Here is a 139,959-nt window from a genome sequence, read left to right on the forward strand (position 1 = left end):
TCTTGGGTGGCCAATCCTGTGATGATCAAGAAAAAAGAAGGAGGATGGCGGATGTGCATAGATTTTACGGATCTAAATAAGCACTGTCCTAAAGATTGCTACCCCCCTTCCCAACATAGATAAAAAAGTAGAAGCTCTGATAGGCTTCGAAATTTTCTGTTTTCTTGATTTGTATAAAGGATACCACCAAGTTTTAATGGATGAGAATGATGCTTCAAAAACGGCTTTCATTACTGACTTCGGTATTTTTGCTTATAAAAAGATGTCATTTGGTTTAAAGAATGCCGGAGCCACATATCAAAGGATGGTAGATAAGCTATTTCGGCACCTGATCGGAAAAGAGGTTGAAGTATATGTTGACGACATAGTTGTTAAAAGCAGAAGCACTTCGGAGTACGAAAACAATCTCAAATCCACTCTCGACGTGCTCAAAAAAGCCAACCTCAAACTCAATCCCCAAAAATGTACCTTTTTGGTAGATTCGGGAAAATTTCTGGGTTGTTGGGTTTCAAAGGAAGGACTCAAGGCAAATCCCCTAAAGGTTCAAGTTGTTCAGAACATGGCAATGCCGAAGTCCATACATGATGTGCAAAGGCTAACTGGATGTCTAGCCGCACTGAATAGATTCCTTTCCCAAGCAGCCGAAAAGCAAATGCCGTTCTTCAATGTTTTGAAGAAGGCACCAAAGTTTGAGTGGGGAGCCGAACAGAAAAAGGCTTTTGACGAACTCAAAAGTTATTTAACCGAACTTCCTATTCTCTCTGCTCCAACAGATGCCGAAGTGATATTCTTATATTTAGCAGCATCAGATCAAACCATTAGCGCGGTGCTTGTACGAGAAGAAGGCCTAAAACAGCGTCCTATCTACTTTACAAGCCGAGCATTAAGAGGTCCCGAAACAAGGTATCAACCTCTGGAAAAAATTGCTCTGGCATTAGTAAATGCAGCAAGGAGACTGCGGCCATATTTCTATGCTCACAAAGTGTGCGTCTTAACCGATCTTCCACTTCGGCAAGTTTTGACTAAGCCCGAAGCATCGGGCAGAATTGCCAAGTGGGCCATAGAGTTGGGAGAACATTCAATAGAATATCTACCTCGGAAAGCCATCAAGGGACAAGCCTTGGCAGATTTTCTTGTAGAGGTAAAGTTCGATCAGGCAATCCCTACTATTGCCGAACAGAAAAATCCTGCCAATGATGAACTAACACTGCCCCAGAAACCCGAAGTAGAGCCGCCGGATTGTTGGATTGGATTCGTGGATGGAGCTTCGAATAAGACAGGAAGTGGAGCTGGTATTCTACTTATCGCTCCCGACGGACACGAAGTAACTTATTCACTTTGGTTCTTATTCCCAACCACTAATAACGAAGCCGAATACGAAGCCCTTCTTGCCGGACTTCAGTTAGCGCAACGTCTACTTGTCAAATCTCTCAAAATTCATTGTGATTCACAAGTCATAGTGAATCACATGCTGGGTACAAGTGAAGCCCGTGGTGAAAGGATGAAAAAATACTTGGACAAAGCGCAAAGTATTAGCCGAAACTTCTCTTATTTTCGGATAATCCACATTCCCAGAGCGGGAAATAGCCGAGCAGATACTTTAGGTAAGTTGGCCTCATATCCGAGCTCAAGGGTGGAGGAATTACCGCACAGAAGCATTGATGAAGCTGAAGTACACTCAGTAACCAGTTCACCAAACTGGATGACGCCAATATTAAAGTATCTAGATCAAGGACAACTGCCCGAGGATAAGAGAGAAGCAAGGAAAATCACATGCCGAGCACGTCGGTATGAACTTCATGAAGGAGTCCTATATAGAAAGTCCTACCTTCAACCGTTATTGCGATGTGTAGGACCAGAAGAGACGGATTACATCCTTAGAGAAGTTCATGAAGGATCTTGCGGTAGCCACATCGGAGCTAGAGCATTAGCTAAAAAAGTTCTGAGATGAGGATATTATTGGCCAACTTTGGTACAAGAAGCAGTACGGCTAGTTAAGAAATGTACGAAATGCCAAATCCATGCAAATATCCCAAGGATGCCGCAGACTGATCTATGTGCTATGCAAAGCCCTTGGCCTTTTATGCAATGGGGCATAGACATAGTAGGACCACTACCACAAGCTCCCCGGCAAATGAAATTCTTGATCGTTGCCGTGGATTACTTCACAAAGTGGGTGGAGGCTGAACCATTAGCTACGATAACGAGCTCAAAGGCATTAGATTTTGTCTGGAAGAACATAGTTTGCCGATTTGGCATACCCCATATCCTCATTTCGGATAATGGGACTCAGTTTACTGACAAAACATTCAAGAATTGGTGCCAAGAGTTGAATATTCAACAGCGGTTCACTTCGGTCTCTCACCCACAAGCAAACGGACAAACGGAAGTAACAAACCGTATTTTGGTGAAAGGATTAAAAGCTCGGTTAGAACAAGCCAAAGGACAATGGGTAGAAAATCTTCCTCAAGTCCTATGGTCTTACCGAACTACACCAAAAACCTCCAACGGTGAAACTCCGTACAGTCTAGTGTACGGCACTGAAGCCGTAATTCCGGTTGAGATCGGCATACCCAGCCCCCGAACCCTCAATTTCTCAACAGAACTGAATGACGACGGACTGAGAGCCGAACTAGATCTTGCCGAAGAAAGAAGAGAATTGGCCTGCATAAAAGCAGCCAAGTACAAGGAGCAAGTAACCCGGTATTATAACCAAAGGGTGAAAAAGCTGCAGTTTCAAGTGGGAGATCTCGTATTGAGAAACAATGAAGTAAGCCGAGCAGAAAAGCTGGGCAAACTTGAACCCACATGGGAAGGTCCGTATCGGGTGTCAGAAGTACTGGGAAAAGGGTCTTATAAATTGACTCACATGTCAGGAGAACAAGTACCCCGAACATGGCACATTTCCAACCTCAAGAAGTTCTATTTGTAAGAGACAAGGTCCGGTCAGTCTCGTGTCTAGTTCGGTCCTAGGGGTATGTGCTTTCATATTTGTATTGTTCTTTATACTTGTCGTTTTTTAAAAGATTAAAATCTTTTTCGTCCTTTTTATTTGTCTCTCTATGTGCGTTTTGTCTCTCTATGTGCGTTTTGTCTCTTATAAATGTTACTGAGGTATATTGTTCTTTAAAGGCTGATCCCCTTTTTAGATCAATTATTAAAGACAATTGTGAGTCCAAGCTTCTAAGGAAGATACAAGACTCCACAATTCAGCTTAAGAAACAAGCAATTCGTCTGAAACGAACTGCAATAAGCCGAAAACCACTTCGGTTAACTAGGGAAAGTCCAATCCAAGCGATAAAACTCGCCAAATAAGGACACAAACTAAGTCCGGTCAAAGAAGAGTTTACTTCATAAGACCAAGGACGAGTACACAAACTAAGTCCGGTCAAAGAAGAGTTTACTTCATAAGACCGAGGACGAGTACAATAAATGAAATAAAAAATCGCTGAACTGTAAATACGCAGTGATAGAAGCGAAATGAAAAAATTTCATTTACTAAGTCTTGTTGGGCATACAATTCCGCCGCCCTACGAGAATGCGTTACACCATTACAAAGGACTACTCTACTGTCTACGGTTGCTAAAGTTGAGCCACCTATCCAAAAAGTCCTCATGATGCTGAGTTCGGGCGTTCCGAGCAGTTGAAGAATCAGTAGGTGGACGAGATGCTCTGATCGACCTACCGCCTCTTCTCTGAGTCCGGGAAGTTCTAGCACCTCGGCGGCGAAGAGTCTCTTCACGAAGCATTCGCTGATCTTGCTCACTCATATTCACCACTCCTCTACGAACTTCAGGGCGTTCTTGTCTTGACGTTTCCGGTTGCTCCTGAGTCCGTTGCTGACTTGGAGTACGTTCTTGTCTTGACGTTTCCGGTTGCTCCTGAGTCCGGTGCTGATTTGGAGTAGAAGTTTGAGTAAGTGGATCCGAGGTTTGAGTTGGAGCGTGAGCGTCTGTTAGCGGGAAACGGCTAAGGAATCTCTCGATCGCGGGACGCCGGGAAAGAATGATGTCGTACAGAGAAGCCAAGCGCCGCAATGATTTCACAACTTGTTGGCAAGCCGAGCTCTCCAGCACATTGTTCTTCCGGAGTACATGAAGCTTCTCCCACAGTTCATCAACTTGATTCTGAACTTCGGATATAGTCATTCCCCCGCGCCCGCTGATGAAGTCTTCATATGCAGTCCTCTCAGCGATGACAGTATTCAGCTCGGCCTCTAGATCTCTCCTTATGGACTCTAAGTCCTTATTGTTGGACTCCAGCTCCACTAAACGAGCCAAGAGTTCATCATACTTCATCTGGTCATCTATAGTTTTTTTCTCAGCTTCATTTAAAACCGAAGAGTATAGCCGCTTCCAGTGAAGTACCTCCAGCTCCTTAGAGTAAAGAATACGAAGCAGCTATGTCAGTTCGGCATTTCAGTTTACCGAGCAGGCAGTAAACCACAATAGGAGTAAAAGAGATTAAGAAAAGCTATAAAGAAGACACGAGTGTAGAAAGGAGAATTTTTTCATTCAAAGAAAAAATTTACACAAGGAGGGCTTCAAGGCCATTTTACAAATAGAAAGAAACTAAACTAAGAGAAGGGAGACGAAATCATACTCCGCCAGTTTCGTCTCCGGCTTCTCTGTGGGTTTCAGCTTCTTTCTCCTTGTCTACCTCGGTCTCAGCCTCGGCCTCCCTACTCCCTCCCTCCTGCTCGGCGCCCCCATCGCCGGTCTGCTGATCCTCCTGCTCGGTCTCCCGGCCGGCCTCATTTTCCTGCTCACCCTCTTTGAAAATTGAAGCGGGTGAAACAGGCCCCAAGGAGGCAAAGATGGCCTCCATGTTCTCGTCACGGTCAGCACGGCAATTACGGACTCGTTCAGCAGAAAGCAGGACCGATGAAGACGCAAGCTCCTCAAGGAGCGGCAGACTCTGGAGGCGCGCTGCAATCTCTCGGCCATACAGCGGCAAAACGACTTCGGGTTCCTGCTCAGCGTTATCGGTCATCAATTTCAGCAGATCGCCGATAAGGGCCGAAAATTGATTGCTCAAAAAGAGTTTCTCCGTGTAAACACGGAGAGCCTCCCCCTGAGCAACCACGGCAGCAGCCTCCCTCTGTTTCGACTGCTCTCTCTGGATGATGAGCTGGTTTTTGGCACGCTGGGCTTCACCCTGAGCCGAGATCCTAGCGGCCCTTGCCTCCTCAAAGTCTGCCCGAGCCTGTTCGGCCTGGTGACGAGCAGCATTCAAATTCCTCTGCATCTCACCATAATCGCTGGACGCTTTAGAGAGTTCAACTGTGACGAGCTTGCAGAGCATATTGTTCCTCTGAAAATGGAAAAAGGAAAAAAGTCAACAGAGGGGCCACAAAAAATATAGGAAAGAAGCAAAACCAGAAAATCAAGAAGGAAATTCACCTCCACAAAGTCCTTTGGCCATAAAAAGGGCTCAGAGATATGTTCCGAAGTGGCCGTAACCACTCCGGATCCACAACCCCCCAGGACAATGTCTCTCTGTGGCGCTTTTGGGGGTTTCTGAGTCTTCGCCTTCCCCTTTGCCGAAGTCGATTCCGGCTTTTTTGGATCCGAAGACTGACTCGAAGAGGTCTTCTGCCTCTTCGGATTCTTCTCGGCATCAGACGCCGAGCTGGTGGCTCTCTGTTTCTCCGGCTCCTTGGATTCGGAGGATTTGCGACCTAGCCTGCTTAGCATGTTCACTGCCAAAAAGCGAGAAAACAAAGTTAGTTTTCGCCGCTAAAGCAGTAAAGCATAAAAAAGAAATCCTCACCCTCAGTCTCTTCGTCCGAAGACGAGGAATCGAACACGAAGTCACCCTTGACGAGCTCAGATTCCGAATACTGTTTCCTAATCATGGGAATCTTATTGAGCTCGCCCTCGAGCTCGTCCAACGGTTCTACCCGAGGATGAGGAATTACGGACTTCGGCCCTCTCCAGGAAAAGTCCGGAGCCGCTGTCCTATTGTAAAAAAAGAAGCGATTTTTCCACATCGGCCATTTGGTTTTACAGAAGGCTCTAAAGGGCTGTAAAGGGATCAAGTAAAACCAGGATCCCTTTCTCTTAAACTGAAAGAAATTAAGGATTGCCCTCAGAGACAGATCTTTTTCTAGTCTACGCAGCTCGGCAGCAAAGGCCGATAAGTGCCTCCAAGAATTTGGAGTCACCTGACCTAAAGGAAGTTGGAAAAAATCAAGAAGCTCTACAAAGGCGGGGGGAAGAGGGAAACGAAGCCCGCATTCTAAGCAGGCTTCGTAAACGGTGGCATAACCCTCCGGCGGCGAGTTAGCCCTATGAGTGTCGTCGGGAATCACCACTAACCCCCCAGGAAGAAAATATTTTCTGTGTAAGGATATCACAGTATCCTTACTCAAAATGCTGTGAAAATATTCTACCGTCTTCTCCTCGGACTTTTTCCGGCCAGAAGATCCCTTACCCCCCTTCCTACCACTACCTGATTCAGAAACAGTTTCAGAAGAAGAAGACATGATTCTTACTCTTTGATGGTCGAAAGTCTCTGAAGAAATTCTTGAAGAAGCGGAAGAAAATTTTACGAAAAAGAGAGAGAATGCGGAAGAAATAATCGCAAAAGTGTTCCAATGATGAAGAAAGGAAATATTTTTCAAATTCGTCGCACCGTTTCAAATCCCACTTTTTCTGGATTCTCTGGCCGGATTTGCTGTCACATTTAATGCAGACACGTGCAGAGCACGTCCCCTGACGTCAGCCTCCCCCTTACACTTATCTAAAATGCCGAAGTGATTCACTTCGCTTTTCGGGGGGGGTGGTGATGGGATACGAACTAAACAACTAAACAATAATTGCGAGCCCAATAGCAGTGACGGCCCATCAGCCCAAAACCCAAGAAAGAGTATCAGTTCGGCACAACCAAAGAGTTCGGTCACAGCCTATAGCTCGGTAGTATCAGTTCGGCACAACCAAAGAGTTCGGTCACAGCCTATAGCTCGGTAAAAGCCGACCAATCGAGCTCAACTCTCAGATCGGCAAAAGCTGATCGGCAAAGTTCAGCAGTTCGGTCTCAGTATTCGACCGAACAAGGAGATAGTGGACCCATGCAGGATCTCCACGACCTCCATTACACCCACGATCTATTTAGTGGTATTAAGCAGTTATCAACCCCCCTACCAGGGCTGCAAACCACGATCTTAGTTCGAATGTATAAATAGAACTTAGATCAGATAGACCAAGGTTAAGTTCTCTAGATCCTGAATCTCATATAGCAAATCAGCATTGTAATCTGTAAGAGATCAAGCAATACAAATTTGCCCTCTATTCTTCCCGTGGACGTAGATTTACCTCAGTAAATCGAACCACGTAATTTTCAGTGTTGTGATCTTCATTTATTACTTGCATTTATTCCCATCAAAAATTCGTCAAATCATCACATGACATTCCGTCTAGTATGCTAATGCTTCCAATTATATCAGAATTAGGTGTTAGGTTTGTAGCTTTATTGTGCCAATTGATTGCAACCAAAAGCTATCACTCTCTCTATTTATTCACTGCTTTTTCTTGGTGAAAAGGATAGAGCTCAATTGCTACTCTTTTTTCAAAAATTATGAATCACTTTTTCCTTTATTTTTTTGAGATACAAGTGATGAACTAAACGCATACTATCACCACAACTCAAACTATTCTACCTATTTGAAAAACTATCAACACCTTTATCAGATTAAAGAGAGACTTTGGTGCCCCAACTTTGCTGACAAATTCAAATTTTGGGTGGTTTTAGAAAGGAAAAAAAAACCTAAATTTAATGGATGATTTTTTTGTATTATACCAATATATTTAGAGAGAAAGACGTCAATGCTATTGGTGGGTTCGAGTAATGCAATATAGTATATGTGAATAATAAAAAAAACACTCAGGTAACATATATACCTACCCTGTTGATCATTGATAATTTGACAGGACTTTATATTTTTTTTAGGAATCAAATTGACATGATAAATATAGATCATACTTTTGTTGGGAAGTACATGTGGCAAAATCAATTTTGGTCACCCGCTTCATTTTCAACTATCAATTATTTCTCCTCAAATTTCATGTGTCGTACTTGATCACTTGATGTTTAATTTTTCAATTATTAACTACGATTCACCAATACAATTAACTTCTACGTCGGATTGGATTTTTTTTTAGTTAAAGAAATTATTATTTGGCTTGATTATTCAAAAGTAGGGCATATAGTATTTTTCATTACATTTTGTATAGTAGTAAATGTTAATTAGTTCTTTTACTCATATAATAATACATTGAAATTTTATAATAATACTTTGCTAGTATTAAATAATGAAATCAATAGTAGGAAATGACAATAGGACATGGAATTGATAAGGTGAAAACATTACATGTGCAATGATTTAATTAGGTTCTGTTTAGTGTTCTGTCAATCTGTTACTTATAGGCCATATAGCACAAACACAAAAGATATGATAACCAGAGAGTAATTAGGTGCACAAAACACCTTAATCACTCGTACTATAATAAATGATTCATGCGAATATGTAACATGTTACACTGTCAAATTTAAGGTTGTGACAACTACATCCACAATTATGACTCAACTATGTATAACCAATTACATTTAATATTACAATAAGTAGATATAATTATGTAAATGTGATAGTGTGATTGAGCCAAGTTACAAGGAATTACTCCGTGCAATAATGTACGTTCATTATATACATTAATACGATGTTTATTTCCTACCAAGACTTGTCACTGTTCGTCTTCTTTACTTTCAAATATATCGGCGCCATTTTTTAATTTATGTATGCACCATATAAAGTTATAGTAATAAACAAATTTAAACATAAATATACTTGTACAATTGTGCTTCAGCAGAGAATCAATAAAAAAAAATGTATCCAAATCTGCAAATTCCGAACAGAGAAATACTATTATTGATGCACAACAAACTGTATCAACAAAGTACTGTATTTACAAACAAATCTTCGAGACAGCAAAACAAATCTCAAACAGCAGTGTTTTTATGATCTTTTCTTCATCATTTTCTCTGGCAACCAAAAAATGTGAATGAGGCTATGGCTTCATCTGTACGACGTCGACGACCAATATAAAAAATCAGGTGGTAGGGTTAGCACCGTTGCATTGGATGACCTACTTGCTAGAGGCTTCAGTAGAGCTTTATTCTTGTCTCTATCCGATTCCTGCATACCGGGCATAGCTGAAGGTCTTGTCCACACCCGCAACACGTCTAAAAAAACAAGAGATTTAACTCAGTCCTATTCAATCTCCATAACAATCACTGTTCCATTAGAATTGCAGATCAAAGAACTAGATTACCTGATGACCGCAACCAAAAACCATGTCCTTCGGATTGCTAAGGCATATGGGACAAATCTGCAAATTGAGCTCGTAATTTAGTTCTTGATAGTACACTTGGATTGACAGACAAAGCAGTTGATGAGGGCAGATTTGATATTACAAAACATACATAATCTGTTCTCGTAAGTGTAAAAATGATTGTGCGTATTTACCTGGTGTTGATAGTTAGAATTTGCAGCGGGAGGAGCTGTAGCAGCAGGAGCAGTGTACTCGTAGTATGAACTAGTGCTATACTGATAAGCATCTGCTGGCGATGGTGAGGGCTGTGAATTACCGCCAAATGCTGCTGCCCCGTAGACAGGAGGAGGAAGTGCAATTCTCTCCGGAATGTTCCCTTTCCTTCTACTGAAATGCCCAAATCATTGAAAAAAGTAAGCAGAGTGTTGCAAACAGACTAAAAGGGATTGTTGCTGCTACAGACAAGATGAATATACACACAAGTAAACAGACGTGAGAGGATTACCCCAACAGATTAAGCTCCATCGTTGCTTTATACTGAGTAGGGATTTCCATCAATGCTGAAAGCGCAAACTCTGTTTCTTGCCGAGTTTGGTGTGTATTTTTAGCCATAATCTCCGTGAAGTTGACAAACTAAAAGCTCAAATAGCATATCAGTGAAAAATATACTAGTACATACTAACAAATTAAAAATGTATAATCTGAAGAAGAGATTCACCTGGAAATTATCGAACTCCCTTGCAGGTATATAGTCGTCGAATTCCTTCATCGTATCCCAGGGGCCATCTCCAACCCCAACCAAAACAACAGATAGAGGCAACTTGCTGCAGGTATTATAGCAACATTACTTCAACATGCTCACTCCAAAGTTGATAAACAGAATATAGCTTGTGTTTACTAATATTACCTAGCTTCGACTATTGCTTGAACAGTCTTTTGCTCCTGCGGACTCAGCTGACCAGGTTCGGTATCAACACTTCTGGTGACCTAAGAAGATGACAGGATAAATGAGACGAGTACAAATACAAATGGCAGGATAAATGAGATGTGTAAATTAAAAATATACTACTCCTACTAAAGATCAGGAGTAAGCTAGTGCCTGCAAGCGTAGACTTGGCTGAAATCTTAACTCTTAAGAAGATATTATCAGCTTCTCACAACAATTAATAATAACCAATCCCAACATGTCGAAATATTGAAATATGTGAGCATAATATTAGGACTTCAAACAAAGATTCCAGAAAATCATCTTCTGTGGAAGTCACAACTAATATCTATGCTTTTTGAGTCTTCAATTCTTGACTTTTTCTTCGAACTTCACAACATTTCAGAATACGCAAAACTATATCAACATAAACATTCATTTGAAAGGAAAGAGGAAATTTTTTACTGCAGTTCACTCACAACTACTCTACATGAACAACGTACGAAGGTAGCATACCTGTCCATCTGCAATAATCACTAATACATGGAACTGGCCCCGTTTCTGCTCAACAACAGTCATAGCCATTTCGATTATTGGTGCAAATGATGTTGGGCCTGCAGCAAGGTAACTGTAAGACAAAAAGATCTACCAAGCTCCATAAGATAGGCTAAACATGGATTAAATCGTTAACCTGCCAGCTTCAGATTTGGAACAAGTTCTCTGTAACGGCACAGAACTTCCTCAAATCCGTTGCAATGCCTTCCATCAGGATAAAAACTAAATATATCTTGATCATGAGTTGATGCTGCCAAGTCAACAAAGAACCAGATGACATATTGCTACAGAAACCATAGGTTTAAAAAGACACAATTTATCGTGTAGTACCATCTCCAAACCCATAACAAGGGATCAAATTATCGTCATCAAAAGCTGCCAAGGTTTTCCCTACAATGCTTATGGCTTGTTCGTAGGGATTCAGACCACCTCCAATGTGATGTAAGCTTTTACCATTATATGAGTTCTTGCCTAAAAATGAAACCAAGTTTAGAATATTTATCCAGAAGTTCTAGTAATGTAATTAACCTATATGGATACATAAACCTACCAGTCCATTCATTGCTCTTAGTAAAATCAATCCCAATAATTAGGTTTGAAGACTCAAGGCCAGCTTGTGCAAGAGCTTCAGAAACCTGCAGAAATCAGATCCGATATTTGAATCTCCTCAACAGGACTAATTTTCAAGACACACATATTTGTATGTATAGGCCACCGTATTGAAAGTATAACGAAATGTGTCATTGAGAAAATGACAATAGAGACAAAAATAAAAATAAAAAACTAATGCACACTCAAAATAAGGTCATTCAGATAAAAATTATTTGACCACTCATGCTACATCCACGTAAATATGGCCTTCAAATTGTCAGCGACTATTCGTATGTCATCCCTAGTACTCGAATTATAGATATCATGACATTTAGCTAAGTCAATTTGAAGGAAGAAGTTTAAGCATTTTCTATAATCATCGAATTATTCTTCTCCATCATCCACTTAAAGATAAATTATCATGTTTTGGCTCTACGCCATAAGAGATTCAGAATTTGATGTATGTTCTCTTTATTCATCTCCCAAAATGATTTCTGAAAGTGCAACAAAAGGGTGTTTTGTTTTCTCCACCTAACAAAGAAATCAGCTTAAATCCACAAGTTTTATACCCTAAAAAGCCTATAAAAGGTAGTGCCACCATAATAAACATCTTATCCCAGGTAGACTCATGGAGTTCATGCCTTGCATGCTTAAAGGAACATAATAGTTGCAAATTTTTTAGAGAAATTGGACTCAGAGAAATTTTCCAAACTTTAGCTACCAAAGGTGAAAATTTTAAGTGTTTTATATGGACATGGTGTTGAAGCTAAACCTCCACTGTCTTAGGAAGATATACCCCCTCAAATTTTTCATCCGGCCAATTCATTTCAACAGAGTAATAACAGTATTCAAACATATCACTTGCGATATCAGATGAAACCACCAATTCTGAAGCCTTCCACCACAGAATACCACACGTACCTCCTCTAATGAGTGATAGTTGTCAGCAATCCTTGAATACCTCTTATCAAACCTCTTGTTTGGTACATGTACTTGAGAAGTAGGCATATGGTAAGAGGCAGGCACGGGTGATGGAGATGCATAATCTTGGGGCGGAGCGTTGAACTGGTCAACCGGGGGATATCCTGATGCTGCTGGATACGGATACGCTACAGGAGGCTTCTGAGGATATCCTGCTGGTGCTGGTGCTGGTGCTGGTTCTTGATACGGATATGCTATGGGAGGGTTCTGATCATCATATTGTGAACTCGATGATTCAGTGTTTACGCCATCGTTCTGCCACCCTGCAGATGAACTAGAACCAGTTGTTGTAGGTTGATTCGGCTTAGGATAATTTTGTGCATACTGCGAAACCGTTGCCTGAGAATAATCATGCTGCCATCCCGACGAAGAACTAGACTGGGTTGTTGAAGCTTGTGGCCAACTCCCCTCGCTCGAACTTTTATTTCCCATCAAGTAAGAAAATCAGGAAAAAAAAATCCCCCAAAAATTCCACAATTATCAAATACTCCTACACCACAAAGTGAATCACACAGAAACCAGTCAATTTATAATCCAAAAGTTCCGACACAAAGCATCCCAACCAAAATGATAAGTCCAATTATCACAATACAAAAGCAGGGAATCAAGAAAAACCTCGCAACAATAAAAATAGAATAAACCAAATTCAGCACATATATATAGATGCCTGAGTTATTCAACAGTATACACCCTAAGAAAAGTCACAATTAAAATGTGAATTCGATGCTTCGAGAGAGACGAAACAGGGTACTGGTAAACGGTGGACCGACTTTGAAAGATCATACAAGTCTCTTTCAAATTGCTCTTATCAAATTATACCTAATATTTTATCTGATATTACTCCATATTTATTAGATACACTCAACTCCAAAACATTGAGATAAGGCCACGAAGAGAGACATCGATACACGCAATATACACCAAAAAATGTTACAACAAAGAAACTTCGAATGTAAGCAAAAATGTGAAATGACAGTCAAAACCCATCATCTCCCTCGTCATTAAAAGGTAGGAAAAACATCAAATTTGTAACTTTTGAACTTTCAATATCCCACTTACCAAGTTAATCAAAGAGATAGACGAGCAGCGAAAACTAGAGACTTGGCAACGCCAGGATTCAGAATCTGTTTCGGAAAGAAAAGGGAATATGATCCGGAATCAGAAGCGAAAAGAGTTCGACTTTTCTGAAGAATTATTATTTTCTTCTGAGAAGGTTATAATTATTTTAATAGATACTGGAAATGGGAAAGAGGACGGTGTATACAGTATACCGAACTCCTTATATTTCCAGCCATTTTCTTTCCAACGCAACACCCCAACTCTTTTCACTTTGGAATTCAGTTTTCCCTTTTCATTAATCTGGTTTTGCAATTACTGTATTTGACAGAAAATGCTGATTTATTTGTAATTATTTTATAGAAAAAAATTAAGTTACATGGGTATTATACTTATATTTTTCAATGAAATGATACAAGACTGAGTATTAGTATTTCTTATGAATAGATGATATCGTTAAATTTATTAGTGGTCATTCATATGTAATTTTTCGGCATTATTACACATACATCCTCACAAGTATTTTATTGTTGTGTGATATTGTGAAACCTCACCGTTTAACCTATTCAGATTTTAAAGTTGTCAATTACAAGAATTTTACTCAACTTCATGTTTTTCTTGCAATTTAATATTTTTGCTACATTAATTAATCTATAAAAAATAGTTTTAGCTGCGCTTCGTTGCCAAGGGTGGGAACCAACGGGTCCACCTACCTTCCCCTAGCACGGGGTCCAGCTTTTTCCTTCCCCTGGCACGGGTCCAGGCCACCAGCCTCCCTCGATCACTCTGGACCGATGCCTGGGTTCAGGCCAGTGAATCCATAAGCCCCAGGGGAAATTAATCCCCAAGATGGGCCTCCCAGGGGTCGAACACGTGACCTCCAGGATGTCGCGGTATCCTTGTCTCCCTCCTCAACCACTTGAGCTAGGGGGCTTGGATGCCCTAATCAAGTTTGATGGTCCACTTTTCTTGAATTAGGAAGTTAGGTACAATTACAGTCAATGCATGGTAAATAACTCTAAATTTCAATATCTAAACAACTACTCCGATTCAGACAAGTTTAATCGTGATTAAAATGTAGTACTATATCATACTCATCTTAATATGGTCGGTAATGATTTAAAATACAGTATAGTATTGGGAAACTGGGAAGTCAAAGCATTGAAATATCACCAAGATGTAGGAAAAACATGGGAAATGTGGGGAAAAAGAGAGAGGCTTTTGGTCTTTCATGTGGCTAAGTCCTTTGGCCTTTCAACCCCATTTTCTTTATGTCTTGTCTTGATTGCAAGACCTTTCACTTGTTTTTCTAGCCTATAAATACGTTGGGATCTTGAAGTAGAAGACACACCAACAAGACCACAAAATATTCTCTCTACTCTCTCTAGTCTCTACATCATAGTATGCGTCTTAGGAGCATTGTCTAGCTCGATTCTCGGAACTCCATCAAGTTCGCCGGTGCCTAGCGGGTTTGAGGTGCTTCTACACGCTAGGAGGAAGTCGTTTTATCTTTGGGGACAATACGCCATTCCGTGAGCACTAGCCGGGGTGTAATTTGTCTTGCGGAAAGAGGGTTTTCCTTGACTCGACTTATAAATTTGGTTTGCTTTATTTTCGTTGTAATTTTCATTCCTCTTTTTTGCAAAGTTTCCTTTCGATTGTAATAGTTAGAGTACCGTCTGTACACGGCTTGGGAATTTTTTCCTATTATTTCTAACACAAGATTTATGTACTACTTAATTTGTTTGAACTTAAGAGCATCCACAACGGTGGACGGCGGCCCCGCGTCCGTCCATGCCAGCGGCGAGGACGCATACCGCCGCCGCTGCGCTCGTGCCGTGCCAGCGAGCAGGCGACGTGGCGGCTTACGATTGGGCAACGGCATAGCCGTTGCCTTTGAATTATTATTATTTTTTTAAAATTCGATTTTTAATTAGATAAAATGATAAAAAATAAAATAAAAAAACTATTTTCCAAATCCCAAAAATATGGCCGTTTTTTCCCGTTTTTTCTGAATTTTTTTGAATTTTTTTATTTTTTTCCCCCAAAATCATCTATAAATACACACATTCATCATTCATTTATCACATCAAATCATCTCTCATTCATATCTCATTCATAATTCTCATACAATACAAACTATCAACACATTCATCGCTCACTCAAAACCTCAAATGGATTTCACCCATATTATGGCGGAAGCGGGGCGCGAAGAACAAGAATACTACGAACAACATCGTGCTGCTTACGAAGCATACGTCGCGGCGAATACCCCCGCTCCTCCTCCTCAACGAACCAGATCAAATCGCCGCTACATCCATCGTGACCGGGAGGGAGCCCACGAAAGGCTCGTTGCCGACTACTTTACCGACCAGTCGCGGTTTCCGGCAGATTACTTCAGGCGCCGTTTTCGCATGTCAAAGCGCTTGTTCATGCGAATTGTCAACACATTGTCCGCACGTGTTGAATTCTTCCAAACAGGTCCAGATGCAGCCGGCCGGCAAAGTATCACGCCGTTGCAGAAGTGTACGTGTGCCATCCGACAACTCGCTACTGGGCAAACGGCCGACATCTTCGACGAGTATTTGCATATCAGTGAGTCCACTGGAATCTTTTGTCTAAAGAATTTTTGCGAGGGCATTCGTTCAGCTTTCGGGGATGAATTCCTTCGGGCACCCACCACCGATGATTGCCAACGGTTGCTTCGTCTTCACGAATCAGTCCATGGCTTTCCCGGAATGCTTGGCAGCATTGACTGCATGCATTGGAGGTGGAAGAATTGCCCGACTGCTTGGAGGGGGCAACACTTGAGGGTCACAAAGGTGGCGGCACAACGCTTGTCCTTGAGGCGGTCGCCGACTACCGCCTATGGATTTGGCATGCATATTTCGGTGTTGCTGGATCCAACAACGACTTGAATGTGCTATATTCTTCACCACTCTTCAATGATGTGATGAATGGTGTAGCACCGGCGATCGACTTCACCATCAACGGAAATAGATAACACATGGGTTACTATCTCGCCGATGGTATCTACCCACGGTGGTTGACTTTTGTGAAGACGTTCAACAACCCGCACGACCCGAGACGGGTTCTTTTTGCGCAGCGTCAAGAGTCCGCACGGAAAGACGTCGAAAGAGCTTTCGGGGTCCTTCAAGCCCGATTCAACATTGTTAAGTCCCCGGCTCGGCTATGGTACGTGAATAATATCGCCACATCATGTTCACGTGTATTATCTTACACAACAAGATTATAGCCGACGAAGGGCCGGGGCGGCTAGCTTCTACGACGAGGACGAAGCCGAAAGCTCAACAGCGAGGTCTCCCCCACGCCGAGGCGAGCATACGACGGTTGGCCAGAGAATCGAGACAAGGCACACAATGCGCGATACCCGAATCCACAATCAACTACAAGAAGATCTAATCAAACACATGTGGGCGAAATTCGGCAACACTTAGTTGTTTTTTTAATTTTTAGTATTTTAATTATGTAATTTTTAATTTTTAGGATTTTAATTATGTCGTTTTTATTTTATTTGTCATTTGTAATATTATTTAGGTTTTTTTAATGAATTTTAGTATTATTGAAATGTTTTTGTTTAATTGAATTTTAAATTAATTGTGCTCGTTCTTGAGGAAGAGCACAGCTGTGGGTATTGTGCTCTTGCCAGAGAGCAGGCAGAAAAAGTGGGGCCGGGCCCATAACCGTGCCGCTGGCAAGAGCACGGTTGTGGATGCTCTAAATTATCACGTTGTAACATTAACGTACTTGGAAATTAAATAGCACTCAAATAATATTACAAGCTTTTTTCTACAAGAAGTCTAATAATTCAGAAATATCATTCTCTTTTGTAAGGAATATTGCAATTTCCCTTTTTACAATAGGATGGATGATGTGGTTGGTTTGCCAAGTTCTTTTTTTGAGTTTAGGATATTAGGATCTGTAGTTTGGTAGGCATGTTTATTATCTCAATAAATTATTTAATGTGTTTAGTTGGACTGCTTTGATTCATTGAAATAATCAACATACCTCTTTACCCTCAAGTTTTCTTTTATTTCCAACATTGTCCCATGTAATGAGGCAACATTGGGGTTATTTAGGTAAATTCAGTAAAATTAATATCCCTGATTGAGTTGTGCAGATACGTAATCTACCATTTTGGAAAGAAAGGGTAACTATAGAAATGGGCATTAATTCAACGGGCCTTTGCCAAATTCTTGGGCCAACTAGAAATCACATGTGTCGAACCAAACATATGAATATTGCTACAGATAAGAACCAGTTAGGGAGACTAAATGACGAATCCTTGCAAGCACCGTTGATGCGATTAGTTCATGTGATCTTTTTATTTTATGAAATTTCTGATGAAAAGGAAATATATATATAGGGGAGCCTTATTCTCCTATTTATCCCTTAGATTTAAGTTTCTTCTAAATATGGAACGTTAGATCTGATGCATCAAGGGACCAGATGGACTCTTGTTTTTTAAACCTGATAGGGGACCCTCTTCAACCCAAAATCACATCTCCTAATTTTCTGATCCATCACCCGCTTATTGCTAGCTCCTGCATCTCTCAACTCGAATCACATCTATGCACTTTATACTCCTTTTATTTGTCTCCTGTTGCTCTTAGTTTTGTCACAGTTATAGTATATTCGATGTGGGATCGTGTTATTCATTTCAATTTCTAATTGATTGATTTTTCAGGAACACCTAGTATGCCACCATAACCATGCCAGGGATGGAAGAAGAACACGGCCTTGAAATTAATACTATTTCATTTTCAATAATACCATACTACTGTTTCATTTTTAAATTTGGTAGAAATTAGCATTAACTTTCCTTGAGCATTCTCTGGCACCTGCCACTCTTAATTACCTCTAACTATAAAATTATCATATAAGCGCAATATAATACTACTATAAAAAGATTAAAAGGTCAACACATAATAATAAAGGGGAACCACTTGCTCTAACCCCACCGCTAACCCATGATTAACCTTCCACCTTACCTTCCACATAATCTTTCCATTATTTCAGGTATTGATACTTTTTTTATAGTGGCAATTGCAACTATGATTCTTAGTATCTATTTATCCAACTAACTAATCAATGAAGTTGTTCATTGAAATACTACTTAAGTGGCTTGGCTAATGAGTTGCTAGGTCACTAATTACATGAATTTGATTTGGTAGCGTATCATGAATAACAGTACCAGTATAGAAATAGTGGACAACAATATGATCAAAGTAGCATGATTATGTCAATAATTACAATAAACTACTCCTGAAATTAGGGTACACGGGAAGACACCATCTTGACTTTCCAAGAGACCTAATTTCAATTGTATCAATATTATATAATCACTGGCCAACTGTTAGAGCATCTCCAAGGGAAAGAGTAAATGAAAAGGTATATTTACCTCTTCTTTATAAAATTTCATGCTCCAATAGAAAAGGGTATATAGGGAGGTATTATACCTTCTTTCATTTTGAGAATGTATCTTTACCTCTTCTTGATAGAAAAGGTAAAAAGTTAGTTATTTTTGTTTGTCTTTTTAATTTACCTTCTTTCATTGGAGTCCATTACTTTTTAAGAAGGAATAATAGTGGATTAGATACCATTCTTGTATTTCATTGAATAAATAATTAAAATGAGGAATCTCGTATTTATAGGAGACTTTCTATAGCTAAATAAGATAAGAGTATGCACTAGATCTCAATATGAGTCTCATATATTATTTCCCTAAAAAAATAGTATAGATAGTAGAGAGTCTAAAGACAATATAAATTTGTTAGTTTTTATTAAAAAGGTAAAAATGAGTGAGGCTTGGCCTGTTATGCATTTAGTAGTTCCATCACTCCATGCAGAAGTATAATACTGTACTATTCTAAACATTAAAATATATTTCATAATTAATTGCATTAAAATATATTATAGAAATATATTTCTATTTTGGGCCTGTGGCTACCATTTTCTGCTTTATCATTGCCTATTCAGTTAAGGAAATTACAACCTTTATGTGATCTGGTTTAAATAGACCCACACGGCTAGCCTCTCGATTCCGGTCGAGGAATCTGTTATTCGATCCATTAGTACTACAAAATACAAATGATTACAACAGATAGCGGCGTCCTAATTCATTGGATAAGTTTGGTCACGCACTAACAAATTTCATCATTCTCCAATGTTGGAGAAGTAGTTTTTAGTAAGTTAGATTATGTAGCAGTAAATTTAATTTTCAAGCAACATAATTTTATGAATTTTAATAATGTAAAGCTTTACATTCCATTAATTACATTTTTAGTTGCTTATATTAATTTCACATACGACAAAAATAAAAATAAATATAGTATCCCTCCGTCCCAAGGAAGATGACCCATTCCTTGAGCGTCACGAGATTTTATGCACTTTTATTTTATATGTTAGGTGGAGAGAATAAAGTAATAGAGATGAAATAAAGTAGAGATGAAATAAAGTAGAGATAAAATGACTTCTATTTTTAGTAATGAGTCATTTTGGGTGAGATAAACTAAAATGGAAAATGGATCATCTTTAAGTGGGACGGATGAAGTATATGATAATTATAAAATAAAATAATTGTATAATTTGGGTTTTATTTGAGATATGGATTGTGGAATTATAATATTAAAGCATAAATTGAGGGAAATAATGAGACTCGGTAGTATTATAGTAGACTCATTTTACTTGAGAAATGTAACAACATCAAAATACTAGATCCGAAGATCAATGGTGAGTGGAGGGAATAGCATGAAGTTAATGTGTTTGGTTTTAATGGTAGTATATTTTTTGTCAACAAAAGGCAATGAGATAACACCTTGCAACTACATTGCAATCTACAACTTTGGCGACTCCAATTCAGACACCGGAGGAATAGCAGCAGCATTTTATCCGCCGGGGCCACCTTCCGGCATCACCTACTTCCATCGACCGGCTGGAAGAGCCTCCGATGGCCGCCTCATCATCGACTTCATCGGTAATGAAAAATTAACTGATCTCACCTACAACAATCTCGATTAATCTTGAATATACCTTTTAATATAAACCGTTCATGTTTTTCATTTTCTTTTTGAAGCTGAGGAGCTGGGAATACCATACCTAAGCCCATATCTAGACTCAATCGGATCGAACTACAAGCATGGTGCAAATTTTGCAACGGGAGGTGCAACCATTCAGCGCCCAAACGAGTCATGGACTGCCAACGGCATCAGCCCTTTCTCTCTTGACATTCAAATCGAGCATTTCACACAGTTTAGAGACAGATCAGCTTATGCCTACAATCAAGCCAAGGACGAATTCATAAAACAAAGACTGCCAAAACCTGATGAGGACATCTCCAAAGCTCTCTTCACACTGGACATAGGCCAAAACGACATCGCTTTTGGGATACGAACAATGAGCCTGGAAATCCAACTAGAAGCTCTCCCCAAAATAGTGAGCCAGTTTATCACACAAGTGAAAGTAAGTTGACCACTTACTCGATCCTCTCTTTTTTATTTTCCAATAATGAGACATTTATTGATAGACAAATTAAGGACTCTTTGTAGGGTCTGTATGTGAGAGGGGCGAGGACATTTTGGATACATAACACGGGACCAATCGGTTGTTTGCCGGCGGCAACGAGCAAGGTTAAAGATCCGGAGCCGGGGTATCTAGACGAGATCGGATGTGTGAAGTATCAAAACGAAATTTGTATGCAGTTTAATAAACAGCTCAAGGATGAAATCGTGAAGCTTAGAGCAGAGTTGGCTGATGCAGCTGTAGTGTATGTTGATATGTATGCTGCCAAGTATAATTTGATCAGCCAAGTTAACAATCAAGGTGATTATATTTGTTCAAATTGTTGAATCAATCACAATTGCAACGTGGTCTAAAAGGTGGAGTGTTGCAGGATTTGGGAAGCCTTTCGATGTATGCTGCGGCTATCATGGGATCGGGTACGATGTTTGGTGCGGGAACAGAGGAAACGTTGATGGAAGGGAAGTATACGCAGATTCTTGTCGGAATGTTTCGTCGGTTATAAGCTGGGACGGCGTTCACTACACCGAAGCTGCAAATCAGTGGATCGTCAACCGTATATTGACCGGAAATTTGTCCGATCCGATGACTGCGGCTTCAACAGCTTGCCATAAATGAGAAGGGCCCATTTCGTTGTAGAGATATTATCAAATCACTTTAATGGTAACTCAATTCATGTGCTGACGTGATTTATAAAAACAATTACTCCATTAGAATCAACATTTTGAAAAAATAAAAATAATACTAGTACTATTTCTATAGATATATGCACAACTTTTTTTTTATCATTCCATAGAATAATCTATATCCATTTATATAAATATTTTCTCATTTTTTACTTTTATCATATGATTCTACTATTCACTACACTATTTTTTCTTTTTCTCTCTTACTTTATCAATTACTCTTACATGTTAAAACTCGTATTATCTCCAAATGACTTATTTCTATAGGACAAAGAGATTAGTACTCATGTTCATAGATAACTATGCATCAATAATGAACTTTTATACTTTGGAAAAGTTAATAGGATAAGATATAAACGAAAAAATAGAAAATAAAAGAATTATGGAATGGTCCAGCCAGTTGGCAGTTCATGACTGAACATGCCAATTTTGCGGTGCAAAAAAGCCAAATTTCACTATGATTTTCACGGCCGAACCGGACCAGACCGGACAATTCAACAATTCATGACAAATCGTTCCGGTCCATTAAATTTATTTCACAACTAAAACCCTCTATAAAAATTACTATTATTAATTAAAAAGGAAAATTCAATGTTAGCTCCAAAACAAGTTGTAGTCATCCACATGTAGCTCAATAATAATTTGATTAAATATCTCCGAGAATGCGTCTCAGTCTACAAATTCCTATTTTAGAGGGGGCGAGCCATGATTTTGAATAAAAAGAGGGGTGAAATGAGAATATTCGACACTTCAAGCTTCTACGATAAAATTAAATTGATTTTTCAAGGTTTACCGCTCAAATAATTTGCGATCTTTTGAATATTTTTGTAGGAAACTGAATCCATTGAATTCCCCTGCATTTACGAACCGAAAATTTCCTCTTGTAGCTATGGCCACTGAAGCTAGCTACGACAATCCCGACGACTGGGAGCTCATAAACGACGACGGCTTCGTCTACAAGCGCAAGAAGCGCCCCCGCCTCGAACCCACCGTCGCCGCCCCTCCGGCTTCGGAGCAGAACCACCGCCTCTTACGGCGAAAGAGGGCCCTGCTGAAGTTGAGGGAGAGGTACTTGGAAGAGATCAGCCGGTGGGAACTTTTGTCGAACACGTTGACGGCAATGGAGCAGAACGCTTCTACGCAATCGATGGAGCGTCATGAGCTGCATCCCTCGACGTCTTCTGATGGGGCTTCAAGCTCCAGCGAGCCTTCCGCGGCGGATTCCTATCGACGGAGACTCGTCGATGATCTTCTCTCTCAGGTACTCGCCGGAGAGTCTTCAGCATCTCCACAATTTGTTTCTGGAAGCTTCTAATTTTTTTAATTAGGTCAATTTTGGGTATTTGCAGGTTAAAGAGCAAGAGGCAATAATTGTGAATGTATCGAATATGTGTGATATAGCCGAAGTATTGTGCAGCGCAAAAGAGGCAATTGTTAGGCAGCAGCTAATAGACCTGCCGATTTGGGATCCTTCTCCACACGAGCTCATGGCCGGATTAGGTGATGATCAAAGTAGGCATCTTTAGCAATATTTAAGTGTAATATTTTGATTTTTTTTTCTGATTGAAACAAAAAAGTAGCAATTAGGGCAAACTGTACAATGGCTGCGATATGCAACATGTATCTTAGCTTGAGTGGTAGTGCAATGAGGTTAGTTTTGAATCAGTTGAGTTGTAGAGTTACTCCTTAGCTGTATAAACTAGGATTCATGGTGTCAGGTTCGTTGATCTTCTAGCACAAAGAATGTGTTATCATTGATGACATTTCTGGTTTTGGGCTTTGCTTGATGTCTATCTTCAAGTATTGGAGCTGGAATGGGTGGTCTTGTGGTGGTCCGGTGGAGGCTTCGGGTGTTCATATACGAAGCTTCTGTGATTTGTATGAAGGGTTGTTTCTAGGTAAAGGTGGCTAGATGTTAGATTTTGTAAGATGAAACTAGCAAGCAATGATCTAATCTACATGTGATTTTTCTGAGTATGTTGACCATGTTAGGATGTTGTATGATCAGCCTAATACTCATAATTCACTTCTCATTTCTCAGGGAGTATTACTATTTGAATTTATATTCTCTTACTTTGTTTTGATCGTGCATAGTATTTTTAGACATCTTTCTTGGAGCCATTTTCTTCAATTCTTTTTTGGATTATCCCATTCTCATTTTTCTTGGAATAAGTTGTAAATTTGTGAGGTGCACGCATTCACATTTCATTTTTTAGCCAAAAACAATGTCAATTCTTCAAGAATTTTCGATGTATTCAACTCAAGTACATCATAATAAGATATGTTTCATTGATAGTGATATGTTTCACTGTTAGATCTAATTCTTCCACAACTGTAAATTGTCAAGTGTATACGTAATAAAAGGATTGTGATTTGTACTATATAATAAACGGCAGATAAAAAAACTTATTGTGGTGAAGAATACAGTTGAAAAACTTGGTAGTCTTAACAAGATTGCATAAAACCTCAGCCATATCTTGGCACGATTATCTCATCTATACGAAGTGGAAACCAGACAAAACCAGACATACCAAAGAAGTATAGACAAAAAAGCAAAGGGAAGATAGGTACATGAGTAATTCATTTCGATGACATAGTTTTAAGATCTTCTTGAGTTAGCATAGATGGCTTAATTTGAAGTGGTTGGAAGGCAAAACCAATTTTCTTGCATTCATCCTCCAAAAGGCTTGCTTGTGAAGAACCTTCAGGGCAAAACACAACGACAGCACCTCCACTTCCCGTAAACTTTGATGTAGCCCCTACTCGCCTTGCGATTTCAACCATCTCTATGTTCATAGCCCCAAGAGCTTCGTCGCCAAACATTTCTCTGAGCACAACACCAACGTGAATTAGCACTATTTCCCAAATCCCACATGCTAGCATGGATGTGTGCAAGTGTGTGCATGCATAAGACTTCTGTATAAAGATCATTAAGAGGTGAAGCTTTCATTTAGGCGGCTTACCTTCGCAAATCAAAGTTACGGTTCATGAGGGTTGCAAATTTAGCATGGTCCTTTTCAATCAATGCCGTCCTTCCTTCTAATGCAATATCTGCAACCTTCTTCATCGATGAGATGATGAACTCATCACCATTTAACCACCTTTGTCTGACTGTGCTGTGAACCTGTTGTATGATAATCATATGCGTTTCATCATCATATACGATTGAAAAATTCTACATACGACCCAAATGCCACACACAAACACTGATAAATCACCGGACATATAAGTAATTGATTAGATGTATTCAACAAACTGAGTCAAATTTAGAGGATACTACTAGCCATTCTTTTCAACAGCAGATGAGACCTTTAATCGGAAAACTTGCTCCTGAGTTTTTACTATTTTGAATGAGAAAGGAAGAATAGAGTGGCATCCTATGACAAGATTATTACCTTCCCAGAATCGCTTGGGTTCTCTGCATAGATGAGGTAGAGAGGTGGTAAAAGATTCAGATCCATGGGCGTATAGTTTCCATGTCCCAAATTGTCCATGAGTTTCTTGTCAAAATCCTAATCCCCCAGAAACAAAGATTGAAAAGGAAATTCATTAAGGGGTGGATAAGACAATTTCACTCTGAGGATAATAGAGAAACATCAGTAGACATGCATACCATGTAGATGAGTCCTCCATAGACCTGGGCTACCCGATCCTGAAGTCCAGCAACTATACCAAGTTCTTTCTCTGCGTTAAGAATAAGGTTTGGCCGGACTTCCACTTTTATCAGATGCCTGACTTGGTAGAAGTCAAGTAGGCAGCTAAGAGCTGCACATACAATAGCACTAGAACCAGATAGCCCAGTCTGATACAATTCAAAACAACAAAAATTCGCTGAGCACATGTGTATCGAAAATAACATACAATGGCCCTAAATGTAATACTACTTGTATAGGAAAATATACAGTTATGTTACAAGATCGCATGATATCCTGAATCCTACAACATACTGCTTACTGAATTTCCTAAGCCAAAAACGAGATATCAAAGTGAAAATACTATTTTATGTCATTTCTAGGTTAGCAGGGAATACGCAAAAGATCAATATTCTGCTCATATCGCGCCATGGAAAGCAAGAATATAACATCATGGAGAATGTAGAGGACTTTACTTATCCATAACGTGCTCTCATTTCTATAAATGACATAAAAGCATGACGGACCATAAATCAAGACGTCCAAATCACATTATACGGTTCTAGAGAAACTGGACCGTTGTGAACGTGGAAGATCACAGGCAATACCTGGCGAGGTATGTTGGTATCATAAGACAACTTAAAATTCCCCTCATGTAAAATAATGTTGTTTTCCTTGCAATAATTGTGAAAGATTTTACAGATCGCCATCAGCAGACGTACTCCTCCATAGTAACCATCGGTACAAAGCCGATTAACCTACACAAACAGAACACTCATTAGCCTAATTCTGCAGCAGCCCTCTAAAATCATCCCCCTTTCTAACAAAGTTCAATGAAACCATCATCCGTCCACACAATTACACAAGGAAAGTTACTGCATTGCATCAAAAGCATCGTTTCAAGATCTTAACTGTAGCTAAAATAATTAGATTAGAATCTAGCCCAACTTATCCAATTTTCGATCAAGGACTCAGATCCACTACAGCAAAAGCATCCTAAAATAAAATAAAATATCACTCCAGATCTAAATGTCATTTACATCCAGCTAAATTTTAAGTTTAACTTAAATTATCATCGAGATTAAAACAAAATTGAACAAATTTGGCACAATATGAAGAAGCCCCAACACCCAAAGATAATTCAAACACACACGTTTCCAGATGAAAGGCAGAAGATGAAAAATGAAAGGATAGAGAAGAACCAAGTGAGGGAGAGAGTCGAATTGAACTAGATCATGGGCGGGGTGAGGAAGGATCATCAAATGATCGGAAGGCTGGAGTTTGACGGAAGCCCAGAAGTTGGCGAGGGTGAATGATATGGTGCGCCCGTAGTAGACGTCGCTCGGATTGCCCAACAAACCCACCCTAGCATACGCTCTGTGCTCGATTACCGCATCTTTATCGGTCGCCATTTTTGTAAGCCTTCAAATTTCGAACTCAATCGTCCTATTGCTATTTATACGTGTGCTGGAGTTTCACGCAGTTGAGTGGTTTTGACTCTTTGTTGGCTAGCATTTGATTTATCCATTTCTTTTATTGAGAACGGTCAATAATTAAAATATTAGATGGAGTTAACTTCGACTTTACTTCCTAAAAACATGATTGATAGATTTTTTGAATTTGAATATTATATTAAGTATTATTATTATTATAAGTATCTGAAAAATAAATATGGCATTTATTCTTGTTTTGCTTCTGAACTTAAGCTATGGATAGCATTGATTTTATTCTTTAATTATTTTTAATTGAAAATCGTAAGAATATTTGGTTTTCAATTATGACAACATAAATTTAATTTACTTTATAGCTATATAAATTGTTTAACCATTATATCACTTAGAATTTGAATTGTATTTTTTGAATTAATTCAATACTTATTTTATTTTGAGCTATTTTCAAAAACAAATGAAATTTTAACTATATTTTAGTTGATTTGAAATTTATACATTTATATAGAAACAAAATCAAGTTATATTTAGTACTCGTAAATTTTTTTATATAAGTAGAAATAGTTTTTACAATTAATAAGATTTCATTTTTATGTAGACCTTCTTTCTCTTTAGCTATTTTAGGTTAAATATTACTCTAAGGTGAAAATCCCTTTTTCATTAACCAAAGTTAAAATTTACTCTGTTCTGTAAGGTGTGAGATTATGTAAATATTGGATTTAACTTGAGAAATTTGAAATATGCAGGCATATATAAATATATATGCATAAAGTGTATGAATAAAAGATGAACAATTAAGTTTGGGTTCGAATTTTATTAGAGTATTTATTTCTTCTTCTCACGTCTATTTAATTTATGTATTCATGCATATTCTACTCGTGTTTATGGATGTTTAAATTTCTCAAACCAAATACTTCATTCTTATTGTATTGTAGTATTTTACATTTGACGATTCTTACTAAAGTTGATCATCCATTTGAGAACTTCTTTGAGGTCATAGTGGATAATTGCACATTCAATATTCATTATTGGCAAGGCTGCTGTTAACTTCTATGAATTGGGCCATATAAAAATAATTGGGTCATTCATGTGTGCACAAAAAGCTATTGGCCCATTCAATCTTGTTGTTGATACAATTTTAATTTTAATTTTAATTTTGAATAAGATACTCTGAAATACTGAATAATGACAAACATGTCAGATTCCTAATAGAAACCATTCTTTTATGACTGCATTGTATTTCAATTCAATATTCTAGTGCACTTAATATTCTATTGTAAAGCAAATCTTTTTTTACTTTGTACTTGTGTGTTTAGTTTTTTTATTCTTATGTTCATTGCTTTTGTAAAACATTTTAATATTTTTTTAATGCATTTTGACTTTTTTTTAAAATCTTTTGTTTTCAATGCCTTCAAGACTCTAAAGCTTTTTTCTTATTTTGTTCTAGTGTAGTTACTAGTTTTGTTAATAGTTTTTTTAATAATCTTTTCGTCTATTCTTTTGTAAAGCATTTCACTTCTCTTTAATGCATTTGACATTTTTTTAATCTTTTTCTGTTTTTAATGCATTCAGAACTTCTAATGCATGCATTTATTTTATTTGTTATCATTTTTTTATTCTTTTGTAAAATATTTTAATTCTCTCACAGTGCATTTAATATTTTAACTTTTATATTAGTGCATTTATAAATTTTATATACTTCCTATATTCCATATTAATAGAGTCATTTTGTCATTTTGGTACGTTTTATAGTAGTGGAGTCATTTCCCTTTTTACCTATCTCTTACTTTATTCTCTCTATTTTTTCCTCTCTCATACTTTTAATATCTTTTTATTTAATACATTACACACATTTTTCTTAATATTCGTGCCGAAATGAAATGCCTCTACTACTATGGAACGGGGGGAGTAATAAATTTTCTCTTATAAAATAGTACTATTTTATAATTTTCTGGTAATGTATTTAATTTTTTATTTTTTTTTCGGTTTCCTTGTAAGCATTTTAATTATCTTTAATGCACTTGATCTTTTATCACTTTTGTGCTCATGCATTCAAAATTACTAATATATAGTGTAATCATTTTTCAATTCTCTTATAAACTGATTTAATCACCACCTAATGCATTTAGTTTTTTTCTTCTTTTTTTTAAAATTTTCAAAAATAACTATAGTAAAACTTTGCTGAAATAAATCAAAAATTGATTTCTCGGAACAACGGAGAAGATGATGAATTGATGTTGTTGTTCAGGACAAAATAGTAAAATTGTTAGAACAACGTACGATGCGCTCATCCTCATAAATTTCCTTCCAACTTTCTAAATCATCCTATCTGTATTCTGTAATAACTACTAGGAGTACTAATATAGTAGAATAATTATAGATAATCAATCATGGATAATTCCTATTTTTGAGTGAACATAGGAATTCCAAAGATTTTCCTCTGCATATTTGTTTTCCCCTCTCCCTTTCCCTCTCTGAAAAAACTGCATCAACCTTCCTGTGAGAGAAAGAGGAGGAGGAGAAGAAGAAGGCGAGCAGTTGTTGTTATTCAATATTTTGACGGCTCCCAAAAAAATACACAAATTTGAATCTTGGGAGAATTTTAAAACCAGCCCTTTTTTCGTCTACGAAAATGGGGTGTTTTTAAGAAAAAAAGACTTCGTCTCAATTTCCTCAAATTCGTGTGTTTTTCACTCTTATGTGATCTCGATTTTCATTTGATGTGTAATTCCTCACGGAGAGGAAAAGGGACTAGAGAAAGAAAGGAAATCTGTATGAACATTGAGAGGGAGAAAGCTTGCGCCCAGATGATTTCTGGTGGTTATTATACTTCCAAAAAAAGTGACGAAATATGGGAAGATGACTGTGATGAGGTATGCTCTTCAATTCCTAATTCCCCTTTTGCGCCATAACTTTCTCTCTTCAACGATACAAAAAGCTGAAATTTAAAAAATGTTATTTTCGAATTTGAATTGATAGCTTAATTTATTGATTTTTTTGTGAGTTTGTCTGCGAATTTTGGCGTATCTCGCGGAGAATCATCTGTAGCCTAGGTTTTTGCATTGCGCTTTTGGGGATTTTTCTTTCTATGAGTTTCGTATTTAGTTTATTCCAGAAAAATCCTCTATTGTGATTGGTGTTTATGTATGTATTTACAAATGCATGTATGTATTTTGTGTGTGTTTTTTGGCTCTATATTGTATGCCATCATGAACATTTTTGTGATTCATAACCCTAAAAAAATCCCCCAAATTAGTAAAATTAGGTGTTGTTAGTGATGAACGACGCTAGTATCTGATATTGGGATTGAATTGATCTTATGCGTAACTTGTTTTTATATGCAGCAAGCTTCTCCATCATCTGTAACCATGTCTAGGCTCCGTTGCTTCCTCCACGGCATAGATTTCCGAGTAGTTTTCTTCTTCCTCCTCATTGCCCCGGCAGCTGTCTTCACCATATATTGCCACGGCCAGAAACTGACCTACTTCCTCCGCCCCCTATGGGAGTCGCCTCCGAAGCCCTTCATCCCTCTAACTCACTATTACAATCAGAATGTGTCGATGGAGACTCTCTGCAAGCTCCACGGTTGGGGCATCCGCGAGTTCCCTAGGCGTGTGTATGATGCAGTCCTGTTCAGCAACGAGATTGACATGCTTACCATCCGATGGAAGGAGCTATATCCTTACATCACTCAGTACGTGCTGCTTGAGTCTAATTCGACCTTCACCGGCTTACCAAAGCCTCACAACTTTGCCATTCATCGGGAACTGTTCAAGTTCATTGAGCCTAGGTTGACTTATGGTGAGATCGGTGGAAGGTTCCAGAGAGGTGAGAATCCGTTTGTTGAGGAGGCGTATCAGAGGCTTGCCCTCGACCAGCTTCTGAAGGTTGCGGGGATAGAGGACGATGACTTGCTGATAATGTCTGATGTCGATGAGATTCCTAGCGGGCACACTATTGATCTCCTCAGGTGGTGTGACGATATTCCTCCGATTCTCCACCTTCAGCTCCGGAACTATTTGTACTCGTTCGAGTTTCAGCAGCATCAGGTCAGCTGGAGAGCTTCTATCCATAGATACCAGAACGGGAGGACTAAATACGCTCATTATCGACAAACTGACTACCTATTCTCTGACTCGGGCTGGCATTGTAGCTTCTGCTTCCGCCACTTGAGCGATTTCATCTTCAAGATGAAAGCCTACAGCCACAGCGATCGAGTGAGGTTCTCCCGATTCTTGAACCCCAAAAGGATTCAGGAGGTAATCTGCCAGGGGGGCGATCTGTACGACATGCTGCCCGAAGAGTACACTTTTAGGGACATAATCGGGACAATGGGACCGATACCTCATTCTCTGTCGGCCGTCAATCTCCCGTCCTATCTGTTGGAAAACGCGGACAAGTACAAGTACCTTCTGCCGGGACACTGCTTACGAGAGCGCAGATGATCCCAGCAGATGTTAGACGAGGCACATAGGGACGAGCGAGGATACTGTAAACAAGATGCATCCATTTCAACTTGAGAAGAAGCTTATTCCATTTTGATGTGAAGAGAGCTTCAATGGTGAGGATATGAGTAGTGACCTGACCAGCTAGTGTTGTGTTCCCTGCCTTACCATTAGTGCTGTATAGGAAGGCTTCTCTATAATTCTGAGTTTTTCTTATTTTGATTTCGCTTCCCTTCTTTTGGTGAAATATTTACACTTCTATACAAGGCTATTTATTTGTGTATTCTTATAGATTCTACTTTCTTCATCATATTAGGACTAATGGAATTTTAACACTGATGTTTTACTCTCTGTTTTTTTTTTTTTGTTCAAATGCTGTAATGGAGGATGTGGATTTCAAAAGTTCCAGTTGATAAAAGTTTATTGGAGTATTAAGAAACCTAATAGTAATATAAGTAGCAATAACATTCCACTAACTTTTTGTATCCATTTTCCAAATCCTTTATAAAATCAAACAATATCTTAAAAATTCACACCTATCCAGAGTATTTATTTTTCAAAATTTGATTTGGTCAATGCTTTTATCATTATCTGGTGTTGGCCTCAACTGTTATTGACTCGTAGTAGGAATTATTCGTATTGGTGTTAATGTTGACGTTGATACTGATAATATGTGTATTTAAAACAAAGTATTGGCTTGTGGTGGTGGGGGTTGGGATTTGGGAAAGCGCAGAGCACATTTGGACAGGAACGAATATTAGAATATCCCAATAATATTGTTGTCTCATTTTCCAATTTGCTTACAATTCCAAATTAAACATGTGCCAAGTGGACGATATTAAATTTCCATGGTTTGTGACCTTTTATTTTATTTTATTTTATTTTATTTTATTTTTAAAGAATACTTAAATTTGTCTTGTGTTCTTAAAAGAATTTTTTTTATTTATTTATTTTGTCGTTGATTGCTTGCATACGAGATACTATTCGTCACTTAATTCTTTGTGGCTATTGAGTATTCTTCCATTGAGACTTGGACATGTGGAAATTAGGGGCATCCCCACTATGTTTGTAATTAATTATTCTGGTGTTGGATATCTTTCAGGCAAACCACATAGATTCTACTTTAGGTTTGTTAACTGCAAACTGTGAATAATGTTTGAAAGCAACTTTTCACCTTATAATTTATAATGTCTCAAATTCCTACAAATTGAGTCTCTTTCATCCATAGTCATAAAAACTGCATTCTTTAATCTTCATGCACAAAACCTTTTCAGATGTATATAAAGTATAAACGAGAAATAGGGAGTATGTTCTTTAAACTAATTTTCTATTATCTGTTTGTGTCTTCTTGCACAAAAACGTTGTTTATCTCATGAGCTTGAAAACTCAACTATTCAAACATTTGTTATTACAACTCTCGAGACATTCCATAATATAAGCTCTTCGAAAACAAACTTTGCTGAACCCCTCTTGGTCGGTTGCTAATCGCGCAACTTTTGCAGTGAAGCCGGCATGAATAGACAAGATCATAGCCAACCATAACAAACCAACAAATAGTACAAAAACAATGTCAATGATATTACAAATGCAGAGAAAAAAGTTTAACACATATAATGCATCAATCTTACAGAGGGAGTGCAAACAAACAATGATTACATACATAGTTTGATAACTAAGATAGCTATGGAAGTTCAACAAACTCGACAAAACGAAAGTGGATCCACACATAGTTTAATAACCAATATTTTACTATGTTGTGAACCTCCAGCAATCAACTCTGGTAAAACTCAATGCAATTGATGGTAACAAGCCTCGAAGCTAGGTCTCATCAGGCTCAAGTTTGTCTTCTGTTTTTGCTATTTTTTTATTAATTAGTTGAAATTTTCCTGCTCTTATGAGGGAATCACAAGAGGTCTGTAGTCGTCAAAAATGGGACGGTTCGCGTCCTAATACAGTAGGTCCAGCATATCGAATACGCTGTCTTGTGAGGGAAACTCTAGCTCCTGTGACTGAGGAATAAAAAGGACATTTTTAGTCTACGAATTGTGAGATAAATGCATGATGTAAAAGATTTATAGGAGCACAGATGGGCTTACATTGAAATCTGGTGGAGTATCAAGCTCTATGTTGTCAAGCTCACCAATTCCACTGCAACCATTGGCATCTCTGTCGTGCACAGCGTTTATGTCACAATTTACTTGGGTTGAGCAAGGGTTTTCTGGTTTCAATTCACCAAATTCATCATAGGATTCTATTATTTCGTTGCAGAATAAGGGCTCCAGACGAGTTACATCAACAGCTTCAGTGTTTCCATCCAAGCAAGTGCTGAACTCAACATCTTCCAACCGAGAACCATAAGAAGCAGGATATGGTTCCTTGAGATGCTCCGTTTCCTGGTCAACAAAAAAATTAACGCCCATGAGAAAGAAACAAGAAAATGTGAGAAGATACAATCAAATAATAACATCTCTACAAATTCAATGAAAATAAACAAAGTCACAAAATATAAAGATGCCAACCTGAAGGAGTAGTGACTGAAGGAAATAATCATTTGAGAGGCAACCAGAGTAGGGAGTTTGGTCCAGACGAGGAGGGTCAGGGGTAGTTGTCTTAGGAGTCATTGGGATTACGGGAACAGCATTCATATTAGCTTCTTCCTTCAGCAAAGTAGGATTGTCATTCTTGTCAGTCTCCTTCTCTGGCTGATGAAAGATTTTTGAGACCACATACTCTCCCTCTTTCTCGTCTTCATCACTCCCAAGATGGTACTGATGCATAACCCAATTGCATTTCTCGGGCTTGCATCCCCTCTTTGACGTCTCATAAAGAACCATGATTTTCTTAAAACCTCTCTGTATTCCATTCTGCATCACTGCTTTGGTTTTTCCAGTCTTGTGCCAACGCACGCATGAGTTTATTGTCCTTTCTTGATCCCCAACTCTACGGCGCTTCCTTCTACCACTAGCATAAGCATTGGTTATTTTATAGAAGAAATGGACACTGCTTCCATCTCTTTTGGCTCCTGAAAACATCAGGGATCAGCAATTCTTAGAATCGAATCTACACCATCAAATCTGTGACTCATACTATAACACACCCTTTTCGCTTCAATCATGCTAACGAAAATGGATGTGCGCGAATCTAAAGCCATAAAAACCATCTGAATCTTTGGCTGATCTTAAAGATTGTGCTCAAGAAGAGCTTTTAATGGTTTTCCATATATTAAGATGCATACAAAAACTGTTTCCTCGTAGCTGCCTGCGTTATATAAATGAGGATAATGCATAACACTCTTAACCTAATCAATTAAAATTTGGGACTTGAATTCATCACATGTCAATGATGATAGATAATCTAAAGAGGATATACAAATGTCACCAAATTGTCAAATGAAATATTAGGTGCCTAACTAACCAGGAAGATTTTCTGGATGAGTACAACATATCCCCCCTTTATCATCCAAAGTTGGGATGAATTCATCAATGAATAAGTGGGGCTCCGATTTCCCCACACCTCGTTTTGCAGCCAAATGATCTAACAGCTCCACATCGGATGGATCAAATTTTACACCAGCAGGAAGGCCAGGCCATTCATATGAAATCTACAAGAACAAGTCATGAAACTCAATCTATAATTAGTATAAAGCCACCAGGAAGCAATGTAAACTCCATAGTTTATTCCAAAGCATGCTCCAAACAGGATTGGAATATAAACACTGCACAAACTAATTGATGAATGGGAAAAATGAAGCTTCTTACATCACTGTTGTCCAGTAGATGGTCGCAGCTGGGGCATCGGGTATTCGCCCCACAATCTTTGATCTGACAAGCAGCAGGAAGACCAGCATTGATCACCTTCTTCGCAAGCCCCCGACTATCAATAAGCCACGACCTGCATCACTCAGCATTGTTAACAGCAGCACATACAAATGTGAGTCATAACACTGCACTACAAAACCACCTAGAAATTACAGACCGACAATAAAAAATAAATCAACCCTTTGTGTCTTTTCTGATAAGGAAGAATGTGAGTAAAAAAACTCGCAAGCATTTAACGAAAGAATCTGTCAATATTCATTTCCCTATTCTGAAGATCAAAAAACACCACATTACTGTTGATTCCATATATTGATCTCGAATTAAAGAAGTCGGCCCTGATTTTAATCTTATACTACAAAACGCCTTTATCCGAACTAAATGTTACTTTCACTTGAGTGTAAACCATTTTGTTGCCCAAACAAGCAACAGCGCAAGAAAAACGTCATCGGAAATCAAGCCCCTCATCCACTGAAACAGATAAAAAAAATCAGGGGAAAAAACTCGAGCCCACATAAAGTTTCTCCTTCTTCCTCAAATAATAATCCGTGAACTCCATATAAGCTCACTGAGCTCAAAACCTTAAAACTGGAAACGAGCAATTTCAAACCAAAAATACCCTCTTCCTTACATACACACACAAAATGTATATACATAGTAGTAGTATTTTTGGCCCCCATCATGCAATCTGAACCAAGCCCAGAAAAGTATAGAGTTAGATGAACATTCTGTTGGTTCCAAGATTGAATTTTTACCTATCCATTCAAGAATTTAGAGCATAAATGGTCAGATATTAAATCAAAATTGGCATCCCGTAATACCTAGCCATGGATAAGGAAGAAACCGGGATAATATGTAATCAGATGACAAAATACATTCTCATTTGAAGTTTCGAAGGGACTGTTGGACGACCGATGCTTTCCCCTTTTCTACACACGGTTAAGTAAGCGAGTGTGCAATGAGCGGGAAAACCCATATCAATAGGCTCGGATTTTCCGCGCCTGATATTTGAAAAGGAGTCTAGGCCCGGATGGGACCCTGGTTGACTGAACCTAACTCCGAGCCTGGGGCTACTGAAACAGACTTGCTGTCCAAGCTAGTAATGAAATTTAATGTCTATTTTACCCTTTTATTTGATTTTTACTATTGACTAAGTAATAAGAGTGTACACTATAAGGCGGACACCCCCAATAGCCTCGTCTCATTTTTTGTCTATAGTCTCAGTTTTGTTGTCCATAGCCCCAAAATTTTGTTTCCGACACTATAGTGGACACCTCCAATAGCCCTTAAATTTTATAAACAATTTTCATTTTATTATGTTTCAAGTAATTATGAATAAATTTATCGGGCTATATGTAATTAGAAGAAGACGACTATAAGAATTAAAATTAAAATTATAATTAAATTTACACACTAAATTAAATTTAAAATTAAAATTACACACTAAATTTAATCTAGTACAAATCACTAAGATGTTTACACTGCGCCACCACCTCTCCTACGTGCCCACTCTTCTTCAATCAAATCGGCTTGGAGTGTGTTATGTGATGTGGTCATGCGCATATCAGCGAAGCGTTAGATCAAATATTCATTGCTCCGTGGTACGCCCATCTGGATCGGCGCAGAGGCAACACCGTGACTTGTACTTGCGCCCTCTTCCGGCGCCCATCGCTCTGCCGCAAATCCTTCATTTTCTATTATCATATTATGCAATATGATACATGCTAACATAATATTTGCGACATCATCTTCGTGCCAAACTCGTGTCGGACACCGTATAATAGCCCACCGCGATTGGAGGACACCAAAAGCCCGCTCAACATCCTTCTTAGCACTCTCTTCTTTGCGCGCAAAATATTGTTTTTTCGGTCCAACCGGTTGGCGGACAGTCTTCACGAATACGGGCCACCGCGGATATATCTCATCTGCCAAATAGTAGCCCCTACTGTACTGCGTGTCGTTGGCTACGAAGCTGATTTCTGGACCCTCCCCCGGCACTCCTCGTTGAAGAGCGGCGACGACTGAAGAACATTGATGTCGTTGTTCGAACCTACCACACCGAAATACGCATGCCAGATCCGCAGACTGTAGTCCGCAACGGCTTCCAGAATCATCGTTGGATGTTTGCTTTTGAATCCAGTTGTGAACTGGCCTTTCCATGCCACGGGGCAGTTCCTCCACTCCCAATGCATGCAATCGATGCTTCCTAACATTCCTGGGAACCCGTGCATATCCAGTAGGCGCTGACTAGGCATGCACAAGGGTCGAAAACCGCCGGTTCAGGGTCATGAACCGGCGGTTCAAGGGTCGGGGAATGTATGAACCTGAACCGGCCCGCCTAGCTCCCGGCGGTTCCGGTTCAAAAAACTGGCGGGTTACGGGGCGGTTCAAAACCGCCGGTTTTCGGCTTGAACCGCCGGTTCCGGGCCGGTTCGACGGTTCGACGATTTTTTTTTTTTTTTGCATTTTTCAACTTTTCAATTTTAATCAACTTACATTACACTTTTCAAGTTTGTTTTTTGTATGAAATGTGAGTAAATAAAATTGAAAAAAATACGGATAAAGTTGCAATTTTATTGAAATTGCATGTTTACAAATTACACGTTACAAGTTACAACAATTACAAATTGAAAACATATGGCGGTCTTGAAGTCTTAAACAAAATTTAAATACAAATGAGACTACTAGTGAAGAACTAATTACAAATGACAAGAAACGATGTTGAAGTTCTTAAACGTATAAGTGTATTATATATATACTCTTAACCGGCGAAGAAGATCTTTCTACATAACTAGCGGTAAAGGGTGCTGGATACCGCGTCCATCCTGGAGGTCTCGAGTTCGAACCCTGGGTGGCGTAATTTGTCTTTTCTCCTTGTTATAGGAGTTGATTTGTAATTTCCTCCTTCATATATATGATATAAATATATGAAGTTAATTTAAAAAAAAAAAAAACTAAATTAAGGACACCTTTAGCAATTCAACTTTAAATGTTGAGTTTCGTCTAACAATCAACATATATAGTAGAATTGTCAAAAGTTTCCCTCATTTAGCCGTATAGAGAAATATACTTCATCGACTAGAGTATATACAAATACAATTATGTAATTGTTTTTGCATATACAAAAACATATGGCGGTTCAACCCTAAACCGGCAGGTTGTCCACGGTTTCCGTCAGAAAACCGCCGGTTTCTGACCGGTTTTGCAGGCCTACACACTGACCCTACGGCCTAGCCTCTGAAAAGTTGCCGGAACCGTCAGAAACCGGCTCCCGAACCGGCGGTTTACCCCTCAAACCGACGGTTTACCCCGCGAACCGCCGGTTCCAAAGGCTATACTAAACCCCTACGCGAACCCTACGAACCCCTAACCTACGAAACACTATTTAACCCTTTGAACCGGCGGTTCGAACCGCCGAACCGCCGGTTCAGGTTCAATATATTGTCGAACCTGAACCGGCCCTTCCGACCCTTCAACCCTTCTGCCGGTTCAACCCGCCGGTTCCGAGCCCGGTTCCGGTTCATGAACCGGCGGTTAACCGCCGGGCCGGGTCGGTTTGTGCATGCCTAGCGCTGACACTCATCCGGGGTGGGCTTCGGTAGAAACTCCCCACCGAAAATTTCCCGGATCCCCTTACAGAACTGCCTAAGCACCGTGAGGCCAGCCGTCTCACCCATCTGTAGGTATTCACCTAACATGTCCGCTGGTCCGGCGTAGGCAAGCCGTCGGATTGCAGCGGTGCACTTCTGTTGCGTAGACAGTCCGATCCGGCCAGCCGCATCACGCCGGAGGGTGAAGCACCGGTAACGCTCCGCCAAATTCGTCGCTATATAGTTGAACAACCGTTGCGACATCCTGAATCTCCGGCGGAATATCTCGGGTGGATAACGGGGGTTATCCACAAAGTAATCATCCATTAGACGCTGGTGCGCACCGATGTGGTCTCGTGGGATTGTCCGCCGATGAGTAATGGCACGAGGGATCGCATCCTTCGCATCCTCCGCCTCCTCCGCCAAACGGGCCGCATCCTCCTGGGCGGCTGGTGTTGCACCTGTTGAATCAGAGTATTCCAGCTGTCTCTCCACAAATTGTTCATTTCCGACCACAAATTGTAGTGAGAGAAATTTTTAGTGATGTCGAGTTGGAATGATGTGAAAATAATGAATGGAGTGGAGTGTATTTATAGGTGAATTAAAATGAAAAAAAAAATTGAAAATCGTCAACCGGCGCGGCGGACAGTGCCGCCACTATAGGCGCCGCGCCTATCGCCGCGTCTGCCCCGGAATCGGCTGAAGCCCGTTCGCCGCCTACCGCCTCCATTTCGGTGTGCGGGGCGGACACCAACCACCTTCCGCCCCCAACCGCGGCTATAGCCGCGGCAATCCATAGCGGATACTTTTAGTAGTGTGCATTTGTATGGAGAATTGCATGTAGTTGCTGAATAAAGATTGGGTAATTCAGTGGACATTCTTTCATGGATTTATTGCTGGCATACTATGCTCTTTAATTATTACTCCCTATGGAATAAATTCGTAGTCAATTATTCCCAAATATTTGCCAATACTTATTAGAGGTTATTCGTTTGTAAGTAAATGAATTTTCAAGTGCATCTCCAAGGGAAGAAGGTATATAGAAAAATTATATTATGTATTTACCTTTTTAAAAGTAAAATATACCTTTTAAAAAATAACACATTCCAAAGGAAAAAGATATATAAAAAGGTAAATTATTTTTTAAAAATAAAATAATAGTACAAAATGCATTAAAAACATAAAGTGTAATACTTTCTCAAATATTTTTCCCCTTGGATAAGGATTTTTCATGAAAAGAAAACAAATATGATAGTTACAAGATTTTACCTCTCCATTGATGGGGAGGTAAATATACCTTTTCAAAATGAGAAAATGCATAATACCTTTTCAAAAACCTCTCCCCTTGGAGAAGGATTTTTCATGAAAAAAGGTAAATATGGTAGTTATATTAGTTTAACTTTAAAAAAAACAAATATAAATTTCATATATTTTTTAAATTTTTCTGTGATAGACAATTTCATTCATATTAAAGCTAACGCGGATTATATGTGACATCGTATTATCATCTACATAGTGAAATAGTATGGCAAATACTTAAAACCACAAACTTTGATATAATTATATATTTCCCCAAACATAAAATTGGTATAGAATACAACAAAATTTACATTTCATGTGTTATTTTATATAGTAAGTCAATCACTATATCCGACTAATGTATGAAGTTTTTTTTATCTTCCCTTAAACAACTATATCAATGTGACTTTTATCTTATTTGCTAGAAACTTAAAGAGTAGTTTAATATATATCATAAATATTTTATGGGTATTCATATAGAATAAGTTTTTATCTAAAATATCTTACATAGGTTAGGTTGAAAAATAACATACGGAACATAAAATTTATGATATTTTGAACCAAATTGAAAGTAAGTGAAAAATAACATACGGAACATAAAATTTCATAATTATGCAAAATTTGAAATTTTAGTATACAATAGTACTATAACAATTATTTGTACATAAAAGACACAAACTCTTTAATTTCTTCTAATTTAAAAACACGGTATCTTCTGAATTTCCTCTTATTACACATCATCAAATTAACATTTAAACCGTTTAACCAGTTTAACGTATGAACAAGCGAACCGGCTCGGTCTACAGCTGCCAATATCAGCGCCGGCAGCCTCGGTTAATTCATTTTGTCTCTGCGCATTTTGGCGCCAACCAGTATAAAACACGCCGCCATTCTCGCGCATTGAAACTCACTCAATTTCAACTGCGCAACCAAAAATCAAATCGTTTTTTTCAGCAGAAATGATCAAAGCGCGAATTGCATTCGGTCTTAGTTTTCCCACCGATTCTCCGCTCCAGAGTCCGCCCTCGCCCTCGCCCTCGCCGATTGGCCGGCCGTCACTGCGGTTCTCGCGGGCGGAAGCATCTCCTCACCGATTCAGAAGAATTCAAATCGCATTTCGCGCGGAGAAGTCGTTTAGTTCTTCGCCGCACAAGGATGATTTCTCGCACGCTCAAGTCGTAGTACCACCAGGTTCGCGCATTGGGGAATCCCAAGTTTATTATCTTCAATTGCTGTTTATATCTCGTGTTTTGTAGTATTAATTAAATTGGCGATTAATGTATAGGTGATAAATCAGTCAGTGCTGCTACGCTGGTTGGCGTGGCTACTCTTGTGAGCAAGATTTTGGTAATTTCCACGGCTAGACTAGCCGACATGTAATTTGGCTAAGTTTTTATTCATTTATATCGACTCAAGCTCGAAATTAATTTCACGAGCCTAAACAAATTTTGTAGATATATCTTTAAATTTTCATAATACCAATCATTTTCTTATAGCAAAATCTTAACTAGACAACTACTAATATACTAGTGCTAGTCAAAGTGAAAGAAATGGTAATCGGTAAACATTAGTAGTAGCTTTGAATTAGAGGTACCTCACATGTACATCACTTAACTTTCATATGAGCTAAGAAGTGGAGTATCGCAAGCTTCCTAAGATCAATTATTTATGTTTATGGGATTTACTAAATGAACTCAAATGAGCTCTTCGGTGTTTTGGGGAATGCAACTTCTTTCTACCTTTTGCGTCTGCATACTTGTAACTTATTTGTGTGTATCAATGCAGGGATTGCTTAGAGAGGTCATAATGGCTTCAGTTTTTGGTGTTGGCCCTGTCGCCACTGCTTTCAAGTATTGTACTACTTTTGTTAAATCCGAGTCTGTTTTCTCAATATGTTTCAGTTGAGGATTTTGTTAATGTTGCGTGGAAAGAACTTTCTTTGCTTTGAACTTTGATGATGATATTTCAGGTATGCCTGGGTTTTGCCTGGTTTCTCATCATCGCTTCTCGGTGGTTAGTTGTTGTTTCAAAGTTGTTCTGTCTTAAATGATCATGCGAAATTTATTGGTCTTATTGCCTCTTTTGAATTGCTATTTATTTGAATCAAATATCATTGAATTGTGTATGGATGGGAATTTCAAATGAATGGAAATCTCTTGTTTGAATATAGAGTGGATGTGAAGTGCACGTAAGTGCAGTGTGCTATTTGTGAAACGCATGTCTTTGTGACCTTAGTGCATGAGAGTGGCAAGGGCTGAATTTGAAATGATTATTGATTAGATTTAAATCTATCTTTGGGTCATTATATATAAATGGATTATTATGCTATTCTTCCTATGTGATGGGGATGTATGATGTGGTGGAAACTCTAATGTAGTTTCATATATTCATGCTAATAAATGTGTACGGGGAAGTCTTAGGGGATCTAGGAAAATTCAACTATAATGCCTGGTAGATTTCTATTCTCCATACAGATATGCAGGGACGGAGACAGCTTAGGCCAAGCCACCGCTCCAGCGGGGGCTTGGCTGTCGCTGTCCTCCCAGATTCGCCTATACTGTATTTGGGTTTTTTCACAGAGACCAGCTGCGAGGAAGAAGATGCAGAGGAGAGAGAAGGGGGAAGGATAGAGGAGAGAGGAGACGAAGAAGATGCAGAGGAGAGAGAGGGAAGGGGGAAGGATAGAGGAGAGAGGAATAGAAAAGGACTTATAATTACTCTACATAGGGAACCGTTTATATCCCTTTTTGATTTATGTGATTAGGAGCATTTAGATAATTTGATTTCTTATCTAGTGTGATTATTAGTTTAAGAATATATTATTAATTTTTCTATCTCTAAAATTGTTTTAAGAATCAATTACTACTAATGAAAGTAATTAATCTTCTCAAATTTATTTTCGGTCTTTATGCCAATAAGTATTGATTTACTAATAAATCTATATCCACTCATATTTAATTATAATATTAATGATCCATATAAAACGATTAACTATCTACTAACTTTTTTCTATCATTTTAAATTTACATTTTTAATATTTGAAATGAGTCAAAGTAGGACAAGTAATCGCGGATGGTTGGAGTACCATATTTAGGTCAAATTAATATTTTAACAACTTAATTTGTGAACTCATAGGATATCAAGATACACTATAATATATGAAGAGATTAGTATACTTGTGTATACTAATATTTTCTAAAAATTCGCAAATCGAAAATTCTAGATACAGCACTACGGGTCATTAGAAAAGGCATGCCACTAGAAAAGGCCACTACCGAAGATTCTAGAAGCATCGCGCGTCCTACCGTACTCATCGTTAAATTTCAGCACCGGCTCATTTCAAGTTCTGGTTCCGTCCCTGCAGATATGCAATACCACCAACTATTTCTGACTGACCTTTTTTCCTGTGCAGGTGTAAATGGCCCTATACATATTATCATGTCTACTACTTTAAGGTATATATTCTCCCTAAACTTCTTATTTCCATCTGATATGTTTAAAAAGCTTTGTTACATTTGTGATGCTTACTTGTCTTGCCATATTGCAATCATGGAATTTACCAAGCCTAATACTTTTTGAGTTTTAGTGAAGCACCACCATTCATGTCTCTATGGGATGTGTGATCATTCTCTTGATTAATAGATATAAACTTGTAATGCAAAAGAATTTGATAGGGAATATCAGTTTTTATATTATGAATCTATATGCCTTAAAGAGTAATACTCTCAATCTCTTACTTCAATTATTGTTCCCAAAAGCAATAGACTAATTATTGTTCCCAAAGCAATAGACTAAATATTGGTCTTGTCTGTTTGAAGATGCTTAATATGTGGTTACTATTTTGGCATTTTTCAAATTGAACTTTGATCAGTAAACTGCCAGAGGAGCGAGGAAAGAAGCTATTTCAGCATCTGACCACCATTATGTTTCTGGTTAGCTAGTTCACATAATCGCAAGTTCCTTTCTGCGTCTAATAAACTCATTACTTGTTCATAATGGCCAGTAGTTACGTGCAGGTAGGAGGTGCTGTGGGTGCTTTTGTTTATATCTTCCCAGATTTCGTAGTTCAAATTTATGCACCAGGGTAAGATAAAATAATACTCCATACAGTAAGCAGGCTAGAAGTATTTATAGTTTAGTTAATTCTCACTACTTCATATATGGACAAGGGTCTTCGTGTGCTACTTTGCTGACTTTTGTTGCAATATGGACAAGGGTCTTCGTGTGCTACTTTGCTGACTTTTGTTGCATGGTGTCACTTTACAGTTTGTGGGTATTGGCTGAAGGCCAAATCATAAGGGAGATAGCTATCAAGCAGGTAAGGAATATATTACTTCATATATTGAAATATGTCATCTTATGCAAATTAAGCCATACCTTCCCATTTCCACATGTAAACATGCAAATTAAATCAATCTTTCTATTCCTTCCTTGTCACCCCTTGCTGTAGAAAATGTTGATGCTCTCTAGCAATCATACCACCTACTCACAGTTGAAAATGCAGTTTCTATTAATTGTTCTTCTTAATTGTTCTTCTCTTGTTATGTTCCATTTTCAGCTTAAAATGATGACGCCATGCATAGTCCTTGCAGGTCCTGTTGGACTTGGCTTTGGATACATGAGGTATGCATGTTTCTTAGTGGTTTTTCATAGCTTGTATTATCTAACATCTAATGTCCCACTCTTCAACCCACTCAGTGCACAAGGAAATGATGTTCTCCCTTGCATTAGCCCCGCTTTGTCCAGCTCACTCGTGATTGCTAGTGTAAGTGATGACATTGAACTATTTCTCTTTCTTACCTAGGCATGCTATCCAAATTATTTCTATACAGGATCTAGTAATACTAACAAACACTTGCAGTGTCTTGTTTGTGCTCTTACCAGCAGATTGAATGGCTATTCTGCTGGTAAGTTTCTTTTATGCTTCTCAAACCTTGCTTACAAGCTCCATGTATACCTTCCTTTATGGTTCCTGTTTCTCTCTTTAGGTGCAAGCCTTCTTTCATATGCAGTTTCCATTGGATTATTTCTCCAGTGGATCATCCAGGTTTACCTTATTTTATTAGTGCTTCCCCTCCCCTTCCCGAAGCTTGTTCATGGGGCATATTGAAAAGCCTTTTGTGATATTGTTTTTGATCTATTATTTTGTGGAATGTAAAACATTATATCAGGTGATTGTTCTGAGAAGAAGATGGTCTGACATTACTCCATATGCATTAATTACCATCTTCAAAAGTGTGGATGTTTATCAGGTTCAGGCTCAAGAACTTTAGATCACGGGGTATTTATGTTCAAACATTCACTGCCACTAACTCCTCTTCTTTCTTGTAAATTCCTTGGCTCAGTTCTTCTCATTGTTACTCCCAGCAACTGTAAGTTCAGGCTTGGCCCAAATTGCATCATTTACTGATCTTTTTTTCGCATCTCTTATTCCGGGTGCTGCAGCCGGTCTCTCATGTAGGTGATTCTCCCACGTAACTTCTAGTGTGATTTTATTCATTACCTTGATGTGTATACACACGCGCACACACAATCAAGTGAAGTCACAATTCTAAGTAAAATTTCGACAGTTATCATGCGGTGAAGAATATAGGTATCACACATAAAGTCCTCCTACAATATTGCAGATGATAGAGAAATTTATCCTGTTGTTAAGAAGCAAGTTAACACAACAGAAATCCTGCTATGGTGAATGTTGGATATAGTTGAGCAGGCACATCTATTCTGATTCATTTTAGTATTATCTCTTTGTATTTATACTAACAGAAGTCTCAGTGGCTGAAAAATGTATCCTTGGATGATTTTTCAGTTTTTTCCTCAAGCCAATATGATTTAGAGTCAGCTATGTGATTAGTACACCTGGAACTGTGTTCTCTATAGTTCATTTTCCACTGGATTTGACTTCCATATTCACAATACATTGTTGATGCTTTTCAGATGCCTATCTTTTGGTCATAGCACCACTGGGTGCTCTTTCAAGTATCATTGTACTACCTCTTGTGCCTAAGTTTTCCAAACTAGTGAAGGTAGTTATAAACTGCTTTCCTCTAAATTATTCAGCATTTTCTGTTTGTCTTTTTCTTTCCTTCTCTTTTTCTTCTTTTTTTTTCATCTATTAATATTTGTAAATGTTTATTCCATGATAGACGTCATCATGGGAAAGCTTAGCAAACGATCTAGAAAGAGCTCTGCTGCTTTGCATGGTAGGCCATTGTCAATTCTACAACCATTTCCCTATTGAATAGAACATCTACCACATTGGCTTGATTACCACAATAAGTCTATGATCCCAAGTATACAATAATTTTAGTTGTCTCTACTGTCAAAATAATAAATATAAACGAACAGTCTTCTATAAGAACTTAGACTTCATTAATTCAATGTAAGCAGCTTTGACCTGAAGAGTTGCATTGCCAATGTTTGAAGATGGTTAATGGCAATTTGCTTGGGAAAGGCTTGTTAAACTGGTTTCTGTTATTCAGTATGCAATTTAAGTTGTGTATCTTTAGTATTTAAGCTTTCATATCCTTGCTTCTATCATAATTCTTCAATAACTGAATGTCGTCCTGGTTCATTTTTTAATATTAGTATGTATGTCTTCCTATGGTGCAGGTGCTTCTCTTGCCCATTTTTTCAGTTATGCGTAGCTTGGTTGAGCCAATCATCCATATCTTGTTTGAACGTTGTGCATTTGATTCTTCAGCTAGTGCTCTAGTATCCACTCTCTTCCTGGCTTGTGAGTATCAAGATGAACTTCTCCCTTAGCTTTATGACAGTATTTATATGTTGAGCATAGTCAATGTATATATATATATATATATATATAGGGTTTTGATCCATGTAAAACCATTCTTAATACAAAAATGCAGAACCAAGCATACAAAAGTCATTTTTAGGTCATTGCAAGCTTATTTTTACGTCATTATAGTAAGGATGACATGAAATGATCTTAACATGACCTCAAACCCAAAGTTTATAATATGACCTAAAACTGCTTTACAATGACCCTCCGTGTTTTTGTTTAATTATTGACCATTGGATTGCCAAATCTCATGGTTATATATATATATATATATATATATATATATAGGGTTTTGATCTATGTAAAACTAAATTTAAATACAGCAATGCAGAACAAAGTCATACGTAGAGCATTTTTAGGTCATTCTTAACTTATTTTTAGGTCATTCTAACAAAAAATGACCTAAAATGATCTTATTATGACATCAAACCCGAATTTTATAATATGACCTAAAACTGATTAATAATGACCCTCTGTGTTTTTTTGTTAATTATTGACCATTAGATCATTTAATTCTAGGGCCAAGATTTGGGCTGCATTTCTGTATTTAAACAGATACTTGTTTTGATCATGTGCGTTAAAATGACAACACTTTTTAAAGTGACATTGTGACATCACGTATCCAGTAATATTATGAACGCTACACTGCAATCTATAGATTGCTGTCTAGCGATATTGCAGTCGGGCAAAAAATGCAGTCTACCGTATTGGAAATTGTAGCCCGAGAAAATTTGTCCTTGAGCGTTTTTATGATTGCCACATGGCAGTTGATTATTCGTCCACGTGTACAAATGATTGGCTAGGAATGGTGGTATGAGGTCACTTTAAGAGGTGTTGTCATTTTAACACAAACCAATATATATATAAAAATGCATTTAAATCCAGAAATGCAGTCCAAATCTTGGCCCTAGGATTAGATGATCTAATGGTCAATAATTAACCAAAAACACGGAAGGTCATAATTAAACAATTTTAGGTTATATTATAATATTTGGGTTTAATGTCATGCTAAGATCATTTTAGGTCCTGCTTTGTTAGCATGACCTAAACATTAACTAACTATGACCTAAAAGTGCCCTACGTATGATATTGTTCTGCATTTCTGTATTTAAATCTAATTTTGCATAGATCAAAACCCTATATATATATATATATATATATATGTTGACTACTACTATGTTTTGTGTTCATTATTGTACATTCGTAAAAGCTTTCCTGCCATTACCAATGTAACTTTTCTGACCTAGTTTACTCCTAGATTTTCTAGCAGTTGTCATTTGATACGAAACTTATTTTTTCCTTCTAAAATGAAGATTGCCTTTTAAGGAAACGTGGAGAAATTTGAGTTTCTTCATGTCTCCATCTGCAATGTTGACTGTCTGAAAGATGGCTATTTGTTTAATCCTGGTCTATAATCCCGTGTTTGTTATTCAGCTTTTTTCAAGAAAGACTAAAGCTTCACAGTGCAACTTATAACTAGCAACACTTCATGTCAAATATTAAAAAGTTCCCCTGAAGGTTTTATCTCAGCCATCGAAATTTCTGATACAGCTATTTGAACACAGATTCTCTTGGTACACCTTTATTCATCGCTAAAGACTTGCTGGTGGCAGTTTTCTATGCCCTTGGAGATGGAAAGCGGCCTTTTCTAGTCAGCGCAGGTGCTGTTGCTTTGAATGCCGTTCTGGATTGGCTTTCAGTTTCTAGATTCAATCTTGGTGCAAAGGGACTGGTAAAGGATTTCATCTAATCTTTGAGCAACAATAACTGGTTTGTTTAAATTTAATGGTGTTTTTACCAGTCTGCATTTATGCAGGCACTGTCAACATCCTTTACAGCTGCTCTATCCGTTTTAATCTTGTTTCATCTCCTTAAGGGGAAGCTCTCCGGTATAACCCGCAACTCATTTAATATGGCACTCTAATTACACATGACTGTGGTGCAAATGTCTCAGGACTTTCAAGTTATGCTGCAATGATTTATCCTACTACACTGCTACTGATTTGCTGCATCACATCAAACATAACCACCTCTGTTGCCTACAGCCTTATGCACGTGTCAGTTGCTTCCACCTTACTTTCAAGGTCTGTTCCTTAAGTGTTGAACATTGGTTGTTCTCTAGACATATATTCGCTTCTCATCGGTTTTCAGCAACAATAGGTACAATCTGATGATGGAGCTATTCACTCTATCGATGGCTGGTGCTTTTGGACTTATTGGCTTCTTCGTTCCCGCTGTACTCCTACACCTGTGTGGATTTGAGCTGGCACGAGATTTGTATAGAATGGTGATTATGCCGCAATCTCTCACACCAATGACAAAGTCATTCTGATTCAGAGGAGACACAGGCATATTTGGGATGGGATAACCTCAGAGGCTCTGAGCTACTGCTTGTGCTAAGTTGTATCTATTGAGTTAGAGGATGGACTCAATCTCCGCGTTCTTTTTGAGGACATGTCTTCTGTCTTTGCAGGCAGAAACATTAATGGAGTTGGAAACTCACCCTTTACACAGCCAATGCTGGTTAATAACTGTAATCAAAATGTAACCTTTTTTTGAAAGTGAGATAGTATAAACATTTTGTTGGACAAAGAAGATAAATCTGAGCAATAATTTGGCACAGAGGTGACGATTTGCGTGGATGACACAGGTGGCACTAGGGTTTAACTCCATAGTTGCCAAGGACTCTGGGGCTTTGCCTGATTCGTGACTTTTCAGTTTTTTATCTTTATCGTAGCAAGACTACCAATGTTCTAAGGACACCTATCGTCATGCTCTGTGAGGCAAATAGAACAAAAGTGACTACGTGGTAGCAAATTAATTGCCAAAACAAATCAAAATATAAATGTAAGAATACGCCGCATATCAAAAGTTGCAATCTTTGTTACTCCATAAACTCGAATGAAGAATCATCTCATTTGTATCAATGTCAATACCGCATTGATGCTTCTCGTATCTTATAGATCGAAAGAGGAGGACCGTGAATAGGGATTAGCATATACAGAACAGAAAGAGGAGGACCGTGTTTTTGTGCAGATGAATATCCATTACTTCATTCCCATGTAGCCGAGAACTTTTGAAGGATCCAACGTCCCACTGAAGTAACTTGAGGAGACGTATATCAGATCTTGTCGACCCTTCCACTCTTCACCGGGTTTCAAGGCTATTGGGTTTTCGATAACTGCTGAATCCACACACACCATTTTTTTGTAATCTGCATCACCTAAATCTGGCAGAGCTTTTGCTTTCTTATCCCAAGGGTTCCACACAACTGCATATCACAACCTTCTCTTAATAATAGTAGTGCCCAAAAAACAAGGTCTTCAATGTAAAACCCAAGTGTAAATAAAGTAAAGTACCTGCATCACACATGGCTTCTTTGCGGAGTTCATATGTCACTTTCCTCTCGTGATCAATCACAGCTATCTTCGATGGTGTGCTTAGATAGGCTCGGTCGAGCTATGAAGAAGCAGATAACAAACAATTAAGTGATTGCATATGGTTTTTAATTCCAAAAAAAAGACACATGATGCAGCATGATATAACTTTTGAACTCAAATGCTTCTTTCGTGATATTTTGCATAACAAAAGATAAGAAATAATCAGTGGCCAAAGTAATACAACATGGTCCTAGACTACTAGTCAGAAATCAAAATGAAGGCACATAAAGCGGGAATAATGAGGGTGAGATTAAAAGCACTACCTCACAGTCGAAAGTTATTGCATCAGCCTGTTCAGTACATCTTTCTCCTTGCAACAAGTGATCAAAGTAATCTAGCGTCTCCAAGCCCTCGACACGCACTTCACTGCAAAATTATATGGCATCATTCAACCGATCCGAAGGTATAATAACTGGTATAAGTAAGGATTGAATTGCTCATCAATTTGCTATAAACTAATGTGAACCTAGTATGGACTGATTATTATACTACACAACTGAGACAAATGAAACAGGAAAATGTCATGATATTTTTTAACTTAAAGCAAGAGTAGTAATGGAATGAGGTGGGTAAACCTGATATCAGAAACAGGCATGTAATTACGCAGCGCAAATGTGAAAGTGAATGGCCTGCTATCAGTATTCCGCACGCGAGGGATCCATGTGATCTTTCCAGCACTCAAAGAAATACGTATACGCAACTCAAATCTGCATATAGAAGCAGAACACCATTGAAACATAAGACCAAAAATTCTAGATTACTACTTAGTGCTTACTAAAGGGATTTACATTACTTGCACCCTCACCTGTGTGGCCAAGTCTTCAGGTCATCATCAGTGGACTTCAAGACGAGATCTATTGTTGATGGGGTGCTGCCTGAAGTTGAAGTCGAAGTCGAGGTCGAGGTCGAGGTCGAAGTTGAAGGCGAAGGCAAAGGTGAAGGAGACTTGTCAACTGACCATAACCTGTTCCTTGCAAATCCATGTTGCTCCAGTGTACCAAGATTCGAAAACTAAAAGTGCAATCAAAGTATAAGAATCCATCCAATCAGTGTGACAGATGTAAATAATTTATACAAGTTCCAAACTAACCTGTGGAAAGCAAATTGGTACGCCACCCCTTATGGATTTTGACACATTCCACGCAGCCTAAAACACAACAAGAGATGTACAACTCTTAAATTAACAATTGCCGTCACTATCCTGGGTAACTCTGATAGACTTAATACTCAAAATTATTTTCAGCTGATGCTAATAAATACAACATCTTCTAATCTGCATAATGCAATTATGCCATTCATAAACTTGAAAACTCACCCTACTGCTGATGAAGAGCAACTCTTGTCTTCTCTCATTCTTCCAGGAAACCACTTGCGCACCAAACAAGAGAATCTGAGGCCACAAATAAAAAGGTAGAGTACATTTCCCCTCAACCATCATGCAGAAATCCACCCTCTGGTTAGACAGAGCTAGTCTTATTCTACACCAGTTGAACTACGAAATTCATCTTTCTATGTGTAAAACTTGCACTCAGTGAACACATTCTATTATATCTTAATCAAGATTCCCTACCAGTCATATTTTTCTTGAAAACTGAAAGCCTGCCTCTCAAATCCATACTACCATAATCATCATTGCCATCACCAAGCCATTTTTTGCTACTTATAGTCCTGAATTATGGAGCTATGACACAATCCAACCCAAATGGAGAACTGTTGTGTCAAAATCTATTTAACAAGTTTTGCAATGGTTCAAGCCTTCCACTAACCACAAAATCTACAAATCATCAAACTGGCTCTTATGCACGCTCATATGAAAAAGAAACAGAAAATCTATACATGAAGGACTGCAGAACCTATCTTTCAAATGAAAACTATACTTTTGCCATGAAGGACTACAGAACCTATACTTCAAATCTTGGCTCGAATGCACATTCATATGAAAACGAAACAAACAAATCTTGCCAATTTTCTACTTAGAGTCCCAAATTATGGAGCTATGACACAATCCAACCCAAATGGAGAAGTGGTGTGTCAAAATCTGTTATCCAAATTTTGCAATCTTCTTAATCTCACATTAACAATTTTTTCCTTAGTGACTTGAATCAAGTTTTTCAATGGTCCACGCCTTCCACAAACCACACAATCTACAAATCATCAAATTGTCCCGTATGCACGCTCATATGGAAAAGAAACAAAAATATCTTGCCATGAAGGACTACAGAACCTATACTTCAGAAGATTATCAAGATACTTACACTCCAATATGAGAACCTAGAATTCAAAAGATTTATCAAGATAATCACATTCCAATATGAGAAACTAGACTTCAAAGGATTTATCAAGATAATCACACTCCAATATGAGAACATATACTTCAAAAGATTCATCAAGATAATCACACTACAATATGAGAACCTATACTTCAAAAGATTTATCAACATAATCACACTCCAATATGAAAACCTATTCTTCAAAAGATTTATCAAAGATAATCACACTCCACTATGAAAACAGTACCACAATTTAACAAAGAAATAGCAAAAATCATTACAATAACAACACGAGACGAACCTCCGCAGTGTAACCGCTCGGCTCCGACAGAAGAAGCTTCGGCGATGCATCACGTTCATGGATGAAACTATACGACTGGCGGTTCATTTTCTCAATTTCTCCTTTAAATTCCTCAGAATGCGCGGTCCCCCGCCTACGCATAAAAAATGAAATGAGAAACACGCACCAAAAGAAAAGAGTGGATCGAGCTAGACTCGAGAAAACATTGATAAAATCACGGATCAATTAGATTCAGGATTCCGCACCTGAAAATCGATTATAACTACGGAATCGGGTGATCACTCAGTGCGATCTGAAAATTCGAACTCCACGCGAGAAACTCGACGATCAAATGGAGAATTTCAGAAATTTACTTTGCTTCACGTACTGAAAATGAAATCATGCAGTAATCAAATGCAGTTATGGGAATTGGAAATTTGGTGATGGTGACGGTTTTTTAATCTGATCATTCATATTCGGATTCGGATGCTATATATTTTGGGCAGAAATAGGGTGGGAAATGTAAATTACAAAAGTTGGTGAACTTGAATTGACTTGGGCCTTTTTAACTTCTGTTGGGCCTCATTTATTTATCTGGGCCTGTACAAAAAGTAGTTTTCTTCCAAAACAAAATCCTCTTCTTGATGCAGAAACCAATTTTACTGATACTTTCGTCCACGTGAAATAGTCTCGTAAATAGATCAATGGATGATTGATATTTAATACACAATTAGTAATATATGAGAGAAAAGAATGAGTAACAAAGTTAGGTGGACATAACAAAATGCAAAATGAGACTATTTTTATGAATAGAAGAAATATAGAATTAGTAAAATATGAAGGAGAACTAAAATTGATTGAAGTATCGTCAGTTGAAGATGAAAAAGTACAGAGATTTAGGGAAAAAGCGAGGGTTAATATTTAAATAAGTTGATGCATTAAGATAATGTATTTTCTGAATCTTGCCAAACAAAATAGAACAAAGATTAATTTTTGTAGACATATCAAAATAAAAAAAAATAGAGTATTGGTTATGGAGTATGTGTTGATGGACAACTACAATGTCGTCGAAGAGTTCAATTGCCGGAATTGAATCTTTCTACTTTTTGTACAACTGTCGAAATTAAATGTCAATAATTTTGTGTGATTTTTGACTGTTGTAATGCGAGAAGGAGATCACGTCGGGGTGGGGGAAGTGTTTATATTTATATGGGAACATTGTTTAGGAGAAACGGGAAAGCTGAATTGAATATTTTTGGAAATTTTAACTATTCAAATGTCGTACTAATGTCACTTCATCTTTAATTTTGTCACGTAAATTTTGATTTGGCCAAAAATCTTATATACTGAGAAATTCGCTACCGAGTTAAAATTCATAATTTTTCCACCACTTTTTTTATTTTGTCAAAAATATCAAAATTCGATATAGTTCATTATTTTAGCAACTAATAGAACAAAAAAAACATGCAAACAATGCCCACTTTTGGTGTGAATGGAATGAAAATATTTAAAAAGAATACCCTCTTCTCCCTCAGTTGCCATTCACGTAGCAATGCACGACTGATCGTGCGTTGGTGTAATGAAGGGTAATTTCGTAACAATATCTCTGACTCTCTCCCTCTCACACACGCCTCAACTCAACCAGTTAGTTAGCTTGTAAAATGAGGAAGAATTTGGATAGGAAAAACAGAATTTAGCATACATATTTTTTGTTATGGAATGGGTTCTCAATTTGCAAATGCATTTGGAGAAACAAGTAGAGATGATAAATATTGAAAGCAGTGACACCATAGATTACAAAGAGAAGAGCAACTGACTTGGTATTAAATTAGCAAGCAATACGCCGCCGTATAAAGGCCAAAACAGATTACACCCTATCTTCTCGTTTTTACCCTTTCCGTCTATTATATTCGATTCTCAACTTATCAATAATGATTTATCTTTGCCCATGTGACCAAAGGAGCCCATGTTTTCTTCATTTTTTCTATCTATCTTATATATGTATCTACTCTTTCATTTCATACATTCAATGTTGTTTTATGATCAACAAACCTCCCATATATAATACAATATGATATCATGTTTTACTTTTTTTGTTTTTCCAATCCCAATGATTTTTTCCAAGTATAAGATATTACTACTATTCATGTGGAAATGATAATATAAATTGATTATAAAACAACAAAAGAAATAGTATGGAATAATGATATTTTGGTGTTTTCAAGGTATTCTAGTTCGGACCACAGGCATGGTTGCTTAACCAATGTACAAGACATGATAATCTTTGAAAATATCTCCAACTATGCTCACCATTACCACAATTTAGTGAGATTTTTTGAACAATTTCATGACATTTTTTTAAATCAACTAGTTACATACTAGTACTACTGCATATTGTTAGTATGTGTGCTGCATTCAGCATTTTTCAATTTTATGGAGTATTTTATTATAAATATCTGAAGAATATGACTAGTCATTAAAATTCACTATTCATTAGTATAAATATCTCAAGAATATGACTAAGGTCATTACATTTAGATGTTAATAAAAATTGATTTATTAAATTTATTTTTCTCTTTAAAATTAATGGGAAAAAAGAATAAATCAAACCTTGGTGTTTTATGAATAAACCAAAACAAATAAAATAACTCAGTATTTGATTATCATGGTCACAATCTAATGATCTATGATGCATTAGAAAAAAAAACATAGATTGACGTGTGAACTACACGATAGCGAGACTCGTGATATGTACTAACAAATAGGGTACAACATATCGATTTTTTGTCCTCCATCTCTATATAGAAATATACAATACTATAACATAGGGTGTGGATCATTAAGAACTAGGATTTGAATGAAGACTAAGAAATAAGTATTGTGGTCCTTTGATTTTCTATAATCTAACGAAAAGGAATATATACCAATCGTTTACTATCCTCGCACTCTAATTATAATCGTTTTTAACGAAGATCTACAGTCTATGCATTTCTTTACCAAATAAATGCAAGACACGAGTTTTAATTTATCAATAAAAATGTATTCACATTTATCATAATCCGGAGTATAAGAATTATAAATAAATATAAATCATTAGTATTTTTGTATAAACTACTAATGTCATAAATAGATACATGATGTATATCACATAAATCATAATAGTGCATAAAAGCATTACTAAATAAGTGAAATTTGGTGCATCTGGAATTTGGACGGGCGGTAATTAAATCATAATTGTGATTAATACATCCTTGACAATGAATTAATACGCACTAATTAGTGAATGCAAATTTGTTAAAAATATTACTATGCTTTAATGATGTGTATCGGCATATGATAATATTAGGGATGTCAATTTAGCCCGCAACCCGTGGGCTGACCCGAATAGCCCGCCAAATTTATAGGGTTAGGGCTGAAAATTTCCGGCCCGATAAAATTACAGCCCGATTAGCCCGCACCCGATTAACCCGCAACCCGTTAGGGTCAGACCCGAAAACCTGATGGGCTGGCCCGGAAACCCGATAAAATTTATATTGTTCTATTTGTTTGACTCTAATTCGATACTTCATTGATTATTTTATAATACAGGTTACTGAAAAAATAACTTTCCATTTTATATATTAAATATATAAATTATATATTAAGTTTTTATTAATATAATAATAGATAAATGAATTAGAAACTTCAAATTCACTAAAAAAATATATTTAAATTTCTAAACATGCTTTAAAATTTCTTGATGTTTATGTTTTATGTTGCATAAATCTCAAATATTAGTATTTGATCATGTTAATATTTGAGTTTACGCATATATCTCAAATTTATCATAATTAAATATTTTACATTTTATAAATATAACTAATTTTCACCATTATTTATTGGATTGATCGCATGTTAATTTTATCGGTAGCAACCCGATTAACCCGATGGGCTAGCCCGAAACCCGAGCTTTTAGGGTTAGGGCTGAACTTTTATAACCCGAAAAAATAACAACCCGATTAGCCCGCACCCGATTGACCCGCAACCCGAATAGGGTTGGCCCGAAACCCGGTGGGCTGGCCCGATTGACATCCCTAGATAATATTAAGTTGATGTCAAAATTAAGTTAGGACAGGAAAAGTGAATATAGAGAAGGAGAAAGATTGGAAGAAAGGCAATTCCCACATAAGGTAGTTACACAAAGATAAAGTAGTGCTTTGCTTCCCACTCAAACAATACATATGTGTAATTTATAAACATAAAATCCCTCAAAGCCCAGAAAAAAAAACAACCTTGCGTCGTCTTGTTGAAGCAATCACTCTTCTATTCATTCTCACACTCTACATATAGTACATATTAACCGCATTTTCATACAATATTATGTTTTGAGAGAGAGAGAGAGTTCAGAGATTGGCGACCATGGAGGCAGCCATGGCGGAAGCCCTTCTACGCGGCGAAATTGAAGCTCAGATTGCGGCGGCAAGAGCGATTGGGAACCTCAACACAATGCAGAAGAAGAGAGTAGCTGAAAATGGAGCTATTTCTTCATTGATTATGATGCTCCACGCTCAACACTACGATTCAATTGAGGCTTCTCTGTTTGCTCTGCTCAATCTCGCCTTCGGAAGTGAAAGGTTCGGTAATCTCTCTCTCTCTCTCTCTCTCTCTCTCTCTCTCTCTCTCTCTGTGTTTTATGTGTGAAAATGATTTAATCTGATTTTAAATTAGGGCTTTTTCTTCGAAATTGATTTGTAGGAATAAGCTGCTGATAGCAGAAGCGGGGGCGATACCGGCTCTGCTGAAGATCATTAAATGGCGGAACGAGAGCTTGATGGAGCTGTCGCTCGCGGCGCTGTTGATTCTCTCTTCCTGCTCTCGGAATAAGCTCGAGATCGCGTCCTCGGGGGCGATTCAGCTCCTCGTCGAGCTTCTGGATTCTCTCTCCCAAAACGTCGGTAGCAATCAAGCCAAAATCGACGTCGTATCGACATTGCACAATCTCTCCACATCTCCGCAGATAATCCCTCTGATCGTCGCCTGCGGCGGCGCAATCGTGCTGATCCGGTTGGTGTACGAGTTGGATAAGTCGTCGGACTTGGTAGAGAAGGCCATGGTCTTGCTCGAATCGCTCGTTTCTTCATCTCAGCTTGCTTTAAATCAGGTATTAAAACCATTTTCATATATATTCTTGATAAATAAAAAATGATTGAGACTAATTATCATAATGTGGTAATATATAGGTGAGTGAGAGGGACGGGGCGATCGAGATGGTGGTGGAGGCAGTGGAGGAGGGGACAGCGGCGTGTAGGGAGCACGCGGCGGGAGTTCTGCTGGCTATATGCAAGAGCAGCAGGGAGACGTATAGAGGGTTGATTTTGAGAGAAGGGGCGATGCCGGGGCTGTTACAGTTGAGCATTGACGGTACGTGGCTGGCTAGAAAGAAGGCTAAAGCTTTGCTCTTGTTGCTTAGAGAAGACGACGACAATAGTTCGTTGTCGTCGTCTTCTTCTAGGGGAAAACATTCTAAGAATGCGGTATTTAAAGAGGTGATGAGGAAGATTGATAGGGCTGGAACTTCTCTACAGATGGTGGAGGAAATGATTGCCAAACTTAGGACATGATCTATGTTAGTTTTAGTCGCATTTCATGTTTCTTGTTTGGCTCAAATTAGAATCTTAGGTTTAGTTTTTTTCAATTGTTTAGTTTTTTTGCTTTTTAATGGTTGCCGACTTGCCGTTGAGCATTGCTTTGTTCGTGTACAGAGATAGCAGTGGATTATTTTCTTCTCGTTTGAGATATATTGAGAATTTTTATGATGTGTTTTTATTTTTTATTATTATTAGAAGAAAATATAATACTCCAAGTAACACACAAATTACATTCCTATAGTACCAATGAAACTGGTCTATTCAAAATGTCGTATGTGGATCAATAAAGATGGTGGGTCACAGAATTTCTTCAAATGGGCTTTTTGGTGCAACTTTAGTAGTCTTATTCCATTTTTGTCGTAGCCTTACTTTTTTTTTTCTCATCGTCGCTTTATTAAAAATAAAATAAAAATATTACAAATATATTTATTCTTATATAATAACTCCTAATTCGTGTATTTATTTATTCGGTTATTCCCATACCGTCTTATTAACATAATTACCATAATAAAATTATGTTAATGCATCGGTGCAAAGTATCTAAAAACAGTTATACAATTCACAAAAATTACTACTATTACCACTCAATTGTTTATCATTCACTCATTTTACAAAATCTATCCACCAATCTACCCCAGACCCACTCCATCCAATAAAATGCTCCCACAAGCATCGTCACAACGTAATATGATTGCGTTATAATGACATGATTTTTTATAAAAAAAAATGGTCACCATAAGTCTATAACCACATGATTTTTAACTAACTATATTACTATATCGTAATCTCTTCTAGTGACGTCGAGTAATCATGATTCAGAAGACTTTTCTCTACGTACGCAAGAATAAAACGACTGAATGATGAGCAATTACACTACAATTATTCTACGAGAAAACGGCAACCCCAAGTTAAGACTTCTTTCCATGAATGCTGATCTTCTACGACAAATATAACGATGTTTTTTTGTCGTGGCTGCCCACAAATGTGTTGGGTTATAAACCTATCCTACATCGGATGAGTGAGAGAAGTTGGAAGGTGTATATAATTCATGTCCAACCCCAATTAGTTTGAGGCCTTTTGGGAATAACCCAAAAACAAATCCGTGCGGGCTTGACCCAAAGCGGACAATATCAAACTAATGTTGCAGTCGACGATCCTAACAAGAGAGCCCAGGTGGCTATGGGTTGTGCCTGGATGAGCCCCAGTTAGGGTCGTGCCCTGAAGGACTCGGGTTAGAGTCGGGCCCAGGATGACTCAGGGGCCAGGGTTGGAACGACCCATGTTCGTGTCGACTGATCTCGGTTTGAGGGGAGGTTTGTTGGGTTACAAACCTATCCCACATCGGATGAGTGACCCAACAAACCTATCCCACATCGGATGAGTGAGGGAAGTTGGAAGGTGTATATAATTCCTGTCCAACCCCAATTAGTTTGAGGCCTTTTGGGAGTAACCCAAAAACAAATCCGTGCGGGCTTGACCCAAAGCGGACAATGTCAAACTAATGTTGCAGTCGACGATCCTAACAAGAGAGCCCAGGTGGCTATGGGTTGTGCCTGAATGAGCCCCGGTTAGGGTCGTGCCCTGAAGGACTCGGGTTAGAGTCGGGCCCAGGATGACTCAGGGGCCAGGGTTGGAACGACCCATGTTTGTGTCGACTGCGTTCCCAATGTGGTCTCGGTTTGAGAAGAGGTTTGTTGGGTTACAAACCTATCCTACATCGGATGAGTGAGAGAAGTTGGAAGGTATATATAAGGATGAGTGAGAGAAGTTGGAAGGTGTATATAATTCCTGTCCAACCCCAATTAGTTTGAGGCCTTTTGAGAGTGACTCAAAAACAAATCCGTGCGGGCTTGACCCAAAGCGGACAATATCAAATTAATGTTGCAGTCGACGATCCTAACAAAATGCTTCCGAGAGCTGCTGCTATAAACACCAACTCCCTTTATTGGGCAAATGGTTAGCAGAAGTTTTTTGACAACATAAAAAATTTCTTTATATATGTATAAATCGAAAGTGACCATTTCATGCAATGAGCAATTTGAACAAAAAAAAACAAAAAACATAGCATTGTATATAACCGATAATGCCACTCAGCAAAAAAACAGGACATACTATATGGTTCAGTCATTTAGCCAACCACAGCACAAATGTTATACGGCTAGGCAATTGGGGATGACGAATCAGCATTCAGTATTGGTGTATCAACCAGCGTCTAAGAGATCTCAGATAACTACATTCCAAGGCTAATGCAATCACAGGTATTCTGATTTTTATTCATATAACCTTCAGCATCTGTATAAAATCACGGGCATGCAACTTCCTATTGGATATTACGGCACACAACATATGCTCCCTTCATCTTGCTCTACGGTACACACCATATGCCACAGCAATAGTAGCCACCGCACCCACCACAGCAACAGTTGTGAGGACTTGGCGCTGCTCCCATTTCCCGGTCCAGGCAGAGAGTCCTTGTGGTTCCTTGTCTGTCTTCTCCACAACCTCATTCATGCAGCACGAGAAACCATTAGCACCTTGGCAACAGCCTCCCACGTTTTTTGTTGTTTCTCCAGTAGCAACCTCTTGAGGCTGTTGCTCATGGTTGTTTGCGCCTGTTCCATTAGCAACCTTTGGTTCCTCAACCTTTTCAGCTTCTTTGACAGCTACACCCATCTGCCCCCTGGAAAAGAGCCACAATACTTCCAGTGTTAATAAATAATGAAACCCTACTCAATCATTATTCAAAAACGAAGTTACCATATTGTCTGAATCAGATCACAAAAATAAATAGGTGCTCAGTTCATCGTGAGAAGTTTAAAGTTTTCTACATGGTAGTGGGCTTTGTATGTTGTTTCATGAGTAAAGCAAAACAAGATGTATGTAGCTTTTCGCCTTTGAGATGTAGTTGATCCAATGGACATATAATTCAAAACCATTCAGAACATCATTGCTGCTCTTACTACGACCCAAAGAGATCTTGAAAATCACTTTTAGTTTTGTTTGCCAGAGAAGTGAAATAGAGGCTTCAACTAGCCTGCAGCTTTAAACATGACATTGGTTCTTAAGTCATACTACTATCAAGGAAGAAAATACAAACCTCCAGATCCGCTCAATGACTTCTCCCTTCCCAATTTGTGTATCAATTAATTCAAGAACATCACTAGGTGTGACATACCCATACCTGCAGAAAGAAAAAGAAGATATTATTACTATTATGATAGTCGATAGACTTCTTTAATATAGATATACATGCAATACAGCTTAACATGTGTTCAAGCAGTCCTGAGCATATTTGAGTAACATCACACTGCAATTAGATGCAGAGTCCTTACCAGTTGCCAGCAACCTTTCCATCAGAATCAGCACTAAAGATTATCACATTTCCTGCATACTTGTGTCCTCCTATATGCGAGCAAGCAGTCACAAAGACAGGATTGCTCAAATTCTTGGATGCAATCTCCTCTTTGAACTTTTCAATTAAAGGTGGGCCACAGACACCACATCTCCTGTCTCGTTGGTTATGAGCACAAACAAACACATATGAACCATTCAACTCCTCCTGTACTCCAGAAAGCCAAGGTTTTCCACTCACTAGTACGTCCTCAACAAAGCTATCGACATCTGACTCTGTCAGACCCCTTCACAAACAAAACACAAAGCTTAAAAGCTGTTAGAAGTTACTAAATCAAGGAGCCAATATAAAGATACAATCATGTGATTCATGATTAGATCCCCTTAACATGCACCCAAACACTATATAAATATAGAAAAGATGCTTATAAAGTACAGGCCAACCAATTGGTCATCAGGTGTGTGTTAGCATACCAACAGTTACAGAATTGACAATAGGAAGGTCAGGCAGCACCATTTTCTTCTGTTTAGGATTTTACATAAACCTATAATAGCTATGTTTAAATTAAGTATCACTCAGTGTTTGTAAACTTTCATTTCAAAATTTAACGCATTTATCTCTACTAAATAAGTAAATCAATTGGGAAATTTGCAAAAGCAGTAATATCATATGAACTTTTATCCCATGGTCTATGAATATCTCAGAATAACACTGTATTTGGCTTCATAAGTTTTTTTAGTAATTGAATAGCTTTGACAAAAAAACAGCACTGTTTTTGCTTATTAAATTAAAGAGCCAATTAAACTAAACCCGAACAACTCAATGCGCCCCGTAGCCATGGGTGGCCCTGAATTTCTTGATCAATCACTCCATTTGATACGGATACCTGCCTACTGTGAGTCTGTGACACACAGTCAGCCCCTATGTGGGCATCTCAGTGACATTTCACAACACTGGTGAACCAAGTCCAGATAAGGAATCAAGTTCTGTTAATACCTGTATACAATCATCTGAGGGAAAATGAGAACATCGCCATCCGACAAGTTCATATCATGGGCTGCCTCGCATATGGTCAAACGAGTCTGCAATTCGGAAATCATCAAAACTTTTAGGTATCATGATTGCCTTTCTCAATTTCAGATCTCAAATATAAATATGCCTAACCTAATGAGGCGACATATCATATTATATCAAGAAACAGAAAACAGCAGCATATCCAAAATTGAAATCTAAACATGAACTATTCACCAAGTTCGGTCAGTCAAAAAACTGAATCAAACAGCAAACAGCGCCATGATGTGAGCGATCAAGCTATATAAGAACAGCAATAGAATACCATAAATCAATAACAGAACATACATATCAAACCACACAAAAATTAGGTTTAGCTGAACCGATAGTAAAAGCCTAAAAACTGATTCAGCTACATACCTAAACCATGTGTATTAACATGAAATGCAGACTACGTTACTGAACATCCAACGAAAATTAAAATATCAAAATCTGAAGAAAAAAAGAGCTAAAAATAAGCCTATTTGTTAGGCTGACCTTGATTTTGTTATCGCTCCTACGAGCTTTGAGAGCGGAAGCGAACTTCTTAGGTAGCGGATCGGAGTCGGAATCCTCGACTTTGGACGGCCACGAGTCGTGTGACTTGTAGCAGAGGAAGACGTGGCGCTCGAAGTAGTCAACGGTGCCGGCGAGGTTTGTCTGGAACATCTCGCTGCGCTCAAATCCGTACTTGGCGTCGTCGTCGTCCGCGGCAACGACGGCGGTGTAAGTCTTGGGTTCTCCGGCCATGACGATGGAAATGGGCTTGATTGAGAGTTTTGGAAGATTTTTGGAGAGGTGTTTAGAGGAGATGCAGGGGAGATATAAGCGTGTGATTGGGGAGAAAAAGAATCGCGTTGAGCACATGATGTAAAATCGCTGTTTAAAACTCAATGCTCACACACGCCCAACCAATAAAAAACACACACTGATATTGTGCGCGTGACCTACCGGTCATACTGACTCAATTCAATTTTCTATTATTAAAAATTTTCGCCGACCTACTATTGGCTATTGTCTCTACATTTTCGAAAAGTTTTTATTTTAACATTTCCTTGATTATTTTTTGCGCATTTTGAACATACGAACCGAACCCATGTTAACAATTGATATCTATTTTTAAAAATTTAAAAAAAAACAGTATTAATTTAATAAAGCTTAGTAGTAATGATACGGGAAATACACTGTGTTCGAATGTGTAGTTGGAGGCGTGAAGCACCAAGGAAAACTAAGCTTTGAAAATTTTGGTCATTACTTCATCAGAAAGAAAGTGATGATTGCAATACTTTGTAGTACTATGAATATAATGGACTTTGACAAAAGAAAATTTCACAAGCATTCATTCAAACCTAGGTTTGTAAAAAGGAACGTCACTAGGGGTGTGCATTCGGGTTTCGGTTCGGTTTTTCGCCATAACCGAACCGAACAAAAAAAATCGAATTTCGCCTAAAACTAAAACGAACCGAAATCGAAAACCGAAAAACCAAACTTAAAAACCCGAACAAAACCGAAAAACCGAAATTATATAAAAAATCGAAAAAAAGAAAAACCTTAAACCGAAAACCGAATTAAAAAACCGAAAATCTAGAGAGAAAGAAAACAGTACAGAAACTTAGAAAATTTCAACCTACAAAACATAACATGATAAAAATGATAATATCCCTAATCCATCAAAGGCATCAACCAACAAATACAAACATGCAATCAACATTCCACAATAAAAAACATCAACCAAAATGTCTTCAATAGTTTCAATTAAATAATAGTAACATATATAAAATAAAATAAATAATTAAATAAATTCGGTTATTCGATTTTTTTTCAGAAACGGGAGTTTCCAATTAGGGCTTTTATTTTTAGTTATAATTAAATAATAGTAACATATATATAATAAAATAAATAATTAAGTAAATTCGGTTATTCGGTTTTTTTTCTTCGCCCGAACCGAACCGAACCGAAAAACCGAATTTTTTGTATTTTCAAAATCGAACCGAATTTCAAAATTTTGGTTTGGTTCGGTTCGGATATTCGATTTTTGGTTTTTTTGCTCACCCCTAAATTCACTTTTATTAATTACAAGTACTATTACTTTATAAATAAGTCATATGTTTAAATCATGGGAAGGGATTCAAAAATTATTGGATCACTAAGTCAGTTTAGGATCGATTTTTTTGAGCTTTCGAATCAAGTCTATTCAAACTAATCCTGCACATTGCACAAGTTTAGCATAACTAAACATTTTATCTAAAAGAATTTTCCTCCAACATAATATAACAATATAGTAGTACTTCATTTGTCCCATCATAAGCGAAATGCTTCATTTTTGCTCTCATTTTCAAAAAATATACTGTACTATAAATAGTTAAGGTGAATGTAAAACAGAAATGCTTCAATTATATACTACTAAATCAAATTTTGGTATACTACTATAAGATATACCAATATAGCCACATAATCGAAGCCAATATTACAAAAACAAATTCGGTTTCCAATTTGAATTGTAAAAAATTTTCTCCTTATATGTCCGGTTCAATTTGGTGTCAAATATCAACCGGATTTAGGCCGGGTCGAACCGGACCAAAATGAATGAACACCAAGGGGCTGGAGCACGGCAAGTACTGTCGCACTCCAGTGTTTATTCCTCTGTCTTCCGTATCCCGGCCATTCCACCGGCCACCTCACTCCCACCATTTCCACGCCAAGAGCCTTACTCTTTAATTTTTGGTACCTGTCTCTGTTTCTCTTTAATTTTTTCTGCCTTAATTGTTTTTTCCCACACCTCAACTAGAATACCCATATGCTGAAAAATGGTTTGCGCCGTGGAATTAATTGGGATTGTGTGTGGGTGGATGTGGTATCGGTATAGGTAATGACGCTAATTTGGTTTTGGTTAATTGAGATCATCGATTGGTTCAAACTGAAACCCAACTGCAGTGTGCTAGAGAGTGGCGAGAGTCGGGAAGCTTGACGCCGACGATGGCGGAAGTTGCAGCTTTCGTCAAACCGAAGCCGCGGCCAATTATTCGGATCGGCCTTTTTCTCATTTCTCAGAGTCTTTTAGTCAGGTATGATCTGTGTAGATTTCGAGAATTATGCGAAGAGTATAGTAGTTCCTTACTGCCAAGGAAACTTAAAAACTGATTTTGAAATCGAATTTTCAGCATCATATGTTGCGTAGCTGGAGTTTTAGCTCTCCTGCTTTTGCCTGTTCTCGCCAAGAACACTTATATCTCAGAGAATGCGTTAATGCCTGGTAGGTTTTACCTCTCTCTCTAGATTATTCTGTACGGCAGTCATATTAATCTGGTCATTTGTGAAATAAATTTGTTGAGCTGTTGCTTGTGAAAATTTTGTAGTGGATTAGAGCACGACTTACTTTTGTGGATTTGTTTGTGATCCATACTAAAATCACTTGTTTATACGATTGTGTGTATGTCAATCTTGAGCTGTATGAGAAAATACCACAGTTTGTTGAAATCAGGACTGTTGAGTTGATTTTATGCTTGAACTTTGCCAATTTAGCACTATTGATAGTTTACATGTAAGAAATAAAACATGATTTTTTACATTCATTTTTATTGCTGATGATATTGTTCCTCCCTTCTTTTGCACTGTCAATTCGTAGGTTCTGCAAGCCCTATGCTCTCTAGTGCTGATGCTTCAGATGGGCATATATTTCTAAACAAGATAATGAGTATGGATTCAACTTCTACCAACACTGGCACGTATGTATTTCTTTCAAGGCTGTGGTTGTGCAGATATGCTTCAGTGTCATATCGGAGTATTTGTCTACTTATATGCCTTTGTTGTATACTAGTATAATTTATTGGGTTGAATATATTCCAAAGGCGTGAGCTTATTATGCTTTCAGTTGGTCATGTTATGGCCATCCTAATCTATCTACCTCATCCATTTTCTCCATGTATGCCCTTACAATGAATCTAGTTGAATTTCTAACACCATCATCACATGCCTTCCCCCTCTTGTGGCATTAAATATGCCCACCTGGTCATCACTTCCTCAAGTATTTGTCTTCTATCACACCTCCTTCACCTATACCTTCACCCTATCCAATTACATTATTTACGATTTTTAAGAAGAGTGATGGTGGTTGGATTGGTTGATTTTGGTGGTTAGGTGGTCCATATATGATGGCAAAAGCTTTTAATAAGGAAAAAGAAATTTGGGTTGCACCAGTTGAATTTTGAATTCAGTTTCTGTCCACAACAAAACATCTAAGCTTCGGAAATCATAACTAGATTTTCCCTCTGATTGGCATTTAAGGACAGATGTATTCCTCAACATGTAAAACTATATTGTCATACATTGATAGAGTGGTCCAATTTTGAAGTAGTTTGCATCACAAGGCTATGTTTCTCTAAAGACTGAAAAATATGTTTCAGAAAAGATCTGCATAATAACTGAGAGATGAGTTGGTGTATTGATTCTTTAAAAACCAAAGGCAGGTGAGACAGCAATCAATTAGAAAAGCTCAATACATGAATGATTTTTTACCTTGTTTCGAGCACTTATACTAGTTTAGAAAAAAGTATATTGTCATTGCCTTCAAGAATTTGTTAGACTAGCTTCTTCCTGCTCCTGCATTTGTTAGAGTTGTTGAGCTCTTGGAACTTATCCACGGTCTTGATTAATGCCTTGTAAAATTTCCATGCAGTGAAATTCCAGAGATGATAGGAAAGCACATAATAGAATCAGGCGGTGAAGTTAATTATCACCAAATCCAACCAATATCTGATAATTTTCACCCCCTGCAGTTTTTCTTGGGTCCTGATGTCGGTATAGTCCAAGAAAACTACAGTTGTACATCTTATGGGATCAATACTGTTGGAATAGTAAGAGCTCCACGTGGTGATGGGAAGGAAGCTATTGTTATACTAACACCTTATAATTCTGTCAAGACCACTACTAGTGAAGCATTATCTCTTGGCGTCGCATACTCAGTCTTCTCTCTGCTTTCTCGAGTTAGTTGGCTTGCTAAAGATATTATATGGCTTGCTGCTGATTCAAGACATGGGGAACATGCTGCAGTTGCTGCATGGCTGAGAGATTATTATGCTCTATCACGCGGTGACTTGGAGAAAAATCAGGATATGTGCGTTGCAAGTAGTGTTCTTGGGCATGAATTGACTTCTGTACAGAGAAATGGGGTTTCTAATGGTTTTCGACGTGCTGGCACAATGGCAGCTGCACTTGTCATTAAGGTCGCTGATAGCAGCACAGGATTTGAGAAGGATGGTCTCAAGATATATGCTGAAGCTTCCAATGGGCAGATGCCAAATCTGGACCTCATCAACATTGTCAATTATTTGGCTGTGCATGGACAGGGATTACAAGTGAGGGTGGAGAAAATTTGGTCTCTGCTTGATTCTTGGTGGCTGTACAGCCTGGGTGAACTACAGGAGTTGCTCGGCAAGGTTGCTAAAAGCTTAAATCCTGATTGGAAATTTGGCATCCCTGCTTCTGACTACGTTGAAGGCTGCGCCACTCTTGCCAGTTCCCTTTACAATCAGGTAGTTGCTTTAATATCATGAATGCCATTACAATTTATGTGAAGTAATGATGTATCATCTTACCTACTTTTTTAACCACTCCTCTATAATCTTCTTGAAAATAGTTCTAACAAATGGCCTTTGAGGATTAATTTATAACTTTCTCAGCTTTTTTAAGGCTTAAATGCGCCATTACCCTTTATTTACTTTTAGTTTGCATTCCTGTCATTTATATCAGGCTTTAGGTGTTCCAACTGGTCCACATGGAGCCTTCCGTGATTTTCAAGTTGATTCTATTACTTTGGAATTCTCGCCAAGGTTCTCGTCAAGTCAGAGGGTTCTGTTCCTTTTGCATGTTGGGAGGTCAGTTGGTGCTTCCTCCTGTGTCCCCATATATAGTTGAACCAAGCAATGCTAGTAATTCACTAGCCTGATGCTAATAAATTTCTCTGCTCTTTTTCTATTTTCTTGTGCTTTTTGCCTCTATTTAGTAATCGTATATTGATTTCTAACTTATGTTCCTCCACTAAGACGAATTCACCTTCTTTACAGGTTGGTTGAAGGAGTCATAAGGTCTGTGAATAATCTTCTCGAGAAGTTTCATCAGTCCTTTTTTCTTTATCTCATGACATCACCTAGTAGATTTGTTTCAGTTGGGGTATATATGATTGCCTTTGCATTGCTCATTGCACCCCTTCCATTGGTTGCTGCTGCTCTCTTTTCTGATAAATTGAAGTCTGGGAAGGATGATGTCAGTTTGGAACCATCTCATCCTGGTGAATCATTCCCAACTTTTACAGCATGGAACTGGCTTCACACTGCAAAAACTGTTCTCATTGTCCATTTATGGGGTGCAATTGTAACAATAATTCCTTATTTTCTCAGCCAATTTCCTAATTCCTCACCATTAACCAACCTTTCGATGTGGATCGCGTCTTCATTAGTCGGGCTCTTCTTCACATGTGCAGCATCTGGTTCTTTATCTATCTCACGTGCTAGCCAACTGCAAATCAGGGAATGGACTCTCCTTAAGGCTGTGACTGTTACTGCTGCTTTCATAGGACTCTGTCTCATGTCTGTGATAAATTATGCAACAGCACAAATCGGAGCCCTGCTACTAGTTCCGATGTGTTTAATGGCTGTACCCTTGAGGATCGACATGGCAGACAAAACGATGAAGGCACTTCTCCGTGGAGCTTGTAACATTTTATTGGTATTTGCTGGATTTCCTCCAACTGCATTTCTTATGATGAGAGGTGCATTAGATAGTTTCGAGAGAGTTAGAATAGATGACTTCTGGAATTGGACCGAGTCCCTTAGGGCATGGAACAGTGCTACTTACATCTATATTTGCATGGTTCATCTCCCCTGCTGGGTTCTCTGTATTCGCATTTTACTACTTCGCCGTTGAGCTGTCCCAAACTCGTATACTCCTCCCTCGTTGTATCAGTTCATTAGATATCAAGACAGTATACAATTATTTTGCTTGAACCTTTGTAGTTTACTGGGTGTATTTCATACTATCAGATTTCATGACAAGGGAGGAGCCACTCCCTCTTTAGGAACAATTACTTCTTTTACTCTTGGCATGGTAATCTATCTTACTTGAAGATACTACTCAACAGATTGGAAGCTGTAGCAGCAAAGGGAGTTCCTCTTTTTTTCAAACTTTATTGTTATTATCAAACAACTCTATATTTTTCATGCAAGTTAAATGGCGCAATAGTACAAGTGTGATTAACATTATCATTGTTGAATATGGACACATAAAATTAACAAAAATATAGGTAAATTAACAAAAATATTTTTTGCTAGTACTATTTAATTCAAAATACAAAACAAAAAAAATACAGTAAATGACAACGCAAATAGTATAATATGGAACAGATAGATAGAGGTTGTGATTGAATGGATTGCAGGTGCACAACAAAGTACTACTACCATTCATATAAATCTACGGCTTGATGAAAATAAGAAGAAGAATAATCACCGCTTTTTGCGGGCTATACTCCGACTTTTGGCGCCAACTTCAATTCTCAATTCGCTTCCCGCCCAGATTCTGCGGGCAGCCAGGGCAGATTGTTTTCTACGGAGGGGGACCCACGGAAGAGGTATATGGGCCTCAACCGACTCGGTTTGAGGGCTCATCAAATAGGCCATTTTGGGCCATGGCTTTGCGTAACATAAGATAAGTTCTTCAATCAAATATGAGCATACTTCGCAACTTATGCATACATCATTAAAAGTAGTTGGATATTATTCTGATTTAACTAAAACACTTATTCATATCGTATTCGGTGTATTGCTAAACTTAAATTTTCACGATCGGAATATAGAAAATCTCGACTAAACCCAAAATATAAACCTAAAATTTATATGTAAACTGTTGAAATTTTTCAAAATTTAAATAAATCATAAAACTGCAATAAGTCTCGTCTATCTGTAAGACCCGTAAAGAAAACAAAAATAGTAAGGAAAAAAATAAAAGCATCTTTACCCAGTTGACCATTAGCAAATTTTTCCAATACAATCAATTCAAAATGAATGTGTATACCGCAAAAGCTAAGATAATTTCAATCACATCTCCATTTTTCTTCCCATAATAACTCCGAACACAACCTAAGGGAATTCAAAAAATGGGAGGGAATTCAAAAAAGTAAGGAGAGAATTAAATGAGGGTGGGTAATTAAAATATTAACTGGCACTGTATTAATTGTGGAATATTCTATTACATAGGATTCCTCTCAAATCCCATGTGTGCATGTCTAATGTATCCTAATCATTCCTTCTTTTTCTTGCAACCTTAAATATCTTCATGCATAGGATTCTATTCATTAATACTAACCCAATTATGACTTTTGAGATGATTTGGTAATAACTACATTTATAGACATTGTGTGAAATTTATTGTTTATTACTCCCTCCGTCCCGTGCTACTCGCACGTTTGCTTGCTTTTCGGCGCGGAGATTAAGGAATGAGTGTATAGCAAAGTCAACAATTGCGGCTGTAGGTGATAATTTTTACTAAAAATGGAAAGAGTGCAAATAACTTGGGACACCCAGAAAGGAAATAAGTGCAAGTAACACGGGACGGAGGGAGTACATTAAAATTTATCATGTATATAACCGGCATTCTTCTCTATTGACTAACAAAAATTTCATTTGTCAGTGCATTTTTATGAATTCAAAAGGCAGTTTTTTCTGCAAGTGAGATTAGAATATAAATATGTTATATACTATCTTCGTTCCACATTAATTGTCACATTTACTTTTCTGCACTCATTTTATAAAAATAATAATAAATAGTTAAACTGGAAAAATAGTAAAGTAAGAGAGAGAATAATGTAAAGAAGACTCGTATCTACCTTATTCTCTCTCTTATTTTACTATTTCTCGATTTTAACTATTTATTATCATTTTTATAAAACGAGTGCAGAAAAATAATTGTGACAGTTAATCTGGTACGGAGGTAGTATGTAGTTGTACAAAAATAAATCTTGTGGATATTACCATTTTTAAAGGAAAATATACGGAGGACTTTGTGAAAGTATTCTAGAAGGGGTCTTTTTCTCAGGAGAGACTTTTACTCATTTTACTTTATCAAAGCTTAACAATACAATTCAGGAATTTTATAAATTTTTTCAAATTGTTTGTTTAATCAGAACTATATTAATAAAAAAAATTGAATACATGGATTCCCAAAATAAAAATCCATATGATACTTTTCAATCAAAATAAATCCACCGACAGGTCAACTAATTTTGACTTATTGAACGGTGGTCAACTTTGGTCAAACTCGATCATTAAATATCGAAAAAATAAATCATTTATTTATTTTTAAATTAAAGACAAATTCATTTAATTGAACAGTGTTACGCGTTATTATTCATTATTGTTAGCACTGTTACGCATTAATTGCGCCTTATTTTCATCAAGTTGCTTAAAATTTTAAAATATGAAAATAAGGATGGAGATAGAGGACCACATCAATTTGCACAGGCGACAGGACCACATCCTTAAAATTTAAAAATCTAAAATGTGCATTTTATTTAATTAACTGCAATAATAGTAACGCAATACTTGTAATTTAATAGAGTGAGACAAATTGTTCAATTTCCATTATAACTAATTTTATTACATTTTGTAGCTTTCTAGCAATATTGTGTTACTTTTTTCAGTTTAGGATTGTAGTTGACTTTTCAATTAGGAAACATTAATACTCGCACAAAGAGATAAAGCACGATAATCAAGATTTAAGATGGTGGAGGGAAGGTCGAAGATATATATGTACGTGCATGAATCATGATGGAATAGAGTTGTGAACTCGATACAAATTGTGCACTACAGTCTACACTCTAGTATGTAAAGCATCATGTGTTTCTCATCAAAACTTAGGGTTGATTATTGGTAATTATAGTTGGGAAGATCGATATTATCTCTCAAATTTTGGTATTACCTTGCAGTCGCAGGTGGGAAAACATCATGTGTATAACGAATGGAGAGGAAATAAAGGCCATTGAACGATATCGTGTGTCTTTATCCACTGAAATAGCATGATACTTGGCATGAGCCATTTAAACAATACAAATTTCGCGACATTAAGGGGGTTATATTTGATGCATAAGGACAAAATTGCCCACAGAGCATATTGTCGAAAATACCAAATCAATCGGAAAAATTATGAAAATCGGATTTGTTCTCAATTATCTAAAGATAAAATTATGATCACTATAATGAGTAATATTTAATGTTGTTTTTAACCAAACAAAGTCATTTTGTTTATGAGTAAACTAACGTTAGCAGTGACATCTACGTATGATTTCTTAGCCTCCGTATCAGATAAAAATTCACCTAATTGTTTTCCATGGGATATTTGTTTACAAACTCAAATTTCATACATATTTTTTTTGAATGATATTCAAAGTTGCAGGACAAATCAAAATTTGAAAATGGTGGATGTATAATATTTTTGATATAAAGTTGATATATAATTTAAGATTTAATTAAATACTTCATCCATCCACTGCCAATAGCTTTGATGATGAACGATACGAGGTTTAATGTTAGTTTGATAAAGTATTAACATGAATTTAAAGAAAAAGTGGCTGAAGTATTATTCGTGGACAATGAGGATTTTCTTATTTGAAAAAGAAACTTACCACAAAAAATAAAGGATTAAATTTTGTAGATTGGTTAAAATGAAAAAACAAGACAATTAGCTATGGACAAAAGAAATTTTTTATAGACCGGGTACTTTTTTTTAAAGTGTTTTTTGTTGGGGTACAAACCCATCCCACATCGGATGAGTAGGGGAAGTTGGAAGGTGTATATAATTCCTGTCCAACTCCAATTAGTTTGAGGCCTTTTGGGAGTGACCCAAAAACAAATCCGTGCGGGCTTGACCCAAAGCGGACAATATCAAACTAATGTTGCAGTCGACGATCCTAACAAGTGGTATCAGCGCCCAGGTGGCTATGGGTTGTGCCTGGATGAGCCCCGGTTAGGGTCGGGCCCTGAAGGACTCGGGTTAGAGTCGGGCCCAGGATGACCCAGAAGTTGGAGATGGTCCACACTGATCTATGGGGACCAGCACCTGTGAAGTCCCTAGGAAGCTCTGAATATTATATGACTTTCATCGACGACTCTACTCGAAAGCTATGGGTTTATTTTCTGAAGAGTAAATCCGATGCGTTTGACACTTTCAGGAAATGGAAAACCCTTGTTGAAACTGAAACCGGGATGAAGGTGAAGTGTCTAAGATCCGATAATGGAGGAGAATATGAACTTGCAAAGTTCAAGGAATTCTGCGCCGAGAATGGAATCGTGGGTATTGGATTCTGGGGCGTCGTTTCACTCCTGCAGCAATGTGGGATGGGTTTGTACCCCAACAAACCTCCCCTCAAACCGAGACCACATCGGGAACGCAGTCGACACGAACATGGGTCATTCAAGCCCTGGCCCCTGGGTCATCCTGGGCCTGACTCTAACCCGAGTCCTTCAGTGCCCGACCCTAACCGGGGCTCACCAGGCACAACCCATAGCCACCTGGGCTCTGATACCACTTGTTAGGATCGTCGACTGCAACATTAGTTTGATATTGTCCGCTTTGGGTCAAGCCCGCACGGATTTGTTTTTGGGTCACTCCCAAAAGGCCTCAAACTAATTGGGGTTAGACAGGAATTATATACACCTTCCAACTTCCCTCCCTCATCCGATGTGGGATGGGTTTGTAACCCAACATTTTTAACCTAAAATATATCCCTTTTATGTTAAAAAAGCGTTTGTCTTCTACCTTATCTCGTTCAATGTCAATCAATTCCCTTAGGTGGCTTTGGTTAATTAAGTTGTGTCAATGCAACCTTAAAATACACAATTGGATCCCAATTAATAGTACTATATTAAGTGGTGAAGATATGCACGGTGAACACATTCGATTTATAGTAAATGATTCTCAAGTAAGAATACATATATATTTGATGCCTATCAATCTAATATCTTAGGTCAAATTGGAGTAAACTGAGTCTCATATAGGCTCAATTTTATGATAGTGGAGTATATAATTCATGAGCATCCCTGTGCCTGCTATTTTATTCACAAACTCATATTCATATGCATTTAAAAATAACTCACATCTACCACTTAGACTTACCGAGATGTTATTGTGATTTGAAACAAAGACAAAACACCCACTTTATCACTAGACGATAGTTGTATTTGTTTGAAAAAAAAAAGTAAAACGTGCATGTAGCCAAGTCAAAATTTTCTTTAGCTTTAATCTTTAAGTTTTGTCCCCACACACAAAACAAATCAATAGATTCACGGTTGATACAAAAAATATAAGAACAGACAACTTAATTTGTACGGATTATTCGTTTTTTAATTATCACTACATACTGATTTGATATTACTACTTTGTACTAACCCTTATCTCTTTACCTTGAAAGGTACTTAATTAACTTGCCGCAAATAAACTCGATGTCTTTTAATAATTGTCATTTATAATACTATATGCTTCATGAGTTTTAAGGGATTCCAAGAATTTGTGCTGACAGAGGCCTTGAAGAATTTTAATCCTTTCCAAAAACAATTTAATTAATTATACGTCACTGTATTTTGTTAATTAATCCAAAATTCCAAATTAAATGGTAGATAAACTTGATAAATCAAATTTGATTATTATTAAACTCAAGAAGAGCTCCTTTCAATTGATATAGAATTATAGACTCCATGTTTCATTTATAATTTGAGTGAACATATATCTGCAGTAATATATTATTTGTTGTTAAGCTATTTAAGCCGTCCAAAATTATAAGAGCACGTCCGTGCCAGCGGCAAGAGCGCAGCGACGGACAAGCGTGTCCTTGCCAGCGGCAAGGACGGACGGAGAGCTTGTGCTCACCGTTGCTTAAGCCGTCCAAAATTAGAGCACATTTTTAATTTGAATGGGTGGCAAGGACGGACGGAGAGCTTGTGCTCACCGTTGCAGATGCTCTTAAGCCGTCCAAAATTAGGGCACATTTTTTATTTGAATGGATATGCTACCTTATATATTATCCCTTCACTCTGCATAGATTGTGAAAAGGACAATTACATAATAAAACAGCACTTCAGCCAAACAAATAGATACATGTATTGTTGGCAGAAATGTTGCCTCCTAGAACGAAACAATTACAGTGAAATTTTGATACTTACCCTTATTATTTGATCAAGGAATCCAAAGATTAATATATTTTAAGATACTATATCTATAGGAGTACAATATTTCTAAATAGTTCGCAAAGTAACAAACGTCCTCAAATATCCAAAATATCACTAAAACATAGTATAATTTAATTTTATACAAATATCGAAAAAATCCTAATTGTATTTTATATCGATCTCTAACTAACTAGAGTTCTTAGCCAACGAAGACTATGACAATTTCCATATTCTTTTAAAAAAGTTCATGTAGTACTGTATCAGATAATAGAATTAGTTAAAAATCAAAATTTGTACTCATTTGTGTAAACTAAACTTTTTTTATTACAACATAAAATAAAAATCTAAATATTAAATATAACTAATTCAATAATACAATCTTCTAAAATATATAATTAAATATAAAATAATAAAAATACTTCTAAATTTTAAAATTGCTTACTACTTATAACTATTTTTCGATTTATGCGTGTCATCTTTGCATTGAGATTTGTTTAGTGACTGCCCATTGTTGGACATTATTTATCATCATATATTCAAGAATACATAATTGAATATGAATGAAGCAAGATCTTTGAACATCATGTATTTCACGTATTAACCATACACATAATGGATCGGAAACTTACCTTTATGATCCATAGCGGAAGCGATTGGGGAAGACGGAGAGAACTTCCTCGGACTTTGGTGTAGTGGCACAACTCCAAGGATTTGTTTCTCTCTCTTTCCCTCGTTTATGTGTTCTCTGTAATGTGTGTGATTTGATGGGATCACTACACTTGTATTTATAGGCAGAGAGAGGACAAACTCTAATCGTAAAACATTAAAGCCCTTTCCATCAAAGTGGCTATTTAATTAGGACGTTTCTTTTTGACCAAGTAATACCAAAATCATATTAAATAATTGAACATAATAATTTGATTTGATTTTGTTAGCCAATAATATATCAAACCATAATTATATATATGCGTCCATTTCTTCCCTTAATAATCACAGGAATAAAATATTATTCCTTTCACTTAATGACTATAATCAAGCGCATACATATACTTATAATTATGTTAATATATTCTTCATTTTCCTTATTAGTATAAGAACATATATTTAGTCAAACTTAATGACTAATTAGGAAACGTCCTACTTAAATCAATATATTCAATTGATAGCTAATTAATTAGAGAAAAATGTGTCTAATACCAAGTTAATGCATTACATCAAAAATCCAATTCTATTTAGGATTCTATCACACGTCACATATGTGAGACATAAAACTTACACCCATGACCCTAGGCCCCAATGTCCCCCACTTGCTAGATTTAATTTATATCTATCTGATATAGTAAGTATTTAAAATAATATACTAAATATTAATTTTGATCGGTCTTACCATGAAATGTCATGCACAAAATTAGCTTTACTTGAAATATAAGAAAATACTACAAAGTCGTGGAAAGTCGATATCAGCTTTTGCTACTATAGCAAATATGCTTTGTTGTTACGATTGAATGTGATGATCCCAATAAAAGTGGAGTGTATCTTTGCAATAAAGAAGCAAGTGGGAGTGACCCTTCAGTACCCAAATTCCCTCTTCTCCCACCTCTTAAACATACACAATATGTCTTAAATCGAAATCAAAATTGATTGGTGAAGAACAAAGTGGACATTTCAAATCAATTAATTTTGATTCTTCATCTAACGACTTTTTATACCAGACGGTTTGTATGGAGTATCATATGTGTGTTTGAATTGGTAGATAGATACATTTAAAGTGCATTTAACAATAAGGATATTGAAATCTAATATTAAATAATTTTAAAAAAATTGGATTTTTTTCACGAATTTTGAAATTGACAAATAATATCATAAACTATATCTTGGGGTTGTTATTTCCCACCAGTGAAAAAATTTCGGCTATATTAATAGATTGAAGAACAAATTTAGAGGTTGTGCTTTCTCAAAGATTGAAAATCTTGAAACTTTCGAAGTTTTTGTCCATAAATTACGAAAAAAGTCTGTATCATGATATTATTTGCCGGAATTTTTTCATTGGTGGGAAATAACAACCTCGGGGCAAAGTTCGTGATATTATTTGTCAATTTCAAAGTTCGTGGGAAAAACACAACTTTTTGAAAGTTCTATGATATTAGGTGTCAATATCCCTTAATAGTATAATCTAGTGTTTGATATGTTGTTTAAATTTTCTGTGTGGCCCATGGGTAAGGGCTTGTTGAATTAAGGCTGAAAATTGATGTTTTATTATCATGGAAAACTGAGTGATAATAATATGTGCAATACTATATCAATCTTAAATTACGTGAAATTTATTAATATAGCCCACAACCTTAGAAATATAGAAAAAGACAGATGATAGTTTTGAAATTTCCTACTATAGTGTGGCTTTATATAACAAACCAAACATGTGATATTAAGGACGGTAGATAAAATACCATCTATTCATACATCACAAATAGAAATGAAAAAACAAAGAAAAACATTTCTACAAAATGATTTTATTCTTATATAAATGAAAGATAAACTTCAATTCAAACCCACAATCTTTAATTTAATAGTAGTAGTAGTACTACTAATTTTTCTTGTTTTCTAAGAGACAAAACCTTCTTTTTATGTTGTTCAAGGATTATAAGATAAACCATTGTTTTTACGAAGATTCTTTATATTAGCACTTTTGTCTCAACTTTTGTAAATTATAGTACTACATCGAAAATATATTTATTTGAATCTTCCATAATTAGAATTTGTAATGTAATTTTACCTAACAGGAGTACCAGAGTACGTAATATATATAGAAAATTCATATCCTACATAATTGATCCATGCCAACTAGTATAATAGTAATGTGGTATGCTTGTCCTGATGAATAAAAATGTGAATATGAAAGAGGACAAAACGTGGGACTGGTGGTTGTCATCTCATCCTCTCCGCCGTATATTGATTTTAGTGTCAGTTCGTAAATACTAATAAAATCGACAATATTTTGCAAAGGTCCTGATGATGAAGAATGATGTGGAGTGGGCCTATTAAAATTGATAGTAGCCAAACAGTGCATTCAATTGAATTGAAGTCATCAATTTTTTCAAATTTAATACTGCCCCACATTGGATTCTCATTTTTAACAGGTTCTCAATTATGTAAAAGTGTGCCTGTCCTTTTTTTCTATTTTATCTTTTATTTTTACGAATTACGAGGGTGGCCTACCCTACATTTACTTCGAAATTATCATATGCTTTTTTTAAACCTTCAACTAAGTTCTGCTTGCCCTCCAAGAAATATTACGACGGATTTTCCCATTGGTTTAAATTATTTCAATCAAAATTTTGTAGGGGGGCATTATTATTATTATTATTATTATTATTATTATTATTATTATTTATTACAAATCGACTCATTTAAATTCCTTGTTTGGATAAATTGGGCCCTTTTTAAAAAAAAAAGTTAAAGCCATGGTTTCAAATAATATTTTAAAAATAATATTGGATTGGCCTATTCGACTAATCTAATCATGTACTAGTGTTTGCTCTTGTCTGTATTTACCTTTAAATTGGTTACTGGTCCGGTTCAATTTTGTACCTTTAAATTAATGATCAACCAAGCCGTTTTGAAGTGTGAACCGATAGCTTTAGCTGTTAACTTATCGATTTTATTATTAAAACATTAGTTTCAAGTATATTGCTTGATTGAACATTTGATATTTAGGAGTAATGGTTCCTAAAATTATAAATTGTGGCCGACACTTGATATTTCTACCAACTAAAAATTTGGTCGCTAATATTATAAACTCATGCCTTATAATGAATTTCTCACAAGTTTGGTTTTGCCCTAAATTGAATGCAACGTGACACATCCAATTATTTAGGTGGAGTTTTCCCTCATAGTTCACCGGAATTTCAAATTGTGAGAAATTCACTATACTGAATACATTCATGGCCAATTTTTTTTGTTATAAGAAATCTGAATAAAAGTGAGTGTAAAAAATTAGTAGAATACGAGTCTCATATTTATATATATTATTTTATAAAATAATGTGAGTGTAATGAGTTAATGGAAAGCGAGGTCCATTAATCAAAAATGAAAAGGACAAAGTGAACAACATTTAGTGGACAAAACGAATAGGCAAAAGTGGCTAACATTTCATGGACCAACGGAGTAATAAATTTCAGTTAGTGTGATAGCATGTGTGTGTGATGTGTAAATGTTAAATGTGTGTGATTTGTGTCTGTTATATGTAGGTGAGTTTTGTAATTTGAGTGTTTTAAAATGACAGAAATAAATTCGCCTGCATTTTAAAAATGGTACAGTCAAAATGAAACAAACTTTTAATCTTCGAAATTTAAATGTTTTAGCTATCCATGAATGATTCAATTTTACATTTTTCACTATTAATTTCAGACCCATTAACTAGTTCAAAAACACCCTCACATATTTTCTATTTGGATCGGCCACATGCAAAACAACATAAAAAGTTCAAAAAAAACAAACTTTTGCTTCTTGTGGTTTCCTTTTTAGGGTTCCAGGTTTAGAGCATCCGCAGCAGTGGACGTCTCGGCGGACGTTGGACTGGCGTGTCAGATGTCCGCGCGGTATATCCACTATTAGGCGTGGGAGGGACGGATGCAGACGTCCGTTGCGGACACCGCAGATCTGCGGCTTTCCGACGACGTCCGCCATTGCGGGTTCCCGACGGACGTCCTGATTTTTAATTAAAAAAACTCTATATATACGGCTCGTTGAACTTCATATCATTCGCACCACTTGTTTTAACGAATTTCTCTCTCTCTCTCTACGTTTCTTTTATATATCTAAAATGGCTAGTGGTAGTGGTGCAGATGGTAGTGGTGGGGGTGCTGATGACGTACACCGGCGAATTAAAGAACAGTTGCGGGTCGTTACGTCCAGGGAGATACCACACGCTATACAAGCGGCCATGCAGCAGCAGCCGGCGGTACCTCGACCCATCCATCGTCGAACTATAGTACTCCGAGACCACATCGCTGCACACCGTCGGTTGTATGATGACTACTTTGCTCCGGAGCTGCGATTTGGGGAGAACATGTTCCGACGATGTTTTAGGATGCATCGTCCGCTATTTCTGCGTATCGTGGGCGGTTTAGAGCATCGATACGAGTATTTCAGGATGGGGGAGGATGCGGTTGGTAAATCCGGCCACACACCCATACAGAAGTGCACTGGCGTAATCAGGCAGCTGGCATACGGAGGTGCGGCCGACATGTTCGATGAGTAACTCCACATCGACGAGATGACTGCCCGCGAATGTCTGAAGTATTTTTGTGAGGGTGTTAGGGAGATATTCGGGGATAGGTATCTTCGGAAGCCTACCCCCAAGATTGCCAGACTCTGATGGATATGCACGGGTTTCCGAGAATGTTGGGCAGCATAGATTGTATGCATTGGGAGTGGAAGAACTGCCCCACCGCCTGGAAAGGGGTGTTCAGTACCGGTTTCAAGGGCAAGAATCCCACGATGATCCTTGAAGCGGTAGCTGACTACCGGCTGTGGATTTGGCATGTGTATTTTGGAGTAGCCGGGTCGAACAACGACATCAACGTCCTCCAGTCGTCGCCCCTTTTCAACGACCAGTGCATGGGCGTTGGTCCGACCGTCAGTTTCGTCGCCAACGGCAACCAGCACAATATGAGCTATTATTTGGCGGATGAGATATACCCTATGTGGCCCGTCTTTGTGAAGACGATCAGATGCGCAACAGACGAAAAGAAGATCTATTTTGCAGGTCGTTAGGAGGCAGCGCGCAAGGATGTGGAACGGGCATTTAGTGTGCTCCAGGCTCGATGGGCGGCAGTGAAGGGCATCACGGCTGTGGTATATTGACAGCATCGTTGATATCATGCACGCATGTATTATCATGCACAACATGATTGTCGAAGATGAAGGTCCAACACTGACTGATTGGGCCAATGATGATGTTGATGCTGCCGGTCCAAGCCATGGCGTGGCCACCGCCAATGTACGTATGGGGATACCCCATGAAGAGGCCGATCGAGTCCGTGCATTTGCCGACATGCGCCGACGATAAGCCCATATTCGACTCCAGAACTATATAATTGAAGAACTATGAACGCGGAGGGGTCGTCGTTGATATTTATAATGTAATTTGTTTAGACTTTTTTTTTTGTTGAAATGTACTTTTTTTTATTTTTATGAAATTATCATTGCACTTTCTCTGTCCGTATTCGTGTCGAAATTTTTATTCCGTAAATTGTTTAATTTGGTGAATTTGTGAATTTTTATTATTGTGGATGTCTGTCGAGATGTCCTTGAGGATGTCCACTATTGTGCAGTGAGATGTCCTTATGACGTGGCAGAAGGTGTTTTTAGGAAGTCCGTCTGGATGTCCGCCGGGACATCCGTCCTACTATGGATGCTCTTAGAGCTGTGACAGAAGCAACACAAAATTGAAATTTCTTTCGAATTTAATAGTAATATCAAGTAAAAGGAAATCACCAATCACATCAAATTTGGTGAACACGTTCGTGGAGAAAAAAAAAAACTAATTTGGAACCTCATTAATCCTCAAAATCAACAGAACAACCACCACAAGCTTATATGCAATTTCTGCAGTTAAAACAGAAATCATATTTCAAGAAACTAAAAAAAAGGGGAAAAGCAATTTATGACAGAATTAAAACTTTGATTTGGTGCTAAAAGAAATGAGATAGAAGATTCATACTAATAGTAGTACTAAATTACTAATCTAACTATATTTATAAATTATACAACCAGCCTAACTTACCTAACTAAAACTACTACTAAAAACTAAGCTAAACTAGTAAAGCAGTAATACAATATTGAAGGAACCAAATTAAGGCAGCAAATTAACCTTAATTTCCCCAACCTCAAAATGCAACCTCAGTTGGCGCTCTCGGCGCGGCGGCAGACGAAAACCGATTCCAAATCAGGCGGATAGAAGAACTCTCTCACGACCTGGCAAGTCGAGGTGGGTCGGCGCTTCCTCGGCGCCGCCGGGCAGGCCGCCTTCTTGGGAATCCTCGACTCACGCGCCGTCGGCGTGGTCGATTCCTCCTCCTCCTTCTTCTCTTGGCCGCCGCCTCTCGCCTTGGTCGACACCGGCTTCAGCGGAGCCCTAATTGCGATGACCCATTTCTTGCCGTCCGATTCCTTCTTCGAGAAACCCATGTGAAATTCGAAAAAGCAGCTCAAAGACTACTTTTTTTTCCGAGGAGATAAATGAAGAGAGGGGAGAAAAGGGATTTTTTTTTTGTAGGGAGAAAAGGTTTGTATCAGTGTTCGTTTTGTGCGGAATTGAAAAGGAAAAACTTTGAATGGGAGATGGGAAGCAGCAATGGCGGCAAAATGGGAAGGGAATATGTCTGTTTTATATGCGGCAAAATAAGTAGAGGAAAACCAATTTTCTTAGACCTAATTTGTGACGTATTCTTTGGGAATGCCAAATAGTACTACAACATTTTTAAAAAAATCTTTTAATTAATTAGTCTATCAATCTCTTGATAGACTTCCTATAATTTAACTACTAGTATAATTAGTCTATTCAATTAACTATTTGTAAAAGTGGACAAAATAAAATAAAATAAAAGGAAGAAAACTACAAATGAATTTGTGAGCTTACAAGAGACGTTTGCTAAGCTATGGTACTTGCGTATTTTAATGGAAGGTAATTTCCAAAGCTGGGCTGGCCGTAGAGAATATTCGGGCAGCTGAAACTTACGATTCACATTTTGGCGCCAGTTTCTGGTGAGCTGGATATCAACCGCTCTGATTCCCCTCGTGACTTTTGCTTCCACATTTAATGGGCTGGGCCATATTTGTCATTTTTGGGCCTTCCGCGATGGGAAGCAGGTATTGGGTAAACTATCACTATTGGATGAAGAGATTATAAAATAATATAATGAAGAGAGGGAAATTGTGATTTATAATTAATTTAAATAAACTTGCCATATGAATTCATGGATTGTGTATTATTGATATCAGAGATCTCAAATGAATTCTTATTTTACGTTAAGTCTATGACACTTAATATTAATTTTAATTTTTTTACGTTTGAGGTCGGAAGAGGGAATTTGAGAGAACTTTTGTTGCTATTCATAGAGGTGATCAAAGAACGCATCCACAAGACGAAATTTGTGTGGTTGAAATTTTTATCTCGTTCTATACAATCATGCACTCTTTTATGCATGACTTCACCTCATAATTCATGGACGACGATTTATAATTTCATGAGGTCTATTTCATTCCAGTACCAACCACCAACCAACCTTCAACACCGATATTGTTTAAATAATTAAAACCCCATATTCGATCTTTACATAAAGCCAAACAAATTTGAGCAAAATGTAACTTTAAGAAAAGGAGAAAGACTACAAAATTTTCAACTACTAATAATATGCAGAAGAAAAAATTAATACTCAGTCGAACAAAATACAAAGGTTGCAATTAAAACAAAAAATCAAAACGATAAATCAATCATCCCAAGTTTCAGAAATTTGGAATTCAAAACATAATATGGAAAAAGAATTTCAGGAAAACAATGATGATTTAACCTAAATTATGAGTACTTCAATGAATGTATTGAATCATAGTATTCAATTTTTTCTTTTATGGCGTGGACTAATGTCCTTTTAATGACTAAGCAGGCATATTTTTTCAACCCTCTTTTCATTATAAATATGAAATAACTGTTCTTTCCCGCCCTACAAATAGTGTAAAGGTTTATGATATAAAACAATCAAGCTTATTAAATCTCATTCCTTCACTAGCTAGGATTTTGTAGAGACCATATTCAAATTTTCAATCATCATTTATTTTATTTTAAGTACTCCTCTTTATTGCAATTTTCTATGCTCCATTTTATGCTTATTTAAATCACATGAATAGATAAACCGAATTATTAATAGTTTACTACAAAAAGTGAAGATTATAATCTTTATCTTTCTTTTCAAGTAAAGTGTAGTGCATGTACAGGTTATCGAGGAGGCTTCAATAATGTGGCATTTATGATTATACAATAATGAATTTGCAGCTTTTATCCTATAAAATAGATATACTCAAAAATTCCAAATCGAGAAACCCAATTCTTTTTCAATTGTGATGTCGTTGCACCCATAATCTCCCAAATAATTTACAATTATGTAGTCAGATATTTTATCACCAATTGTTTTTTTTATAATGCAGCACTTTGTGTTGAAAATTATTGGAGTATCATAATCTAATCCCTAGATTCTCCATCATCAAATAAACTATTTTTTGATACGCTCATTCGATGTTAAAAATGAACATACAAACGACGAAACGAATAATAATAGGTTTATAATCATTAGCACCACTACTTGATTGGGCCTCAACATTATTCCTTTTCGTTAGGCCTTATTCTTGCACTCCATATCTATCCTAATACTACTATTAATTAAATTGCGGTATTTTTAGATATATTTATGATAAGTTATGGGTTAGTTAATTTTTACCAAATCATAATTAGAGTACATTAATTTTTGATAAACACAAATAAGATTCTCGACACACAATTTGGACGGAACTCTGGAGTAGTGGTGTTGTGGATGACTATACTCTATTCACAATTAATAGTTTCTTCTTTTTATCATTTTTTTCTGTCCATAAAAATTGGTATTTAATACTTGTACTTCTTTTATAACACTCCCTCCTCCATCCACAAAAATAGACACATTTGTGAAAAGTACGAGTTTTAATAAAAAAAATTGATAAAGTAAAAGAGAAGGAGAAAAAATAAGTATAGTACGAGCGAGATGAGAAAAAAGAGGGTAAAGTTGAGAGACAAATTTTCTATTTTTAGAAATTAGACTATTTTTTTTTGGGTGGAGGAGTAACATTAGTAATACATGCTTCTTTCATATAAAGACTAAGGTAATACAAGTTTATGCATATATACGCATCATCATTGCAAAAAATATACGCTATTTTATGAAGTACTAGTTTTTAAACTTTTGCATCATTTACATCCAAATTAAGCAACCGTGTTTAGCCCTTTAATTAAGCAGTACATTTCAACATGGGTGAAGCTAATAAAATAATAGGCATAGGTAGTTAATTATACTTATAGAGGGCGGTCGCCCTTTTTCTTTAATTAATCTCAATAGTCATAATAAGACATTCTTGAAGAGCATTGATAAGCATGATAAAGATATATAGTCATGTGCACTCACTAGAATCAAATGATTAATAGTTCAGTTATGTACCATAATATAGCATTTTTATACTACTACAATTTGGCATCATTAATTGCATACAGTCTCTGATAGATTTCAAAAGGAGTTTCAAAATATAAATACATGCATCTAAACCTCTACGATAACACACACAATTTTAATATTCTAATCCGTGTCCCATATATGATCAAAGTTGTGTATTTGGCGTAGAATTTTCAATGCTTAAATCAACTAGGAATTTCTCAAACTAAAAGGGATATATGATCACGCGTATGCTTTTCTTAGTATACTGGACTAACGTTGCATATATATATAGGGCGTGCTATGGCAATAAGTGAAATTCTATAAAAAAAAATCAAAGCAATTCTCAGCCCTTGGATCCTTAGATTGAGTGATTGTGATAATAATATCCGAGCAACATTATTACACTAAAAGCATTATATTATTAGACTATACAATCTACATTACTAGATGACACGTGACATTAGTCTAACGGTAAGATCACAAGATCCAATGAGTGTTTCACTTATTAATTTGATCACATTCATATATACTCTAGAATTAAATGTAGCTAAGCCCCGAATTTGTAAAAACGGCCAGACCTTTCAAAATACTTTTCTAGGTAGAAAAATAAAATTGTGTACTGTCATGAAACCCTGTATACAAATTCGGAACAAAAGCTGTAATCAACCTTATGGAGTAGTAGTATATAATATTCATTCAGCAAAATGATGAATTTAGTGTATTATCCACGATCTAAATATTAAAAGTGGTTCTCTCATTAATTATACGTAAACACAATTGTTTGGTTATCTCATTAATCTTAAATATTTTGAACTAACCAAAATTTTCTCAATGAGATCCCTTTAATTCATAGATAAAAAACTGCATTCAAGTATACCATACCATTTATATTCATTTACCAATAATAAAAACTACATTCCTTAATCTTGATATACTCCTAAATAAACTTTGACTCATCTGACCAACTTCATATATGTAATTTAGAAGTAATTAATTTATCTTTTGTATATATACATATCATATCAATCCCACGTACTAACCTTCTCTAATTTAGCAAGGAAATGCCCTTCACTCAAATCTTCTCTAATTTAGCTAACTATGAATTATTTCAAAAAAATAAATTTACTAATGAATGAGTTGTAAAGGTTAATAATTTAAAATGTTGAAGAAATAAGTAAGTAGAGCTATATATATAGGCTGATACTATTCAAACAATGAAACTCAATAATCATAGGAGTATTATTATAATTCGATAGTAAGATTATGAAATTTTCAAGTCTGGTTATCGTATGTTCAATACGTTCTTAGTGAATCAGCCTATTATATAATGCTAAAAGTATATTTTTGGATGACAAAAAAGGAATAAAAACAAAACATAGAGAAAGAAATGCATGACAAGAAACTAGTATTGATATTAGCTAAAAAAATGCAAATTATTACTGGGATATTGCTTGATATCATGAAACTTTCCAAAAGTTAGTTTTTTCACGCAAACTTTTAACTGGAAATATAATATCACGAACGTATATAGTTGTTGTATTTTTATCACCGGCGACAATATACGACTACATAAAAATGAGATAGATAATCATATCTGCATTCTGGGGACTTTAATTGTAATCATTTTTTCAGTGATAACCATATTGGACGCGTTGTGATGGTAAGTGAAATGTAGTTGGATTTTGTCGCCGGTGATAAAAATGCAACAACCATATAAGTTGTGATATTATATGCCAAGTTTAAAGTCCGTGTGAAAAAACAACATTTTTGAAAGTTTCGTGATATTAAGTGTCAATACCCCATTATTATTTGCAACTACTTTCAATTTTTTAAATTAAATCCGAATGATTATTTATGTGTCAAATTATTTTGTAGGAGTATATATAATTCACATAACTTAATCTTACTTGATGTATCTTTGTCCTTTTGATAAAAGGGAAAGAGTATTATTATCTAGACTGTATTCTCAGCCATATTAATCATGGCAGAGGCTTTTACTTTACATTAGCACCACCATTCACTCGAAAATGCTTCATCACTTTTACATGACTCTCTGCTGCTTCTAGGGTTTTCCATTTTCCCAACTGATTTTTCTGCCTAATTTCATGGCTGATTTTTTCAATCAACCTTAAAAGAATCATTGGTTAGTGTCAAAAACAATAAAACGTGTCAAAGTCAAAATAAAGATGAAGATCATCTCCAGATTCAGCATCTGCAGGCTTTTCTTCTGATGTAAGAAACCCTTGTTTTCTCCTTAACAAATCTTAATTTCCACGAAAAGATCGGTTTGAATTCATCAAAGGAAGGTATGCTTTTCCGATTCCTTCACACATCCATATTTTATTTCATTTCCAATTCTAGCTCACTGGAATTAAACATTTCTACAGGTGAAGGAAATTAATCATTTTTCCCCTTTCTGCATAAAATTGATTAGACAAGAATATAAGATTCACGATCTTAAAAAATGTAAAAAAATTATGTGATACTCAATCTTGTTTCGTGATTGTGTATTTTGCTGAGATTCAGGGGTTGTTATGGAAAATTTTGCTTCTGCCATGATTTCATTACTATGCTTTTGTTTTTAGTCAATTCCCAAGTTTCATGTTTGTCTTCATCCAAACTCACCCAAATTCGAATTTTGCCGATTTAAATGTTGTTAGTATTTCTTATAGTAGTATATTGTTTCATTTGCTCAATTTTGGTACCATCAATCATGTTGATCATGAGTTATAGCGACTGAATTGAAATTGAACCAATCTTCAATAATCTTGTATTCCAATTTGTTCTAATAAGAGTCACATCAATTGTGAACCAACACTATAGTTATTATTATTTGTGATTAACAGTTGTAAAACATTAGTGTATATTATTAGAACTGATTGCAGGAAAAGAATGGCCTCATCAAGCAGCAGCTACTCAAACCCTCCCTGCGCCGCCTGCAAATTCCTGCGGCGGAAATGCCTCTCCGGCTGCGTCTTCGCCCCCTATTTTCCGCCGGAGGATCCCACCAAATTCGTGAACGTCCACAAAATCTTCGGCGCCAGCAACGTGAGCAAGCTGCTAAACGAGATTCTCCCTCACCAAAGGGAAGATGCTGTGAATTCTCTTGCATATGAAGCCGAGGCTCGGCTCAAGGACCCCGTCTACGGCTGCATCGGAGCCATCTCCGTTCTGCAGAGGCAGGTGCTTCACCTCCAGAAAGAGCTCGAGGCGACCAATGCAGATTTGATGCGTTACACTAGCAATGAGATTGTGGTTTATCACCAGAGGAGGATGGCTTATGGATCCGGAGCAGGGTCGTACAACCCCCATCCGGGTTATTATTCTTATGGGGAAAACCCTGGTCATGGCACCAACTGATTATATGATCTCCATTATGATACTATGTGTTTGTGTGTGTGTCTATATATATAAATGAGGGAGTTGGGAGGTTAGTATATAAAAATACTTTTGATCATTCATGTGATCTGGTCTTGTATAAATTTGGGGTCAGTATATGTTTTTTTGTTGGTTTGTATTTATTTGTGGGAATAAGATGGTACTGAACTTGACATAGATTGGATTAACTTCGATGGCTAGCTATTCGAGTTTCATATGTGGTAAACCTTGTTCACGTGCAATAACCTGCAAATCATACGTGTGAAATATACTTGGAAAAACGGCTATAAGGCGTGCATTAATTTGGTGAGATTTCAACTCATGGCCTTTTATCATTAAGTTTTGGTACTTTAGTTAAGATGGATTACTAATTGACGTTAATTTACACAGGGTACTAGTAATGCAAGTCTACATTTTTTTTCTGTGTAGAGGAAAGAATTCTTTTTTTTGAATCACTTAAAAATATATTTAAAAAGAAGTGGAGTATGGACTAAGGCCGAGAAATGCAGAAATTGGAACAGGCATGTGGTTATGAAACTAACATGGAAGATTAGGTTTATGAAAACTGAGTAATGTTTATATAAGGATCCAATTTCATGCTTGCTTGCCCTCTTATACTATTTATTTCCAAGAAATATATGGCTGTGGTGATGAATTGTCAATTTAATGTGTACATGCTGATGCTGCATACTAAATACTACTCCTACGATTGTCATTTCTACAATAGTAAAAAGCATCTAAAGAAAATTTTCTCCCATATCTATTATAGTAGTACTATTAAGAAGTGATCTATATCAACTTTGTCGACGTAGTATATTAGTAATAGCTAGTCTATATAGTATGAAATCAGATCCGTTAATATTTTTGTTATAAGTAGTTTATAGTATGAAATCACGCCTCTCTGCAAAGGGTTTAGGGTGAGCATTTGGTGTAGGTTTGTTTCGTGATGCCTTAGGAGCTCGAGGTCTGATTTTATAGCTAAAGTTGGGATTTGCTCCATTTTGTCTGTTGAACTTTGGTGGATATTCTATGAGCTTCAGTTCTGGGTAAGGAGTTCTGATTTTGGAAACTAGAGGCAAAGAGTGACAGATTCAGTAGTGATTCATCATGTGCATAAAGAAACAATTTTTCTGCAGTTTTTTTTGTTGCATTTTGCTTATAATATTCATAGAGGTGTTCATGTTTTAAGAGTGCTATGGTTGGGTCTAATGCATACTTCATGATAGATTAAGTGTTTCTTATATTTGTTGTAATTACTTTGTAATCAACTGTAGTTGTTGTTCATAACAAAAAATGATTATAGATTTGTACTTTGCTACCTTTGTGTAGTTATCAATTTATGCTTCATTTATGAAAACTATTGATTTATTAAAAATCTATAGATAGTACATTAATGCCTTGTTACCTGTATATAAATACTACTACTTCTAACCAGCTTTTTTATATTTTGTCTAAAATGGGAATGGAACGATTGCTTAATCCTACCTCTGTTTGACTATAAAAAGATTTAATATCCAGTATAGAATTCGTATAAACTAAAGAATAATACTAATAAACGCGCGTATCATTTGTTTATAGTTGAGACGAAAAAAATAGTAAAAGATCTACTTTTCTGGTGATCATTAATTTCTCGTGGGTCCATTTTTACAGTTTAATCGGTTCCTACCATATTAATCTTTTAAGATTATAAATGACACACACATAGTGTACCAATTAAAAAAGGTAAAGTATAAGGTTTGAACTTGAACTATCAATCTCCTCTTCTCTCCTAGCTCATAGATGTAAAGAAAAAGAAACAATAAATATTTAAGAGCGAAAAGAATTGATTTGAATATAGTGAAGAAAAAGCTTTGATTATCATTTGGGGAAAAAATGAATGATATACATTAAAAGGGGCCCCCCACCATATATGATGGCCATGTACACATGTTTTATAGAAGAAGGGCCTACAAAAATTAAAGTGCAATTTTCTTGAAAATATGTAGACGGATTAAATTAAATAACGGATGTCACAATTTGGGGTTGGGTGGTAGGCTAGTGGAGGGGGACTATGGTTTAATTTGGGGTAGGGTTGGTGAAGATGATTGATGAGTGATTATTCATGGGTAAAGTAAAGATTGTGTTTCTACATCAAAATATGCTTTGTCTCTTTTACTTTCTCTCTCATTCATTAAGTGTTCCACGCGTCGTATAAATAAATATTGAAATGGCTTCATAGGGTTTTTGGATTTTAGAAAATTTTTGTATTGCGACTCCAATGGTGTAATTGCAATTTAGAGCACAATTGAGAGTTGCGAATGCTGAAAAATAATTTGGAAAATACTTAAATCTAAACTTTTGTATTTTCAATCGTTGTTTTTCCGTTATTACGTAGTGAAGGACATGTGCGACGATGCAATATGTGAGGAAAAAGCAGTGTTGAAATGCAATTATTCCAATTATTAAAGGCCAGAAATTAAATTTACCTATTTATATTGAATGAGTCTTTGGTTAATTGACTCACTGCATAGGGGCACTGATCTGTAACCCTTTTTAGTTAAATTCATTTACTTCGCTAGTTGAGTTACTAATTAAATTGAAATAATTGGAACCATACAAAATTACACTTCTTTAATTGTCAAAATAGATATCAAAATTACCCACTCTTTATAACTACTACACACTCTATAGTCTATAATCATTCTAACTTCTAACTATTCCCTTAATAAACAGAAATTATACGGTAAATTAAATTGTCGAAGTGGGCCGTCTGCGGAGATGAAGCACAAAAACTTAGATTAAAGGTTATATAATTTGTCTTGTATAGAATTTTGGCTGGATTGAGCCCAACTGTCTATAAAGAGAAGGCCCAATAGATGAAAAAAGCCCATCTCAACCAAATACTATAAAACTAAAAGGGATGGAAGGGGGTGAAGAAAAATCAGAACTCTAATATACCACCTTCGATTTAAATAACCCAACCTAGGCACATACAGTAATTTCCTATGCACAACTTTTCAAAAATATACATAGTCTAACATAATTATACTCCATTAGCCTATGTATTCAGTGGCGGACGCAAGAATAAATCTTGGCAGGGGCTTCACTAAAAAATCTTGGCAGGAGACACACACATATTTTATATATATATATATATATATATATATATATATATATATATATATATATATAGGGGAGCGTTATTCTCCTTTTCACATCTTAGATCTTTTTTCCTTCTTAATATTACGCGTTAGATCTAAGGCATCAACGGATCAGATTGATTCTATAAAACTGGTTCCGTGTTGCATTATAGAAGGTGGTTGTATGCATTACAGGGTTATTATTGACATTTGACGGAAAAGTAACTGCCACATTTTGGTATCTGCGAATAATGCACCACATGGTCACGAGTAATGCATATAATTGACTATATAATGCACAATATGTGAACTGCAATGCATACGAATAAGATGTACCATGTTATGATGTTTGACACACGTTTCTTGTTTCCCCTAAGGGTTTAATAAGCTTAGGGCTAGGGTATAGTACGTAGACACATATGTAATCTTCATATGGTAACGAGTAATGGATATAATTGACTATATAATGCACAATTTGTGAACTGCAATGCATACGAACAAGATGTGCTGTGTTATGATGTTTGACACACATTTCTTGTTTCCCCTAAGGGTTTAATAAGCTTAGGGGCTAGGGTATAGTACGTACGCATTAATAAAAATTATAAAACGATACGAATAATTCACCAAATTGTCACGAGTAATGGATGTTATTAACTATATAATGCACAATATATGAACTGCAATGCATACGAATAAGATGTACCATGTTATGATGTTTGACACACGTTTCTTGTTTCCCCTAAGGGTTTAATAAGCTTAGGGGCTAGGGTATAGTACGTAGACATTACTAACAAATTGTTGTTATTGGAATATACGTATGTGCATTATTTGGTTTAGGTAGTGCATTATGTAGCTGTTAATTGTCATTATCTCAGAATATTATGCATTATTAGAGGTATTGTGTATATGGGTTAATCAACGGATTGAAGATTACATACGTGCATTTAGTAATGTCTACGTACTATACCCTAGCCCATAAGCTTATTAAACCCTTAGGGGAAACAAGAAACGTGTGTCAAACATCATAACATGGTACATCTTATTCGTATGCATTGCAGTTCACATATTGTGCATTACATAGTTAATAACATCCACTACTCGTGACAATTTGGTGAATTATTTGTATCGTTTTATAATTTGTTATTAATGCATACGTACTATACCCTAGCCCCTAAGCTTATTAAACCCTTAGGGGAAACAAGAAACGTGTGTCAAACATCATAAAACAGCACATCTTGTTCGTATGCATTGCAGTTCACAAATTGTGCATTATATAGTAAATTATATCCATTACTCGTTACCATGTGAAGATTACATACATGTCTACGTACTATACCCTAGCCCCTAAGCTTATTAAACCCTTAGGGGAAACAAGAAACGTGTGTCAAATATCATAACATGGTACATCTTATTCGTATGCATTGCAGTTCACATATTGTGCATTATATAGTCAATTATATGCATTACTCGTGACCATGTGGTGCATTATTCGCAGATACCAAAATGTTAGTAATGTCTACGTACTATACCCTAGCCCCTAAGCTTATTAAACCCTTAGGGGAAACAAGAAACGTGTGTCAAGCATCATAACATGGTACATCTTATTCGTATGCATTGCAGTTCACATATTGTGCATTATATAGTTAATAACATCCATTACTCGTGACAATTTGGTGAATTATGCGTATCGTTTTATAAATTGTTATTAATGCGTACGTACTATACCCTAGCCCCTAAGCTTATTAAACCCTTAGGGGAAACAAGAAACGTGTGTCAAACATCATAACACAGCACATCTTGTTCGTATGCATTGCAGTTCACAAATTGTGCATTATATAGTAAATTATATCCATTACTCGTTACCATGTGAAGATTACATACATGTCTACGTACTATACCCTAGCCCCTAAGCTTATTAAACCCTTAGGGGAAACAAGAAATGTGTGTCAAACATCATAACACAGCACATATTGTTCGTATGCATTACAGTTCACATATTGTGCATTATATAGGCAATTATATGCATTACTCGTGACCATGTGGTGCATTATTCGTAGCGGTTTCCAGCCATGTTTAGATTACTATTGTACCCTCATAATGCACAAAATAGGACAAATAATGCAACACGGGATTAATTACCCCATGTTGATCTTGACCGTCCATTTCTCTAATCTAATGGCTGATATTAAGAAGGAAAAAGGAGGAAATATAGGAAAAGGAAATGAATACATCCCTATATATATATATATATATAATAATAATAAAAAAACAATAATAAAAATTCTAAAAATAAATAAATATCTAATACATAAAATTAATCCAAAACAGGTTTGACAAAAAGAATAATACAGTTTGCTAAAGCGGCGGCAACTGAATTCTACGTGTTTTCATCGATTGAAAACGCTGCAAGATCGGCTCGTTATCAATCGTTGAAAAAATATCCTTCTCAATGTACACAACTACACTGTCATTCATCCACTCGTCTCCCATTCGATTTCGTAAATCAGTCTTGATAGTCTTCATTGCAGAAAATGCTCTCTCAACAGAAGCAGTAGCAACAGGTAAAACCAAGGCCAACTCAATAATCCGCTAGACCAATGGAAAAACTAAATGCTTCTTAGTTTTGACCATTTTCATAGCAAAACTTCCCAAATCACTAAGCGCAACAAATTGAGGATCACACCGCACATTAGCAATAAAGTTACTAACTTGCCGTGGAAGATGTAAACATTCGCTCGCAGAGAAGTCCTCGGGATAAAAAGTAGCAATATGAATGACTTGATGCTCATTGAATTCAGAGAAAGAATTTCTTGGATCAAGACACGCTATGCAATTTAGCAAATTAGTTCAATAAATCACAAAATACTATGTAAATAAAAGTTATGAATCTAAAGTATCTAACACATTGTGATTGTGTAAACTATGACAAAAGAAAAGGAAAAACTGACCTTACTCTACCAATTAAAGTTGCGAAGAAGATAAGTAATTCTCTTTTGGAATTTGTGGGAGAAGTTTCATTTTTATTTTGCTCCGCCGCTATGAAAGAAGTAGGGCTAGATGACAAATCCTTTTAATTCTTAATTAATATACCTGCCCTGAAACTAACCCCTGCCGTCAAATAGGAATAGTGCAATACTTTTTCAACTTTTATTATTTTATTTATTTAAGTTATTTGTAAGTTAGTGTATTACTTTTTATTATTATTTATTGTCTAATAGTGCAGTACTTTTTCAACTTTTATTATTTTATTTATTTAAGTTATTTGTAAGTTAGTGTATTACTTTTTATTATTATTTATTGTCTAATAGTGCAGTACTTTAAATAGGGAACAGACAATACTTTTTTCTGCTTTTATTGTTTTACTATTCATCGTCTCCCTCTTCTCATTTCTCAACTCCATTGTTGTGAAGTTTTTAGGTGTAATTTTAATTTTCAGCCCCTCCTTTCCATTAAACCTCTAATAATTTAGAAATCAAAGCTATTAACTTGGTGAGGGCTGACTATAGGTTCGAAATTTTTTAAAAAAAATTGCAATAGAAATTTATTTTAAAAAAATGGGTTGGGAGGGGCTTAAGCCCCTCACCTCCTCCACCTGCGTCCGCCACTGTATGTATTAGATAGCCTAGTTCTAAAGGTGTCCCAAAACATAGGTCAGCCATATTAATTAATGAAGGGATAGAAAGCAAAAATAATCCCTATGATCACCTCATTAATATCTTGAGTATATTATACTATTTAAATTTACAAATATAGTGAGTCTGTCATATCATTTTCAATATACTATACCAAAACTTGGATTTATTTGGTGCCGACCAAAAATAAAGACATTGGATTATGATAAACACCAAAATAAAAAAATATAAGTAAGTATTTTAAGGGACAGATATTAATTATACTAAGCTTGCACTCAACGATAGGGGATTGGACCACAAATACTCCTATATATTGATTTGGCATGCTCATGACATTTCGAGAATTACTTATATATATAACTTTAAATAATATTTTAATTCTATTATATTATTGACATATTAATTCAATAAATGTAACTATTGTGTGCGTGTATATATGTGCGTCATAAATTCTTATAATTAAATTTGACTATTGTCATTTTTAATTATAAGAATAGCTACCTTGTTATTTGGAATATTGTTAAATTTATATGGAATAATTGTCACTTGTATTAATTCATTACGACAATTGCTTATATAACTTCCATTTTTAATCATAAGAAATATTAACATTTTATAAAATTGTCACATTTTCTCAGAATCTATAATAATGGAAAGTACAATTTTTTGTCACTAAAATTTGGATGGTTGTATATCAAATATGGAGTAGCATATAGAGGAGGCGTCTCCATTTTTCCAATAATCAAATGAAATAGTAGAAGCTTTGAGTATAATGTTACACACATTTATATGGTCGAAAATGAATCTATTTGTCATAGCTTACTCTCTCTCTCTCTCTCTCAATTTTTTTTCCATCAATGCAATCCAATCGATTCATCACCACCACTCACCACAAAGGTCCAAATTCTTATTTTCAAGATATTTTTGTCCAATTATAAACTTCAACGTTACACTTACACCCTTTTCTTTTCTACTATGAAACATGAATATACAATTAGCATAATGCTTTATTTTGCTATGACTATGATAATTCTAAAAGGTGTCTTAAATTCACTAATTAATGTTGCGATCATCTAAATAGAAATATTTTATAAACTCTAAAACAAAAGTAGTAATATTATAACAACAAAGTTAATCCGTAATTCCGTATCATATTTTAGTGGTTTCTATCTTCTTATCCCAAGTTCGAAAACAAGGAAAAGATGAAAAAAATATCCATGTCAATATCTCATGATAATAGTAGCATGAATTGGAATAAAAATGGCAAAGAGCCTGAGGAAAAAATTAATCATCCGAACAAAATTATCTATCCCACTGAATTTATGGAAAAACTAAATAAAAAATAAGTGAAAATACATGTAAGTCTCAAGCCATCCCTAATTGATAAACTAAGCATTTAGTGATTTAACAATAACTCTATTCCTCATCGCTATTGCTGTAATTAATAACTCAAAAAATATTAATTTTACAAATCACATAAATATTAAAGGTTGATTTATTCATTTTTCTACAATTTCAATTTAATAAATTAAAGAACAAAACAAACTTTGATTTTTAAGAAATTTGTAATATTAGAGATGGAAATAATAAAATTTCTATATATATAAGAGTAGATGATATTTGATTGTGTTTGAGCCCACAACAATTCAGTGTCACGAGTTTGAAACCACACTCGATTTATGGCGGCTACTTATTTGTTTCAACAGTTGTCACTCCACTCCACATAAAACGTTCTTGTAATTCAATCTGCATGGATCCATAATTAATTCCCTCAAAAGCTAGAATTAAAAAAAAAGAAGCAACATTTTCAAACAAAAATGGCAACTAACTATGCATTGGCTCTCTCAACCCCAAAGCCATTCTTCACTTGTCTCAAACCATCATCATTTCAGTGTGGATTTTCCCAATTTCCCACATCTTGTGATGCAAAACATGTCATTTTTTCAAATTTCAGCAGCAGAGACCTCGTGCAAAACTTGTGCAGCAGCCGGAGGCTTCCCGATTTCAAGCTCCGGTCAGCAGCTGCGCCAGATAGCCGAGACGAGGCAGCGAAAGCCGACAAATTATTCAGGCCAGTGCAGCTTGCAGCCATGTTTGGTGTCTGGTACTTGTTGAATATATATTTCAACATCTTCAATAAACAGGTCCTCTTTAATTTTTTGTATGCAAATTATTTAACTACTATATATAGTATGAAGCTGTGAATTGTAGTGATGTTTTTTGGGGGATTCAGGTGTTGAAGGTTTACCACTTTCCGGCAACATTAACGGCCTTTCAGTTCGGATGTGGGACAGTTATGATAGTTGTAATGTGGGGTTTGAATCTTTACCCCAAACCTAAAATCAGCAAGTCTCAGGTCAATTTAGTTATAAAGTTTCCTTCAATTTTGGTGTTTGTCACGTTTCATCAAGTGTTTCAATAGTAACTAATATTAGTTTTCAGTTTGTCACGTTTTATAAATTGTTGGCATTACATTTTGGTGCAGTTCTTACAAATATTTCTACTAGCGATTGGGCACACCTTAGGAAACCTTTTAACAAATATCAGTTTGGGGAAAGTGGCAGTATCATTCACACACACCATCAAGGCAATGGAGCCCTTCTTCACAGTCTTGCTCTCTGCCATTTTCTTCGGTGAGGTATGAAATGTAGATTTCATCTTCAATGGCTTTAGGATATCCTCAAATTTCAATCCCTTTTTCTTAATAGTAGTACTACTATTTTTATCAGTTTTTATTACCAAGATTTTGAATTTTGGATCATTCATGATTTATTAAGTATTTCATGAAGTTTTATTGAGTTTTGAGTGTGATAAGACAGAGGCCATCTCTATGGGTAGTTTCTTCTCTTGTTCCCATCGTTGGTGGTGTGGCGTTGGCATCATGCACTGAAGTCTCCTTCAACTGGTATGAATTAATCATTCACGCATCTATATCCTTCTCAGATCATCTCCTCCATTGATTCGAGTCCTTGTCTACTCTGCAAACAGGATAGGTTTTGGCACTGCCATGGCTTCGAATCTCACCAACCAGACGCGTAACGTGTTCAGCAAAAAGTTGATGTGCAAGAACGATGTGCGTACTATACTACTGTACATAATGGAGTATAAATGAAGGTTAGATAAGTGAGAAATTCTTGGTCTGGAATTGACAGGAAAGCTTGGATAACATCAATCTGTTCTCCATCATAACAACCATATCATTCTTATTTCTTGCACCTGCTGCCATTTTCTTGGAAGGTGTCAAGTTCAGCCCTTCATACTTGCAATATGCTGTAAGTAACAAACTGGAATAGCTCAGTTTAAATAAGTATTATACTATTGATTTATCTACATCTGATTTAGGCAAGTGAAGGTTTGAATGTGAAGGAGTTGTGTGTAAGAGCTCTTCTATCTGGTTTATGCTTCCATACATACCAGCAGGTAAGAAAGTTACCAAAATTGCTCAAAAAAAACAAAATTACATAATGATAGTTATGGATTCCATATCCCAAATAGATGAAAAGGTAACATGTTGACAAGATTGATGAGTTTGTTATGGCCAGGTTTCCTACATGATACTGGGCATGGTGAATCCGGTAACACATGCTGTAGGAAACAGTGTGAAGAGAGTGGTGGTGATCGTGTCGTCAGTCATATTCTTCCGGACACCTGTCTCACCTGTAAATTCTTTAGGTATTTATCGCACTTGTATCTCATATCTAACTTTTCGTAGATCATTTCACATTTTGACATGCGTTTACAACTCAGGAACTGGTTTGGCTCTTGCCGGAGTCTTCTTGTATTCCAGAGCAAAGAAGATGAAGCCGAAAGCTGCTTAAATTGAAGATATTGATACAATAGATTTCGGATGGATGAACAAGAATAAACTGCAAGAATTGGTTGCAGGCTCAATTTTTGCCGGAATAATGTGCATTCCAGCTAGGTTTCATACTCCTTCAAGAAGAACACAACCCAAACAGATATGTAGGCTCTCTTGTCATTTACTTGTGTACATAATCTAAAGTGCAAATGCATATCGAACATAACATCATTAATAAAATACCTTCACTTCACTATAGCATGTGGAACAAACATGCAAGTTGTGGCTACTGCAACACCAAACATGTCTAGAAAAGTAGACTTACAAAAGATGAGTTAAGCTTCACAAAGGGTCAAAGGCAAGCAGGTTCGTTCTCCCTTGATGGTTCAATTGATGTATCATTATGCTGTACATCAGGAGAGGGCTGAGGAGGTTGATTTATAGCAAATGGTATGCATCATAATTAAGATTAGGTGAGGCTCGGGCATCAAATTTGTCTGCATCGGAGTTGTTACAATTCTGGATTCCTGCTGCGGCTTCTATCTCTATTATGCTCTCATGAAAGCTCTTCTGCTGAAAGCTTCCAGTAGCATTGACTCATGACTGAATGGTCCACCTATAAGCTTCATATCAACACGAAAGAATAGAACATATACCTGTCCTGCCTATCAGGAGATGATGAAGTTCCCCAACCTCCCCTTCCACTATACAAACAGACTTTACATCCACTGGATGCCATATCACCAACTTCAGCAGGGACATTTTGATTTGCTCCTTCCACAATTTTGACAAGATCAGATGCATGTACTGATCCTGATCACCAAGAAAAGCTTAAGCCTCTCTTGTGGCACCTGCCCAACCACTTCTTCCAATTCTATCAACTTATATAACCCTCAATTCCTGTAACAAAAAAATGGGACTTGCTTTACACCAGAAGAATCACTAATAAAATCCACATCATCTGATACTAATTGCTAATGATGTAACAAACGTTTTTATATTGTTGTATGCAGTTGAATCTTGTTAGTACATTAATCACCAAGAAAATTATATACAGATAAGTAAACCAAACGTATGTTGTATAGAAGGTAAACATTTCCAGTGGGGATCTCATTATCATGATCATGCATATGTTGAAGTCTATTCTAGCAACTGATTTAGGCTTATAATTAACAAACAAAAGACAGACGAAATTATCAGAAAGAAATGTTAAAGTTTAAACTTTAAACATATGCTAGTGTATTAGGTTTCTGAAGTTTGCAGATTGCAAAATAGTCTGTCATATAAAATTTGTCATAAACAAAAGATTTCCAATCTTCAACTTTAGTAAGCATGAGGTCAGTCAAAAGAGCCTTGGGGTATGTGGCTACAATAAATATTGGCATTCCTATGCAGTTTTCTATGCCCAAGAGAAAAAAAGAAGATGTATCTAAATTGGACAAGAGAAGTTTGTGTATGTGAGTCAATTTATCAGAGAAAAACTTGAAGCATCTGATCAGAAGCAGGGTTTGCTGACCCAGCATTGCTATATCTGCCTTTGTCATGGTATCCATGGCATTGTGGGTCTTTTTTAGCAGATGAACTCAAAATTATTGCAAGGTGCTAAGAGCATCCGCAGCAGTGGGATTTGTCCGTCCGTCCGTGCCAGCGGCAAGGACACCCCTGTCCGCCGCTGCGCTCTTGCCGCTGGCACGGCGCTGCCCTTAGCTAAGAGCACGTCCATGCCAGCGAACAGGGCGACGTGGCGCGTTTCTATTGGCCGTTGATATTTTCTTTTTTTCTTCTTTTTTTTAAAAATTGAAATTAATACAAAAAATTAAAAATATATATTTTTCCGGATTCCCAAAAATATAGCCGTTTTATTACAGTTTTTTTAAATTTTTTTTGAAAATTTTAAAAAAAATTAATCCCAAAATCATCTATAAATACACACATTCATCATCCATTTGGACGAAATTCGGCCACTTATGATTTTAATTATGTAATTTTTAATTTTTAGGATTTAAATTATGTAATTTTTAATTTTTAAGGCTTTAATTATGAAAATTTTAATTTTTAGGATTTTAATTGTGTAAATTTTAATTTTTTTGTAATTTGTAATATTATTCCGGTTATTTTTAATGTATTTTAATATTGTGAAAATATTCTTATTTAAATTGAATAATAGAATGGTGGGACATTTGAGCATGTTCTTGCGGAAGAGCACGGATGTGGGTGTTATACTCTTGGCTAAGAGCAGGAAGTAAAAGTGGGTCCCCATGTTGGCCCCAGATATGCCCCAACGTAAGCATAACTTAAAAGAGTACTCACCATTTCTAAAATTAGCATTTGTATCCCGAAAAAAAATATTTCGCCAGAATTCATATGTCTCACTTTGAGGTGTCCATGTTATATGACATGGAGTTGCTTTAAGAAAAAAAACGTGTTATTTGAAATAAAATCAAGATTGAGGAAAAGGGCTGTGGACGGATACTAGCACAGTATCTAACAAACACTATTAATCACATAATCCATAAAAGTTTAAGCAATGGTGACAATATCAGCAAATATAATTCCCAAGTGAAGTTGTAATCAAACAATAATTTCAAAGAAGAAACACAATTCAGAAAAAAAAATAGATCAAATGACAAAAGAAAGGACAGTTATATTTATCAAGTAGTAATTCATGGGAACATATAACAATTACCATCCGACGTTAAACCACGCAAGCAATTTTGACTTCATAAGAAACTGACCCAGTGGTGGTGATACTATTGTGAGACAAGGTAAAAGTTACATGTACAAATTTGTATACCACCACAATTAAAGGAAAAATATTCAGAAAATTAAGTAAGTTCCAAAAAAAGGTTGTTCAGAAAAAAATGAAATGGAAACGAATTTCCATCACAGATCGTGCCCCAAAATAGAGAAACAATAGTTAGCACATTTGTGTACGCACAAGATCTTTCCATAGCAATTTCCGCATCTTCCAGAGCATATCCCATATTTGCCAAGGCAAGCAATTTTGTCTCTTTCTCTGACAATGAACCAGATTCTGCCAAAGACAACAACATCTTGTGCTTCTCTGATTTATAAGCACCATTGTCCTTCAAGCAGTCCTACATGGCATGGCAGGAGTAAAAAAAACTAAATCATCACAAATGCTAATTACTAAATATCAATGATTGTAACTGCATGTACACGGTTTTCCTACTCACTTCAAATGTCTCGGCTGCCTCCATAACATCCCCTCTTGCGAGCATTCCATCATGGTTGTGCTTGAGTAGAAACTGCACCATATTGTACTTGATGCTGCTATTCAAGTGTTTGGTTTGCCTCTGCCCAATATCCATCCCTATGATGAATTTTTTCTGAGGGATTTACATCAACATAAATATTGGGAGTATTTTTTGGGAGTTTTTCAGATTGAAAAAAATAAGAAGTAGAGTAAATGAGTGTAGGTGAGGTATTAATAGCAGCCTTGAAGTTGTACCTTTTGTTGTTCAAATTTCCCTCATTTTTTTGTAGAGGGAAATTTGATTTTTGGTTTCCCTCATTGTACTTTCAAACAATAACAGGTTCTGTGGTTATTGAATGTTGAACATATTTCAAGACTTTTTGATGAATTATGATTTGAAGGGTTTTTTAATATGATGACTGTAATCTTTAAATTCAGTTTTAAATTGTGAATCTCTTGAATTGAATTAAGGTTGGCAGCAAATTTCGAAATTGGGAAGCATATTAAATGCAATTGAATTCACTTTCGAAAGCATATTTGATTTCGAATTTTGGCTGCAAAATTCGAATATTGGCAGCAAATTTAACACAATAGAGGTGGGTCTCATATTACACTATCACACACCATTTATTACACATTTCAATAATTTTCTTAAAACCCGTGCCATAGAGAAATGGGACTCTAATTAATGGACAGAGGGAGTAATATGTTGGACTTTATTTTGTTTAATTAAAAAGAAAATTGAGATATATTAGTCGACCACTTCAAAAAGGTACGTGTGGCCGTGAGAATGGAGAGTAAGATGAATTCTATACACTCATGTGTGGATAATTGTTTTTCTTGAAACTGATGCATGATAAAAGTGATTGATATTTTATTTTTGTAAAGCATTTATTAACTTTGACATATTGTCAAAGTTATATTTATGCGCATCATATAAGGTTGTACAGCACAATATAGTTGCATTTCCAGCTGCACAGCACCACAATATAGCTTTTGGAGCATCCCTAAGAGTGGACTACTCATAGTCTAGCAATAGCCTTAGAAAAAATTCCTTTTGTTATATTATTAAGGATTTCTCACCGTCTGGCACATGCCACATCATTAATGACTTTTCACATCCCAGTAATAGCTAGTCGACGCCTGTCACGACCGCCCCTTAGGGTTAATAAATATGGGCGATCGTGATTAAAAGAATTAAATAGAAGACGAAAAGAATTAGGGTTTCAACACAAGTTGGACCAACAATTAATATCCAAATAAATAACCAAGAGTTTAATATTATCCAACAAGGAATTCAGAATATCCATTACCCCAACAATTAAAGTTTGTCGGCCCAAATAAATCATAGTTTAAGACACGTCACAGCGGAAACGACCAAGAGAAAGAGTGACGTCATGTGTGAAGACACAACGACACTCAAGGTTCGAAGACAATTATAATCTTAAATTCACTTGCTCAACACCACCACATCCTCGTCGCCGCTCAACCTGCACATAGGGAAAAAAACATGCAGGGCTGAGTACTATAAAATATACTCAGTGGGCTCACGCCGAAAACATTTTCAATAAAAGTTGTCAATTTATCATGCCATACTTAAGTAACCATCGGGGTTTAGCTTTAGAAAGGCCCGAGGCACTAAAATCATTTTCCCATAGTAAAAGTCGACTGATCAGTCATTTTCCCATAGACGTTCGCCATATCTGCCAATACATGACTTGGAATGTGGCCACAAACCAAGCCACTAGACCGGCCAGCCCGTAGCTAGCACACGATCTACCATAGGTGTACACTAGTCCAGGTAGGGTTTGCGGCCCCACGTGGACCCGAATTCGATTTATATAACAACGGCACATAGCCATACCAGATAGGCACGTAAAACACAAATCACGGCATGATAAAATCATTTTAAACCACCCTTATCTCTCCACGGTCATACGTAAAAGAGTTTAGTAAAATAAAAACCCACACATAGGGTAGGGTAGAAAAGAAGCCCACCTCGAGTGCTTATTCCAAAACTATTTTCTTTCCTTTGCGATCACGATTCCCTTGCGAGATATCACCTTTAGAATTAAAATAACACATAAATCAACACACTTTCAAATTAAGTAAATAAAATGCATGCACCCTAGTTTAAATCTTTTATCTTCCTTTTTTTCTCGATTTTTCGATCGTTCGACGGCCGCTTACGCTCCCAATTTCCACCGTTGGCTCCCCGTATATTTTTAATGATTTAGACTTAAATCCTAATATTTAATTAAGCACATGAATTCATTATCGAAAATATTTCCCCCGCAAAACTATCTATTTCGAACATAGGATAAAAATTATTAAACTTCCACATTATCCGGAAATTATTTAAATAATTCCCCATAATTAATTTATCGGCCCAAAACTTAATTCATTCCCACCTTATGTCTTTAATTTAATTAATTGATACCCCCACTAAAGAAGGCCCAAACTTTAAGTTGATCATCCAAAATAATTTATTAAGCCCGATTCAGTTAAAAACAAAAGGCCCCAAAACCCTTTAATTAAAGAGGCCCGAAACCATTTAATCCTATTTTTTCCAAAAGAGCCCAACACACACTCCATCATCTACACTCTCTCTACGCCTTCTTCTTTCTTCTTCCTCTCTCGGCGAGAATTTGCAGAGCTCGACGCCTTGAAGGAATCGGATCTGGCGTCGCCTTCCGCCTCCGCCGTCGAGAAGGCTGCTGTCACTGCACCGAGCCATCTCCAGCCGCCGCGTCGCTGCTCCGCCGCGTCGCCATTGGCTGCTCCCGCGCCTGCCCGGCAGCCGAAACCCCCCCGAAACAGTCCCGTTTCCCTCCGAACAGCCCCCACGACATCCCGGAATCAACCCGTTCAGCCCCGCAAGTTAAGTTTCTCAGATTCGATTCCCGTTCATTAAAGTTCGCTCCTTTTATATTTTTTTCAGTTTTCTTTGATTAATCGTTTAAGAGGTAAATTCACAGATTTATCGATGATAGCGTTTGACGAAAAGATGCAGCAGTTTCAAATCGAGATTGGGTGGAGGGGGTATACCTTCAACAGTGGATGGTGTATGGTGTATGGATTTGCTTTTAGTAACTTCTGTTTCCTCCTCTCTGTATTTGGATTACTGGTTTCTGTCGAAAGAGATTGCAGGTGTTGATTCCGAACCACATTGAAAAATCTAATAAACGAATTGGATGAAATTCGATTACCTTGATAGGAGTTGGAGAAGGCAGATTGGCTTGCAGAGACGTTTGGGTGAGGGAGGAATAGCTGATGTAGGATTTAATATAGTGGGAAGGGGGTTGGGGATATGGGAGAGATTTGTGGGATAGAGGGGAGGCGGTTTCAACGGGGTTGAGGGAGGGATTCAAAATTTTTCTTCTTTTCTTTTTTTTTTCTTCTTATTTTTGAATTAGTTGAATTTATTTGGTATTTTATTTGCAGGTTACGGAGGAGGAAAATTCCATCACGGAGCAGGAAAATCTACATAAAATCTTTAATTAAGATTTGAATTAAAGATATTTTGTTTTAATTAATTTAGTTTAATTCGCAGCCCATTGTATTTTATCACGGACTAGACTTTTATATTAATTATTTAATTTATCGGATCCAACACGGAATTGAGTCCAATAAATATTCCTCACGGACAGGAGTTAATTAAATTCTCATAATCATTTATTTCACAAATCCCCAATTAACAACAATTAATTACCAACAATCACTTCACGGACTTCGCAGAGTTAATACCATTAAAACAAGTAATTTAGGTTCACAAATTAGGTTTAGAAAAACGGGGCGTTACAACGCCCTAGCCCCTGGAGAAAAAAAAAACACTAATATACCGAACTGAAATGGTCATACTGCATACCGTACCGTACCGTGCGGTATGACCAAAAATCATACCTTTACCGTACCACTTTTGTTGGTATACCGCAATTGCGGTATACCGAAAAGTCGGTATACCAAAATTTAAATATCGTTACCGTATCGCTTTTGTCGGTATACCGTGATTTCCGGTATATACCGTGTTATTTGCTGTATATACCGTAATTTTATGGTATATACCGCAAATTTATGGTATATACCGCAATTGCGGTATGATGCAGTATACCGCGGTATATACAAAGTGCATACCTTTACCGTACCTAAAACTGTCGGTACGGTATGATATCTTACCGAAAAGTACGGTATACCGAAAATTCGGTATTTTCGGTATTTTTTCGGTACGGTAAGTGCGGTATTTCGGTATTTTTTCGGTACGGTGAGTGAGGTATTTCGGTGTATATTCTCAGCCCTAAAAATAACAACGATGAAATGAATTGGAGAAAAAAAACATTGAAAAAAATAAAAAATCGGCTAGATGATCGCTTGTCCACGCAATAGTGGACGAGCGATCGGCTAGCCGCTCTCATCCGCACCCTAGCTCTAGGACGTTGGTTTCTCGTCCGTCGAGCTAGCCTCACGCAATAGTGGACTAGTCGAGCGTCCTAGCCGCACACCGGTGGCGCAACATAAAACTCACTAAATATGCTTACTAAATTTTGAATCTCACCTTTTCAATTCATCATTTTTTTATTAATTTACAATTTCTATATTTGTTCAATTATAAATCAAAATATATGATTAAAATTAAAAAATTAATCAGTTTAAAAATTAAATAATTTAATTAATGTAACTTACATAATTTTAATACGTAAATTTTCACAATTAAAAATAAAATAAACTTCATAATCGAAATCATTTAACAGAAGTTGGTCTTTTTTTTTGCTTTTCGGCTTTTTTACTTCTGAAATTAAATTTTACTGTTACTTTAATTTACTATATAAAAAAACTGTTTTCTATCACAAAAACACGAGAATCATTTTCAACATGTAGATTGCGAAGATGATTGATTGACACATCTCCGTGATAAATGAATGCAGTTTTTAATTCGAATAGTATTATTTTTAAGTGCAATTAAAGTAATAACAAATATGTTTGATACGATGTCCTCGCATTATTAATTGTTTTTATTTTATCAATCTTGTGAAGAAGAACCATAGGTCTATAATGTTAGAAATGAATGGGTGGAAATGACAATTGTTATAATGTTGAAGCATACCAATTATATGTATCCTCTATTTTTCTTCTATTTGGCTTAGTTATGTTGGTAGGGCATAGTTATAGTATAGTTGTCCTATATAATATTACAAGTGGTGGGGATGCCATTGGATGAACCGTATCTGGAAGTTATTCAAGGCCAAGTGGAAAACAATCAACTTATTTTTTTGGAGTTTAATGTGAATAACATGCACCGAACCTTATAAAGAATTCAAATACAATTTGAAGGCCACATCGGTACACAATTGAATTAAATAAAACTTGATTTAAATTACAAAGTTGAATTTATCAATGAAAATGTAGAATAAATTTATGATTTCAGACAAACCAACAAGCAATGATGGCCGCTACCACCATCTTCACCCGCGTCCGCCTCGCCACCGCCGCCGACATCCCCCACATACACAGCCTCATCCACCAGCTGGCTGTCTACGAGAACCTCACCCACGAGCTCCAGGCCACCCCTGCTGCCCTCTCCTCCACGCTCTTCCCTGCCGCCGCGCCGCCGCCCTTCACAACGCTCCTCCTCGAGATCTCCACGTCTCCGTTCACGCCGCCGTCCCATGACCCGCACTTCACGCCCCTCCTCAAGTCCTTCCACCTCCAGCTCCCCGTCGACGACGGAGAGGAGGAGATGTTCCGGTGCGGCGGCGGGGCCACCGTGGCCGGATTCGTGCTGTTTTTCCCAAAGTACTCGACGATTTTGGCGAAGCCAGGATTTTATATTCAGAATATATTTGTGCGGGAGTGTTATAGGAGGATGGGGATGGGGACTCTGCTTCTTTCGGCTGTGGCGGCGCGGGCGGCGGAGATGGGCGGAGGGAGGGTGGAGTGGGTGGTGGCGGACTGGAATGTGGACGCGATCGCATTTTATGAGCGGCTGGGGGCGGAGATACTGACGGGGAGGAGCCTATGTAGGCTCACCGGCGAAGCTCTTCATGCTTATGCTTATTTTAAATTTTGATCATCGACTCTTAGTCGTAACTACTAGTGTTGTATGTTTCTTTTTTAATGTCGTTTTGTAATTTTGTAGTAATTCACTCTACAGCTTTATTGTTGGAATTTGATGTTCTGAAATCAAGATATAATCTACTCTACTTGATTTTCGTTTGGGGTTCTCCAATTATGGGTTAATAGGATAATAGAAATAAATTGAATATGACATTTCAAGGAAATATATTGATTGCTCAGTGTCCCGTACAAAATTAGGTAGTTTAATCAAATTTGTGGCTTATATGAAAGTATAATGGCGCAAGTCCACTTAATTCTTTTTTTTTGTCCACAAATTGGGCCTGCACTAAAAAATTATCGAAATAGGAAACTATTACTGTAGTATATAAATGGAGTATCTCATAATCTTAAGTCTTAACTTTTGTCGAGAGGAGCACATGACGAAAAATTGAGTAAGTCACACATCTGAAACTTTACCAAAGACGGCAGCATCTTAAACATTATACTCCCACTTGGCTACCTTCCATGTGAGAGACTATATAAGACAGGTCTTAGATTTGTTAAATACTTCCCCGTTCATTAAAAATAGTCTCATTAGTAAACGACACGAGGAGTTATTATGAGAAATTAGTAAAATAAAAAAGTGATGAAGTTAGATAAAGTAGTAGACAGATAAGAAAAAAGTTTTTTAAAAAAGAGAAGAAAAAATGAATAAAATAAGAAAGCTTTCATTTTATGAAATGAGGTTATTTGCCGTGGACACCCAAAAATGGAAAATAAGACTATTTTCCATGAACAGAGGGAGTAATTAGTATCGTACAATATCGATAAAGTGTGTTAAATCATTATGATATATTATTTGACAAATGAGCACATCAAAAAAAGGAATATGTTAAATTTAATGAAAACGAATTTTGAGTTTGCGTGGATTATTTGCAGAAAAAAAGGAAAAAAATACGGTGATGGAGAAAATTTAGAATATGTTGAATTTATTAATTGGAAACTAAGTTATTAATTAAAATTTAGTTAACACTCTTAAATAAAAGTAAATTTTAAAACTTTATTGCAATGTAATTTAATTCAATAGAAAAAAAACACACTGACATTTATTTTAAAAAGAATATCAGCGCGACACATTTTACAAGAAAATCTTAAATATAATAATAATTACTCCATCCGTTCCTTATTAATAGAAACATTTTTTTAGTACGGAGTTTAAGAATAGTGTGTTAAATGGATGATGGAAAAAGTATGAAAGAATAAAGTAAGAGAGATGAAGAGTGAATAAAGTAACAGTGGGAATTACGTTTTGCCAAAAATAGAAATGACTCAATTAAATTGGAACTTTCTTAAATAGAAAAATGACTCTATTAACATGGAACGGAAGAGAGTATAATTTATTAACTTTGTTTTGGTCGAGTCATCTTCTTCCTCCACCCATTTCAATAGCCATTGTTATTTTTCTATCCTCTGCACTTTTTTATTTCTTGATTGTTCAGTCTCATTTCAATACAACTTCAGCCCCATTTCCATACAACTTCTGATGGTTTAGTCTCAAATAACAATACTTTGGTAAGGGCTAAGTGATAAGTTTTAGAATTTTTAAAAATTTTAGTAATAGAAAAAATTAAAAAAGAAAATTTTGGCTAAGGGCTTAAGCCCTCCCCTCCTTGAACGTGTGTCCGCCCCAGTATATAAGATCACGAGTACTATTCGCATCTAGTTCGTATAAAATTGAGATAAAATTTAAGATAGTTCAAAATAGATAGTTAAATATAGTATAGTTAGCCACCGATCATGTTACGATAGATTGATTCAGATATACATGTACATTAACTAATAACAATGCACATCATTTGAAAAATTGTACTCCTCCAATTACTAGAGATGGAGAGAACCCATGATTTCAAAGCAAATTTAATATTCAATCTAGCAAAACTCATATTTTCATTTCCAACCATGCAATTAAGTTTTTTCCCAGTGCTAAAAAGTTGTCACGAGAGATGTTCGTTGATGGCTCCGCGAATTTTTGATGTTAGTAAATGCTGGTAGAGAAAAAAGACTACGACACAATGAATTTACGTGGTTCGATTTACTGAAGTAAATCTACGTCCACGGGAAGAAGGGAGGGCAAGATTGTATTGCTTGATCTGGGATTACAGCTTACAACACAGACTTGCTATATGATTTTATCTCTAGAGAGCTTAACCTTTTTCTATCTGATCTAAGTTCTATTTATACATTGAACTAGGATCGTGGTTTGCAGCCCCACTAACAAGATCGTGGGTGAGCAATAACTGCTCAATAACTGCTTCGTACCACTAAATAGATCGTGGGTATAGTGGAGGTCGTGGAGGCCTTTCATGAGTCCACTAACTCCTAGTTCGGTCGAATGCTGAGACCGAACTGTTGGACTTTACCGATCAGCTCTTGCCGATCTGAGAGGAGAGCTTGACTGGTCGGCTTTTACCGAGCTGTAGGCTGAGTCCGAACTCTTTGGTCGTGCCGAACTCTTTGGTGCCGAACAGATACTCTTTCTTGGGCTCTGGGCTGATGGGCCGTCACTGTTATTGGGCTTGCCATTAGGGTTTAGTTCGTACCCCATCACTACCCCCCCCCGAAAAGCGAAGTGAATCACTTCGGCGAGGTGAATCACTTCGGCGAGGTGAGTCACTTCGGCATTCTGGATAACGGTAAGGGGGAGGCTGACGTCAGGGGACGTGCCTTGCATTAAATGCGACAGTAAAATCCGGCCGTTGAATCCTGAAAAGGTGGGATTCGAAACGGTGCGACGATTTTGAAATCTTCGTCGAATCTGATAAATACCTCCTTTCTTCATCATTGAAGCACTTTTGCGACTGCTTCTTCTGCACTCTCTCTTTTTTGCGAAAATTCTCTCTCCGCTTTCAAGAATTTCTTCAGACTTTCTTCACCTTCAAAAAGTAAGAAAAATGTCTTCTTCTTCTTCTTCGGAGTCGGGTAGCAGTAGGAGAGGCGGTAAGGGGTCTTCTGGCCGGAAAGAGTCCGGGGAGAAGACCGTAGAGTATTTCCATAGTATTTTGAGTAAGGATACTGTGATATCCCTACCCGAAAAATACTTTTTTCCTGGGGGGAAGGTGGTGGTACCTGACGGTGATCATAGGGCTGACTCCCCGCCGGAGGGTTACGCCACCGTGTACGAGGCCTGCTTAGAATGCGGACTTCGTTTCCCCCTCCCTTCTGCCTTTATAGATTTACTAGATTTTTTTCAGCTTCCTTTAGGCCAGGTGACTCCGAACTCTTGGAGGCACTTGTCGGCCTTTGCTGCCGAACTCCGTGAGTTAGGAAGGGATTTGTCTTTGAAGGCGATCCTTAAATTCTTTCAATTTAAGAGGAAGGGGTCTTGGTTTTACTTGATCCCTGTACAGCCCTTTAGGGCCTTTTGTAAAACGAAGTGGCCGAAGTGGCAAAACCGCTTCTTCTACTATGATAGGACCGCGGCTCCTAGTTTTCCCTGGAGAGGGCCGAAGTCCGTTATCCGTCATCCTCGGCCTGAACCGTTGGACGAGCTCGATGGCGAGCTCAACAAGATTCCCATAGTTAGGAAACAATACACGGAGTCTGAGCTCGTCAAGGGCGACGTCGTGTTCGACATCTCGTCTTCGGACGAAGAGGCCGAGGGTGAGGATTTCTCTTTATCTTTATGCTCTACTGCTTTAACGAAGAAAACTAACCTGGCTTTCTTGCTTTTTGGCAGTGTACATGTTGAATAAGGCTATCCGAAAGTCCTCCGAGCTTGTGGAGCCGGAGAGGCAGAGAGCCCCTCGCTCGGCGTCTGAAGCCGAGAAGAATCCGAAGAGGCAAAAAACCTCTTCTTCGGATCCGAAAGAGCCGGAGCAGTGTTCGGCTAAAGGGAAGGGGAAATTTCATGAATCCCCAAGAGTGCCGGGGAAAGACCTGGTCATCTCCGAGGTGGTTGCAGACATCCCGGAACACGTCCCTGAGCCTTTTCAATGGCCGACGAATTTTGTGGAGGTAAGCTTTCTGACTTGGCTTCTTTTCCACATTTTTTGATGGCCATTGTGTTGAGTTTTTTCCTTGTTCATCTTCAGAGAGCCAAGCTCGTCTCCGTGGAGCTCTCCAAAGCATCCCACGACTACGAGGAGATGCAGAAGGAGTTGCATCTTGCTCGTAGTCTGGCCGAACAGGCTGAGGCCAAATTTGAGAGGGCCCGAGCTGCTAGGATCTCGGCTCAGGATGAAGCTCGGTCAGCCAAAAACCAGCTCATCATCCTGCAAGAGCAGACGAAGCACCGGGAGGCTCAGAAGGAGGCTGCCGCCGTGGCTGCCCAGGGGGAGGCTCTCCGTGTTTACACGGAGAAACTCTTTTTGAGCAGCCAGTTCTCGGCCTTTGTCGGTAGTCTGGTAAGGCTAATTACCGATAAGGGCGAGCAGGGGGCCGACGTCGTGCTGCCTCTGTACAGCCGAGAGATAGCTGCTCGGCTTCAGAATCTGCCGCTCCTTGAGGAGCTCGCTTCATCCTCGGTCCTGCTTTCTGCAGACCGAGTCCGGAGTTGTCGAGCTGATCGGGACGAGAACCTGGAGGCTATCTTTGCCTCCGTGGGACCCGTTTCACCCGCTTCGACTTACAACGGAGAGGGTGAGGCCGAGCCGCTGGAGCTGGAGGCCGAAGTCGAGCGGGCCGGGCATCCGGAGAAGGAAGCCGATCAGGAGGCGGAGGCGAGGCCGGCAGGATGCGAGGCCGAGGCTGAGGTAGCTCAGGAGAAAGAAGCTGAACCAGACCGAGGATCCGGAGACGAAGCTGGCGGAGTATGATTTCGTCTCCCTTCTCTTAGTCTAGTTTCTTCCTTGTAAAATGGCCTTGAAGCCCTCCTAGTGTAAAAAATTTTCCTTGTGAATGAAAAATTCTCTACACTTGTCTTCGTATAGCTTTTCGTACTCGCCTTTATTCCTGTTGTATTTTACTATCTGCTCGGTACAGCTGCCGAACTAATATAGCTGCTTTGTACTCAAGGAGATGGAGATACTTCACTGGAAACGGCTGTACTCTTCGGCTTTAGACGAAGCTGAGAAAAGAGCTATAGCCGATCAGACGAAGAATGACGAGCTTCTGGCTCGTTTAGTGAAGCTGGAGGCCGATAATAAGGACTTAGAGTCCGATAAGAAGGATCTGGAGGCCGAGCTGAATACGACCATTGCTGAGAGGACTGCGTACGAGGATTACATCCGTGTGCGCGGGGGAGTGACCATATCAGATGTTCAGAGTCGAGTTGACGAACTGTGGGAGGAATATCATGTACTCCGGAGGAACAATGCGCTGGAGAGCTCGGCTTGCCAACAAGTTGTGAAATCATTACGGCGCTGGGCTTCTCGGTACGACATCATTCTTTCCCGGCGTCCCGCAATCGAGAGATTCCTTAGGCATTTCCCGCCAACAGATGCTCGCACTCCAGATCAAGCCTCTGGTTCCCTTGTTCAAAATCCTACTCCAAGTCAACAACGAACTCCGGAACAGCCGGAAACGTCAAGACGAGAACGGGCTCAGGAGCAACCGGAATCGTCAAGACAGGGACGGACTGAAATTCGCCGAGGAGTTGTGACTATGAGCGAGCAAGATCAGCAGATGCTTATTGCAGAGACTCTTCATCGCCGAGGGGTTAGAGCTTCTGGGGCTCGCGGAAGAGGTGTTGGGTCGAGGATAGCATCTCGTCGACCTGCTTATTCTTCATCTGCTCGGAACAACCGAACTCGGCTTCCAGAGGATTTTGCAGATAGGTGGCTTAACTTCAGCAACCCTGGACAGTAGAATAGTCCTTTGTAATAGCGTAACGCCATTTTGTAGGGTAGCTGAGTTGTATGCCGAACAAGATTTGAAAAATGAAATTTTGTTTTCGCTTCTAACACTGTATTTACAGCTTAGCGAAAAAATTTCATCGTACTTGTCCTCGGTCTTATGAAGTAAACTTCTTTGACCGGACTTGGTCCTTGGTCTTGTGAAGTAAACTTCTTTGACCGGACTCGTCTTTGGTCTGATGAAATAAACATCTTTGACCGGACTCGTCTTTGGTCTGATGAAATAAACATCTTTGACCGGACTTGGTTTGTGTTCTAATTTGGCGATTTTTGTCGCCGGGATCGAACTTTCCCTTGTCCTAATTCGGCGAGTTTTATCGCGTGGATCGGACTTTCCCAGTTAACCGAAGTGGTCTTATGCAGTAAACCTCTTTGACCAGACATGGTCGTCCCCGGTCTTATGAGGTAAACTTCTTTGACCGAACTTGGTCGTCCTAATTCGGCGAGGTTTATCGCGTGGATCGGACTTTCCTTTATTGCAGTTCGTTTCAGACGAAGTGCTTATTTCTTAAGCCGAATTGTGGTCTTGTATCTTCCTGAGAAGCTTGGACTCACAATCGTTGGCTTATTGCAGTTCGTTTCAGACGAAGTGCTTGTTAAGCTGAATTGTGGTCTTGTATCCTCCTTAGAAGCTTGGACTCACAATCGTTGGCTTATTGCAGTTCGTTTCAGACGGACTGCTTGTTAAGCTGAATTGTGGTCTTATATCCTCCTTAGAAGCTTGGACTCACAATAGTCTTTAATAATCGATCTAAAAAGGGGATCAGTCTTTAAAGAACGATATACTTTGGTACCATTTGTAAGAGACGACAAGCACATAGAGACAACACATAGAGAAAAAATGAAAAAAGATGAAGGAAAAAAAACTTTAAACTTTTTTTTTTTTTTTTTTAAAAACGACAAGTAAAAGGTACAAGTAAAAAACAAACAAATAAAAACATGTACCCCTATGACCGAACTAGACACAAGACAGACTGACCGGACTTTGTCTCTTACAAGTGGAACTTCTTGAGGTTGGAGACGTGCCATGTTCGGGGTACTTGTTCTCCTGACATGTGAGTCAATTTATAAGACCCTTTGCCGAGGACTTCTGACACCCGATATGGACCCTCCCATGTGGGTTCGAGTTTGCCCAGCTTTTCTGCTCGGCTTACTTCGTTGTTTCTCAAGACGAGATCTCCCACTTGAAATTGAAGCTTTTTCACCCTTTGGTTATAATACCGGGCTACTTGCTCCTTATACTTGGCTGCTTTTATGCACGCCAATTCTCTTCTTTCTTCGGCGAGATCTAGTTCTGCTCTCAGTCCGTCGTCATTCATTTCTGAGGAGAAATTTAGAGTTCGGGGACTGGGTACGCCGATCTCCACCGGAATTACGGCTTCAGTGCCGTACACCAGACTATACGGAGTTTCACCGTTGGAGGTTTTGGGTGTAGTTCGGTAGGACCATAGGACTTGAGGGAGATTTTCTACCCATTGTCCTTTGGCTTGTTCTAACCGAGCTTTTAACCCTTTCACCAGAATCCGGTTCGTTACTTCCGTTTGTCCGTTTGCTTGGGGATGGGAGACCGAAGTGAACCGCTGTTGAATGTTCAGCTCTTGGCACCAATTCTTGAACGTCTTGTCGGTGAACTGAGTCCCATTATCCGAGATGAGGATGTGGGGTATGCCAAATCGGCACACTATGTTCTTCCAGACGAAGTCCAATGCCTTTGAGCTCGTTATCGTAGCTAATGGTTCAGCCTCCACCCACTTCGTGAAGTAGTCCACGGCAACGATAAGGAATTTCATTTGCCGAGGAGCTTGAGGAAGTGGTCCCACTATGTCTATGCCCCATTGCATGAAAGGCCAAGGGCTTTGCATAGTGTATAGATCGGTCTGCGGCATCCTTGGGACATTTGCATGAATTTGGCACTTCGTACACTTCTTGACGAGCTGCACTGCCTCTTGTACCATGGTTGGCCAATAATATCCCCATCTCAGAACTTTTTTAGCTAAAGCTCTGGCTCCGATGTGGCTACCGCACGATCCTTCATGAACTTCTCTGAGGATGTAGTCCGTCTCTTCTGGTCCTACGCACCGCAATAACGGCTGGAGGTAAGACTTTCTAAAGAGGACTCCTTCATGAAGTTCGTACCGAAGTGCTCGGCACGTGATCTTCCGAGCTTCTCTCTTATCCTCGGGCAATTGTCCTTGATCCAGATACTGCAAGATCGGCGTCATCCAGTTCGGCGAGCTGGATACTGAGTGTACCTCGGCTTCATCAATGCTTCGGTGCATTAATTCTTCCGCCTTTGAGCTCGGATCTGAGGCCAACTTACTTAAGGTATCTGCTCGGCTATTTTCCGCTCTGGGAATGCGGATTATCCGAAAATAGGAGAAACTTCGGCTGATGCTTTGCGCTTTGTCCAAATACTTCTTCATTCTCTCGTCACGGGCTTCACTTGTACCCAACATGTGATTTACTATGACTTGTGAATCACAATGGACTTTGAGAGATTTGACGAGCAGACTTTGCGCTAACTGGAGTCCGGCCAGGAGGGCTTCGTACTCGGCTTCATTATTAGTAGTGGGGAATAGGAACCGAAGTGAGTAGGCTACCTCGTGTCCGTCGGGAGCGACAAGTAAAATACCAGCTCCACTTCCCATCTTGTTCGAAGCTCCATCTACGAACCCGCTCCAGCAGTCCGGCGGCTCTACTTCGGATTCCAAGGGCTGTGCTAGTTCGGCACTGGCAGAATTCTTCTGTTCGGCAATAACAGGAATTGCTTGATCGAACTTCGCTTCTGCAAGAAAATCTGCCAAGGCTTGTCCCTTGATGGCTTTCCGAGGTAGATATTCAATTGTGTGCTCTCCCAACTCTATAGCCCACTTGGCGATTCTGCCTGATGCTTCTGGTTTGGTCAACACTTGCCGAAGTGGCAGATCAGTTAAGACGCATACCTTGTGAGCATAGAAGTATGGCCGCAGTCTCCTGGCTGCATTTACTAATGCCAGAGCAATCTTTTCCAGAGGTTGATACCTGGTTTCTGGACCTCTTAATGCTCGGCTTGTAAAGTAGATGGGAAGCTGCTTTAGGCCTTCTTCTCGTACAAGCACCGCGCTGATGGTTTGATCCGATGCCGCTAAGTATAAGAATATTACTTCGGCTTCGGTTGGAGCAGAGAGAATAGGAAGCTCGGCTAGATAACTTTTGAGCTCGTCAAAGGCCTTTTTCTGCTCGGCTCCCCACTCGAACTTTGGTGCCTTTTTCAACACCGTGAAGAACGGCAGTTGCTTTTCGGCTGCTTGAGAAAGGAATCGATTCAGTGCGGCTAGACATCCGGTTAGCCTTTGCACGTCATGTATGGACTTTGGCATCGCCATGTTTTGAACAACTTGAACTTTTGAGGGGTTTGCCTTGAGTCCGTCCTTTGAAACCCAACAACCCAGAAACTTTCCCGAATCTACCAAAAAGGTACACTTTTGGGGATTAAGTTTGAGGTTGGCTTTCTTGAGCACGTTGAGAGTGGACTTGAGGTTGTGCTCGTACTCCGAAGTGCTTTTGCTTTTGACGACTATATCGTCAACATACACTTCGACCTCCTTTCCAATCAGGTGCCGAAAAAGCTTGTCTACCATCCTTTGATAAGTGGCTCCGGCATTCTTTAAACCGAATGGCATCTTTTTATAAGCGAAAATGCCGAAATCAGTAATGAAGGCCGTTTTTGAAGCGTCAATCTCATCCATTAAAACTTGATGGTATCCTTTGTACAGATCAAGAAAACAAAAAATTTCAAAGCCTATCAAAGCTTCTACTTTTTTATCTATGTTCGGAAGGGGATAGCAATCTTTGGGACAGTGCTTATTTAGATCGGTGAAATCTATGCACATCCGCCATCCTCCTTCCTTTTTCTTGATCATGACAGGATTGGCCACCCACGAAGGATACTTCACTTCGAATAACACATCCGCCTTCAATAATTGACGGACTTCGTCATGGATGACTTGACTTCGTTCTGCCGCAAAGAGTCTTTGCTTCTGTTTTATCGGCCGGACTGAAGGATCAATATTTAACCGATGAGTGATTACCTCGGGGGGCACTCCGGTCATGTCCAACGGAGACCATGCAAAGACGTCTTTATACTCCTTGAGGAGCTGGATGGTTTTTTTCCCGAAGTAGGGGCGTTCCCGCGAAGCCGATCTTAACCGTTCTGGATGGATCGTCTTCGTACAGCTGAACTGTCATCGAGTTCGGCTCCGGTATGACTTCGGTCATCGCCTCTGACTCCGGCTGCTGTGATTGCTATGCTTGGTGGTGCCGATCTGACTGCTCGGCACTTCTAAGCGCAATTTGCAGACATTCCTTTGCTCTCTTTTGGTCACCTCGGATGACCGCTATCCCTCCTTTAGTAGGGATCTTGATGGTGAGGTGATAAGTGGAGCAAACGGCCCGAACTGTGTTGAGCCAGTCTCTTCCCAGGATGATGTTGTACGGGGACCGAGCTTTCACCACGAAAAACTCAATCATCGTACTGGAGCTAGTAGGCGCTTTCCCCACCGTGATCGGAAGGCTGATAATACCTTCAGGGCGGGTGTCCTCCTGGGCGAAGCTCTTCAGGGGAAGCGGAGCCGGACTGAGCCGAGCTGGGTCCACTTCTAGTTTGTCAAAGCACTCTTTAAAAAGAATGCTAACCGACGCTCCCGTATCCACAAACACCCTGTGGATCAGTTTGTTTGCCACTCCGGCTTGGATGACAATGGCGTCTTGGTGAGGAGAGATGGCCGGGACGGGATCAGCATCCGAGAACGTAATCACTTCGTCCTGCTTCAGCCTTTTATGCGTTGGCTCCTCTCGATTGGAACCTCTGCGCTCTGACTTTAGGGACGACTTGGTCTTCCCGGCAGGGAGAGCGTCAATAGTCTGGATTACTCCATCATATTGCGGCTCGTCATCGTCTTCGGGATCCGGCTGCCTTTTCGGATCCTGAGGAGCGCAGTTCGCACCACTCTGCTTCTTATTCTTCTTTGGCTGCTTGCTTTGGTATTTTTTCAATGTCCCTGCCTTCACAAGAACATCGATACCTGCAGCCAAGTTTCTGCACTCCTCAGTATCGTGACCGTGGTCTTGATGGTAGGAGCAGTAGCTATCCTGTGGTCGGCGCGCGGCTGATTTCGTCATCCGCTTTGGCTTTTCGAATAGGTCAGAGTGCAGTTCGAAAATTTCCGCTCTCGGCTTGTTCAGCGGTACGAACTGAGCGGTCGGCTTCTCGGGATTGAGACGGGGTCCCAATCTGTCTTGCACCGGAGCCCTTTGAATTCTTTCAAATGGAGTCCGGCGAGGATGCCCCTGATCGCTATGATCGGGCTTCCTTCTGTCTCCTCGGGTCGATGAGCTGTCTAACGACCGTTTGCGACGGTCTGCCTCATCGGCCCGGGAGTACTGGTCCGCAATGTCCCACATTTCCTGAGCTGTCTGCGGACCGCACTCAACGAGCTTCCTGTAGAGAGCTCCGGGCAGGATTCCATTTTGGAATGCCGAGATGACAAGCAGATCGTTGAGATCGTCTACTTGCAGGCATTCCTTGTGGAATCTTGTCATAAAGTCGCTGATTTTTTCGTCGCGACCTTGACGAATGGAAAGCAGCTGAGCTGAAGTGATTCGGGCTTCCGCTTTCTGAAAGAACCTCCTGTGGAAGGCATCCATTAGATCTCGGTAAGATCTGATGCTGCCCTGGGGGAGGCTATCGAACCACCTTCTCGCGTTCCCGATGAGCAGCTCGGGAAACAGCTTGCACATGTGGACCTCGTTGAGACCCTGGTTCGCCATGTTATATTGATAGCGCCCCAAGAAATCGTGAGGGTCCACGAGCCCGTCGTAAGTCATCGACGGAGTTCGGTAGTTCTGTGGTAGGGGAGTTCGGGTGATGTCGTCCGAGAACGGAGTCTTCAGTGCTCCGTACACGGCGAATCCGATATCTCGTCGGTATGGAGGAGATTGAGTTCTCCTGTGATTCCGGTACCGAGGATTCTTTCTCCTGGAAGACATGACACTACTGCGGTAGTGACTATCTCGTATGGAGGGAGAGGGGGAATCCGCCGTTTTCGTCTCCGGCTGCTTTTGGCTTTTTTGCAGGAAGGTTAAGAATTCCTCCTGCTTTTCAGCCAAAAACTGCTTGACAGCCTCATTCAAATCGGGCTGCTGGGAAGACTCAGTGGGACGATTTTTGGAGCGGCTTGTTCCTTCGCCATGAGAACTGGTGGTGGATTTATCCCTAGGCTGTTTTCCAGACCTATGGGATGGATTGGCTTCCTCCTGGTTCTCACGGGCAGGAATACGGGTACTCTGCGATCTGGTATGCATTTTTTGGGTGGAAAAAATGGATCAAAAATTCGCTTTATCACAAATTTTGTTCTCTGTTTCCCACAGACGGCGCCAGTGATGGCTCCGCGAATTTTTGATGTTAGTAAATGCTGGTAGAGAAAAAAGACTACGACACAATGAATTTACGTGGTTCGATTTACTGAAGTAAATCTACGTCCACGGGAAGAAGGGAGGGCAAGATTGTATTGCTTGATCTGGGATTACAGCTTACAACACAGACTTGCTATATGATTTTATCTCTAGAGAGCTTAACCTTTTTCTATCTGATCTAAGTTCTATTTATACATTGAACTAGGATCGTGGTTTGCAGCCCCACTAACAAGATCGTGGGTGAGCAATAACTGCTCAATAACTGCTTCGTACCACTAAATAGATCGTGGGTATAGTGGAGGTCGTGGAGGCCTTTCATGAGTCCACTAACTCCTAGTTCGGTCGAATGCTGAGACCGAACTGCTGGACTTTACCGATCAGCTCTTGCCGATCTGAGAGGAGAGCTTGACTGGTCGGCTTTTACCGAGCTGTAGGCTGAGTCCGAACTCTTTGGTCGTGCCGAACTCTTTGGTGCCGAACAGATACTCTTTCTTGGGCTCTGGGCTGATGGGCCGTCACTGTTATTGGGCTTGCCATTAGGGTTTAGTTCGTACCCCATCATTCGTTAACATAAACAATTAACTCTAGTGAATTCGAAATGATCACATAACATTTCATTGGTTTGGACAGGTCCACGTTTCACAACGAATTATGCTAATATTTTTTTTGCATTTTCCATGATCATGTCGATCGGAAGCAAAAACCGAACTAAATTTGGGATATATAGACACGTATAAATGTGGCAAGTCTATTAATGAGAATTTTGAGTAATTGTATTTAAATTGGACCATGATTACCAGTGGCATTGCAAGTATTTAAGTTCGACATTTGCCTAACTCCAAATCCCCCTTAGGGAAATATTCATGTGGTTTGGCCTGATACACAAATTCACACTAATTTATCTTTTTTTTTATATTTAAGTTGATTAGATTTATTTTTAAATTCATTCAATAATATGTTTTAGGTATGTGATACGGAGTATTAATTACTAATAAACACGTATTGAATATTTTGAACCAAGTAGAATAATCCATTAGGTTTGAATTTTTAAGTTTGGCATAGCATAATTTTTCTATTTGCAAATACTTACTATAAGGCGATTCATTTATGTTTTAAAAAAAAAAACTAATTACAACACGGTACTAAACTTAGATTACTACCACCAACCTAAAAGAAATAGAATGTGTTTTTCTTTCAATGCAGATACAGAGATTATAGCAAATGGAAAATGATTAATGTAAAATAAGTGGGAAAAATGAAAAAATATCGTTTTGGGGTTTTATAAAATATAGTAGCAGTATGATATGGATCAAAGCCCCTCGTATAATTGGGGCACAAGATTGCTTTAAGTTTTTCCATTGAGCTGAAAATGCTCTTATATCTTTTGCTCAATGAAATGCAATGAAACTTTAACATATCTGATGGATCCACGAATTTCTGATGTTAGTGAATGCAGGAAAAACGCAGATCACGACACAGAGAATTTACGTGGTTCGATTTACTGAGGTAAATCTACGTCCACGGGAAGAAAAGAAGGCAGAGTTGTATTGCTTGATCTGTTTTCTACAGCTTACAATACAGACTTGCTATTTTGTATTTTATCTCTAGAGATCGAGAGAATGTTAGAACGTAACCCTATCTATCTGATCTAGGTTCTATTTATACATTGACCTAGATCGTGGCATGCAGCCATTTACTAGGTAGTGGATGTCGTGGAGATCGTGGCGATCTTGCATGGGTCCACTATCCTGCATGAGTTAATGACTGCTTGACACCACTAAATAGATCGTGGGTGTAGTGGAGGTGGAAATCCTGCATGAGTCCATTATCTCCTAGTTCGGTCGAATATTGAGACCGAACTGCTGAATTATGGCCGAGCAGCTTTTGCCGATCTGAGAGTAGAGCTTGATGCCGACCTGAGAGCAGAGTTTGATTGGTTGGCTTTTACCGAGCTGTAGGCTGGGGCCGAACTCTTTGGTTGTGCCGAACTGAACTCTGATACTCTTTAGTCATGCCGAACTGATACTCTTTCTTGGGCTTTAGGCTGATGGGCTTTGCTGCTGTTGGGCTTGTTTAGTACGTACTCCATCACTACCCCCCCCGAAAAGTGAAGTGAATCACTTCGGCATTCTGGATAAAGATATGGGGTAAGTTGATGTTTGTCCTCGGTCTGATGAAGTGAACTCTTCTTTGACCGGACTTGGCTTTGGTCTGATGAAATAAACATCTTTGACTGGACTCGTCTTTGGGCTGATGAAATAAACATCTTTGACCGGACTCGTCTTTGGTCCTAATTTGGCGAGTTTTATCGCTCGGATCGGACTTTCCGTTGTCCTAATTTGGGGATCGGACTTTCCCTTGTCCTAATTCGGCGAGTTTTATCGCGTGGATCGGACTTTCCCTTGTCCTAATTCAGGCAAGTTTTATCGCGAGAATCGGACTTTTGTTGCAGTTCGTTTCAGACGAAGTGCTTGATTTTTAAGCCGAATTGTGGTCTTGTATCCTCTTTAGAAGCTTGGACTTCACAATCGTTGGCTTATTGCAGCTCGTTTCAGACGAACTGCTTGTTTAAGCTGAATTGTGGTCTTGTATCTTCTGTAGAAGCTTTGACTCACAATCGTTGGCTTGTTGCAACTCGTTTCAGACGAACTGCTTGTTTAAGCTGAATTGTGGTCTTGTATCTTCTGTAGAAGCTTTGACTCACAATCGTTGGCTTGTATATGTTCTAAGAAGGGGATCAGCCTTCGAAGAACAAGATACCTCAGTAACATTTGTAAGAGACGACACGCACAGAGACAGACAAAACACAGATAAAACGCACAGAGACAAATAAAGACCAAGTAAACCAAATAAAGCACATTGACTGAACAGGACTCAGGACTGACTGACCGGATTGTCTCTTACAAATGGAACTTTTTGAGGTTGGAAATGTGCCATGTTCGGGGTACCTGTTCTCCTGACATGTGAGCCAATTTGTAAGACCCTTTGCCGAGGACTTCTGACACCCGATACGGACCTTCCCATGTGGGTTCGAGCTTGCCCAGCTTTTCTGCTCGGCTTACTTCGTTGTTTCTCAAGACGAGATCTCCCACTTGAAATTGCAGCTTCTTCACCCTTTGGTTGTAATACCGGGCTACTTGCTCCTTGTACTTGGCTGCTTTTATGCATGCCAATTCTCTTCTTTCTTCGGCAAGATCTAGCTCAGCTCTCAGTCCGTCGTCATTCATTTCTGAGGAGAAATTTAGAGTTCGGGGACTGGGTACGCCGATCTCCACCGGAATTACGGCTTCAGTGCCGTACACCAGACTGTACGGAGTTTCACCGTTGGAGGTTGTGGGTGTAGTTCGGTAGGACCATAGGACTTGAGGGAGATTTTCTACCCATTGTCCTTTGGCTTGTTCTAACCGAGCTTTTAACCCTTTCACTAGGATACGATTTGTTACCTCCGTTTGTCCGTTTGCTTGTGGATGAGAGACCGAAGTGAACCGCTGTTGAATATTCAGCTCTTGGCACCAATTCTTGAACGTCTTGTCGGTGAACTGAGTCCCGTTATCCGAGATGAGGATGTGGGGTATGCCAAATCGGCACACTATGTTCTTCCAGACGAAATCCAATGCTTTCGAGCTCGTTATCGTAGCTAATGGTTCAGCTTCCACCCACTTCGTAAAGTAGTCCACGGCAATGATTAGGAATTTCATTTGCCGAGGAGCTTGAGGAAGTGGTCCCACTATGTCTATGCCCCATTGCATGAAAGGCCAAGGGCTTTGCATAGTGAATAGATCGGTCTGCGGCATCCTTGGGATATTTGCATGGATTTGGCACTTCGGGCATGTCTTGACGAGCTGCACTGCTTCTTGTACCAAGGTTGGCCAATAATATCCCCATCTTAGAACTTTTTTAGCTAAAGTTCTAGCTCCGATGTGGCTGCCGCACGATCCTTCATGAACTTCTCTGAGGATGTAGTCCGTCTCTTCTGGTCCTACGCACCGCAATAACGGCTGGAGGTAAGACTTTCTAAAGAGGACTCCTTCATGAAGTTCGTACCGAAGTGCTCGGCACGTGATCTTCCGAGCTTCTCTCTTATCCTCGGGCAATTGTCCTTGATCCAGATACTGCAAGATCGGCGTCATCCAGTTCGGCGAGCTGGATACTGAATGTACCTCGGCTTCATCAATGCTTCGATGCATTAATTCTTCCGCCTTTGAGCTCGGATCTGAGGCCAACTTACTTAAGGTATCTGCTCGGCTATTTTCCGCTCTGGGAATGCGGATTATCCGAAAATAGGAGAAACTTTGGCTGATGCTTTGCGCTTTGTCCAAATACTTCTTCATTCTCTCGTCACGAGCTTCACTTGTACCCAACATGTGATTTACTATGACTTGTGAATCACAATGGACTTTGAGAGATTTGACGAGTAGACTTTGCGCTAACTGGAGTCCGGCCAGGAGGGCTTCGTACTCGGCTTCATTATTAGTAGTGGGGAATAGGAACCGAAGTGAGTAGGTTACCTCGTGTCCGTCGGGAGCGACGAGTAAAATACCAGCTCCACTTCCCATCTTGTTTGAAGCTCCATCTACGAATCCGCTCCAGCAGTCTGGCGGCTCTACTTCGGATTCCAAGGGCTGTGCTAGTTCGGCATTGGCAGAATTTTTCTGTTCGGCAATGACAGGGATTGCTTGATCGAACTTGGCCTCTGCAAGAAAATCTGCCAAGGCTTGTCCCTTGATGGCTTTTCGAGGTAGGTACTCGATTGAGTGTTCTCCCAGCTCTATGGCCCATTTGGCGATTCTGCCTGATGCTTCTGGCTTGGTCAAAACTTGCCGAAGAGGCAGATCGGTTAAGACGCATACCTTGTGAGCATAGAAGTATGGCCGCAGTCTCCTTGCTGCATTTACTAATGCCAGAGCAATTTTTTCCAGAGGTTGATACCTTGTTTCTGGACCTCTTAATGCTCGGCTTGTAAAGTAGATGGGAAACTGCTTTAGGCCTTCTTCTCGTACAAGCACCGCGCTAATGGTTTGATCGGATGCCGCTAAGTATAAGAATATTACTTCGGCTTCGGTTGGAGCAGAGAGAATAGGAAGCTCGGCTAGATAACTTTTGAGCTCGTCAAAGGCCTTTTTCTGCTCGGCTCCCCACTCGAACTTTGGTGCCTTTTTCAACACCTTGAAGAACGGCAGTTGCTTTTCGGCTGCTTGGGAAAGGAATCGATTCAGTGCGGCTAGACATCCGGTTAGCCTTTGCACGTCGTGTATGGACTTCGGTATTGCCATGTTCTGAACGACTTGAACTTTTGAGGGGTTTGCCTTGAGTCCGTCCTTTGAAACCCAACAACCCAGAAACTTTCCCGAATCTACCAAAAAGGTACACTTTTGGGGATTAAGTTTGAGGTTGGCTTTCTTGAGCACGTTGAGAGTGGACTTAAGGTTGTGCTCGTACTCCGAAGTGCTTTTGCTTTTGACGACTATATCGTCAACATACACTTCGACCTCCTTTCCAATCAGGTGCCGAAAAAGCTTGTCTACCATCCTTTGATAAGTGGCTCCGGCATTCTTTAAACCGAATGGCATCTTTTTATAAGCGAAAATGCCGAAATCGGTAATGAAAGCTGTTTTCGGAGCGTCACTCTCATCCATCAACACTTGGTGATATCCTTTGTATAAATCAAGAAAACAGAAAATTTCGAAGCCGATCAAAGCTTCTACTTTTTTATCTATATTCGGAAGGGGATAGCAATCTTTGGGACAATGCTTATTTAGATCGGTGAAATCTATGCACATCCGCCATCCTCCTTCCTTTTTCTTGATCATGACAGGATTGGCCACCCACGAAGGATACTTCACTTCGAATAACACATCCGCCTTCAATAATTGACGGACTTCGTCATGGATGACTTGACTTCGTTCTGCCGCAAAGAGTCTTTGCTTCTGTTTTATCGGCCGGACCAAAGGATCAATATTTAACCGATGAGTGATTACCTCGGGGGGCACTCCGGTCATGTCCAACGGAGACCATGCAAAGACGTCTTTATACTCCTTGAGGAGCTGGATGGTTTTTTCCCGAAGTAGAGGCGTTCCCGCGAAGCCGATCTTAACCGTTCTGGATGGATCGTCTTCATGCAGCTGAACTGTCATCGAGTTCGGCTCCGGTATGACTTCGGTCATCGCCTCTGACTCCGGCTGCTGTGATTGCTATGCTTGATGGTGCCGATCTGACTGCTCGGCACTTCTAAGCGCAATTTGTAGACATTCCTTTGCTCTCTTTTGGTCACCTCGGATGACCGCTATCCCTCCTTTAGTAGGGATCTTGATGGTGAGGTGATAAGTAGAGCAAACGGCCCGAACTGTGTTGAGCCAGTCTCTCCCCAGGATGATGTTGTACGGGGACCGAGCTTTCACCACAAAGAACTCGATCATCGTATTGGAGCTTGTAGGCGCTTTTCCCACCGTGATCGGAAGGCTGATAATGCCTTCAGGGCGGGTGTCCTCCTGGGCGAAACTTTTCAGAGGAAGTGGAGCCGGACTAAGCCGAGCTGGATCCACTTCCATTTTATCGAAACATTCTTTAAAAAGAATGCTGACTGATGCTCCTGTATCCACAAATACTCTGTGGATCAGTTTGTTTGCCACTCCGGCTTGAATGACAATAGCGTCTTGGTGAGGAGAGATGGCTGGGACGGGATCGGCATCTGAAAATGTAATCACTTCGTCTTTCTTCAGCCTTTTATGTGTTGGCTCCTCTTGATTGGAACCTCTGCGTTCTGCTTTTAGGGACGACTTAGTCTTCCCGGCAGGGAGAGCATCAATAGTCTGGATTACTCCATCATATTGCGGCTCGTCGTCGTCTTCGGGATCCTCATGCCTTTTCGGATCCTGAGGATTGCAGTTCGCACCTCTCTGCCTTTTGTTCTTTTTCGGCTGCTTGCTTTGGTATTTTTTTAACGTTCCTGTTTTCACAAGAACATCAATACCTGCAGCCAAATCTCGGCACTCCTCGGTATCGTGTCCGTGGGCTTGATGGAAGGAGCAATATTGATCCTGAGGTCGCCGCACGGCTGATTTCGTCATCCGCTTTGGTCTTTCGAACATATCGGAATGTAGTTCGAAAATTTCCGCTCTTGACTTGTTCAGCGGTACGAACTGAGCAGGCGGCTTCTCGGGGTTGAGACGGGGTCCCAATCTGTCTCGCACCGGAGCCCTTTGAATTCTTTCAAATGGAGTCCGGCGAGGATGCCCCTGATCGCTATGATCGGGCTTCCTTCTGTCTCCTCGGGACGATGAGCTGTCTAACGACCGTTTGCGACGGTCTGCCTCATCGGCCCGGGAGTACTGGTCCACAATGTCCCACATTTCCTGAGCTGTCTGCGGACCGCACTCAACGAGCTTCCTGTAGAGAGCTCCAGGCAGGATTCCATTTTGGAATGCCGAGATGACAAGCAGATCGTTGAGATCGTCTACTTGCAGGCATTCCTTGTGGAATCTTGTCATAAAGTCGCTGATTTTTTCGTCGCGACCTTGACGAATAGAAAGCAGCTGAGCCGAAGTGATCCGGGCTTCCGCTTTCTGAAAAAACCTCCTGTGGAAAGCATCCATTAGATCTCGGTAGGATCTAATGCTGTCTTGAGGAAGGCTGTCGAACCACCTTCTGGCGTTCCCGATGAGCAGCTCGGGGAACAGCTTGCACATGTGGACCTCGTTGAGACCCTGGTTCGCCATGTTATATTGATAGCGTCCCAAGAAATCATGAGGATCCACGAGTCCGTCATAGGTTATCGACGGAGTTCGGTAGTTCCGCGGCAAAGGAGTTCGGGTGATATCGTCCGAGAACGGAGTCTTTAATGCTCCGTACATGGCGAACCCGACATCTCTTCGGTACGGAGGAGATGGAGTTCTCCTGTGGTTCCGGTACCGAGGAGGAACAGGAACATGTCGGGGTTGAGGATTCTTTCTCCTGGAAGACACGTCACTACTGCGGTAGTGACTTTCATGCCTAGATGAGGAGGGAGAATCCGTCGTTGTCTTCTCCGGCTGTTGGCTCTTCTGCAGGAAGGTTAAGAACTCCTCCTGCTTCTCGGCCAAGAACAGCTTGACAGCTTCATTTAAATCGGGCTGCTGGGAAGACTCGGTGCGATGACTCCTGGAGTGGCTTGTTCCTTCTTCGTGAGAACCGGAGGTAGATGTCTCCCGAGGCCGTTTTTCAGACCTGCGAGCTGGACTAGCTTCCTCACGGTTATCACGAACGGTATTATGGGTGTTATGTGATCTGGTATGCATTTTTTTTGGTAAAAAAGGATCAAAAATTCGCTTTATCACTGATGGGGTACGGACTAAACAAGCCCAACAGCACCAACGGCCCATCAGCCCAAAGCCCAAGGAAGAGTATGAGTTCGGCATTACCAAAGAGTTCGGCCTCAGCCTACAGCTCGGTAAAAGCCAACCAATCAAGCTCTGCTCTCAAGTCGGCATCAAGCTCCCAGATCGGCAACCAAAGCAGTTCGGTCTCAGTAAGAGTTCGGCCTCAGCCTACAGCTCGGCAAAAGCCAACCAATCAAGCTCTGCTCTCAAGTCGTCAGATCGGCAACCAAAGCAGTTCGGTCTCAGTATTCGACCGAACAAGGAGTTAGTGGACCCATGCAGGATTTCCACAACTTCCAACACACCCACTACCACGTGGTGTCAACTCAGGCCACGATCGTAGGCCGTCACCTACGCTACATCCACGATCTTAGGACACGATCTCCACGACATCCACTACCTAATAAATGGTGCTGCATGCCACGATCTTGGTCCTTTATATAAATAGAACTTAGATCTGGTAGAGAAGGGTTAAGCTCTCTAGAGATAAAACACCATATAGCAAGTTTGTATTTGTAAGCTGTAGAGAACAGATCAAGCAATACAACTCTGCCCTCTTTTCTTCCCGTGGACGTAGATTTACTTCAGTAAATCGAACCACGTAAATTCTTTGTGTCGTGATCTGCGTTTTTCCTGCATTCTTCAACATCAGAAATTCGCGGATTCATCACTGGCGCCGTCTGTGGGAAACAGAGAACCAAATTTGTGATAAGCGAATTTTTGACCCTTTTTCCACCCCAAAAAAATGCATACCAGATCACACACTACCCGTAATACCGTTCGTGAAAACCATGAGGAAGCTAGTCCAGCCCGCAGGTCCGGAAAACAGCCTCGGGATACAGCTACTTCCAGTTTTCACGATGAAGGAACAAGCCGCTCAAAAGGTCCACACACCGAGTCTTCCCAGCAGCCTGATTTGAATGAGGCTGTCAAGCTGTTCTTGGCTGAGAAGCAGGATGAGTTCTTAGCCTTCCTGCAAAAGAGCCAAGAGCCGAAGACGAAAACGGTGGACTCTCCTTCCTCATCCAGACATGAAAGTCGCTACCGCAGTAGTGCCGTGTCTTCCAGGAAGAAGAATCCTCAACCCCGACATGTTCCTGTTCCTCCTCGGTACCGGAATCACAGGAGAACTCCATCTCCTCCATACCGAAGAGGTGTCGGGTTCGCCATGTACGGAGCATTGAAGACTCCGTTCTCGGCCGATATCACCCGAACTTCCTTGCCACAGAACTACCGAACTCCGTCAATGACTTATGACGGGTTGGTGGATCCTCATGACTTCCTGGGACGCTATCAGTATAATGTGGCGAACCAGGGTCTCAATGAGGTCCATATGTGCAAGCTGTTCCCCGAGCTGCTCATCGGGAACGCCAGCAGGAGGTTTTTTCAGAAAGCGGAAGCCCGGATTACTTCGGCTCAGCTGCTTTCTATACGTCAAGGTCGCGACGAAAAGATCAGCGACTTCCTGACGAGATTCCATGAGGAATGCCTACAAGTAGATAATCTCAATGATCTACTTGTCATTTCGGCATTCCAAAATGGAATCCTGCCCGGAGCTCTCTACAGAAAGCTCGTGGAATGCAGTCCGCAAACAGCTCAAGAGATGTGGGACATTGCGGACAAGTTTTCTCGTGCCGATGAGGCAGACCGTCGAAAACGGTCTTTAGACAGCTCATCTAGAGAAGACAAAAAGAAGCCCGATCATAGCGATCAGAGGCTTCCTCGCCGAACACCTTCCCCACCAAAGGAGGGATAGCGGTCATCCGAGGTGATCGAAAAAGAGCAAGTGTGTTCGCAGATTGCGCTTAAAAGTGCCGAGCAATCAGTTCGGCACCATCAAGCATAGCAATCACAGCAGCCGGAGTCAGAGGCAGGCGAAATGACCGAAGTCACACCGGAGCCGAACTCGATGGTGTACGGCACTGAAGCCGTGATTCCGGTTGAGATCGGCATACCCAGTCCCCGAACTCAATTTCTCCTCAGAAATGAATGGTGACGGACTGAGAGCCGAACTAGATCTTGCCGAAGAAAGAAGAGAATTGGCCTGCATAAAAGCAGCCAAGTACAAGGAGCAAGTAGCCCGGTATTTTAACCAAAGGGTGAAAAAGCTGCAATTTCAAGTGGGAGATCTCGTCTTGAGAAACAACGAAGTAAGCCGAGCAGAAAAGCTGGGCGAACTCGAACCCACATGGGAAGGTCCATATCGGGTGTCAGAAGTCCTCGGCAAAGGGTCTTACAAATTGACTCGCGTGTCAGGAGCACAAGTACCCCGAACATGGTACGTTTCCAACCTCAAAAAGTTCCATTTGTAAGAGACAGTCCGGTCAGTCAGTCAGTCTTGAGTCCTGTCCGGTCAATGTGCTTTATTTGGTTTGCTTGATCTTTGTTTCTCTATGTGCTTTTTATTTGCCTCTATGCGTTTTTGTCTGTGTTTTGTCTGTCTCTGTGCGTGTCGTCTCTTACAAATGTTACTGAGGTATCTTGTTCTTCGAAGGCTGATCCCCTTCTTAGAACATATATAAGCTAACGATTGTAAGTCAAAGCTTCTACAGAAGATACAAGACCACAATTCAGCTTAAACAAGCAGTTCGTCTGAAACGAGCTGCAACAAGCCAACGATTGTGAGTCAAAGCTTCTACAGAAGATACAAGACCACAATTCAGCTTAAACAAGCAGTTCGTCTGAAACGAGCTGCAACAAGCCAACGATTGTAAGTCAAAGCTTCTACAGAAGATACAAGACCACAATTCAGCTTAAACAAGCAGTTCGTCTGAAACGAGCTGCAATAAGCCAACGATTGTGAAGTCCAAGCTTCTAAAGAGGATACAAGACCACAATTCGGCTTAAAAATCAAGCACTTCGTCTGAAACGAACTGCAATGAAAGTCCGATCCACGCGATAAAACTCGCCGAATTAGGACAAGGGAAAGTCCGATCCCCAAATTAGGACAACGGAAAGTTCGATCCGAGCGATAAAACTCGCCAAATTAGGACACAAGCTTAGTCCGGTCAAAGATGTTTATTTCATCAGACCAAAGACGAGCCCGGTCAAAGATGTTTATTTCATCAGACCAAAGACGAGTCCGGTCAAAGATGTTTATTTCATCAGCCCAAAGACGAGTCCGGTCAAAGATGTTTATTTCATCAGACCAAAGACGAGCCCGGTCAAAGATGTTTATTTCATCAGACCAAAGACGAGCCTGGTCAAAGATGTTTATTTCATCAGACCAAAGACGAGTCCGGTCAAAGATGTTTATTTCATCAGCCCAAAGACGAGTCCGGTCAAAGATGTTTATTTCATCAGACCAAAGACGAGCCCCGGTCAAAGATGTTTATTTCATCAGACCAAAGACGAGTCCGGTCAAAGATGTTTATTTCATCAGCCCAAAGACGAGTCCGGTCAAAGATGTTTATTTCATCAGACCAAAGACGAGTCCGGTCAAAGATGTTTATTTCATCAGACCAAAGACGAGTCCGGTCAAAGATGTTTATTTCATCAGACCAAAGACGAGTCCGGTCAAAGATGTTTATTTCATCAGACCAAAGACGAGTCCGGTCAAAGATGTTTATTTCATCAGACCAAAGACGAGTCCGGTCAAAGATGTTTATTTCATCAGACCAAGGACCAAGTCCGGTCAAAGAAGTTTACTTCATAAGACCAAGGACCAAGTCCGGTCAAAGAAGTTTACTTCATAAGACCGAGGACAAGTACGATGAAATTTTTTCGCTAAGCTGTAAATACAGAGTGTTAGAAGCGAAAACAAAATTTCATTTTTCAAATCTTGTTCGGCACACAACTCCGCTACCCTACGAGATGGCGTTACGCTATTACAAAGGACTATTCTACTGTCCAGGGTTGCTAAAGTTGAGCCATCTATTCACAAAATCCTCGTGAAGCTGAGTTCGGGCGCTCCAGGCAGCCGCAGAATAAGCAGGTTGACGAGATGCTCTAATCGACCTGCCACCTCTTCTCTGAGCCCGGGAAGTCCTAGCACCTCGGCGGCGAAGAGTCTCTTCACGAAGCATTTGCCGATCTTGCTCGCTCATAGTCACAACTCCTCGGCGACTTTCAGTCCGTCCCTGTCTTGACGATTCCGGTTGCTCCTGAGCCCGTTCTCGTCTTGACGTTTCCGGCTGATCCGGAGTTCGTTGTTGACTTGGAGTAGGATTTTGAACAAGGGAACCAGAGGTTTGATCTGGAGTGCGAGCATCTGTTGGCACGATATGCCGAAGGAATCTTTCTATGGAGGGGCGCCGAGAAAGAACAATGTTGTACCGAGAAGCCCAACGCCGCAGTGATGTCACAACTTGTTGGCAAGCCGAGCTCTCTAGCGCATTGTTCCTCCGGAGTACATGATATTCCTCCCACAGTTCGTCAACTCGACTCTGAGCATCTGATATGGTCACTCCCCCGCGCACACGGATGTAATCCTCGTACGCAGTCCTCTCAGCAATGGTCGTATTCAGCTCGGCCTCCAGATCCTTCTTATCGGACTCTAAGTCCTTATTATCGGCATCCAGCTTCACTAAACGAGCCAGAAGCTCGTCATTCTTCGTCTGATCGGCTATAGCTCTTTTCTCAGCTTCGTCTAAAGCCGAAGAGTACAGCCGTTTCCAGTGAAGTATCTCCATCTCCTTGAGTACAAAGCAGCTATATTAGTTCGGCAGCTGTACCGAGCAGATAGTAAAATACAACAGGAATAAAGGCGAGTACGAAAAGCTATACGAAGACAAGTGTAGAGAATTTTTCATTCACAAGGAAAATTTTTTACACTAGGAGGGCTTCAAGGCCATTTCACAAGGAAGAAATTAGACTAAGAGAAGGGAGACGAAATCATACTCCGCCAGCTTCGTCTCCGGCTCCTTGGTCTGGTTCAGCTTCTTTCTCCTGAGCTACCTCAGCCTCGGCCTCGCATCCTGCCGGCCTCACCTCCGCCTCCTGATCGGCTTCCTTCTCCGGATGCCCGGCCCGCTCGACTTCGGCCTCCAGCTCCAGCGGCTCGGCCTCACCCTCTCCGTTGTAAGTCGAAGCGGGTGAAACGGGTCCCACGGAGGCAAAGATAGCCTCCAGGTTCTCGTCCCGATCAGCTCGACAACTCCGGACTCGGACTGCAGAAAGCAGGACCGAGGATGAAGCGAGCTCCTCAAGGAGCGGCAGATTCTGAAGCCGAGCCGCTATCTCTCGGCTGTACAGAGGCAGCACGACGTCGGCCCCCTGCTCGCCCTTATCGGTAATTAGCCTTACCAGACTACCGACAAAGGCCGAGAACTGGCTGCTCAAAAAGAGTTTCTCCGTATAAACACGGAGAGCCTCCCCTTGGGCAACCACGGCAGCAGCATCCCTCCGTTTCGTCTGCTCTCGCTGGATGACGAGCTGGTTTTTGGCAAACTGAGCTTCATCCTGGGCCGAAATCCTAGCAGCTCTGGCCTTCTCAAAGTTAGCCTCAGCCTGTTCGGCCCGATGACAAGCAGCCGCCAACTTCCTCTGCATCTCAGCATAGTCGTTGGACGCTTTGGAGAGTTCGACGGCGACGAGCTTGGAGAGCATATCGTTCCTCTGAAAATGAGTAAAGAAAAAAGTCAACAAAGGGGCCACAAAAAATACAGGAAAAAAGCAAGGCCAGAAAATCAAGAAGAGAATTCACCTCGGCGAAGTCCGTGGGCCATAAAAACGGCTCACAGATATGTTCCGAAGGAGGCGCCAAGACCACGTCTTTCTCTGGCGCTCTCGGGGGCTTCTGGGCCTTCCCCTTCCCCTTTGCCGAAGTCGATTCCGGCTTCTTCGGATCCGAAGAGGTTTTTTGCCTTTTCGGAGTCCTCTCGGCATCAGACGCCGAGCTGGTGGTTTTCGGCCTCTCCGGCTCCTTGGACTCCGAAGATTTTCGGGTAGCCTTGTTCAACATGTACACTGCCAAAAAGCAAGGAAACAAGGTTAGTTTTCGCTGCTAAAGCAGTAAAGCATAAAAAAGAAATCCTCACCCTTAGTTTCTTCGTCCGAAGACGAGATATTGAACACGAGGTCGCCCTTGACGAGCTCAGTTTCCGAGTATTGTTTCCTAATCATAGGAATCTTATTGAGCTCGCCCTCGAGCTCGGCCAACGGTTCTAACCGAGGATGAGGAATCACGGACTCCGGCCCTCTCCAGGGGAAGCCCGGAGCCGCTGTCCTATTATAAAAAAAGAAGCGGTTTTGCCATTTCGGCCACTTGGTTTTGCAGAATGCCCTAAAAGGCTGTAAGGGGATCAAGTAAAACCAAGATCCCTTCCTTTTAAATTGGAAAAAATTAAGGATTGCCCGCAGAGACAGATCCTTATCTAGCCTACGGAGTTCGGCAGCAAAAGCCGACAAGTGCCTCCAAGAATTCGGAGTCACCTGACCTAAAGGGAGTTGAAAAAAATCAAGAAGCTCTACAAAAGGTGGGGGAAGAGGGAAACGAAGCCCGCATTCTAAGCAGGCTTCGTAAACGGTGGCATAACCCTCCGGCGGGTCGTTAGCCCTATGATCATCGTCGGGAACCACCGCCTTCCCCCCGGGAAGAAGATATTTTTCGTGTAGAGATATCACGGTGTCCTTACTCAAGACGCTGTGAAAGTATTCTACAGTTTTCTCTCCGGACTCTTTCCGGCTAGAAGACCCCTTGCCCCCTTTCCTACCGCTACCTAACTCGGAAGAAGAAGAAGAAGACATGGTTCTTACTCTTTTCAAAATCTGAAGAAATTCTGAAGAAATTCTTGAAAGCGGAAGGAAATTTTTACGCAAAGGAGATAGAGTGCAGAAGAAGCAGTCGCAAAAGTGCTTCAATGATGAAGAAAGGAGGTATTTATCAGATTCGGCGAAGATTTCAAAATCGTCGCACCGTTTCGAATCCCACCTTTTCGGGATTCAACGGCCGGATTTTACTGTCGCATTTAATGCAGTCACGTGCAAGGCACGTCCCCTGACGACAGCCTCCCCCGTACCTTTATCCAGAATGCCGAAGTGACTCGCTTCGCCGAAGTGATTCACTTCGTCTTTCGGGGGGGGTAGTGATGGGGTACGGACTAAACAAGCCCAACAGCACCAACGGCCCATCAGCCCAAAGCCCAAGGAAGAGTATGAGTTCGGCATTACCAAAGAGTTCGGCCTCAGCCTACAGCTCGGTAAAAGCCAACCAATCAAGCTCTGCTCTCAAGTCGGCATCAAGCTCCCAGATCGGCAACCAAAGCAGTTCGGTCTCAGTAAGAGTTCGGCCTCAGCCTACAGCTCGGCAAAAGCCAACCAATCAAGCTCTGCTCTCAGGTCGTCAGATCGGCAACCAAAGCAGTTCGGTCTCAGTATTCGACCGAACAAGGAGTTAGTGGACCCATGCAGGATTTCCACAACTTCCAACACACCCACTACCACGTGGTGTCAACTCAGGCCACGATCGTAGGCCGTCACCTACGCTACATCCACGATCTTAGGACACGATCTCCACGACATCCACTACCTAATAAATGGTGCTGCATGCCACGATCTTGGTCCTTTATATAAATAGAACTTAGATCTGGTAGAGAAGGGTTAAGCTCTCTAGAGATAAAACACCATATAGCAAGTTTGTATTTGTAAGCTGTAGAGAACAGATCAAGCAATACAACTCTGCCCTCTTTTCTTCCCGTGGACGTAGATTTACTTCAGTAAATCGAACCACGTAAATTCTTTGTGTCGTGATCTGCGTTTTTCCTGCATTCTTCAACATCAGAAATTCGCGGATTCATCAATCACAAATTTGGTTCTCTGTTTCCCACAGACGGCGCCAGTGATGGATCCACGAATTTCTGATGTTAGTGAATGCAGGAAAAACGCAGATCACGACACAGAGAATTTACGTGGTTCGATTTACTGAGGTAAATCTACGTCCACGGGAAGAAAAGAAGGCAGAGTTGTATTGCTTGATCTGTTTTCTACAGCTTACAATACAGACTTGCTATTTTGTATTTTATCTCTAGAGATCGAGAGAATGTTAGAACGTAACCCTATCTATCTGATCTAGGTTCTATTTATACATTGACCTAGATCGTGGCATGCAGCCATTTACTAGGTAGTGGATGTCGTGGAGATCGTGGCGATCTTGCATGGGTCCACTATCCTGCATGAGTTAATGACTGCTTGACACCACTAAATAGATCGTGGGTGTAGTGGAGGTGGAAATCCTGCATGAGTCCATTATCTCCTAGTTCGGTCGAATATTGAGACCGAACTGCTGAATTATGGCCGAGCAGCTTTTGCCGATCTGAGAGTAGAGCTTGATGCCGACCTGAGAGCAGAGTTTGATTGGTTGGCTTTTACCGAGCTGTAGGCTGGGGCCGAACTCTTTGGTTGTGCCGAACTGAACTCTGATACTCTTTAGTCATGCCGAACTGATACTCTTTCTTGGGCTTTAGGCTGATGGGCTTTGCTGCTGTTGGGCTTGTTTAGTACGTACTCCATCAATATCCTACGGTGTACTACTATAAACTGCGACAATATTTAAATTTGATCTTAATTTGTTTGGCTGGTATTTAAGGAAGTAGATTATAATTAGCTAGCAGTTTATTGGAAGTTCCTAACCAAGAAGATAAAAATATAATACTACTAAAAATACAGAAAATGTGTATGGTCGATTATGAAAACAGTTGTGTATAATCATGTATATGATCAATTCTATCCTTTTCCAATTGTAATAGCTTATTTGGTGATGAATCCAATATTTTGTGAATCTTCGTTACACAACAGTCACTATGTAATTGCAATTTTTTTTGTGAAATCGGAAGGGTAATTTAGTAAATACATCTTGGAAATTGCAACACTTGTATAAGTATTTCATCTCCAAAATCCTTATCCTATCTTCTCCTCGCACTTGCACTCTACGCCCTATCGCAGTTTCGCTCCCAATCTCTCCATGGCTTCTACCACGCTATCCTACGCCACCCTCCGCTCCGCCGCCTATCCTACACTCCCCTCCGCCACATTCCCCAAGCATCCCGTCGAATTCCTCTCCAAATCCGCCCCCAAACCCCTCCGTCGCCGCGCGCAATTCGTCCGCCCCCTCGCCGCCTCCGAGAAGGTCGTCGAGCTCGGCGACGAGATATCGAATCTGACCCTTGCCGACGCGCAGAAGCTCGTCGAGTACCTCCAGGACAAGCTCGGCGTGTCGGCCGCGTCGTTCGCCCCCGCGGCGGCGGTGGCTGCGGCGCCCGCGGCGGGTGACGCGCCGGCGACGGTGGAGGAGAAGACGGAGTTCGATGTGGTGATCGAGGATGTGCCGAGCAACATGAGAATCGCGACGATTAAGGTGGTTAGGGCGCTGACGAACCTGGCGCTGAAGGAGGCGAAGGAGCTGATTGAAGGGTTGCCGAAGAAATTCAAGGAGGCAGTTTCCAAGGAGGAGGCTGAGGAAGCGAAGAAGCAGCTCGAAGAGGCCGGCGCTAAGGTCTCCATTGTTTGATTTTCACGGTAAAATTTCACTTTTTTCTCTTCAATTTGGTAGCAGATGTAGATGCAGTAATCTTGGGGATTTGTAATTTCTGTTCCTTTGATTTACTTATTTATGAATTTTGGGATTTGGATACTGAATTTGGGTGATGATGTGGTTGAAATATTTTTGCAAACTTGTTATAAAGATGAAGCCATTGTCCCTTGTGTTTCTATAATGATCATAATTCCTAAGAACTTACATTCTTTAGTTGAAAAACTTATGAAAACTGTATAGCAGTGAATTTGAACCTACTATTTTCAGCATTGATATCAAATGGTAATTTTTTTGTATAATGATTATTTTTCAATGTGTCAAGTTTACAAAATTATACTCCCTCCGTCCATGAAAGATGACCCCTTCTTGGGACGACACGGGATTTTATGCAGACTTCTTTAAGATGTTTAAGTAGAAAGAGAAAAGGTTGGTGGGTGTTTTAAGTATAAGAGAGAAATAAAGTAAAACAGAGAAATA

General features: G+C 39.0%; 17 protein-coding genes across 27 annotated transcripts; 10 read left to right on the forward strand and 7 right to left on the reverse strand.

The window, feature by feature from the left end:
- Positions 1-8,903: 8,903 nt before the first annotated feature.
- Positions 8,904-14,888, reverse strand: LOC121750893 (E3 ubiquitin-protein ligase RGLG2-like). 2 transcript variants are annotated; one of them, XM_042145547.1, is made up of 12 exons: positions 13,441-14,888; positions 12,322-12,871; positions 11,360-11,444; positions 11,140-11,280; positions 10,946-11,059; positions 10,771-10,868; positions 10,237-10,316; positions 10,048-10,153; positions 9,835-9,962; positions 9,524-9,716; positions 9,330-9,386; positions 8,904-9,240 (listed from the first exon to the last, which is right to left on the reverse strand). In XM_042145547.1, exons 2-12 carry the CDS (start codon positions 12,811-12,813, stop codon positions 9,160-9,162), a joined length of 1,575 nt encoding a protein of 524 aa, XP_042001481.1. In that variant the 5' UTR covers positions 12,814-12,871; positions 13,441-14,888; the 3' UTR covers positions 8,904-9,159. The 2 variants fall into 2 exon arrangements, with proteins under 2 accessions (XP_042001481.1, XP_042001482.1); XM_042145548.1 differs by lacking the exon at positions 13,441-14,888 and adding an exon at positions 12,997-13,193.
- Positions 14,889-20,115: 5,227 nt separating this feature from the next.
- LOC121750928 (GDSL esterase/lipase At5g14450) lies at positions 20,116-21,696 on the forward strand. Its single transcript, XM_042145593.1, has 4 exons — positions 20,116-20,434; positions 20,534-20,919; positions 21,006-21,279; positions 21,350-21,696. The coding sequence occupies exons 1-4, from the start codon at positions 20,188-20,190 to the stop codon at positions 21,592-21,594; spliced, it is 1,152 nt and encodes a 383-aa protein (XP_042001527.1). The 5' UTR covers positions 20,116-20,187; the 3' UTR covers positions 21,595-21,696.
- LOC121750976 lies at positions 21,504-23,327 on the forward strand. Of its 2 annotated transcripts, none has more exons than XM_042145677.1 (3): positions 21,504-21,639; positions 22,550-22,923; positions 23,012-23,327. In XM_042145677.1, the coding sequence occupies exons 1-3, from the start codon at positions 21,591-21,593 to the stop codon at positions 23,186-23,188; spliced, it is 600 nt and encodes a 199-aa protein (XP_042001611.1). In that variant the 5' UTR covers positions 21,504-21,590; the 3' UTR covers positions 23,189-23,327. The 2 variants fall into 2 exon arrangements, with proteins under 2 accessions (XP_042001611.1, XP_042001612.1); XM_042145678.1 differs by having other exon boundaries at positions 21,511-21,639; positions 22,494-22,923.
- A 690-nt stretch (positions 23,328-24,017) lies between these two features.
- On the reverse strand, positions 24,018-26,788 carry LOC121750932 (glucuronokinase 1-like). Its single transcript, XM_042145596.1, has 6 exons — positions 26,497-26,788; positions 25,903-26,052; positions 25,276-25,464; positions 25,058-25,174; positions 24,626-24,786; positions 24,018-24,489 (listed from the first exon to the last, which is right to left on the reverse strand). Exons 1-6 carry the CDS (start codon positions 26,704-26,706, stop codon positions 24,243-24,245), a joined length of 1,074 nt encoding a protein of 357 aa, XP_042001530.1. The 5' UTR covers positions 26,707-26,788; the 3' UTR covers positions 24,018-24,242.
- Positions 26,789-29,053: 2,265 nt separating this feature from the next.
- Positions 29,054-31,533, forward strand: LOC121750916. Its single transcript, XM_042145579.1, has 2 exons — positions 29,054-29,615; positions 30,087-31,533. The coding sequence occupies exons 1-2, from the start codon at positions 29,463-29,465 to the stop codon at positions 31,185-31,187; spliced, it is 1,254 nt and encodes a 417-aa protein (XP_042001513.1). The 5' UTR covers positions 29,054-29,462; the 3' UTR covers positions 31,188-31,533.
- Positions 31,534-32,592: 1,059 nt separating this feature from the next.
- On the reverse strand, positions 32,593-35,925 carry LOC121750922 (SUPPRESSOR OF GAMMA RESPONSE 1-like). 2 transcript variants are annotated; one of them, XM_042145585.1, is made up of 6 exons: positions 35,824-35,925; positions 34,946-35,078; positions 34,602-34,788; positions 33,707-34,209; positions 33,284-33,580; positions 32,593-33,196 (listed from the first exon to the last, which is right to left on the reverse strand). In XM_042145585.1, exons 1-6 carry the CDS (start codon positions 35,829-35,831, stop codon positions 33,134-33,136), a joined length of 1,191 nt encoding a protein of 396 aa, XP_042001519.1. In that variant the 5' UTR covers positions 35,832-35,925; the 3' UTR covers positions 32,593-33,133. The 2 variants fall into 2 exon arrangements, with proteins under 2 accessions (XP_042001519.1, XP_042001518.1); XM_042145584.1 differs by having other exon boundaries at positions 35,758-35,921.
- Positions 35,926-40,647: 4,722 nt separating this feature from the next.
- LOC121750882 (probable lipid II flippase MurJ) lies at positions 40,648-49,315 on the forward strand. 4 transcript variants are annotated; one of them, XM_042145528.1, is made up of 21 exons: positions 40,650-41,082; positions 41,177-41,238; positions 41,677-41,741; positions 41,861-41,904; positions 43,304-43,346; positions 43,763-43,823; positions 43,908-43,975; positions 44,158-44,209; positions 44,450-44,514; positions 44,590-44,656; positions 44,753-44,798; positions 44,880-44,938; positions 45,063-45,143; positions 45,237-45,348; positions 45,829-45,917; positions 46,038-46,094; positions 46,504-46,627; positions 48,307-48,425; positions 48,510-48,582; positions 48,648-48,777; positions 48,854-49,315. In XM_042145528.1, exons 1-21 carry the CDS (start codon positions 40,851-40,853, stop codon positions 49,023-49,025), a joined length of 1,821 nt encoding a protein of 606 aa, XP_042001462.1. In that variant the 5' UTR covers positions 40,650-40,850; the 3' UTR covers positions 49,026-49,315. The 4 variants fall into 4 exon arrangements, with proteins under 4 accessions (XP_042001464.1, XP_042001462.1, XP_042001463.1 ...); XM_042145527.1 differs by having other exon boundaries at positions 40,652-41,082; positions 48,259-48,425; XM_042145530.1 differs by lacking the exon at positions 48,854-49,315 and having other exon boundaries at positions 40,648-41,082; positions 48,259-48,425; positions 48,658-48,766.
- Positions 49,316-49,556: 241 nt separating this feature from the next.
- Positions 49,557-53,144, reverse strand: LOC121750939 (putative glucose-6-phosphate 1-epimerase). The gene is made up of 9 exons (XM_042145605.1): positions 52,950-53,144; positions 52,705-52,837; positions 51,449-51,523; positions 51,224-51,280; positions 50,939-51,144; positions 50,709-50,840; positions 50,397-50,499; positions 50,053-50,152; positions 49,557-49,964 (listed from the first exon to the last, which is right to left on the reverse strand). Exons 2-9 carry the CDS (start codon positions 52,789-52,791, stop codon positions 49,741-49,743), a joined length of 984 nt encoding a protein of 327 aa, XP_042001539.1. The 5' UTR covers positions 52,792-52,837; positions 52,950-53,144; the 3' UTR covers positions 49,557-49,740.
- Positions 53,145-56,862: 3,718 nt separating this feature from the next.
- On the forward strand, positions 56,863-58,475 carry LOC121750936 (U-box domain-containing protein 4-like). The gene is made up of 3 exons (XM_042145602.1): positions 56,863-57,296; positions 57,418-57,823; positions 57,903-58,475. Exons 1-3 carry the CDS (start codon positions 57,082-57,084, stop codon positions 58,281-58,283), a joined length of 1,002 nt encoding a protein of 333 aa, XP_042001536.1. The 5' UTR covers positions 56,863-57,081; the 3' UTR covers positions 58,284-58,475.
- Positions 58,476-60,360: 1,885 nt separating this feature from the next.
- On the reverse strand, positions 60,361-63,599 carry LOC121750927 (altered inheritance of mitochondria protein 32-like). Its single transcript, XM_042145592.1, has 5 exons — positions 63,211-63,599; positions 62,659-62,744; positions 61,643-61,948; positions 61,408-61,491; positions 60,361-60,990 (listed from the first exon to the last, which is right to left on the reverse strand). The coding sequence occupies exons 1-5, from the start codon at positions 63,577-63,579 to the stop codon at positions 60,666-60,668; spliced, it is 1,170 nt and encodes a 389-aa protein (XP_042001526.1). The 5' UTR covers positions 63,580-63,599; the 3' UTR covers positions 60,361-60,665.
- Positions 63,600-65,301: 1,702 nt separating this feature from the next.
- Positions 65,302-69,790, forward strand: LOC121750873 (glycosylphosphatidylinositol anchor attachment 1 protein-like). 4 transcript variants are annotated; one of them, XM_042145509.1, is made up of 7 exons: positions 65,302-65,578; positions 65,647-65,777; positions 65,874-65,965; positions 66,338-66,437; positions 67,388-68,243; positions 68,461-68,585; positions 68,775-69,790. In XM_042145509.1, the coding sequence occupies exons 2-7, from the start codon at positions 65,689-65,691 to the stop codon at positions 69,631-69,633; spliced, it is 2,121 nt and encodes a 706-aa protein (XP_042001443.1). In that variant the 5' UTR covers positions 65,302-65,578; positions 65,647-65,688; the 3' UTR covers positions 69,634-69,790. The 4 variants fall into 4 exon arrangements, with proteins under 4 accessions (XP_042001443.1, XP_042001444.1, XP_042001445.1 ...); XM_042145510.1 differs by having other exon boundaries at positions 65,307-65,436; positions 65,579-65,777; XM_042145511.1 differs by having other exon boundaries at positions 65,307-65,436.
- A 13,033-nt stretch (positions 69,791-82,823) lies between these two features.
- LOC121752561 (cyclin-dependent protein kinase inhibitor SMR6-like) lies at positions 82,824-83,111 on the reverse strand. The gene has a single exon (XM_042147689.1). The coding sequence runs from the start codon at positions 83,109-83,111 to the stop codon at positions 82,824-82,826; it is 288 nt and encodes a 95-aa protein (XP_042003623.1).
- A 5,018-nt stretch (positions 83,112-88,129) lies between these two features.
- Positions 88,130-89,724, forward strand: LOC121750980 (LOB domain-containing protein 25-like). Of its 2 annotated transcripts, none has more exons than XM_042145684.1 (2): positions 88,130-88,464; positions 89,032-89,724. In XM_042145684.1, the coding sequence occupies exon 2, from the start codon at positions 89,051-89,053 to the stop codon at positions 89,516-89,518; it is 468 nt and encodes a 155-aa protein (XP_042001618.1). In that variant the 5' UTR covers positions 88,130-88,464; positions 89,032-89,050; the 3' UTR covers positions 89,519-89,724. The 2 variants fall into 2 exon arrangements, with proteins under 2 accessions (XP_042001618.1, XP_042001617.1); XM_042145683.1 differs by having other exon boundaries at positions 89,044-89,724.
- An 8,212-nt stretch (positions 89,725-97,936) lies between these two features.
- On the forward strand, positions 97,937-100,339 carry LOC121750926 (phosphoenolpyruvate/phosphate translocator 2, chloroplastic-like). The gene is made up of 9 exons (XM_042145591.1): positions 97,937-98,431; positions 98,521-98,643; positions 98,773-98,925; positions 99,107-99,192; positions 99,276-99,360; positions 99,440-99,559; positions 99,630-99,707; positions 99,830-99,959; positions 100,035-100,339. Exons 1-9 carry the CDS (start codon positions 98,105-98,107, stop codon positions 100,103-100,105), a joined length of 1,173 nt encoding a protein of 390 aa, XP_042001525.1. The 5' UTR covers positions 97,937-98,104; the 3' UTR covers positions 100,106-100,339.
- A 2,478-nt stretch (positions 100,340-102,817) lies between these two features.
- On the reverse strand, positions 102,818-103,547 carry LOC121750989. Its single transcript, XM_042145694.1, has 2 exons — positions 103,284-103,547; positions 102,818-103,184 (listed from the first exon to the last, which is right to left on the reverse strand). Exons 1-2 carry the CDS (start codon positions 103,416-103,418, stop codon positions 102,912-102,914), a joined length of 408 nt encoding a protein of 135 aa, XP_042001628.1. The 5' UTR covers positions 103,419-103,547; the 3' UTR covers positions 102,818-102,911.
- Positions 103,548-108,653: 5,106 nt separating this feature from the next.
- Positions 108,654-109,488, forward strand: LOC121750973 (probable acetyltransferase NATA1-like). The gene has a single exon (XM_042145672.1). It carries the CDS (start codon positions 108,741-108,743, stop codon positions 109,365-109,367), a length of 627 nt encoding a protein of 208 aa, XP_042001606.1. The 5' UTR covers positions 108,654-108,740; the 3' UTR covers positions 109,368-109,488.
- A 29,364-nt stretch (positions 109,489-138,852) lies between these two features.
- LOC121750979 (50S ribosomal protein L12, chloroplastic-like) lies at positions 138,853-139,586 on the forward strand. Its single transcript, XM_042145682.1, has one exon. The coding sequence runs from the start codon at positions 138,913-138,915 to the stop codon at positions 139,456-139,458; it is 546 nt and encodes a 181-aa protein (XP_042001616.1). The 5' UTR covers positions 138,853-138,912; the 3' UTR covers positions 139,459-139,586.
- The last annotated feature ends 373 nt before the right edge of the window (positions 139,587-139,959 follow it).

This window comes from Salvia splendens, chromosome 10 (genome assembly GCF_004379255.2).
Source record: "Salvia splendens isolate huo1 chromosome 10, SspV2, whole genome shotgun sequence".
NCBI lineage: Eukaryota > Viridiplantae > Streptophyta > Magnoliopsida > Lamiales > Lamiaceae > Salvia > Salvia splendens.

Coding starts and splice junctions, on each gene's coding strand:
- LOC121750916 (XM_042145579.1), top strand. CDS start 29,463: ATGTGTAATTCCTCACGGAGAGGAAAAGGGACTAGAGAAAGAAAGGAA. Junction 29,616..30,086: donor GGGAAGATGACTGTGATGAG/GTATGCTCTTCA, acceptor TTTTATATGCAG/CAAGCTTCTCCATCATCTGT.
- LOC121750893 (XM_042145547.1), bottom strand. CDS start 12,813: ATGGGAAATAAAAGTTCGAGCGAGGGGAGTTGGCCACAAGCTTCAACA. Junction 11,060..11,139: donor TTGTTATGGGTTTGGAGATG/GTACTACACGAT, acceptor TTGACTTGGCAG/CATCAACTCATGATCAAGAT. Junction 10,869..10,945: donor TCCAAATCTGAAGCTGGCAG/GTTAACGATTTA, acceptor ACCTTGCTGCAG/GCCCAACATCATTTGCACCA.
- LOC121750976 (XM_042145677.1), top strand. CDS start 21,591: ATGAGAAGGGCCCATTTCGTTGTAGAGATATTATCAAATCACTTTAAT. Junction 21,640..22,549: donor ATTATCAAATCACTTTAATG/GTAACTCAATTC, acceptor TTCCTCTTGTAG/CTATGGCCACTGAAGCTAGC. Junction 22,924..23,011: donor TCGATGATCTTCTCTCTCAG/GTACTCGCCGGA, acceptor GGGTATTTGCAG/GTTAAAGAGCAAGAGGCAAT.
- LOC121750873 (XM_042145509.1), top strand. CDS start 65,689: ATGGCGGAAGTTGCAGCTTTCGTCAAACCGAAGCCGCGGCCAATTATT. Junction 66,438..67,387: donor ACTTCTACCAACACTGGCAC/GTATGTATTTCT, acceptor ATTTCCATGCAG/TGAAATTCCAGAGATGATAG. Junction 68,244..68,460: donor CCAGTTCCCTTTACAATCAG/GTAGTTGCTTTA, acceptor CATTTATATCAG/GCTTTAGGTGTTCCAACTGG.
- LOC121750973 (XM_042145672.1), top strand. CDS start 108,741: ATGATGGCCGCTACCACCATCTTCACCCGCGTCCGCCTCGCCACCGCC.
- LOC121750927 (XM_042145592.1), bottom strand. CDS start 63,579: ATGTGCTCAACGCGATTCTTTTTCTCCCCAATCACACGCTTATATCTC. Junction 61,949..62,658: donor CCTCAGATGATTGTATACAG/GTATTAACAGAA, acceptor TTGTTTGTGAAG/GGGTCTGACAGAGTCAGATG. Junction 61,492..61,642: donor GGAAAGGTTGCTGGCAACTG/GTAAGGACTCTG, acceptor TTCTTTCTGCAG/GTATGGGTATGTCACACCTA.
- LOC121750979 (XM_042145682.1), top strand. CDS start 138,913: ATGGCTTCTACCACGCTATCCTACGCCACCCTCCGCTCCGCCGCCTAT.
- LOC121750932 (XM_042145596.1), bottom strand. CDS start 26,706: ATGGCGACCGATAAAGATGCGGTAATCGAGCACAGAGCGTATGCTAGG. Junction 26,053..26,496: donor TCGACTCTCTCCCTCACTTG/GTTCTTCTCTAT, acceptor CTGTTTGTGTAG/GTTAATCGGCTTTGTACCGA. Junction 25,175..25,275: donor ATGGAGGACTCATCTACATG/GTATGCATGTCT, acceptor CTGGGGGATTAG/GATTTTGACAAGAAACTCAT.
- LOC121750989 (XM_042145694.1), bottom strand. CDS start 103,418: ATGGATATTGGGCAGAGGCAAACCAAACACTTGAATAGCAGCATCAAG. Junction 103,185..103,283: donor AGGCAGCCGAGACATTTGAA/GTGAGTAGGAAA, acceptor CATGCCATGTAG/GACTGCTTGAAGGACAATGG.
- LOC121750928 (XM_042145593.1), top strand. CDS start 20,188: ATGGTGAGTGGAGGGAATAGCATGAAGTTAATGTGTTTGGTTTTAATG. Junction 20,435..20,533: donor CCTCATCATCGACTTCATCG/GTAATGAAAAAT, acceptor TTCTTTTTGAAG/CTGAGGAGCTGGGAATACCA. Junction 20,920..21,005: donor AGTTTATCACACAAGTGAAA/GTAAGTTGACCA, acceptor GACTCTTTGTAG/GGTCTGTATGTGAGAGGGGC.
- LOC121750882 (XM_042145527.1), top strand. CDS start 40,851: ATGATCAAAGCGCGAATTGCATTCGGTCTTAGTTTTCCCACCGATTCT. Junction 44,939..45,062: donor TTCTCCAGTGGATCATCCAG/GTTTACCTTATT, acceptor ACATTATATCAG/GTGATTGTTCTGAGAAGAAG. Junction 48,778..48,853: donor GCTTCCACCTTACTTTCAAG/GTCTGTTCCTTA, acceptor CAGCAACAATAG/GTACAATCTGATGATGGAGC.
- LOC121750939 (XM_042145605.1), bottom strand. CDS start 52,791: ATGAACCGCCAGTCGTATAGTTTCATCCATGAACGTGATGCATCGCCG. Junction 51,281..51,448: donor TGCTCTTCATCAGCAGTAGG/GTGAGTTTTCAA, acceptor GTTGTGTTTTAG/GCTGCGTGGAATGTGTCAAA. Junction 49,965..50,052: donor AGAAGCCATGTGTGATGCAG/GTACTTTACTTT, acceptor TGTGATATGCAG/TTGTGTGGAACCCTTGGGAT.
- LOC121750936 (XM_042145602.1), top strand. CDS start 57,082: ATGGAGGCAGCCATGGCGGAAGCCCTTCTACGCGGCGAAATTGAAGCT. Junction 57,297..57,417: donor CTCGCCTTCGGAAGTGAAAG/GTTCGGTAATCT, acceptor ATTGATTTGTAG/GAATAAGCTGCTGATAGCAG. Junction 57,824..57,902: donor CTCAGCTTGCTTTAAATCAG/GTATTAAAACCA, acceptor GGTAATATATAG/GTGAGTGAGAGGGACGGGGC.
- LOC121750980 (XM_042145684.1), top strand. CDS start 89,051: ATGGCCTCATCAAGCAGCAGCTACTCAAACCCTCCCTGCGCCGCCTGC.
- LOC121750926 (XM_042145591.1), top strand. CDS start 98,105: ATGGCAACTAACTATGCATTGGCTCTCTCAACCCCAAAGCCATTCTTC. Junction 98,432..98,520: donor TCAACATCTTCAATAAACAG/GTCCTCTTTAAT, acceptor TGGGGGATTCAG/GTGTTGAAGGTTTACCACTT. Junction 99,708..99,829: donor GCTTCCATACATACCAGCAG/GTAAGAAAGTTA, acceptor TGTTATGGCCAG/GTTTCCTACATGATACTGGG.
- LOC121752561 (XM_042147689.1), bottom strand. CDS start 83,111: ATGGGTTTCTCGAAGAAGGAATCGGACGGCAAGAAATGGGTCATCGCA.
- LOC121750922 (XM_042145585.1), bottom strand. Junction 34,789..34,945: donor ATCTACTGGACAACAGTGAT/GTAAGAAGCTTC, acceptor TTGTTCTTGTAG/ATTTCATATGAATGGCCTGG. Junction 34,210..34,601: donor TCATCCAGAAAATCTTCCTG/GTTAGTTAGGCA, acceptor TGATGTTTTCAG/GAGCCAAAAGAGATGGAAGC.